General features: G+C 40.7%; 2 protein-coding genes across 9 annotated transcripts in view; one reads left to right on the forward strand and one right to left on the reverse strand.

The window, feature by feature from the left end:
- Nucleotides 1–673: 673 nt before the first annotated feature.
- znf236 (zinc finger protein 236) lies at nucleotides 674–67,483 on the reverse strand. 3 transcript variants are annotated; one of them, XM_028018099.1, is made up of 32 exons: nucleotides 67,345–67,483; nucleotides 64,977–65,083; nucleotides 61,920–62,084; nucleotides 61,664–61,842; nucleotides 58,948–59,078; nucleotides 57,097–57,269; nucleotides 52,867–52,989; nucleotides 51,174–51,347; nucleotides 50,526–50,703; nucleotides 49,898–50,170; nucleotides 48,680–48,883; nucleotides 48,444–48,576; nucleotides 46,010–46,270; nucleotides 45,679–45,911; nucleotides 44,874–44,975; nucleotides 37,431–37,570; nucleotides 37,086–37,189; nucleotides 36,133–36,284; nucleotides 35,773–35,949; nucleotides 33,019–33,313; nucleotides 31,193–31,296; nucleotides 30,101–30,538; nucleotides 29,598–29,734; nucleotides 19,410–19,638; nucleotides 19,163–19,318; nucleotides 17,391–17,549; nucleotides 15,356–15,513; nucleotides 13,776–13,904; nucleotides 13,341–13,535; nucleotides 11,701–11,830; nucleotides 8,836–9,009; nucleotides 674–1,564 (listed from the first exon to the last, which is right to left on the reverse strand). In XM_028018099.1, exons 1-32 carry the CDS (start codon nucleotides 67,457–67,459, stop codon nucleotides 1,434–1,436), a joined length of 5,559 nt encoding a protein of 1,852 aa, XP_027873900.1. In that variant the 5' UTR covers nucleotides 67,460–67,483; the 3' UTR covers nucleotides 674–1,433. The 3 variants fall into 3 exon arrangements, with proteins under 3 accessions (XP_027873900.1, XP_027873901.1, XP_027873899.1); XM_028018100.1 differs by having other exon boundaries at nucleotides 33,019–33,307; nucleotides 37,428–37,570; XM_028018098.1 differs by having other exon boundaries at nucleotides 37,428–37,570.
- A 33,048-nt stretch (nucleotides 67,484–100,531) lies between these two features.
- znf516 (zinc finger protein 516) overlaps nucleotides 100,532–144,179 on the forward strand; it is a 56,663-nt gene continuing 13,015 nt past the window's right edge. For 2 of the 6 annotated variants that reach the window (XM_028017923.1, XM_028017927.1), the window contains exons 1-3: nucleotides 102,932–103,273; nucleotides 136,827–138,920; nucleotides 140,796–142,106. In XM_028017923.1, the coding sequence (XP_027873724.1) occupies nucleotides 137,165–138,920; nucleotides 140,796–142,106 (3,067 nt within the window). In that variant the 5' untranslated portion in view covers nucleotides 102,932–103,273; nucleotides 136,827–137,164. Of the gene's footprint in view, nucleotides 100,864–102,931; nucleotides 103,274–129,873; nucleotides 129,986–136,826; nucleotides 138,921–140,795; nucleotides 142,107–144,007 lie in introns of those variants that run through there. The other 4 variants (XM_028017924.1, XM_028017925.1, XM_028017928.1 and 1 more) reach the window with 4 other exon arrangements.

Consider the following 144,179-nt stretch of genomic DNA (forward strand, 5'->3'; position numbering starts at 1 on the left):
CTTTCCTTACCAGGCCTGCAGGTTAAGGTGGTCGGCTGTGTATCGGTACGGAGTTTCTGCATTGTTTCACCAACATTCATGAATGGTAGAAAAGACCTATATCGCCACAGAAGTGTACAAACTTCATCCAAAAAAGCTAGCTAGCTAACTAACAAAAGTATGTTAGCAGGGATTTACCGGCAGCCTCGACTGCCTTGAGTCCCAGAAAGCAGCAAAGATCTGCTAGGGTAACTTCATTAGTAAGGATCCTGTGATTATTGTTATGGGACATACAAAAAAAGACATTGAATATATAAGAGTAAACAGAAATTTGAGACTTGTGATTAACCTGTCTGAGGGCAACTTACTTAAAATTAAGACATTTTAAGGCCTCAATGTTAGATACATAAATTTTATTGTTTTATGACCCAACCCTGCTTTAAACTTTCTCCCTGTCTTATCTGCTCAGTCTTTGTGCTGCTGCTTGTTCTCTAATATTCTTTGCCACAGCTCTGGGAGCTTTACAGAACCGCTGCATTTATACAGAGCTGGATTTAATTAATGGCTGGGTTTCACTTCAGTTTGTAATGACTCAGCACAACCATTATGGAGCTGGCTTGTGGTCTTGTTTGACATTTTGCCACATTTTACTTTCCTTTACCGCAAAAAGAACAAGTTACATTTGTAGAAAATGTCCTTTAATTAGTTTTATTTTTTTTTAAGTCACCAATAGAAAATAAAACTACAAAAAAAGAACAAAACAAAGGAGTACCATCTTGGCTTTACTTGAAAACAATATGCTAAAATTACATTTATGCAAACAATCCGCTTTTTCACAGTGTTTTTCAGAAAATATACGCCTTCTAGCTACAGTATTTACAACGCTGCTGTAACTACGGTAAATAAGCTGCCGATGCCGGTCACAGCCGCAAACTCAAGCATGACATCGCCGAGAGGGCGACCTCCTTCTTCAAACAAGCTGAAAATGACATCACTTCCAGGCGTGGTATTTACAGTATAAACATGTCAGCAAAAGTGACAAATATTTCATAAACCAGTGATAACCGGTTGGCAGTGACGGCGAATGTGGCTTGCCTCCTGTCTCTCTGTTACATCGGTATTGAAGAGAGCCGACTCCGTTTCTCTGGGGGGGCTGTTCTCGTCGATGGTCAGGCATCCGTCTGCTGAGCGCTGATCTCTCTCCGGGAAGCTCTGGCTGATTGAGCCACACCTCTTGATAATCAGAGAGCAGTCAAACAGATAAAAGTCACTAAACCCTTCCGGCGAAGCGGGAGAGGCGCGCGCTCCCTTCACTTCACCGCTAATTGTGATAAAGCAGCAAGAAGCCGCCCTTCTAAATGGAACTTATTTAAAAAGTCTGAAATCTTTTTCTCTTTTTTTTATCCCCAGCTAGACGTTCGGCAAACTTTTGCTGCGAAACTCTGCGAGCGCAGTCAGGGGAACACGGTGTGCCAGTCTCCGGTGGGTTCCGGAACCACTTCCAGGTCCAGCTCGGAAGACACCTCCACCCGAGGCGCCGGCTCGTCCACGCCGAGGGACACGTCTTGTAATTGACCTGTAGTGGCTGGAAGAAAAAAAAAAAAAAAAAATCAGAGCACATTTGCATGACAGTTCCAGTAAAATAGTTCCCCAGGGAAAACAAAAAAGAAAGAGCTCTGTAAAGCGGAAGAGAATCCGGTTAACACTCATCGGCAGAGGAGCACTGGCAGCTCTGAAAGCGATTTGATCGAGGCTGTCAAGCAAATGAGACCATCTGTCAAAAAGCAATCTTCCTCTCCTTGCTGAAGCATTTGTTTTAATATTTCACATTCTTCCTTTTTTTAAAGCCTCCTCTCCCTATGAGAACACAATGTGCGCAGAGCACACCAGTCCCACCAGATGATGGATGCCAAATGGTCTCATTTGTAAGTTGTAAATACGGCAGGAATCGTTCGACTTAAAATCAGTTTAGGATAAAATGACAGTTTGGCTCAGGGTTGAGAGGTTCAGACGGCGCTTGTGCGATAATGCGGGGGGGCCACACTCTGAATGGAGTCTCACAACGGGAGTCGCTTTTGTCGTCTCTTTGTGGAGCATCTGAAACTCTCCAAAACTCACAATTTGGCAATGTTTCTGGAGCATGAGAGAGAGAGAGAATAACAGAAACAAACAGAAAAACACGAGTGCGAGGAAAAGCGATAACTCCAAACAGACACATGATTACGAGAGTCCTGTGGCACAGAAGGGCATTTCCTGGTTTTTCAAAGCCTTTCCAAGGTTTTCTTGGCTGCTTTGTTCAACCACGTCAATGAACGTCCAATTTAAAAAAAAAAATCTATTCGTTTTGGTCGGTTTTCTTTTCCTGGTTGAATACAGAAGGAAACTAAATTACATTGAAACTACAGCATAGATTGAAAACTATGTTTCTGACGTACTTATCTTTGTCCAAGCACAACAACCTATTTGTTGATTTGCGTCGCTGGAACCGTTGAAACGGCTCCTTCAATTTGGACACCCTATTTACAATCGGCTCTCACGCTCGGTTATTTTAACCTGAGCGCAAATAAAATCATCTCTTTCAACATGCAGTGAGATACAGCGAGCTTTGGGAATCTGAAGCACTTGCACGTTAATTCTCTTTGCAGTCGACAAACACTTATGCCTCAATAATTTCGGTCCGTGTACATGATGTGCTTATGCGCCTTCCTGTTCCTGCTGCACACAGCCTTGAAAGGTGTGTGTGCGCCCAGCAGAGCCGAATCAAATATTTTACATTTGCTTTACTGCAGTTCCTACACGCGTTCTACGCACTTCTGTAGACGCATGAAACCATAGTCAAATTAAGTTTTTGTGCACATAATCCTGATTCTACACAGTAAAAATGCCAGTGATAAAATCTTAGGTGTAGTGTTAAATACAAAGTGTGGGTGTTTTCACACCGCACAGATTTAAAATAACACTGCCAATGACAGAAGTCATATTTGTGTTGTTAAATTCGAGTGTTAAGTGGTTGGTGTTGCTTAAGCCACGTCTTCGTGTTATGGTGCGTTCACGCCAAACACGGTTTGAGCATCAGCTACGTCTAGTTTACATTCAAAGTCTATGTGGAGGCGCGTTGACGGCCCGTTGCGGCACGTTTGGAGCGTCCGGCGTGGCGCGATTTGAAGCGTTTGGAGCGTCAGACACGTCGAGCGCATCCAACACGTCCGACGCTTCAGAGTGCGTTCCACTATGTGTGTATTTAAAAAGCCACCATTTCAAACCGCTAATGTTAAGCCTCTAAGAGGATGTGGGATTTTCTTTTTTTTTTATTAATTATTTGTTCGTTACCTCGAGAAAGCTGTGCATTTTGTGTGAGATTACCCAAAAAGATTCACGTTCTTAATTCAGCATAAATATCAAATGTCTTAAATAGGCACATAGGCAGAGCGGCGCAGTTGGTAGCACTGTTGCCTTGCCGCAAAAAGGTCCCAGGTTCAATTCCCGGCCTGGGCGTGGCGTTTGCATGATCTCCCTGTGCCTATCTGGGTTCTCTCCGGGTACTCCGGCTTCCTCCCACCGTCCAGAAACGTGACTGTCAGGTTCATTGACCCCTCTACATTCTCCTTAGGTGTGGGTGTTACTTTTAACGCTAAACACCAAAAACACTGTAATATCAAGGAGACACCCGGTAATGTTGAATATTTAACAATGTCTGGTCTTAATTGAAAACGAAAAAGGCTGTCAATATTTTAGCACTTTCACAAATGTTATTTTAACACCAGCCAGTGTGGACACACACACAGTCACGTTGTTGGAGTTAAGTTAACACCGGTGTTTTTACTGTGCATAAAGCTGATTCTGTATGAAATAAAAGTCGCACTGGTTGCCTTGTAGTAAGAACCCTTCCGTTTTCTAATCAAAACACAAGATAATCCGGCTTCTACAGAGAACGGCCTCAGAAAACCCAGCATGGCAAGTGCTGAACTGTATTTCTGCAGCGACTCCCGCAGAGCCATTACTGAAAGCAGTGGGGTGCAGGATGCTCCAAACCTCAGAAAACAACTACAGCAAGCTCATCTTTTTTTTCTTTCTTTTTTTTCTTTTTTTACAAGAAAGTTATTCAGCAGAGACTTCACTCTAACTGCATCCATCCACGGCTCAGCTAAAGCCAAAGCATTTTGCTTTAATACCAACGAAACATGTGGAGAAACAATGTCTTTATTGTTCCTCCTGTGAAAGCGGAGTTAAAGCTCGCCTCGGCTGGAGAAGCCCGACTGCGTTTTCCACGGCGAGAAATCGGGCCGTTTTGAAAGGATTTCGATGGAGCGTCATTCGAAGGTCAGGCTTTCATTCGTGAAGTTGGGAGATTGATTTAAACAATCATACTTTTTTTTTTGCACTTTCAGATTTTAACTCGCTGCAGCTAGTTTGTTTTAATTGGGAGGTAAACAAATCAATTATTGGATGAAAGACATAAGACGTCCTGTTTGTAATTTGAGACCAAAGATTTGGCTAGCAGCAATAAGTAGTTTTCTTAAAGAAAAAAAAACAAACTCAGCTACAGATGTTTTGGATTTTAGCTGCCTTTGTGCTTTTGCTTTTTTTTTTACTGGTTTAAATCCTAAGATTTTACTTTAATCTACAAATCCATCAACGTATTGGGGGGAAAAAAAGCAGTTTGACGGAAGTCAAAGTTCAAAATAACTTTTGTTTGTAACTTGTCATACAGAAAAGGCAACTATATGCTTCAAAATGCTTCTGCAAATTTGACCGAAAAAAAAAAAGTTCAGCTTACAGCATTTTCACAGGAAACGCCAATTTTTCTAGTTTCATTAAGTGTTCAGGTGACCCGAAAGGTTGTCCAAGACAAACAAAGCGAACACGAAAGGCAGTCGGAGGAAAAAAGCTTCGACAAACAAGAGTGAAAATGCTCCGTGGAAGTACTATCAGGAGAAATCAACAGCGACGGGGACGGGCTGAGACAGTGGCAGAGTCTCCCGTGTGTATTCTGACGTGTCGCAATGTGTGATCCACACGCCACGCTTTGCAGAGAAGAAACAAAATCAAAGTTCCAAGTGAAGTCACATCGGCTTCGATTCAAGAAAAGGCCTTTGAAAGAAGAAAGCCACCACTCCCTCTAGGAAACTGAGAGAAGAGTAGGTGCGTTAGGGGGCTGCGTTGCTTCATCAGACATACGGCGCCTTAAATCCGAACAGGAATCAAAAAGAGCCAAAGAAAGAGATCAATGCAAATCAAGGTGGTGTGGCATGAAGCATCAGCAGTGAAAGAGCTCCTCCGACTGCGACTCTTTCAACAAAATGACTGAACAAGATGGACCACGATTAAAGGACGAGATGAAAACAAAAGATTGTAATCAACGAGCTGCTTTTGTTAAGCCCTAAATTACCCACACCCCCACACAGGGAACACGGCTCTTCCAATTGGAAAATATTTTGACATTTTGGAGAGGTCCACCCAGCGTTTCTGAGGAGAATCTGACAGAGAATCTGAAGAGTGGAGTGGTGGCTCAAAGATAAATAATCCAAAATACGAACGGAAACATGCAAACAGCTATTTATTGCTATGCCAATGCAGATTTTCCCATTCAGAAGGGTTAAAGTCATTTTAAGCATGCCAACAATGGCTTCAGCCTTCCTGTTAGCTTCTGAAGGGGTTGCTTGTTTGCAGTCTGAAAGCTAACTTTGAGCCGCCCTTCACTCGGTAACAGACTCCAGTATAACCTGTGCTGTTGATGGGATATTACCGATTAGGGCCAATCAAGACAATCTGGCTTTTTGTTGTCGCGTTGTAAGTTTTTCTTTATTGCATTGTGGCTCTATGTTGTTGAATTGTGGGGTTTCTGTAGTTGGGTTGTGCCTTCATGTTGTTGCGTTGTGGCTTTTGTCTCTATTTTCTGTCCAGGATCTGTTTCAGTGTTGTTGCAGGAGCATCTCTTCCATGAACTTTCTCAACTGTTGCATTTAGGCTAACAGGACTGTAAGCATCTGCTAAAATGCTAAACTGCTCTTTAGATGCTGTGCTTTGTATTATTGCAGTTATCTTTTTTTTATATACATATATTTGTATCATATCTAGAATAATTTTTCAATTAAACTGGTGAATAATCTCAAAGGAACAATATTTTGTTTTGTTGTGAACAATCTCCTTTCCAATGAAATGACAACTTGCTAAAATAAAAGTGATGGGAGTCGGTGCAGAGAGAAGACAGTCAGAAGGATTTGAGCAAACTGAGGACGTTAGCTGTCGAAGTCTGGCAGAGTCAAGCTGTGAGAAGCTTCAAGGGAGAAACGTGCAAATCTCAGTAAGAATGACGCAACTCAAGGTACTTTAAGGGCTTTGGAATGGATCAGTGGAAAATGTGTGGAAAATTTTAGACACAAAGTGAAATGAAAAAGGGGTCCAGCAGAAAGCAGAAGGTTTGCCAATTATTGCTGGAATTGCGGGGCATCGTCGGTTGGTAACGTACAGGTCGCACCAAAACCAAACAAACTCCTGAATTTTAAGAACGTAATAAAAATGCTCAAAGTCAAATCTTTCTCTCATTCTGAAATTTAGCAAATTGAAAATATTTCATCGATTCAAACTGACCAAACGGTAAAAGTCTGAGTTACGTCTTTTTTCATGAGGTGTAAGGAAACATCTGGTTACAAAATGTTTCCTTTTAATACTTAAAAAAAAAGCACAATTTGGTTACCCTAACTAAGGGTGCGCAACATAAACAATATATGCAAATTATCACAAAAATCTAAAAATCATCATCTCAGCATTTATTCCTATGTATCTAACTTGCTGTGTGCTCGGTTTCACAGTGGCACATCCTCCTCCATCCATCTGGAAAACGTCTGAGTGTTCAGCCTGACAAGAGTTACCGTATATTGTGTTCAGAGGAATCAGTTTAATAGAGGGATGACATCTGACCTGTGGATCCAGGTGGGTTAAGGATTTAGCGGGACGACAGCAACGTGACCTTTTACATAAAGTGACAAATATGAGCTGTCAGCTCACTGTCAGCCGCAAAAACGTTGAGGTTTTTGCGAAAGTTTCATTTTGGATGACAGTACTACTACAGAAAGAAGATAAAAAGTTTGACAGGGTCTGTTGGAAAAAATGTTGGCTGCTGCGTAGCAAACAGGCTCATGGAGAGCCAGCATGTCGTACGGATTATGCTAACTTCCTGTAGCCAAACAATAACTAATATATTTAGGTCTCTGTGTACAAAAAGGGGGGATTATTAATCAACAAAAACAGTCCAATAATGGACCTTTAGTTTCTTAATGCTGCCAGTGAAGGGTAATGCTTTTGGCTGCTTTACTTCTGATCTCGGCCTGCTTTGAGGCTGACGGTTTAATTTCGATGGGCCGATATACAGTACAGACCAAAAGTTTGGACACACCTTCTAATTCAATGGGTTTTCTTTATGTTCATGACTATTTATAAGGCAAGAAATCCCACTTATTAACCTGACAGGGCAGGTTGACCTATGAAGTGAAAACCATTTCAGGTGACGACCTCTTGAAGCTCATCAAGAAAATGCAGAGTGTGTGCAAAGCAGTAATCACAGCAAAAGGTTGCTACTTTGAAGAAACTAGAATATTAGGGGTATTTTCAGTTTTACACTTTTTTATTTAGTGCATATTTCCACATGTGTTATTCATAGTTTTGATGCCTTCAGTGTGAATCTACAATGTCAATAGTCATGAAAATAAAGGAAACTCATTGAATTAAAAGGTGTGTCCAAACTTTTGGTCTGTACTGTATATTTGCTTTAAACTTAAACAACTATTTTCTCCAACAAAACGTGGCATGGTTTTATTATCTTTAAATCTCTAGGTCTGATGAGGGAGGGAAAAGTGTGGTGAACATTTTTAGAAAATGCTCAAACATGTGGTCATTATGCATTTTTATATGGTTTGTACCCAACTTTGATATTGCTCAATTGTTTATCACCAGCATTTCGAGTGGTAAGTGTGTGCCGTCCTGCATGACCCTGTGAAATGCTCCTACCTTCCCTCCATGCCTAAAAAAAAAAAATTAAAAACATGGAGGAAGACCATAATTCATGCATTAAAGGTTTAACGAGTTAGGGGTACAAGAGCTTTCTTCAAGGCAACGTTATTTACCTCCCTGCAAGTCCTCTGTGTGAGTGACATCCATGCCTGTGGAAAATTGAAAACAGCATCTTCTAATGCTTGAGGAGTCTGGCCCCGGTGTCACTTTAAACAACTGCAGCTCTAACTTGACATTTTGAATTGTCCGCACCGTACTCCGCCCGGCGCCCCTGAGCGAAGCACTTTGTCAAACTACTTTAAAAATAGAACGTATATCTCCGCTCTACGCCACCAGTCATCTTCAATAAGCGTTAGACGCCGAGGCCGAATGCTCGCATGAGATCAATAATCATGCGTATGCGGTTTAACAAAAGGTCCACCGCAGCCTTAATCTTAATTGTTACGCTGTCAGGAGAAGGTAAAAAAAAAATAAATCATGTCTTGGCAGAAGAGGAGGCTTATCATGAGCAATGGGTGAACTTGTCTGTCAGCAGAACGTCCCGGCTCTGTGATTTATAGAAGCCTCGAGATAGCGCCATTGAAATCGCTTCTAAGAGGAGGCGGTGGTTCGCAGAGTGCGCTTTTTTCCCCACTCTGTCGTCTAAAAGGGCTCAAAGGACCCGTCTGGTTTTCAGTGTAAACAGGGATGAATATTAGAGAACTGTGGCCACAGGACAAACAAACAGATACAAGCTTTGCGGCAGATGAAAAAGCGCCCTGAAAAACTCTGGACCCGAGTAAACAAAAAGAAAACAAAGGGACAATGTTTGAGTTTTCCATCACCGTTGCTCATTCAGCTGCTCACCGTATCCGTGGGATCTCTTCATGTGGTGTTTCATGTTGCTCTTCTGCGTGAAGCTGATGCTGCACACCTCGCACTTAAAGGGCTTCTTTCCCGTATGTTTGACCATGTGGACCTGCAGAGCGCTCTTCTGGTTGAAGGCCTTGTCGCACTGGCTGCACTTAAAGGGCCGCTCGCCTGCAACGGACGCGCAGACACCAGATGAATAAGCATCGTCGTCGTCAGAGATGATCAAACATGTTTTTAACGGGGAGGGGAGCGTGCTGATTTGCAAGTCGGTCCGATTAAGCCGCTGCGTTTAAATTCGCCGGCCGTGAAAATATTGAATATGTGACACAGTGTAAGACAGAAACAATTTTACTGTACGGTTTGAGATGTCAGTCAGCACTTTTCATTCCAAGTTCTCATAACGTTCTAATTGCAAAACTTGTTTTTAAACTTTGAAAACTGGCAGGCTGTTGAGAAGTGCTTTACTTGTGAATCTGATCTCCATCTCAGTGGATAATTAAGTCAACAATAAGTCACCAAGAAGTTTGCCATCAGGATTAAGCTTTAATGAGACAGCAGTTCCTTCCCCACAGATGTCTGTCCACATTTAAGGTTCCTTAAACATCAAAATAGCGTTGATGTGCAATGTTTCAACGTTTTTTTTTTTTCTATGTATTTTTATGAAAATCTTATGTTTCGGTCTGGCATAAATTTTTATAACTAGGAATAACAAAAAAGGGTTTTAGTTTAACAAAATAAAATTGAAAGGCATGAAAGGCATATTATTAAATCCCCTCAAAACATTAGCTCTGCTAACCTGCTAACAGCTAATTTATTTAGCACTTTTGCTGACTTTGAAAGCATTTAGCGAACTTAGCTTCTCTTAAATTATTTTTTTAGGATAATTTCCAAAGTGCTAATTTACTTGGTTGTTTTTTGTTTGTTTGTTTGTTTTTACCTTATTTCAAACCAGAAATTACAGCACCAAAATAAAACAGGGGCAATAGAGAACAAGATGTAAATACAAATACAATATTTAAGGGCATTCTAGGACTATGTCAAAATTAATTTGGTGCTTAAGCTCGGGTAAAATTTAAATTCAAGTTAGCTCCTTAATGTTAGCTTGCGCCAAATACCTTGTTGGTGTAGTGCTTCAGTGTTAGCGCGACTAAGTTTTTAGTTAGCGGTGACCACCACTGCACTTTTCCAACATATCCAGCAGCTCCTAATTCAACCATTTAGCTGCTCTGTCTTAGAAAGTAACGACACAAACTATGTTATTTCCAATGAGCTGAATAATCCACCTGTGTTATTATTTTTAAAAGGCAGCGCGCAAGTTTTCAATCATGTACAAAAGGAAAAAATGTTGGGAACATTATTATTAAATATATTTACTTCACTGCTAATAAGTGTCTGAACCAACAGCCGTCATCCACCCACAAATTAAAGCAGTTTTGTGCTCTATCACATATGTCAAAATGGCACAGTGCAATTTTTTAATACAAATTAACTACAGCATAAAGGAGATGATTAGCCAGGATCACCTGAGTCGCACTCTCTTTTCAAGCATCCTCAGACAACAAGGTGAAGGTCTTCTTCAGATTTGTAATTACACATTTACCTCTCAGTCCCTTACATCAGGTTCGGAGTGGCTAGAAATGATTTACCTTGAGCATGATCGAAACTGAACATAACAGCGCCGCAGAATCTGCCTGGTGAGAATACTGACTGAGGCGCTCTGCAGCAGACTCCATCAGAAGAGACGAAGGTACAAATGAAGTCTTTATTGTTTGGTGTCGTCGGGGAACGAGACAGAGATCAATCTGTCCTGGCCACAAAGCACTCAACTACATCACTGTATCCAGAAGAACCTGGGGCATTTGGGATTTTGTTGGAGACCAAAACGTCATTAAGATTTTTGCTATGAAAAGCACGGGAATTAGAGCTTAATCAGCAATTTTTCCAGAACAAATAAAAAACACCTGTCATTAAATCCTGGATACATTAAAGCGTTTACTGTGTCCTTACCTCGAATTCAATAAGCCCCATTGAAAAGGTGGAAATGCTCATTAGATAGACTATTTAGCTAATAAATCATTTAGCTTTTGATAAGCAGGACAGTAATGTCACTTCAAAAGCTGCTGCTGCAGCAAATTGTTATTACAGACAGTTAATCTTTAATTTGAAATAAATCACACGCTAATTAATTTGCTGCCTAAACAACAAGGCAGTTGTTTGAAATATTCTAAGTTTGAAATGTTTTTTTAGAGGCACAATGAATACACTGGAAGAGGAGCAACTAAAAATGAAACCATCGCCAGATTGTTTCCTTGGCTACATCTTTCACACTAAACAAATGATAGGAATTATTTCAAATAAGTAATTTTTTCCCCCATTTTGTAAAGTTCAACCAAACTTTAATGGCCATTCTGTTTTGCAGAAAAGCTCAAGTTTATAAACTTCAATGTTTTAAGCATAATAGTTTTCTGCACTGGATTTCTTAGGACTTTTCCACCCACCCCCAACAATGAATGTCTTTTTATCATACATATTCTTAATCCATGTAAGTGAATATGATGTTGTACTCATTAAAGCCTGAACCCTCCTGGAAAGCAACAGGAGCTTTATGAGCATTTTTCTAGAAGTGCATTTTTAAGGTCAGACTCTGATGTTGGACCACAAAGCTTGAGGTGCAATCTCTGCCCTTATAAGGTGTTCTACCAGGCTGAACTCTGAAGAGCAGTACAGATTTTTCACACTCCTTACTTAATTCGTACACTGGTCCCTTGAAACAGCAAGGGACCTTGCTTAAATACATTTGGCATTACAGTGAATTTTATAGACTTACATAGTGAAAAATAAACTTCGACTTCCTCCCACCTGTGTGTGTTCGGTTGTGTCTCTCCAGCTGGCTGCGCTTTGCGAACGCCTTCGCACAAGACGTACAGTTGAAGACTCTTGGCTTCTGGGAGCTGGGTGAGGGGCCCGGCTGGTGCACTCGCTCATGTTCCTGCAGACCAAATCATAAACGCATAATGTATGTGCCTGCAAAACTGTTTAAACTGTCAAAATTAAAGCGTCTGTATAGGCATGTCGTGATAGCAGATCTTATTGGACGATAAAGTGTCCTGGTAATTATTGCATTTAATTGTTTTAAGGTCGTTTTCAAGTAGTATATTGATAGAGGCATTGTTATGCAAGCCTCTCAAACATTAGAATGAATGAACTCTAATTTTGTGAAGAACACTTAACACTGGAACTGGGAGATATTTGAAATTTCCAAAAATAAATAAAATGAAAAATGAAATGTAAACAAAAACCACTTAGAATCCAAACCATAAATAAAATGGATTTTGATGCATCTCTAAGCAAAACTGCCCTTCAAAAACTATTACTCATCAGAATAGAAATTGTACATTCAAATTGTAATTGCTTATTGTGACTGGCTTATGTCTTTAAGCTAGAAATAAATAAAAAGCGGTGCTTATGAAAAAATTAAGAAAAATTGATTTTTAGGACTGAACTTTATTCATTACTCGCCCCAAAAAGAGAAAGATTTATCAGAGACCGCATCCAGAATTTAAAATTGGAAAGGATGGAACGACTGCCAGCAGCAAAATATTATGAAGTTGAGCCAACATAATGTGAAATTGAGTTAGTTGTTACGGCTACTACATAAGGACTGTAAACAATTGTCACACTGGGAGAGAAGCGTCATCAATCTTGCAGAAAAGATCTCCGAAAAATGAAGCCGCTTCCAAAAACCTTACGTTACATCCGAAGTAATTCAATATCTTGGAACCCGTGCCCTTGGGACATTTGAGTGCCTGATATGATCTATCACAGAGAAATGGTTTAATACGCGCTACTCATTTTTAAGGCCGCTGACATTCCCAAAATCCATCTTCCGCCGCCTGCTCGCGCAGAAAACGACCAAGGTAAAAAAAATAATAATAATAATAAAGTAAACATCCAGTTCATGTTTTCAATTTTCTCTAAATCAAACAGCAATTGATTTCCCACGGCATTACATGACAAATAACAGCAGCGCTGTTTTATCCTTCCCACCATCTAAAGTTTACATCCAAGTTTTAGATGGAGGCTAATGAGGGACCAGGGGACCAGAAGAGGAAAAGGGCTTAGTCACTGACTGTGACATTCACCCAACCCCAACTCCATTAGTGAGAAATCAGTGCAGCTCCAATTGTTGGGACACATTTACAAAAGGCAAAAAGAAAAACCTGTTGCTCTGTGGCCTTTGCGTAACAGAAGTGACACGTGGGAGGGAAAGGGCCTGAACTTTAAGCTGCGTCCTCCTCCTTCCACCCTCACATCTCCGTCAGCACTTTCACCACAGAGGAAGGGTCGGTGGAAATGAAATGCCACTTGTGCTCAATGTTTTGTCACCAGGAGAGAAATCTTCAGAGTCGGAACAATTCTTCAACACTTCTTCCGCGTCTTTGCGTTAAATGAAAGACACGCTAGATTGTAAGCAGCCGATTGTGCGTCGCAGTTCTGACCTTGAGGTGTGTAGCTCGCTTGAAAGCCTTTTTGCAGACGCCGCAGACGTGGCAGCGGTCCTTGCCGTGAGCCTGTTTGCAGTGCCGCCGCAGCGTGTTGGCGTTCTCGCACAGCTGGTCGCAGTAATAACACTGGTTCCTGCTTTCCATGTCCAACTGGGAGTCTTTCCCACCTTTTCCCCCATCAGCAGGATTCTGGATTTATAACAGAGTGTATTAGAGTTTACATTTCATCACTGCATTGGGAAATTCTCCAAAAGGATCGGCTCTCATCTAGCCATCGTTGAAGGTTTTGTTGATGTTGATGACACTCATGTTGTGATTTTCTATAGTTTGGAGCTAAATTCCTTAAATTTAATCAAGTGTTATCCAATTTAATGAAATTAAATGCATTTAGGCATTTCCTCAAAATGTGCGCAGGACAACAATACTTACAAAATATCCATTGTCAGATGCCCCATTCGTGGATTGGGAATGGTGGCTGACCAGTAAGACCTGCTGGCTTGAATTGGACGATTGTCCCGGTATACCAGTCTCATTTAGTACCCCAGGAAACGTCTGACCCTAAATGTGGGAAAGACAGTCTTGTAAAGCATCTGATTTAAAAAAAAAAACCCATGTCTTCATAGAAATGGTTGAATCTTGCTCAGATTTTAAAATCACTAACAATTAGATACAGGATAAATTCAATCCAAAATCACAATCCGACCTGATGGTGATGTAATTTGTGGATCGGGTATCATACTTCGGTCAATGAGCCAGACTGACGATTGGCAATGGCAGCTCCACTAACAGCGCTAATGACTAATAAAAGTCCCTAAAAGGCCTAGGACACTCCAATCCAATGACCCCGACATTCTCTGGCCAACAAGGTGGAGCATTCCTTCACCAGCTAGAGGTTATAAAGTCTCAGTTTGACAGGAAGAAGCTACCACAGGCAAGGGAGACTGAAAAGTTCTCTGCTGGATTGTTAAGGGACAGAGTCTCATGGCTAAAGACAGATGCCATCTTTATCAGAAGAAATTACAGCAACATCCTTTCCTGTATGGGCAAAAAGTGGAAGGAGTTTGAAAGCTGGTGCGCAAACTCTCACACCATCTTCTAACAGTACGCATGGAAGTGACAGGGTAACCCAGAAAGAACATTCATTTCAGAACAGGTTTGGTTCTCGTTCCGCTGAATATCAGTGAGAGCCAACATCCGTTTCCATCTGTTCAAGGTGTTGCACAACATGGAAGAAGAAGCCACTAGCTAGACGGTAAAAGCCTTGAACGCCTCTGCGGCCCATATTCACTGCCTTGCTTCCTGTTTCTTTGTCTTCGGTTTCACTACTGGTCATGGTTCATCCCAGAGGAAAACAGTTTTGGCGTTTGAGATTCTTCTGAAGGAAGCACACGACACTGGTTCAAAATCAAATTCAGGACACAGAAAAGCTGTGTGTGGGACCTTGCTACTGTTTGAGAAGTTCTATCTTGTTTTCCTTTTGAACCTTTGAAGGAGGCCGACCTCAGATTAGATCCTTCTAAACAACCTCGCTGCTTGTTCTGCCCTCAGCTAAGGGAGTTGAAGAAATCCATGCCCTTTCTGAGTTAATCATATCTAAGCTTTCGAGAAGATCATGCATAGTGAGACACTCGCTCAGGCTAATCAGAGAACAGGCGTTATATATTCATAAGCTCACGTTCAGATTCAGCAGCTTTAATGCAAGCAAAAATTTAAATGTATGCATCAAAGAATCTTTCTGATGCAAATCATGTCATCAGTTTGTAAATGGAGATGCAGGAGAAGATTTGGACACAAATTACAGCAGAATAACAAAGTATTTGTATTACTCTGATTACGTCATACCCGAGAACAAAACCAACACTCAACTTTCAAGAAAAATCCTTTTAGATGAGAAAATACCGACATCTGCAGATGTTTAAGTTCAAATATTTGGATTGAATCAAAACCCAGGAACCCTGGAAGAGCACATCTCTACAAATACACACAAGTACGGTTCATGTCCCTTTTACCTGTGCACTGAGGTTTAGAGTGACACCGTCCAGCATGCCCTGAGCGTCTGTGAGGGTCAGGGTGACGGTGCTGTCGCTGGCCACACCCCCTGTTGACATCACCAAGCTCTTGGACGCAGCAGTATGGGACAAAGTGGTGCTGGGAGCCAAACTGGTTACTGGAAGAAATGGCACAGAGGGGAAAATGAGCAACTCACTTACCATCGCATGTAAAAACACAGTTCAGATGACAAATGCTGCACTGCAATAACAGCTGCAAAGTGGTTTTGGGCATGATGACCAATTCCGTACATTTTTTTTTGACAGTACTTGTAAAACACCTTAAGCTCCGTCAGACTGAATGCAGCTGTAAGGATTATTTTTTAAATCTTTCTAAGGTGTGGGATCTAAACTATTTGACATTTCTGGGGTCTGTTTGTAGCTCTTGGCAGCACACTCACTGTGGCTCTATACTGTCTTAATCAACATAGCGTCAAGCTTTCTAGTGTTGAATGAAAGCAGATTCGTATGGAATGGCAACAGAAGTGCGCAGGTGTCAAAGACAAAAGTCGTCCAGCCGAGAGGCGAGACATTTGGATGTACCCTTATGGATGTAAAACGCCATAAGGGGTAAGCTAGCAAGCATTTTCTGTTGCCAGCTAGCCATATCGTCCACTCTTACCCTTTCTAGCTAGCAAAGGTAAAGGGGCTATGCTGCATTTTTTAGACTTGAATTTGCAAATCAACCTTTTCCTTCTACTTTACAGGTTTGTACTAATTCATGTTGTTCTGTCGCATAAATTCAAATAGGATACCGTGAATGTGTGTGGTTGCAATGTGAAAACTGTCAACGGTAAGCTAATTTTATTTATATAGGACATTTTCAGCAACAAAAAGTGCCATTCAAAGGGGGCGAATGGCTTCGTAAGGCTCTGCATTTACAACATCCAATCTTCCTTTTGCTTGACTTGGCCATTATAGATAACAGCTTATGCAACCAGAAGGGTTCCAAAATAAGAGATCATTTCATTGTTTCAGACACAATCCTCCATGTTAAACTGTAAAATTTCCAAAATGTTAACAACAATGTGGGCCGAGCGTTGGACATGTTGCGGTAAGAGTTTTTTTGGTGTTGTTGTTATTGTTGTTTTTTTGTAATGACAAAAAATATCTGCCCATTTTGCTCTTATGTCCTCACCCTCAGGCTCTTCTGCTGCTTTTGTCTCCAACCAAAAGGTGCTAAATTGCTCTGGTCACAGAGGAGCCCCTGTCATTTTTCCACTGTGACTTGAACTGAATAAATAAGCCCGGCACAGAACCGTTCCCCGGTCACAGAGCTGTCAGAACCATATTTGCATACAGAGCGATAACACGGCTTCCGTCTAATCAACAAAAGACGAGATACTCTCAGTGTCTGGGGGAAGTTGTTTTGTTCCCCCACTTGAGCTGAGAGAGGAAGGTAATTGATAAAGAGAGATATTAGCATAGAAATTTGATTACGTCTTTAGGTGACAAGCAAATCAGGCAAATGTAAGGTGGCAACCTCAATCAATTTCCCCTACAGCAACGTCCGCAAAACCTTTATTTCCTCCCTTCAAACTCAGCTCAGCTGTCACCTCTTTATATTTTCTTTTCAAATTAATGAATTGATTTGATTAATTAATCAAATTTAATTAAAACCTTCAATTCAGCTTGAAATAATAAAAAACGTTAAAAAAAAAGGTTGTGTTGAGGCTCTTTACAGAAAAAAAATATAATTTATACATGCAAATATAGAACTCAGCTACACACATTCCAATGTCTGAACGTTGAGAGTTTATTCAGTTTAATTCAAATTCAAAAATACTTTTACTGACCCCAGAGAGAAATTAAGTGTTGCTGTAACTCATATTTTCTTCTGAATTGTGTATGCTGATTGTTCAAAACATATCTGGAGGGAATTGAATCTCTCATAAGGTGGCGCTGCTCAAAGAATATCCTCGCACAAAGTTTGAAACGTACTCTAAAGTCTTTATTATTATTATTATTATTATTATTATTATTAAAAAGAGCTTACCTGCCATCCCGGTGTTGGCTGGGCTCTGAGGTAGAAGGTGGTCGTTGGTGATGGTCATGGTTGCGCTGGTGGGTTGGCTGCTGAGAGGCGAGGCCAGCCTGATGTTGCTGTTTATCTCTGCGCCGTTGGAACTGCCGTGCTGGGGGAGCAGATCTTGACCTGCCAAGATATTTGGGAAAATACTGCAATTGCACATTATTGTTATATAATTCTGAACAAAGACAGCTTTAGGTGTTTGTTCAGCATGCACGCCCAGGTCCAATTTAAAACCATTTAATGTAAATGTATTTATTCCAGACGGTGGGGCAACATTTTGTTTCTTGCACTGCGGTCTTTAGCTTCATACTACTGGGCCTAATATGGGACATGTGGTGATTTTTATCATTATTATTTTTTGCGTCACTTCACAAAAGTATTGCACTTCCTCACTACAAATACAGGATTCCTTTGCAATACATTAGCAAATGTTAAATTGACAGTGATACCAAACATCAATTTAAAATCGCTGCGTGTCAGGGATGGACATTTAATGCATCGTCTATCATTTATCGTGCACTATTTTGATTCATCGCTGTCATGATAAGTTTCAGTTAACGGTAAATAAAAAACAAAACTTGCTGTATGATCAGAAATGCTGTTTTTAGTATTTGCTCTATTGTTTGTTCCAAAAAAGTATTTTTAAATATCAGTTCATTTGAAAATGTGATTAAATCCAGTTTCTGTGTAGAGTTTAGTGATACAAATTGCACTTTTTTTTTTTTAGATAAATGACATAGTGAACAAGCCTATTTCAAATGATTTTCAAAAACAAAATCTGTGTTTGTGGCACTCTGAACGCTGTCAAACAGTTAAAGTAAAAAATTGGTGATCATTTTTTTTAACATGACCTATATCATTATCACAATAGTACCCTAAAATTTTAACTCCATATCATCGTCCCCTAAAGTATATAAACCTTAAAAGAGCCTCAGTGAAAACTTACTTATGAATTATTAACTCTTGCAGAAAACTGGATGAAAATCAATCCATTAACTGCATATTCACGCTAACCAGACCTAACCACAATACAGCATGACCTGATTTTCTTTTTGTTTCTTTGCTTTTAGGAAAAACATGCATTAAACAAAAAAAAGAGAAAACGGAATATGTTTATTATAAATCAATAATTTATGGATTATTCCTAGCAATAGTTCAGACTAATCAGAAAGCAGAATTTTCTCTAAACTCTTCTGTATTCCTTAAAGAAAACTCACGGCAAAAAGGATGAAGATGAAACATCTTAGTTTGAAAGATTGGAGTCGCGCAAAAATAAATCAGAAGGCTGAATAAGAGACGCTCAATAGCGCCCACAGGATATGATTCATCTCATACAAGGAGATTCTATCTTCACGAAGAGGGAACAGAGACAGGAGACAGATGTTTTCACTTCATTGATAGAAGTTATATACCTCCAGGTAAGAGAAAGCCAGTGAAGAACATCAAAGATGAGTAGAGAAGGAGGGAAAAAAACAGCTCAAAACTCTGTTTATGTTGCTTTTTATTCAATTCTGGGAAGCAAATACCATCGAAAAGACAAGACTGGGGTTTATTCTCTCATTTCCCACCAGTGTGTTTTGGCTGAGAAAGGAAATGAAAATAAAAACAAAACAAAAAAAAACACTCTGTATGGAATGTTTTTGTGTTTTTTTTTAGTCCAGGCTTGCTTGTTATTTTTGTCTGGAGCAGAATTAGCTCGTGAGAACTCTAGCGACCCCGCGGCTGACGGCTCATACCTGATATGGTGAGCGTGGCCGCCGAGGCCTGAGCCTGGACCTGAGCGAGGGCCTGCGTGAGGCTGGAGTTGTTGATGGTCAGAGTGATCTCCTGGCTGCTGTTGGCTCCCGCCACGAGCCCAGCGTTGCTCATGACGTGGTTCAGGTCCTGGGGGCCTACGCGAAGCACGTTCAAGCACAGATTGTCACTCAGCTCAAAAAAGAAACGACATACGATTAGATTATTATTTCTTTTTCTAGCTTTTACCCGTGACGTCCTGCTCAGGCAGTCCGGCCATAGAGACCTGGGGGGAGGAGATGGTGGGCGGCTGCAAGGACAGGCTGGTCAGAGGGTGGATGACGACGTTGGCAGACACCGAAGGGTCGGAGGTCGACATGAGCTGGTTGGCGGAGTGAGAGACCAGGCTGGTGTCGACGCTCAGGGGTTGAGAGAGCAGGCCCTGCTGTAAGGTCTGCTGGAGGAGGGCGGGGTCGATCTGCGTGGGAAACCATCACCTCACGTTACCGGGGGTAACAATCACCACAGCCTTCGCAGTCTTTCGAATTCTACTGGGATTTCACTATTTCCCATAAAATTCGATTTGAAATGTTCCTGCTTCTGTTGTTCTCAGCACTAAAAGATTCATTTCTGTCAAAAGTAAGCAATTTTCTTTTTGTTTATGGAATTATTCTTTAGAACCTTTAGGTATCTGGACAACAATATACACAAGTTTTAACAGTCATTGATTGAGTAATCAGATTTTTTCTACATTAACAGCGAGTATCGCTTTCCCGCCCATTTCAAAAAACGTGAATAAAATACATTGAAGTTTGTAAGTTTTCCTACCTCATTTCATAACTTTGATCACCTTCTGTAGTGTGACAAAATTAAGACCTTCTACTTTAAATAGAAACAATTGCTAAATCTTAATCCAGAGTTGGTCCATATGGTGGAAAATTTGCATGAACATCAACTATCTTAACCATTAAGATAGTTGATGCTTGGACCCGCTGTTGCGTTATAGCAACATGTCATTACAGCAGTGCTTCTCAATTCCAGTCCTCAGGCCCCCCCTGCTCTGCATGTTTTAGATGTGCCTCTATTTCACAACAGCTGATCCAAATGATTGCATTACCTCTTCTGCAGCCATTAAGTGCCGCAGAAGCCTGTTAATCACCCATAGATTTAATCCAGGTGTGTGGCAGCAGGGAAACACCTAAAACATGCAGGGCAGGGGGGCCTGAGGACCAGAATTGAGAAGCACTGCATTACACACAGTCTTTGTCTTTATCCCCTGTTCTGTAGAAGCTCAAATTCAGTTACGGTTTAAAGAAAAAAAAAACTTTTTAATGATTTTATTAAATCAGCAAATATCTGAGACAGCTAAAAAAGTCAATCTCAAGACCTTTTTCCACTAAAGCCAAGTGCTTTACCCTTCAAAGTCACTGAAGAATCAGATGTGAGTCTTCAAAGAATATATCAACAGCTAAAAGTGACATGCAGCTCTGTGTTGAGGGTTTTATACCCAGAAACAAATCCCACATCAGAAATTGAATGTACTACCTTGTGTTATTACCAGCAACCTGCAGTGTTTGATGCAGCTGCAGGGCGGGTACATTTAAGTGTAAATAAAGCGTGAGCACATGTTTCTTTTTCAGGTTTTCTCCTTCTTTTTTTTTTCGATTTTAACAACAGCCGGAGAAAGACAGACGCATAACCTTGCTCCTCTTGCGCACGGCTTTAAAAATGTGTATTTCGAGCACAAAATGAGTCATGCCTAATGGTGTTTTTTAGCATTTGAATTCCAAGTGAAGAACCAACAAAAATTACGTCACCAACCGGAGCGCTTTTTGTCTCCGCTGTATAAAAGGGAAGTACAGGAAGGGGTTGTGACGCACCGAGCTCCGTTAGGACTCTTAATAGGCTAAATGGTTTTTGAGAGGATTAAGAATAATCGTCTCAATATATATATATATATATATATATATATATACTGTATATACTGTATATATATATATATATATATATATATAAAACACCCTTTAGAATGAAACAAATACAGTATATTGCAATGTAGAATTTCTATTATTTGTAATCAGCTATAAAAAGCTGCGCAACGTTGGTTACAATCACAGGAAATGGCGAGCCAGAACATGAGAGAGCATCCTGAAAGGTCACAACTCCAAGAAAGTTTTAAGGTGATTTGAAATGACTAAACCAATAATTTGGACCTATTTCAGCACATGAAATATATCATACAATTTACTTTATCTCTTAAAAAAATAAAAAATAACATGAATATGTATAAATTTGTGTTTATTAGTTATTTATGCTTTAAGTATCTGTTTGGGTAAAGCTTTTGGTTCACATCTTCACTATGTAGCAAATCTTCTTTCCTACTTGTGAAAACATCCAATAGTAGGTTTAAATGTTTTAAACTGTCGCTTGAGATGGTGGTGAATAACCACCGCCTTAAAACCAACCAGTCTCAAAAATCAAAGCATTAGACGATCGTTCGTTGGAATTACAACATAAAACAAAATAAAGAAAGTTTTTTTGTTTTTTTTATTTCAATCTTGAGCCTGTTTCCAGGTAGAGCTCCATCGATCCGATATATTAATGTCTGTATTGGTCCCGATTATGAAAAGAAATTATAGCTCGGGTATTGGTGACAATGTGCCCGATCCATAAAGGAAGATCTATTCAGTCTAATTCTATGCTTTGTGCTCTGAGCGATGTCATGCTTTATTATTTATTCTACATTATATTCAGAATTCCTTTCTGAACCGTTTGAAAGAAGGTTTGTTCAAGGTTTTCTTTACAGATTTGACCAAGGTAGTCAACCTACTATTTGTGTCCGTTTCAGTTTCCTTATTATTTATTTTACATTGGCTGTTATCCTCCGTGTTGCACTGACTGAGCAGTTTAAAGCTGTTTTTACATGTTTGACCAAAACTTATGAAGCCGTTTGTGTATTTAAGTGTGCTCCACTGGTGCAGAGTTAGCAAATACATTTGAAACATTATGTGTTTAAACATCTGATATCGGTATCAGAAGTGAAAAAAGTGAATCGGTGCATCCCTATTTCCGTCTTGAGACAAAGTTTCCACTTTTAAACCAATGAACGCAGCTAACAAGTTTACTTTTCCGACGTGTCTGCTCAAGTCTCGTATTAATTCACAAGCACGTCCCTTCTGTCTGCTTTCGTTTGTCTGCCTTACCATCTTGCGTCCCCCACATCATCCTGAGTGGTGACATATAGAGAGGCATATTATGAAAACTCTGCTTGTGTCTAAATGTCTCGTAACCTCAAGAGTAAAACATTTGGCACATCTCTCGCACAAAATCTCATATGCTGCCTGCGTGGGAGGCAGCAATCCTTGTTTTTCTCAGTTTCGCTGCTTTTACGACATCCACAGAATCGCAGAAGGTGGGATCTAATCCTCCCCCCCCAAAACGACACATAATCACATAATCATGTGTCAGACAGTGAGATGCCGAATCTTCGCTCGTTCTGAGTGACAGTGTCCTCAAAAGCTCTACAGACGATGTGAGAATGTAAAGAGGGATACTTTACATTCCTCTACACCTTATGTAGAGCTGGTACATTAAATAATATTTTAAAAAATGATGTAATTTGCTAACTAAATGTAAAACAGATAAAGGTTTTATACCACACACAAAAAAGTACATTTTTTAAAATATATTTTTCGAGCTGAAACGTTGAATCGAATTAATCGAGATTGCTGAAATAATCGTCAGCTGGAGTAGCAATCGCTTTATCACTCACTGGTGTATGCAGACACAAAGAAAAAAAATCAATAAAGCATTAATTAAGCCGAAACTGTACAAAAAGAAATATACATATTTTGTTTTTGCTGGAGGTGGATGCCATTTAAGATTAAAAAAAAATGTAAATATGTTCTACTCAGAACTCGTCATAGTTTTAGCTTCAATCTGTTCAAATTCTGTAAAAAAATTATTAAAAATCTCCTATTAAGTATCTTTCGCTATCCAAATATTAATCAGTTTATCCAAAACAGAATCAACAGATTAGCCCAATGCAGTATTGATGTCTAACACATTGGTGTTAGACGTATTTTTTTGCTACAAATGTTATTGGATTTCAGGACGGTCATGTCCTCTAACCCCATGAATACCAAGGGTCCAAAGTCTCAAAAATCCTTTCTATTTAGTACATGAGGTTTTTATTTCCCCAACCATTGAGGCGTATCAATATAAAAATAAAAATTTTCTGCAGTGTATGAATCTGAATGGATTCCATTCCTGATGTGCAAGTGTTCTGTAAAAAAAAACAAACAACTTTAATCACTGTTACGACTGGAGTCGTTAAATGTTATTATGTAAATGAGTGTGCAGGTACTTGTTTTTGATTGGTGCCTGGAGGACGACGGGGGACGTCCGATTGGTGGCTTCCCGGATGTGAGGAGTATAAAAGCGGCTGACGTGGACTTCCTGGAAGATCTCTCCTCTGCTCATCTCAACCGGCCACACTGTTTGTTTTGTTTGTTCAACTTCTTGGTTTGGAGTTTGTAGGAGTGAGCTGCCATTTATGTTGCCTTAGTTCTTTCCTGTTTTTTTAGTTAGGGAGGTAAGTTTTTGTCATTTGGTTTATTTATTTTCGGTTAGGTAAGTTGATTATTATTTAGATAGTTCCTTTTGTTTGTTGTTTTGGCACTAGCTCATTCTGAAGTTATATGCTCCATTTTTGTTATATTTAAATCAAACATATATTTTTTAATAAACATCATTGTAAAATGTTTAACTTTGTATGTGTTGGCTGTTTGGGATGGGACGAGGAGGGACCTTTCATGTTATGATCTGGCCACCCCTAGACGGGTCGTAACATGAATTGGGGGCTCGTCCGTTCAAACCCCTCCCAATTTTGAATTTGGGTCTCGTTTCGTCTTCTCTCGTTTTGTTGGTAAGTGTTCGTTGTTCTGATTGGCAGTTTTATTTTGTGCACGGGGGAATTATGGAGAAGGGATTTTCCCTTGCTGATTTTGTGAGTTCACCTTCTTGGGTAAAATTAGAAAAATGTAGAAAAGCGGACCTAATTATTGTGGCTGACCATTATGATGTTGAGGTGTCTTGCAGTGATCGAAAATCGGAACTGAAGGAAACGCTGTGTGAACAACTGGTGGAGAGAGGTGTGTTGCAAGTGACTGCAGTGAAGGAAGCTGGAGACGCCGCATTTGGAGCGGGTGTTGACGCAGCACTGGCTGATGTGCCTGCTGCAGTCTTGGAGATCAACCAAGATTCTAAACCTCTTGAAGGTATGTCGTCTGAGAATCTGCGTCTCGCACTCCATATAAGGGAGGTGGAGAACCGCAACAAGGAGCTCGAAGTGAAAGCCATGCATCTTCGAATCAGAGCTCTTGAGCTCCAAAACAGTGCTCCTGCAGTTTCACCAAAACCACCAAGCACAGATTCTTCTATTTCTGTTTCTTTTGACATTAGTAAGCACATCACATTGGTTCCGCCATTTCGTGAGTCTGAGGTCGACTCTTATTTTGGCGCATTTGAGCGCATAGCCGCTGCTTTGAGCTGGCCGAAGGAATTCTGGTCCCTTTTACTACAGTGTAAGCTTGTTGGAAAAGCCCAAGAAGTGTGTTCAAGTTTGTCTATTGAGCAGAGTCTAGATTATGACACTCTTAAGAAAACCGTGTTGCAAGCTTATGAACTTGTCCCTGAGGCATATCGTCAGAAATTCAGAAATCTTAATAAAACTGCTAATCAGACATTTGTTGAGTTCGCACGAGAGAAGAACGTTTTGTTTGATAAGTGGTGTCATTCGTGTAAAGTTAAAACTATTGGTGATCTAAAATCCTTAATTTTGTTAGAAGAGTTTAAAAAGTGTCTGCCTGAACGGATTGTGACTTATTTAAATGAACAGAAAGCGTCATCATTGATGAACGCAGCGCTGTTGGCTGACGAATTTATTTTGACTCATAAAAATGTGTTTTCTTCACAGAATTCGTTTCAGGAAAATTTTTTTGAACGAAAAAATGCATTTTCAAGGTCAGTAAGTCGAAATGTGCCATCTGTTGCTTCAAAATCAAACAACCGTGATTGCTTTTATTGCCACGCACCTGGACATTTAATTGCTGCGTGCCCAGTCTTGAAGAAAAAAGAAGCTAAAAGTATAAAAACTCCTGCGGGTGTGGGATTTATAAAGTCAGTTTCCCAGCCGAATGTACGCGGTGATATTCAACAAAAACCTAAAGTTGATGTTGATCCGCAGTTTTTGCCATTTATTTCGCAGGGTTTTGTTTCTTTGACGGGTGAGGAAAAAGATCAAGTCCCGATCACAATCCTTAGAGATACAGGTGCTTATCACTCTTTTTTGTTAGAATCTCTGCTGCCTTTATCTAGTCAAACATCTTGTGGTTCAGATATTCTTGTGTGGGGAATAAAAATGAGCGTAACCAAAGCCCCTTTGCACATGGTGCACTTGTGTTCACCATTAGTTTCGGGACGCGTTAAAGTAGCCGTGCGTCCGCAATTACCTATTGAAGGAGTTTCCCTCATTCTTGGTAATGATCTGGCTGGCGGAAAAGTGTTTCCTCCACCAGAAGTTGTTGATGACCCAATTTCGTTTACCCTTGCTGATGAATCGGCTGCCACTTTGGATGTGTTTCCTGCGTGCGCAATTACACGCGCGCAAGCTCGTAAAATGGGTGAAATTGTAGATTTGTCTGGGTCTTTTATGGCTACACTTGATGAAAATGGCTTTGATTCAAATGACTCTGTAAAAATGTTAAAATGTGACGTCTCTGAACTTATTCCTGCAGATAAAACTTTGAGTTTGAACATTAATAAGGAGATGTTGGTCAAACCGCAGCAGAATGACCCGTCACTGAGTTCTTACTTTTCTGTTGCAGATAAGAATGGATTTCAAACTCAAGTGACCTATTTTGTTGAAAACGGTGTTTTGATGAGGTCCTGGTCCCAAGATTCAGGTGATCTACATAGAATAAACCAGGTGGTTGTGCCAAAAGATTACAGACCTCAGATTCTGAGCCTCGCACATGATGCCAGCTTGGCTGGACATCTCAGTGTTAAAAAAACTTATCACCGTGTGTTACGTAATTTCTTCTGGCCTGGGTTAAAGTCTGACGTGGTGAATTATTGTAGGTCATGTCACATATGCCAATTAGTGGGAAAGCCAAATAAACCAATTCCACCAGCGCCTCTTCATCCCATTCCAGCGCTCGGCGAACCATTTCAACGAGTTTTATTGGACTGTGTGGGCCCTTTGCCAAAAACCAAGTCGGGTTATCAATACATCTTAACTCTGATGTGTGCTGCCACTCGTTTTCCGGAAGCTATTCCATTACGCACGTTAAAGGCGAAGAACATTGTGAAAGTCCTCATAAACTTTTTTTCGACTTTTGGTTTACCTATGGTTGTTCAAACGGATCAAGGGACAAATTTTATGTCAAAGGTCTTTGCTCAAGTTTTGAATGAACTGAAAATTAAACATCAAACCTCCAGCCCTTATCATCCAGAGTCACAGGGTGCGCTGGAGAGGTTTCATCAAACCTTGAAAATTATGTTGCGCAAATACTGCCTTGAATCTGATAAAAGTTGGGATGAGGGTCTTCCACTTCTGCTATTTGCAGTTAGAGAAACCATTCAGGAATCCCTTGGATTCAGTCCGGCAGATTTGGTATTTGGACACACTGTTCGTGGTCCGCTCCAACTCGTTAAAGAGAAATGGTTGTCAGAGTCGCGTCAAACTGAACATAATGTGTTGGATTATGTTAGTAGTTTTAGAGAGCGTCTTTTTCATGCATGTCAGCTGGCCCAAGAAAATCTGGCTAAGGCTCAAAATAAAATGAAAGCTCGTTATGATAAAAAAACTGTGAGTAGAAATTTCACTCCAGGTGAAAAGGTTTTAGTACTACTTCCCTTGAGTGGATCGAGTCTTCATGCACAATTTTCAGGACCGTATGAGGTGGAGAAAAAAATAAATGAAACAAACTATGTGATTAAGACTCCGGATCGAAAACGAAAAACGAGGATTTGTCATATTAACATGCTCAAACGTTATGTTTCCAGGGAAGGCATTGTAGATAACACCTGTTTTGTTACCCCTGTTTCTGTTTGCTCTTCACCCCCACCATATCATCTGGCAGATGACGATTTGAGGGAGAACAGCGGTTGCATGCCTGTGACCCGTTTGCGGAACTTTGAAGTGATGGGAAATTTGGAATCTTTTCTATCTCATTTGTCACAGCCTGCCCGCAAAGATATTACTGACCTGATTGAAGCTAATTTATTACTTTTCTCAGATCATCCGCACCAAACATCCGTGCTGTTCCATGATATTGATGTGGAGGTTGAGAAGCCAATTAAACAACATGCTTACAGAATAAATCCAACAAAGCGTGTTTTGATGCAACAGGAAGTGGCTTACTTGATTGAACATGGTTTAGCAGTACCCAGTAACAGCGCGTGGAGTTCGCCCTGCCTCCTAGTCCCAAAGCCAGATAATACATTTCGGTTTTGTACAGATTACAGGAAGGTTAATGCTGTCACCAAATCCGATTCTTTTCCACTTCCTAGAATGGAAGATTGCATTGATCGTGTTGGCTCCGCTAAATTTGTCACAAAGTTGGACCTGTTAAAGGGTTACTGGCAAGTTCCGTTAACACCAAGAGCTTCCGAAATTTCTGCTTTTGTAACTCCTGATCATTTCCTCCAATATACCGTTATGCCTTTCGGGTTGCGTAACGCACCCGCTACATTCCAACGTTTAATGCAAAAGGTATTATCGGGAGTGAAAAGTTGTGAAGTATATTTGGATGATGTAGTTATTTATTCTGCCACTTGGACAGAACATCTGGAAACTCTTTCGGAAGTGTTCAGTCGTTTTTGTGATGCCTCTCTCACATTGAATCTCTCGAAATGTGAGTTTGGAAAAGCCACAATCACTTATCTAGGAAAGCAAGTTGGTCAAGGACAAGTACGTCCTATTGCTGCTAAAGTGCAAGCAATAATTGATTTTCCTATCCCACAGACAAAAAAAGACTTGCGTCGCTTTTTGGGAATGTGTGGTTTTTATCGCGGGTTTTGTAAAACTTTTTCAGATGTGGTTAGTTCATTGACTGAACTTGTTAGTCCTTTGAAACCTTTTATTTGGTCTTCCTCTTGTCAGGTCGCGTTTGAGTCCGCTAAAGCATTGTTGTGCAGTGCACCGGTGCTGGCTGCGCCAAATTTTGAGCGTCCTTTTAAACTTGAAGTTGATGCAAGTTTGTATGGTGCTGGAGCTGTGCTTCTGCAGGACGATGAGCGAGGCATAGAACATCCTGTCTGCTACTTTTCGAAAAAGTTTAATAAACATCAGTTTCATTACAGCACAATCGAAAAGGAAGCTCTTGCTCTGTTACTTGCGTTACAGAACTTCGAAGTTTATATTGGTTCTAGTGCACGACCTGTCCAAGTGTTCACCGATCATAATCCGCTGGTCTTCGTCTCCCAAATGCGAAATTCCAACCACCGACTGATGCGCTGGTCTCTGCTGCTGCAAGATTTTAACTTGCAGATTAACTATAAAAAGGGTAAGGATAATGTATTAGCTGATGCTTTATCTAGAAGTTTTTAACTCATTTGAATTAAACACTTAGGGGTGTGTTTAATTCTTGTGATTGGGGGTGTTACGACTGGAGTCGTTAAATGTTATTATGTAAATGAGTGCGCAGGTACTTGTTTTTGATTGGTGCCTGGAGGACGACGGGGGACGTCCGATTGGTGGCTTCCCGGATGTGAGGAGTATAAAAGCGGCTGACGTGGACTTCCTGGAAGATCTCTCCTCTGCTCATCTCAACCGGCCACACTGTTTGTTTTGTTTGTTCAACTTCTTGGTTTGGAGTTTGTAGGAGTGAGCTGCCATTTATGTTGCCTTAGTTCTTTCCTGTTTTTTTAGTTAGGGAGGTAAGTTTTTGTCATTTGGTTTATTTATTTTCGGTTAGGTAAGTTGATTATTATTTAGATAGTTCCTTTTGTTTGTTGTTTTGGCACTAGCTCATTCTGAAGTTATATGCTCCATTTTTGTTATATTTAAATCAAACATATATTTTTTAATAAACATCATTGTAAAATGTTTAACTTTGTATGTGTTGGCTGTTTGGGATGGGACGAGGAGGGACCTTTCATGTTATGATCTGGCCACCCCTAGACGGGTCGTAACAATCACTTTCCTAAACTGACTGAACAAAACTCTTAGGGTGCACTTGTCACAAAAAGAAAAAAAACACCCCAACATAAATAATCAAAATCACAGCAGAAGAGCAAGACTTTTCAAAACAAAACCTTTTTTCTAAGCAGAAGCTACATGTTCTACCAAAATAAATAGCTGCTGAGCAACATTTGTTTGCCTGATGTAGGTCTGTGGGACAGCACATGCAGTTTCACTGGGAGATGAGTCACCTGGAGAGTGATGTTGCCCGTGTCGATGCCAGAAATCTGCACGTTGGGGCACACCAGGCTGGCCGGGGTCAGCTGGAGGTGGATGCCATCCAGCGTGGTCAGGCCGTCTGGGAGAGAAACGGTGAGGTCTCCCGCAGCTGAAACACGTACACAGGTACAACTTTACAAGGTTGGAAAGGTTTACAGTGTTACTTGCAAGTTAGTTTTGTCTTTTTTCAAGTGTACTACAAATCAGACTAAAAATACTTGGCAAGATTTGTGTGTTCACGCAGCGCCTTTAGAGCATTAATTATGAGCCGCATATCACAGAGTAGAGATGCACAATATAAAAGTGACTCTTCAGGATAATGCAACATATCGCCCCTAGCTAAGATGCCATGCTTAAGTGGATAAAATCAATTCTTTGTAACAAATTCCACATTAAGTGCTTTATATCTGCTCTGCAAAGCATTTTCCTTCAACAAAATGCATTTCATTGTTCAGTTGTTATCAACAACACCCACCTGACATAGAGGCTGGCAGGATGGCCTGGCTTACAAGGCCTGGCTGCAGCAGGTTCTGGTCAAACTGCCCGCTCAAAACCTGACTGGTCGGAAGGTAAATGCTGGGGTCAGAGCTGGGCGCCTGCAGCAGACCCACAGGCTGAAGCGTCTCCGAAGCTGCCTGTTGCTGGCTCTGACTGGAGCCCCCGGTCTGCCTGGTTCCTGAGTCCTGGCTGTGTCTGGAGTGGCCGGCGGAGGAGCGCTTGGATTTGCGGCTGTCGCTGTTGGGCCGGAAGTGGCACTGGATGTGGGTTTTGCGGTGGCCCGAGGTTCTGAAGCGCAGTTCGCAGAAGGGACACTTGAAGGGCTTGGAGCCCGTGTGGAGGCGCATGTGCACCTTCAGGCTGCCCTTCGTGGAGAAGGAGGTGTTGCACATGTGACAGCTGAACAGTTTCTGACCTGCCAAAATAATGCAAATCAAATCGCTGCTCAAAATCGAGTTTGCTTCTTTGAAATCAAACGTCTGTGAAAAGACTTCATTTTTCCTTTGTACTGCTCACCTTTTGTAAAAGTTGAAAATATATTGCAACCTGAAAATTACAAGAACAACCTTTGTTTTGGGAGTCTGCTGAAGACAATGGCTTCGGCACTTTGATGGATTTCTGCTTTTGACTTCAATTTTAAGTACAATATTTGAAATATTGTGTTTAACAATCCAAACACCAGGAACTGCCCAAAGGAGGAAGTTATACACCTTCAGCTATTGATTAACATTAGAACGTGAGTAAAACACATTGTGATAGTCAGGCCCATTTCTTTCATTGAAAGCAACTCTTTTAAATAAAATGTTGATTTTTCAGAATTTCACTGGTGAAGCTATTCTGTATGTGTAAAAAGCCTTTGAGAGATGCACCAAGAAATTGTTGGTTATTTAAATAACAAACTAAAAAAAAATGTTATTTATGTGTGGCATAAATTCTGTTACCGTTTGCATTTTTTAAAGATAATTCAGAATTGGCTAGAATCAGCTTCAACCTTCCAATGCTGCATAATTATGTCTAATCATTTTTAATGCATTGTTCCCCTGCTATGTACACCTTACTGGTGTTTTACCTGTATGTGTTTTCACGTGGCAATCAAGGGTTGATTTCACCGTAAAACTCTTCCCACATTCGTCACACTTGTAGGGTCTTTCACCTGTGTGGATCCTGATGTGTCTAAACAGGAAATCAGATTTAGTCACATGCAGAATAACTCGCTGGCAGATACGAGGCACTGTATCTGCCAGTGAAAACAGAAAAAGAGATAACAGCACAAAAAGAGCAGGTATGAAAAACAAGAAAAAAGTTATTACTAACTGCCAAGTCTCTGAGTCAAATGAAAATATAGGGAGAAATACGGCTCACGGTAGCATTTTTAAAGGAAAACAGCCTGAAGGCAAGTCTTGACAGAGGAATTTGGGATTTGTCCAAAAACATGAAACAGGAGCTTAAAGTTTTTCATTTTAGCACCAAAACATTTTTGCGATGAGAAAATGTGGCGCTAAGGATTATTTACCCACTTCTAAAATTGTTGAGAGAGATCTTCTAACAATATAATTGGTAAAGTAGCTCGACTGATCAAAGAGAGCTAAAAAAAATCTTTGAAAAAAACAAACAAAATAACCCCGAAGTGACAGCAAGTAAAAGACAACCGTTACAAAGCTGGTATCTTTGCGAAACAATAACAGACATACGCATTGAAGCCATTTTAGATTAAATGTTCTGCTACTTTGATAACAACAGCTTGTTGTAGAGGCACAATTTATTCCATTTAGTTTGTTTATTCATATAAATGAACGCTAGTTTAACAAAACAACTGTTGATGAGGTTTAAAACAATACCTTACTCCAACAAGGTGATTCCTCAAGAGCCTTAAAATGATTTGGCAAACGTTGCCTGCAACTTATTCTAGACTGAGGTCAAGAGTTTGTCTTGACCTCAGTCTCCCTAAACCGGTATTGTAACTAATTTGGATTTATGGAGCGGATTGTTGCTCATTTGGAAAACTCAAGCGGATGTTCCAGCTTAAATTCCAGACTGGTGCTTCAATATTTCTATATAATGTTATTTCCTGAAGCGCACCCATCCCTCCTGAAGCAAAACACCGATGCATCATGAAGCTGCCAACCCTTTACCTGACAGCTGGGTTTGATGTTTTTCCTTTGAACATAACTTCTTGTTATGACCAAAGATTTACATTTTAGTTGTATTTATTCTGCCTGAAATGCCTCCAAAAGGTGTGGCATTTATTCCTGAGTACATGTGCAGATTACTTTGTGCTTTTGGAGAGACAGTTTCTTTCTATCAGTCTTTTAGCTAGCGTCAGTAACACTGCTTGCTTCCAAGGGGCTAATGATGCTAGCAATTTCAGCTAGCATCTCGTCAAGGTCTTTTTGTTTTGCGGTTAAGACACACATTACACACCAAAAACTGTCCATCTCTGAGATGGATTCATCTTTCTCCCAATCGATGGTAAATGGACTGAACTTATATAGCGCTTTTCCAGTCATTTTTGACCACTCAAAGCGCTTTACACTAGAGTCACATTCACCCAGTCGCACTCACAAACACGCACACATTTATAACACCGATACGCAGATCGGTAGGCAATTTGGGGTTAAGTGCCTTGCCCAGAGGCACATCGACATGTGGCAGGAGGAAGCTGGAATCGAACCTACAACCTTCCGATAGCAAGACGACTACTCTACCAAAGAGCCACCGTCGCCCCCACAGTCAGTCTTACGGGTCGATGTGTTTGCCGGAATTCTCAAGCTATTTATACTTTGAAATTTGATTGAGGGTTTATAAGTTTTACACTGAAGCAATGGAACAACCAGAAAAGCTTACGTCCTTCTGACTTAACAGGAAAATGCCCAGAAACAGAGGTGCGACCTTTACCTGACGAGATCGCTGGGCTTCTTGAAGCTCTTGGGGCAGTAACTGCAGCAGTTGGCAAACTTGGGTTCGGTTTCCAGCTCCACCGCTTTGTCCTTGATCTCGCTGATGCGATCCCTCTCAGCCGCCGACTGGGCGAGGATCCGCTCCGACACTGAAGCCTCCTGTCCGGGATCCTTGGCCAGCTCGGCTGCCTGCTCCTCAGTGAAAGTGATGATCTCCAAACTCCTCCTTTTTGACGTTTTTTGATCTCCGTCCTCGTCGTCGTCTTCCCCATCTTGAGGCTCAAAATCTGTAACTGTCAGACGCGCGAACCATCAGTGCAACCTGAAGTTTGAACATGCCTACCCTTTGCTTCAAGGTTTACCTTTGTTTCTTTTCGGTGCAGAACAACACAAAAAAGGGTAAATGAGAGACAGATGGAGTGCAGCATCAATGTGAAGCTCTTCAGTCACATGAACAGAACTTAAATGAGTTGACTGGCACACAGACTCCGCTGAGAACCGCATGAAAAGGGTTAAAAGTATCTGCAAATATGGCTCCAAGCATCAAGTGTTCATTCACATCACATCATTTTATCTTTATTATCAATCCCACAGTTTTACACACCGGTACTTTTTTCTACAGGTCAAGACAGAGTGACGTGGTCAGCTTGGGCGTTATCTCAGTGCAGCTGCCTACACTGGAAGACAGCTTTGGTAATTTGGCTGACACCACGCACAGCTGAAGCTTAAAGATCTGATGTGGACTCACACACTGAGCCACACAGACAGCATAATTCCCTCAGTGCATTTCTCAGAAAAGTCCACACAGTCTTACAGGTTCTCTCAGTCGCTTCCGTATATTTCTCAGAACAGATTTGAAATTCTCAAAGTCTTCAATTGATTGTGTCACCTGGGCACATCGAGAATGCAGTTTCTTGTTTCTGATGTTCAAAAGCAAAAGCAGATGCTTTTGAACATCCATGCAAGTTGCTATGGCCAACATTTTCAATTGCTTGTGGCAAGTTATGCATCTTGACCTCCACAACATTTAAGCATAAGTTTGTGACCCACAATAAGATTCTCATGGAGTTCCTCTCATCCTACTCCTCAATCCTGTACTTCATTGAAGATCTTTCTTTTTCCTCTGCATGAAAATGTGAAGTATAGGAAAACTGCACGGTAATTCCTACAGCACTGCATGTACAGTTTTCCTTAAGGAAATTGTCTTATATTTTTTCTTAGTGCTCTGCAGAGCTGTCTATTCCTTTCTGTGTCACATTGACGAGGCATGTCAACAAATTACAGTAAAATGTGAATTTTGTCCAGTCTCTTGCCATTAATCTCCCACAAATACAATTTACAGTACTTGTCAATAAAATGTTAACCATAGATTATGTCAGAACATCCCTTCAGAGTACCCTGCTATATTGACAGCATGACTTATCATTTCACTGCCTGATCTGTATTCAATGAAACAAGGGTTTGTCATTTTGAGGCACTGAGATGTTCACTGACAAATATTTACTTTTGAGAGATGAAGTAAGGATTTTGAGAACGAGTCTAGTTTTTGCAGGTAATCCTTGTTTCGAGGGATGCTTTGCAAATGTCGAGGATGATTCAAGAAATGCGCCGAAACAGCTGAGAATATCTGTTATTGATAATGGGCTACTGGAGTATCTACTGGGGACAGGAACAAGTTATGTCATCCTGTGGACTAACCAATTGTAATCTTGTTGACAAGTCTTTGGATTGTATAAAACTGACTGACCATCAACTCAGGAGCAGCTGTATTGCTGACCTGCCTTCCATGTTGATTGGTCTCATGGTGATGTTTGGTTTCTGAAGTACTCTAATAATCCTCTGAAAGTTTTACATAACACCTGGATTTATCCTGACATTTACTGAACAACTCTGTTTACTGATGACTTACCTTACACGACTTCTAAAGGAATATCCTAGCAAAACATACTGAACATGTGGCAACCACAACAAAGATATTCATTGGTTTTGATCAGTTATTTAGGTGATTCAATCATCGGGTTCATTCAGCGTCCAGGTTTTTCAGGAATGCCTGATCACTCATGTGACATCTAAAAAATGTATTTCTTTAGAAGTGTAGATTGTCGACGCTGACATTAGCGTTGGAAATGTCTGTGCAACATGCTTAGAACTGAGATGCTATTTTAGGCTTCAATAGCTTCGGTCACAAGTGAACTCCTTTTAGCACAACTTTCACACTGTAGTCTTTAAAAGACTATTGTGCCATTAGATCGATTTTTTTTTTCATGTAGTGTGCCAAGAGAAGCGGCTTTGGCATCCATTGCTGCTGTTTTCGGTTGTCGCTTGCGCGTCAAATTCACAGGCGTACCAGAAACGCACAAATACAAAGGATCCGGCCACAACATATAAATTGCGTCAGTTTTAAACGATTCAAAATCTATGGAATGAATTAGTTCACATGAATGCATTAAAGTCCCAGCCCTCTGTTGTCTATTATATTATATTTCTATATTTTATAAATTATATTACATTTTCAGCAATTGTGCATGACTTTATGTTCCACTAGTGCATAAAATCCTATAATAATATTGTTAAGTCTGTAGCTGTATCACAAGTGAAAAAAAACATTATACTTCAAACATTATTATTGTTGCGGAAAAAGAACCTATGAAAATAAATCTAAATTACTGAGAAGGAGCATAATGTGAGAAACTGTGACAACAAAAATCATATAAAGGGTTGAGAAATCCAGATATGGTCTCAACGTCCTTACCTTTTTCCTCCACACCGTGCTCCTTCTTCATATGCCTTTTACAAAACAGACTGGAGCGGAAGCACTCGTTACACATGGAGCATTTGAATGACTTGCTGTGGATAAACGCGTGCCGACTGAGACTTCCGTTAGTGGTGAAAGAAGCTTCGCAAACGTCACACTTATACGGTTTCATCCCTGTAAGGCAGAGGTGAGAGCAAAGCTGAGTGTTTTAAGTTTTTTAAGTATTTGAAACCTAAATTAGAAAACAGATTTCATTTGATGAGGTTCCTGATAACAATGAGGGATTCCAGAACAGCCATCTCTGTTTGATACACAAACGATTCGGAAAGGTTTCCCACCTTTAAAAAGAAAGCTCACCTGTGTGTGTGTTGAGATGGGACTTCAGCACTCCAGCGGAAACAAAACCTCGTCCGCAGAGGTGACATGCGTACGGTTTCTCCCCAGTGTGGGAACGGATGTGCTGCTTCAGATGGCTCGACTTTTTGAAAGCTTTGGAGCACCAGCTGCATCTGAAGACACGGGTTTAGGTTTAGGAAGAATTATTTATCATTTCAGGTAATCTTAATGTAACATGGATGAGAACAGAGTGTTCGGGGATGTAAATTTAAGACGAATTCAGCCAGGAGGAATTATCTCCCGTCTCCAGAGGAGCCGGCTGGTAAAACAAAGCCTTTCTTTCTTGTTTGTTTTGTTGCTGAAATAAAATGTTTGCAAGGAGAGAGCCAGTCATTAGAACAATGAGCAACTATTGAACAAGTGAGAATGAAAACTGCAGAGGCAATCGCTCTTTGTTTTTGAAGGTTTCTTCTATTCGAGGCTATTCACACATCAGATCCGCTGACTTCTGTCATTCTCATATTTTATTCATTTTATTCACTGTGAAAAAGAAATTTAAACAGTGATTAGACGTTTCTAAATTTAAACCTATATTGTGAAATACAGAAATATATATATATTTTTTACAGTCAGCAAAAATAAGCAAACCGAGTCGATTTCACGCCCGGGTCCACAGGTCTGATTCCTATTCAAGTATCTTTTCAAGTCTGTTAAAAAGATAGACTTTTGAGGCCTAATTATATGTTGGGAATGTCTGTGCAACATTCCCATCAAGTTATGACAACATTACACCATGCAAATATAATTTATTATATGCACAGAAACATGATCTTATTAGACACAAGCAGTAAATTTTGACTTTACAGTTTCAGAAATTTCCCCAAAGCTTCAAATTTAAGTTGGAAATTCGACACAACACCCAGATATTCGGAATCATCAACTTTTTGGATTTTCTCGTGATCCTCGGAACGAACCTGTAGGCTCTCTTTGTGTTGTCTTCACCATCTTCCTGGTAGTCTGCTGCTTCTGTAGGCAGCTGGAGATCACCTTGACTGCTCTCCTGAAGAAGTCCGTTTGTCTGCAGCGGCAAAGAAAAACCAACACATCAACAACTCAATTATAAAATATATCAGATTATATTTTACTGATGTGGGAAAATTCCACTACATGCTTTTTTTGAAACAGTTTAGTCTCCTATGAGATTTAGATCAAAAGAAAAAACAGTTTCACTCAACTGTTTCTGAAGCAAAACAATGTAAAGGCTTTTAAACCCAAAAACAATGTTTGTTTTTTTTTTACAGAATTTGAGTACTCACAACCTCTGAGCTGGGGACGTGGAGCAGGTTTGGAGCATGATAGCTGGAAGACAGAGCCTGGGACTCCAGTGTGCTGGAATCCTGCAGCTGCTGGACAGCGGAGAACTGGGGCTGGTTGTAGCTCGGCTCGGGTATGGTGAAGCCTGGGTGTGGGAAGTAGAGAATGTTTATTTCCTGAATAATCGCGTTCTTAGCACAACCACAGAAGTTAATATCTACGGTCTTCCTTACACCATGTTCCAAATTATTATGCAAATTGGATTAAAGTGTCATAAAAATGTAATTTTTTTGTTGTGCTATTAAATTTATAGATGGTATTGTGAGTCAGGGCTCTTTGACTCACTATAATTAATTTCAGAGAGCTGGTTGATTAGTTTGTCTGGTGAGCTCAATTAAAGGAAATCTACTTAAGAAGGATGTTCCACATTATTAAGCAGGCCACAGGTTTCAAGCAATATGGGAAAGAGAAAGAATCTCTGCTGACAAAAATCATCAGAGTGTAGTGCCGTATGACAAGGTATGAAAACATTAGATATTTAACAAAAACTGAAGCATTTATCGTACTGAGAAGAGATTTGTGGCTGATTCAGAACAAAGATGGTTTGTACAGATAAAGGCAAAATGAGGAAGGTTTCTGTTAGACAAATTCATTGGATTAAGAGAGCAGCTGTTAAAATGCAAAGCAGCAAACAGTTATTTGAAGCTGCTGGAGCCTCTGGAACCTCAAGATGGAGGATCCTCCAGAGGCTTGAGGTGCATGAACCTGCTATTGGGCCACTAACCAGAGCTCACAAGCAGAAACGGTGGCAGTGGGCCCAGCCGTACATGAAGATTAATTTTCAAACAGACTTGTTCACTGTTGACTGCTGTGCAACCCTGGATGGTCCAGATGGACGCAGTGGTGGATTGGTGGTGGATGGCCACTACATCCCAACACGGCTGTGACGTCAGCAAGAAGGTGGTGGAGTCATGCTTTGGGCCGAAATCATGGGGAGAAAATCATTGGTCGACCCCTTCAGAGTCCATGAAGGTGTGAAAATGACCTCAGCAAAGTATATGGACTTTCTAACTGATCACTTTCTTTCATGGTTCAAAAAGAAGAGCCGAACCTTCAGTAGCAAGATCATCTTCATGCATGACAATGAATGCTGCAAGGAATACCACTGTGTCATTGGCTGCTATGGGCATAAAAGGGGAGAAACTCATGGTGTGGTCACCATCCTCCTCTGACCTCTGACCTCAACCCTATTGAGAACCTTTGGAGTTTCCTCAAGCAGAAGATCTGAATGCAGTTCATATCAAACCAGCAGCTCTGGGAAGATATTCTGACATCCTGCAAAGAAATTCAAGCAGAAACTTTCCACAAACTGACAAGTTCAGTGGATGCAAGAATTGAGCAGGTGATATCAAAGAAGGTCCGATGTTAACATGTACAGTAACTTGGTCTGTTAAGATGTTATTGATTGAAATAGCTTTTGATTTTAGTACATGTGACCACTTAATGCTGCACATTCAAAGAATGACCGTTTAATGTTCTTTATAATCCATAAAATGTTTAGAAAATCTGCTGTGCATAATAATTTGGAACAGTGCATTTTGACTCCTCCATGGGCTGCCACCTTATCGTGGTGGAGGGGTTTGAGTGTCCCAATGATCCTAGGAGCTATGCTGTCTGGGGCTTCATGCCCCTGGTAGGGTCACCCAAGGCAGACAGGTCCTAGGTGAGGGACCAGACAAAGTGCAGCCCGAAGACCCCAATGATGAGTAAAAACATTGGACTTGGTGTTCCCTCGCCCGGACGCGGGTCACCGGGGCCCCACTCTGGAGCCAGGCCTGGAGGGGGGGCACGATGGCGAGCGTCTGGTGGCCGGGCTTTTACCCATGGAGCCCGGCCGGGCTCAGCCCGAAGAGGAAACATGGGCCCCCCCTCCCATGGGCCCACCACCCGTGGGAGGGGCCAAAGGGGTCGGGTGCACTGTGTGATGGGTGGCGGCCAAGGGAGGGGACCCTGGCGGTCCGATCCTCGGTTGCAGAAACTGGCTCTTGGGACGTGGAATGTCACCTCTCTGGTGGGGAAGGAGCCAGAGCTAGTGCGTGAGGTCGAGAGGTTCTGGCTAGAAATAGTCGGTCTCACCTCGACGCATGGCTCTGGTTCTGGAACCAGTCTCCTTGAGAGGGGCTGGACATACTTCCACTCTGGAGTTGCCCAGGGAGAGAGACGTCGGGCAGGAGTGGGCATACTTGTTGCTCCCCATCTCGGCGCCTGTACGTTGGGGTTCACCCCGGTGAACGAGAGGGTAGCATCCCTCCGCCTACGGGTGGGGGGACGGGTTCTGACTGTCGTTTGTGCTTACGGGCCGAACGACAGTTCAGATTACCCACCCTTTTTGGAGTCCTTAGAGGGGGTACTGGAGAGTGCTCCTCCTGGGGACTCCCTTGTTCTGCTGGGGGACTTCAACGCTCACGTGGGCAACGACAGTGAGACCTGGAGGGGCATGGTTGGGAGGAACGGCCCACCCGACCTGAACTCGAGCGGTGTTCTGTTGCTGGACTTCTGTGCTCGCCATGGATTGTCCATAACGAACACCATGTTCAAGCATAAGGGTGTCCATCTGTGCACTTGGCACCAGGACACCCTAGGCCGCAGTTCGATGATCGACTTTGTCATCGTTTCATCGGATCTGCGGCCGTATGTCTTGGACACTCGGGTGAAGAGAGGTGCGGAGCTGTCCACTGACCACTACCTGGTGGTGAGTTGGCTCCGGTGGTGGGGGCGAAAGCCGGTCAGACCTGGCAGGCCCAAACGTGTTGTGAGGGTCTGCTGGGAACGTCTGGCGGAATCCCCTGTGAGACGGAGCTTTAACTCCCATCTCCGGCAAAACTTCGAACACGTCCCGGGGGAGGTGGGGGACATGGAGTCTGAGTGGACCGTGTTCCGTGCCTCCATTGTCGAGGCGGCCGATCGGAGCTGTGGCCGCAAGGTTGTCGGTGCCTGTCGCGGCGGCAACCCTCGAACCCGTTGGTGGACACCTTCGGTGAGGGATGCCGTCAGGCTGAAGAAGGAGTCCTATCGGGCCTTTTTGGCCTGTGGGACTCCGGAAGCAGCTGATGGGTACCGGCGGGCGAAGCGGCATGCGGCTCGGGCGGTTGCTGAGGCAAAAACTCGGGCGTGGGAGGAGTTTGGAGAGGCCATGGAGAAAGACTTCCGCACGGCTTCGAGGCGATTCTGGTCCACCATCCGGCGTCTCGGGGGGGAAGCGGTGCAGCACAAACACTGTTTATAGTGGGGATGGTGTGCTGCTGACCTCTACTCGGGACGTTGTGGGTCGGTGGGCAGAGTACTTCGAAGACCTCCTCAATCCCACCAACATGCCTTCCACTGAGGAAGCGGAGCCTGGGGACTCTGGGTTGGGCTCTCCAATCTCTGGGGGCGAGGTCGCCGAGGTGGTTAAAAAGCTCCTCGGTGGCAAGGCCCCGGGGGTGGATGAGATCCGCCCGGAGTTCCTTAAGGCTCTGGATGTTGTAGGGTTGTGTTGGTTGACGCGACTCTGCAATATCGCATGGACATCGGGGGCAGTTCCCCTGGATTGGCAGACTGGGGTGGTGGTCCCCCTGTTCAAAAAGGGGGACCGGAGGGTGTGCTCCAATTATAGAGGGGTCACACTCTTAAGCCTCCCTGGCAAGGTCTATTCAGGGGTCCTGGAGAGGAGGGTCCGTCAGATAGTCGAACCTCGGATTCAGGAAGAGCAGTGTGGTTTTCGTCCTGGTCGTGGAACACTGGACCAGCTCTACACCCTCGGCAGGGTCCTGGAGGGTGCATGGGAGTTCGCCCAACCAGTCTACATGTGTTTTGTGGACTTGGAGAAGGCGTTCGACCGTGTCCCTCGGGGAGCCCTATGGGGGGTTCTCCGGGAGTATGGGGTACCGGGCCCTTTGATACGGGCTGTCAGGTCCCTGTATGACCGGTGTCAGAGTCTGGTCCGCATTGCCGGCAGTAAGTCGGGCTCGTTTCCGGTGAGAGTTGGACTCCGCCAGGGCTGCCCTTTGTCACCGATTCTGTTCATCACTTTTATGGACAGAATTTCTAGGCGCAGCCAAGGTGTTGAGGGGATCCGATTTGGTGGCCTTAGGATCTCATCTCTGCTTTTCGCAGACGATGTGGTCCTTTTGGCTTCATCAGATCGTGATCTGCAGCTCTCGCTGGAGCGGTTCGCAGCCGAGTGTGAAGCGGCCGGGATGGGGATCAGTGCCTCCAAATCCGAGGCCATGGTCTTGAGCCGGAAAAGGGTAGAGTGCCTTCTCCGGGTCAGGGGGGGTGTCCTGCCCCAAGTGGAGGAGTTTAAGTATCTCGGGATCTTGTTCACGAATGGGGGAAGAAGGGAGCGGGAGATCGACAGGCGGATTGGCACAGCGTCTGCTGTCAAGCGGGCGCTGTACCGGTCCGTCGTGGTGAAGAGAGAGCTGAGCCAAAAAGCGAAGCTCTCGATTTACCGGTCGATCTACGTTCCCACCCTCATCTATGGTCATGAGCTTTGGGTCATGACCGAAAGAACGAGATCGCGGATACAAGCGGCCGAAATGGGTTTTCTCCGTAGGGTGGCTGGGCTCTCCCTTAGAGATAGGGTGAGAAGCTCAGTCATCCTGGAGGGACTCAGAGTAGAGCCGCTGCTCCTTCACATCGAGAGGAGCCAGTTGAGGTGGCTTGGGCATCTGGTCAGGATGCCTCCTGGACGCCTCCCTGGTGAGGTGTTCCGGGCACGTCCCACCGGGAGGAGGCCCCGGGGAAGACCCAGGACACGCTGGAGGGACTATGTCTCTCGGCTGGCCTGGGAACGCCTCGGGATTCCCCCGGAGGAGCTAGAAGAAGTGGCCGGGGAGAGGGAAGTCTGGGCCTCCCTTCTGAAGCTGCTACCCCCGCGACCCGACCTCGGATAAGCGGAAGAAGATGGATGGATGGATGGACAGTGCATTTTGAGTTTTTTATTTTTGAAAAAAATACTGTTTTCATGGGGAGCTTTGTTCAGTAAAATTTGATTTATACTGTAATAGTTCATGACTTGAAAATTATACTGACCATCATTTGCATTGACCATTTAAGAAAATCTGAGAAAATATCACTTGCATAATAATTTGGAACACGGTGTATGTGGGCTGTTGATGATACAGCCAGCCATCACCAAAGAAAATCAATATTGTGCAAATGTCAGGCCTAAGTAATGCTGCTTAACACACAGGCGAGTTTTTCAGAAATAAATTAGTTACTTTCCATAGAACAACCCATAAATACTGAATAGAAAATGGTCCACTGTGTTTCCATCTGGTTGCCAATTGTGTTTATTTGTATTAGTGCATATGACAATGATAGTGGAGGATTGTGTTGTATTTAACAGAGGCAATGGTAACAGCATAGTTATGTTTTCACTGTAGGGACATACTGTATATATGACATAAATAGTATTGTAAATATCGGCTATTGGCCACAGCAAAATTAACTTTGGATATTGATATCGGTCCTAATTTTCATGTAGTTTAGGTATATGTTATTGCACTAATTATTTTTAGTGGCAGTGTTTCCATTTATGATCGCAATGTAAATTGTTGTACCTAAAACAGGTAGGAGAGAAAAATAAGTTTAAAAAATAGTAATAATTTGATGTTATCTCTCATCTTTTTAGGCCCTAGTATCCATAAATATCCACGTTCAATTTATGTTTATCTCCAAGGATACAGCAATTTAATTTTCTCAGTCTTACTGTTCCAAGTTTTCCAAAATGGTAGGAGCTCTGTAAACAACGCCCCTCATCCTACATTTTATTTTTTTACTTGACGATGGACATCATAGACGCTACATTATCAATATTGGATACAAAATGTTGTTTTATTATGAGGGATTTGTATAGTTTTTGATATAAAATGACAATAAATGATTTTTGTTACTTATTACTATAACTTATAGATTGCTATTTATAGGAATCAGGTGTTTGCTTTAAAAAAAAAGTCTTTCATGTCTCTTTGGGGTTATTAAATTTTGAAGAGCTGCTAATTTTGAAGCGACATGTGAACTCCAAATGCTGCATGATCCAAGCACCAGTAAAACCTGGGGATATAAACCAGCTTACCAAATGAGATTCTGCTGTGAGTGGCTAAATAATGCTGGGTTTCCACAAGTGACCCAGAGGGCTTCATGTCATCAATAGCAACACTTCAATCACAGCACATGACAACACTCCAGCTCTGACAGCGTGGAGTGACACGCTAACAGGCTAAAGCAGGGTTTGATGTTCAAGAGCCCCTCTTATCCAGATACACAAGACGCATGCCCTTCAAAATCTGTTGGCAAACCGGTCCGTGTGTCTTTCTCCTTTAGCCAATTAGATCTCCCATCTGTTCTGCTTAGATGTGAAGGTCACACTACATCCTGGGGGAGGGGAAAAAGACGGACCTATCTGCTAAATGTTTGATGACCGAATGTTAAATTGTTTGTAGCATCAGAACAAGCTGTGTTTTCAGACTGGGCAGAAATAAGAAGTGCTGGTAGGGAGGGTGGCAACTTGGTGACAATGTGGTGGAAAGAAAATCATATATTTTTGTATGCAAGAGAAGAAAGACTAATGGATAACAAGAAACAAGTTGCTTCCCAGTTGAAAGTTCAAAATTATGGTAAGATTTATTATAGAAATTGTTATGTCTACCTCTGTCCTAAAAATAGTGAAGCTAAAAAAAACAATATTCCATCATCAATGAATGTCAGATTATTTTTCTGGCCAAAAAAGCAAATCAGTTCCATTCTAATTAAATCAGGTGTGTGGTTTAGTGATTATAGTATTAACTCAACAGTGTAGGCAGATGCCAAGTCATGTTTGAAAATAAAATCTGTATCTCTATTAAGGTTGTCAGAAGAGAGAGGAATTACATAAACTCACTATGGCCACGGTCCATACCACTACTAGCTTGTTATGCTGATATTACCTTATGACTTCTCCCCATTTTTAATTTAACTTTAATAATAAGCTTGTAGTCAGCGTTCTAAACAGATACGATTCTTGAGCAATGTCCTTTTGAGACTTACCTGGCTTGTTCAAGGCTTCAGTAACCATTTGTTGGACAAATGTCAAGCTGATACTTTCTGAATTAAAAATCCGTTTCATTAGTCTTATGTTTGGACTTTTATTAACAGTAAGCCGTAAACATGAAAAATAACAGAATGAAGGCTTGAAGAATAACACTGCAATTAATGTATATAAGAATTTCACTTTTTGAACTGGAATATTGTAATAAATTGACCTTTTGATGGTATTCCAACCTACTAAGGTGCGCCGGTTGAGACACATGCGGCATGTTTAATGGTGAACAAGCTTACAGCAAGAAATATGTAACATAAATAATTTTCAAAAATGTTCAAACCTTCAGGATGAAAGTGGAGACAACGCGAATGACATGAATTACCTTGTGTTAGACTTTGCTGGTCAAAGGTAGGCTGAGGTAGTGTCGGTGTCTCAAACTGACTGATATTCTGTGGCAAAGCATGTTGAGTGGTCACATATGAGTCTGCAAGAGCAAAGATGCAAAAAACATTCGTTTAGGAAATAATTTAAGGGCACTTTTACACTCTAAATATTCAACTATAAACATTTGCTGACACAGCAGTTGATATGACTGAATTCTATTGTTAAACTCCATAAAAAAGTTCAGGGAGGGGTCTCAGTCTTGTTGAAAATAATGAATGATTTTCAAAAAAAATTATAAATAAAAATTTGAAAATTGTTGCATACATTTTCATATTCAGTATATGGCTAGTTTTAAAATATAAAAGAAAGAAAAATAAAGATTTTTTGCTGCACTAGTACAATTTATTCATTAGTAGCCGGGCAGGAAGTGAAGCAGAGAGCAATGAGAAAAACAAAAACTTGCTGTCTAATAATAGCCAATGAGCCTCGACAGTCCAGTTAAGTTGATTCATTTGATCCAGGGTGACAGTGATGACCCTACAAATTATTGTTAGAGACCAGTTCATGTTTTAATAGTCACTCTTCTTTGGCATATGAAGTGCTGAAACACTTCAGAGACATATTTTTTCTAATCTCTATCAATTGCACAGAAGAAAGTTTAAATAGACTGATATAGTTACTAAAGAGAGAACAAGTCTAAATGTAGTTATCTATTTTTTAAAGAATTCTATATAAATGTCATTTAGAACTATTTCATATTTCTTTGTTCTTTCTCCAAAAACACATTTTACTTCTGCTGTTACCTTCGCCTTGAACTAGTGCCTGGTCAGCCAAAGGGGCATTGAGTGTTACTTGCTGGCCTCCATTCACAACCTCTCCCTGGCCCAGTCCCAGCATGTCTTGCTGCTCTGCTGCAGTAGTGGCAGCCTGCTGAAGAGACTCCGCCTCCATTTCCACCGGCATGTCATGGGTAACGGCGCCTGTTCCCAGCGGATCCTCTCCTGACTGTGGTTGCAGCTGCTGGGCCAGTTCATACCTGATTTCCCAGCACAATAGCAGAAAGTCAGAGCACATCACTAATCCACAAACAAACAAACAAACAAACAAATAAAAAACCCGCGAGGACCCACAAACCTGTGCGTCTTCATGTGCTTCCTACAGTTGGGTGACGACTTGAACGTCTTCTGGCAGTAGGGGCACATGTAAGGTCGGAGTTCGCTGTGAGTGGTCATGTGGCGCCGGAGGCTCCCGCTGGTGGTGAACGTTGTGTCACACACCAGACACTTGTACGCCTTCAGGCCCGAATGCGTTCGGATGTGAGCTTTGAGGACTCCAGAGGAGGCGAAACCTCGACTGCACTGGATGCACTTGTACGGCCTTTCTCCTGTATGAGATCTGGGACAAACAGAGCAAAACCTCAACGCAACTATAGTTTCATACACCAATTACATGGTGTATGGCGGTGGGACTCGGCCACACAGAGGTTGTGAATGGATGAAATGTTGGAAAACAACTGGATCAGTTGTACGCAAACTGTTCTCCAGTGCCTCCTCCAAGACAATGCAGTCCGGATGTCATGGCAACGTACTACTTAGCTGACATTAAGCAAGTCCCCATTAATATTTAACGTGGTGGCATTTACAGTTAATCGGTGATCCGAAAGAAATTGCCTCTTGGTGTAGGGATTAATCTTCTGCTTGAGACATAACCCCATTAATCCAGTTCTCCTAAAGGAACTTTTACTTTGTTTTCATTCGCTCCTGCTTTTAGGCTGTCTACATTACAGAGTGGATTTTTGAAAATGTTTCGCTGCGGTATCTTGCTCATTAGTTTTGTGTCGGCCTTGTGACACACTTCTGCACAACTTTATTTTTTTTAAAATGTGCATTACAGATAAAGCTGCCCTTGAGTTTGTGAATTATTCATCGCATTGAAATTTAGTAACTTTAATGTCGTTATTATCTTGGAACTTTATCGGCAAAATGTCTGACCTTAATTGCTTAGATTAGCATAGAGGACAAATAATACTGATTGAGATATGCCCTTTTAAATTACTAACAGTACCTGCCTTTATTTACTATTATTTATCCAAGTTCCAGTCAGCTCAAAGCTGATGGAGCAACATTGTTTGACATGCATGGCGCTAGCTGATAAGGCCTACAGGTTATTTTTTCTTGTTTTGTTTCTGTGTAGTCACTTATCTAGTTGAAACTGATACGACTGATGTAAGAAATCTTTTTTTTTTCTTCTATTTTTTTAAAAGACTTCCGCCAAGCGTCCAGGCAAACAGGGATTTATTCTTGCGGATATGTCTAAGCTCCTCCAGAAGGATCTGAGTCGTATCAGATGAAAATGATCACATACAGACACGGAAACCCCAAGAGGGAGCAGATCAGCACAACACTGACAGCTGTAGAATAATGAAAAGGTCTGCTTAAAATCAAAGCGGATGTGTTGTCAAGATAGTGTTGCCACGGAAACAACAACATCAAAAAAGAAAAAAAAAGCTTTGCTGTGTCAGGGCACATGTTTTATAAAACGAGAGGCAAAAAAGGTTTGTCATTATCCTTCCAGCATCTCTCACAGCTACCAAAGTAATACAGAGCTGGGAAAAAGTTGTGCTTTTTTTTAACGGTTATATGGTTCAGATCTTCTAAAAAAAGACAAATATACGATGAGCAAATAGAAAAGGGAGTTTTTCAAAGACGCTTTAATTTACTAAAGAAAGAAAAATCAACCCAAACAAACCTTTGCCTGAGTCTTTTTCATATAGATATGTCTTTTTTCATATTTTTTTTTATTTTTCACATAGAATCATAAACTTTCTCTATGACACTGCCTTCAGAAAGTCATCATCACAGCAACGTTGGTCCACTGATGCCATTTACAACCGTTGTTAGAAGCGATGGACTGAGAAATAGCTTATATGATCAGCTCAGCAGAGTCACAGTTCCAGCAGGTGTTTGCTAATTGTTGCTGCCGCTAGTCTGGAGGAGCTGTGTATGCGAACAGGCATGAAATAATCAAAACAACACTCCAGGTATGTTTTTGATGAGTGAATAACAATATAACATATAATAAAGCTATTAAGAAAAAAATCTTGATTTTACATAATGCCAGTTCTAAGCTACAAAAAGAAAAAAAGAAAATTTAACGGGGCATCCATACTTTTGGAAGGCGCTGTGTTAAAGCTTTAGGTTAAAACACACTTCAAGAAGACGGAACACATAAAGAGAAAGACTAAAATTGGAGAGAATCACCAGTTTACTTCAAAGATGTTTGTTTTTTTCTTTGGGGAATAAAAGGGGAGACTTTCTTTACCAAACGTTAAGTAAATCCTATCTGCTTCTCCATCATCTACCAGCAGACAATTCTGTTTCCATCTTCCACATCAATTTATTCTCATTTCCCTTGGTGCTGTCATACCGTTCAAATTTGTCACCTGCATCACCATCCCATTTCACTCTGCTCCATCTCGCTGGTTCCCCTCCAGTTTTGTTCAGGAATTCATGGCACCATCCTGCCAGTGTTGAGAGGATCTCAACACAATAAATGAGGAAAACAATACCTGACATGTTGTTTTAGATGGCTTGACTTCTTGTAGGCCTTGCTGCAGTACTGGCACTTGTACGGCCTGTCGTTGCCCACAACTTCCAGGAACTGCTGAAAAGCAAGGCGGGGATTCTGGGAGGGGACGAGGCCTGGTCAAACAAATGAACACAAAACCTTCAAGTCTTCCACGTGAAGGTGCAACGGTGAGCATGCACACATTTATGACCGGCAAAATTCACAAAGTGTTCGCACCGTAATCCGTGATGAGGATGGGTTCCTGCAAGGGGATGTCGGGCAGAGGTAGGATGTTCTTGGAGGCTTTGGCTTTGTTGGCTTTCCGTTGAAATCTGTTCTTCTTTTGCTGTAGGCTTTTGAAGTGCGACGCAATGTGCGTCTTCCTGTGACCGGATGTGCGAAAGATCTTGTCACAGTGAGGGCAGGGGAAAGGACGTACGCCTGAGGACACGGAGCGCAAAAGTAGTCACATTACATAAAAACCCACAGACAAACTCTAGTTATTAATCTGAAACAAAAACAATAATAAACACAGGGTCTCTGCAGGGTTCACCCAGTCCAAATTAAAACTTTCTAAAACCTTTTCTAAATCTTAAATTTCATTATCAATGAAATTTAAGTTCTGTATTACGTCAGAAATGTACGAAAGAAACATAGTATCATATGGGTTGGCAACAGACATGATTTAATGGTGAAGATGAACGTTGTCTGGTCAAACTGCAATAGATTTACACTTAAACCATAATAGATGCAAGAAAGCTAGCTTGCTAACTAGCTAGCTTACTTTGTTATAGCTAGTTTTTTTATTATATAGCTAGCTAGTTTTTCTCCTCCCTCCATTTTCACTGCAAAAACCAAAACCAAATGTTCCTACTAATATAGCCACTAATATAAATTTGCTAGCTAGCATGTGTATATTAGCAGTTAGTTGCCAGTAACCTCAATTGCCTCAAGTCACAGAATGCAATGAAGAAGTGACTCAAAAGTTTGAATGACAGAAAAGTCCCACTAGAAAAAAAAACCCAATGAAGAATATAAACAGTCCTGCCACTATAAAATGTCAGACCTGAGATTAACGTATTTTAAGGCCAACTTACCTTTTTTTTTAAAAAAAAATAATTTCATACATCTTAATTCCTTAATTTTAGATACGTGAATTTTAGACTTTTTAATGATGCACGGACACCCTGAAAAAATTTATAAATCTGATAAATGCCTACTGACAAGACATCACCAGAAAATATTAAATCCTGAAAGGAAGCATATAAAGAACCACAGAACAAACACAAAGGCAGACATTGAAAGTCCGGTTTTATCAACTCATACCAGAGGTTTCCACAGATGCTTGAACTGAATATGATCTACAGTGTGGCCTTTAGACGGCATGCAGTTAAATAAAAGCCTTAGCACTGACTTTAAGTGTGACCACTCCATGAGGCGGGCCGCCATCCTCACCTGTGTGCAGCCGCATGTGCACTTTCATGCTGCCTGAAGTGGAGAAGCGCTTCAGACAGCACTGACACTCGAAGGCCTTGATGCCTGTGTGTGTCTTCATGTGCGCTGTGAGGGTACTCTTCACTGCGAAAGCTCTGAAACACTGTTTGCATTTGAAGGGTTTCTCGTGGGTGTGAATGCGAATGTGGCGGACGAGGTCGCTGGGCTTCTTGAACTCTTTGGCGCAGTAAGGGCAGCCGTGCCAGCGCACACCGTCCTCTTCCCTGATCGAGCCTGTAGCAAAGCAAACAACTGAATCAGCTCTTCAAAGATATTCATGCTAAATGAATATCTTTCTCACTGTGAAACATGGTTGGAATAGCATCATGCTGCAGGAATGTTTTTTCTTTAGCAAGGACAAGGAAGCTGGCTAGAGCTGATGTGAAGATGAATGGAGCTAAATCCAAGGACATCCTGAAAGAACAAAAACAACTAAGTACCATAAATACCGCACTGTACGTGTATTTCCAGCTGTTTCATGTCATACGTGAGATGAATTCTTGGCTATGAAAGCTTTGAAGACCTCTGACAGTAGCTCTGACAATTTAATAAATCTCATCTCACACCCCCACCTTCACCTCCAGCCTACCTGGCATTTGTATAGGCTTCTTAAAAATGCTCCTCCTCTTCTCCCTTAGTGATTTGTCTGGGAACTCCACTTTCTTGCTCTGTGAAGCGGTGCCCTCAGTGCTTGGATTCTGAGACTCTCCGGATGGGGCGTCACTCTGCGGGTGGACGACACTCAGACCGCTGTTCTCCAAAGCTTGCTGCAAACACAGAACAACAGCCCCGCCAAACCCAGCTCAAAAAGCAGTCATAAGTAAAAATAAGAGGATAAGCTGTAATCCACAACATCATAGTGGAGAATTCTTATCATCTCTTCATTCGTTTTTGGATATGGTTTGCAAAAGTGGAACATATCCAGGCATGAAAATGAAGCCCTGATCCCAATGCAAAGCTCAGTGATAACTGCATCCAATTACATTGTCATGCATGAGTTCTATGAAGCTTTCTGCAGGAAATTCATTATGTGCTTCCCTTCTCCACTGCATGATTGAAGTTTCCCCTCCAGTGAGAAACCCTGCCGTACAATCACTACAGAAAAGCACTCTGAATTATCTCATAATTCAATGTGCTTTGCTATGATAAAGCATACAATAATATATATGATATGTTTTACACCAGGCCCTTCCACTTCTTAATTGTTATCCTGAATATGTGGCTGCCATTCACTCACCTGCAGGATGTCCTGGTTGATTGCAGTTTCCATGGCAATAGTTGGCTCCGGAGGCTGAGGTTGAGCCGTCTCCCCACTGACCTGCTCCGACAGCTCCAAGAGCTGCTGGATGACATCTGTCACCCCCTCGCCACCCTCCGACCCCCCCGCAGTCTGACCTGTTGTCTCGGTCTCCTGCAGTCAGATGAAATAGAGAGGGAATAAGAGTGAATAGAGAGAAAGAAGAAAAAAAAAAGGAAATCGCAAAGTGACGAAAGAACCGAGAGAGGCCAGAGTATGATGGCTGACTAAGTTTTATTAAGGAACCCCCGGAGCATAAAATGAGCCGAGGATCGGGGAATTACTGAGCAGAATGCCAATGTCTGAATCACTGGCGTGCAAACACAGGTGACAAAATAAACACCAGCCTGTAGTTAAATCTAAATAAACAAATTTAATTTGTGGTAGCTAAACTGACATCATTTAACTGCAAATAAAAACAGTTTGAATAATCTGTGTGAAATTATTCACAATATTCAAATATAGTGGCCATTTTTTAAAGAGACACAATTTAGATTTTCTTTAACTAAGGATGTCCCAATCTGGATGTTTGGGTTTTTTTTTTACTCCCAGCACCCATCCGAGTATCTTAAAATTGATGCATTTGTCAATAAGTAGCCAAAATGCAGTGAATTGAATAAAATGAATAAGATAGACATATCTACTGAAGAGGAGAAATATAGCCTCATATTTCAGTATAGGGCTCAGACCAGATTTGAGTACTCCAGTACACAAAAATGACAATACAGTCATTGCTCAAGTCTAAGTCTAGGGTTGCTTTAAGACCTGATAGTCCAATAGACTCGGTTTGACTGGGGACCAAAACTGCAACATTTGTTCCATTTTCAGCTGGTGTGGTTCGCTTTCACACTGCGCTGTGTAAAACGAACCAAACTAAATGAAAATCCTGTTTACTTCCTCGCCTGTGGATTTCTGCACCAAGAACTACTGAAGGAAACAACACAAAACCTCAGAAAAGACATTGAGTGCAATTTCTTGCTTGTTCAAAAAATGTCAACAAAAATGGAGTGGCGTCACATTCTAGCTGTTGTAAGATTTCTCTTTTGACTTTGCTCAAAGATCACGAGTTATTTCTCCCACTAGCACTAGTCTTGAGCATTTGTTTTGGTTGTATTTTCACAGAATGCCCTGCACTACCGTCCACTTCCTGCGTTTGGAGCGGTCTCCAGTTCACTTGGCATTAACATAAACATTTGAACCACACCACAGTTCACTTTAGCCAGGGACCTACAGTAGGTTTTTAGGTACGCGAGCGTGATCCGCATCAGAGTTTGACTGCCCATTCACACTTCCTAAAATGAACTGAACTTTATAGGCAAACAGACTAGAGTTCTATTAACAGGGTTAGTATGAATGCACCCTGATATGAAGTCTATTTTGTCCCAAAGGGTTGTGTCTATGAAAGCTGCTCCGAATATTCTGACAACACTTCACTTAAGATGTACATTTACTTCTAAAAATATAGTGGGACTGACCCATAAAGCTAAGTCTACAATGAACTCACCTCTCGCTCCCTCTGAGATTCCACTTAGTGGACTAATGCAAGTATCTCTACATCCAGGCGGTGCTTATTATCTGATGAACACTGAATGAAAAGGTTTTTACCCATGTTTTCTCCATACGGCTGTCTTACCGACGTGCTGGATGGCACCTCAATCACAGAGATGTGCATCTTGCTGATGTGGGCATTCAGGCTCCCCAGCTTCTTGAATACACAGCTGCAGTCCATGCACGGAAACAGAGGTACCCCTTTGGTCTGTGGGATAAAAGGAATGTACATGCGCTCTGTTACTGCTTGCGAATGGCTTTTAAATATTCCTTTCTGTGACTTATTGCGGCGCACTTCAAAGGGAAATGTATGATTATGGGAGCTCTAAATGGAGACCTGAAGTCTAAAAAGACACAAAATTTGGTCTATTGATGGAATGTGAACTGGAAATTATTTGAAACCTTGATAATGAGCTAGCTTTGCGTTGCTGCTTTCACACTCTAATCCTGAAGGAAGACTAATATTAAGCGCTACAGGCGAACAGAGAAATCAGCACTTCACCAGAATTGCACAGTCTGTTTAAAAAAGGAAAATCCAATTGTTTGTTTATCAGTGCCTGCCCCATATGTAACTCCTAACATGTGCTAACGACACAATATGGAAATTGTTATTGCAAAAAGTTGATTCAGACAGCTGATATTAGAGAAAGCAAAGAGAATGCAAATATGAAATATGTCTGGGGTTTAATCAGATTGCAAGAGAGTGAGAGAGAGCAAGACTTAGAGCAGATATTAGGAAAGCTAAATGGAATACACAAAAGTCGTTCAACTGGATACTTTTGAGTTCTTTTTGAGTGTGGTGTTTCTTTTTTTTATGTGCCATTTTATCTTCAGGCCCCTGGTAATAGCCAATGTTTGACTAATGGGAAATTCTGCCAGGACAATAAATCTTAAATTCCTTTTTTTTATTTTGCTTTTGCAGCACAACCAGTGTGTTCAGCCAGGGGTTTAATTTTTTTAAAGAGGTTAGAGGAGGGCTTCTGGTCAACTGTTAATCAAAAGTGAAGGCTGCTGTGAGAATCCATTCATTATGGCATCTCTAGGGAAATACTCTAGGGAATGTGCAAGCTATAGCAACTGTGATGCGTCAGGTTTAATGTTTACCGAGAAGGAAAACTACATTTCTCCAAGGACAAATATATCTGCTTTAGTTTTCTTACTTTGCCAAGAATTCTTTTATGTGCATTGTTACCAGTGTACATTACGGCTCAGTCAATCACTAAAATTAAAACTATTCATGTTTTATTGGTGTCTTTAGCCATTTCTAAGGCTCCGCCTTCCAGCTGTAAAATCCGAAATCAGCAGGTAAGGTGCGCTGCTGAAGTGAGACAGAGAAAATTACTTTTGAATGGAAGCACTTTTCAAACTTGACATCAACACCTGAAATGATGAGTAAGTGATGGGCTTTGGAGGAAATACTGTTGAGCACACCACTCTGAAAAAGGGGTTGATTGCTTTTTTGTGACGATCGAAACGGAAAACATCTGTGATAGCGGACAGATTGCTCTCAGAAGCCGGGAAAGTTTTCTGAAGTAAAGTGGCTGCACTCTGGAAACCAAAAGGAAGACGTTGGGAGAGTGTTTGGAGTGTGAAGCTATGAGTGGGCAAAGGCACTCGGTGAGGTGTTCTCACCGACTTGATTGTAGGTTTGCAGCTTTAAGTTAAGACTGTGTGAAAATGTAAAACAAATACTTTTAACGAGCATGGCTGGGCGTAGGAAGAGCATTTGTCAGGTATGGTGGTTGCCGTGACGTCAAAGCGAGGGTTGAAAAAAAAAAGCAAGAAGGTAACATGTCAAATAACCAACTATCAATGTCTAAAACGTTTTTTTTTCTATTTTCACCGATCCAATCAATTCAGATGCTGAGAAAACAATAGATTAAGTATGAACTAAATGTTCCATAAGAAATGCTTTGTTCTGAAAAGCAGGAGATAAAATTATGCTAAATAAATTTATGGTTTCAATAAGAAAGATACTGAGTGGCCATTACAGAGAGGTAGATATATTGCTTCATTACTAGACGTCTGATGAGCTTGCCATAAAAGGAGACTTCATTTAGTCTAGCCGCTGTATAGTTTTAAGTTCATAATATGAGCCCTGCGAACAACGCCATGAATGTGTCCCACTACATTTATGATTTATTTTAACTTTTTTTGTCACACTTTAGTGTTCATAAGGGAATAAATACAAAAAAAGCAGTGATCATTTCCCTTTATTAAGGGAAGAAGCTATCCATACCAACTGGGCTGGATGCAAAATATGATGCTCTTTAAATGTGATTAACCAAATTTAGTAGGGTTAGCAATCAACTGTTATATCGCTTTTTCTGGCAATCGTAAACAGAAATTCACAAGAAAATGCAAAAAAAAATACTTAAATTCCTTTTTAAAATAGGACAATAAATATTTTATTCCCTAAAATGCAATAACATAGCGTTCCTTTCAGTGTACGCATGCTCATTTGTACCAGAGGATGCAACTGCAGCTAAAAATCAATTACTAAATTGGGTGACAATTAATTCAATAACTCAGCCCTAAAATATTTGAGGAAAACTTGATTTAATTTATTTCACTGTCCTATCAGACCAGTAAAGAAATCCCTTAGATACAGACTGATGTAACAGATGTAATTACTGATTAAAGTACAGCACTACCACATCCCTCTGTGAGGGTGGGATGACTCAGGTGAAGAGTAAACAGGAAACACATTATCTGCATAATGGATTTCTTATTCTTTTATTGATGGAGCTCCTGTAGTTCTGGTGAAAAAGCTTCTGAGCTCTTGCTTCAAGTGTGAAAATATTACTGCCTCGACATTCCTGGAAGAACCACCAGCACTTAATCAAATGCAAACAGGAAACTGTTTCCGGGGCTCTCAATATGGCTACTAAGGCAAGAAAAACACCTGCATCCATTTTATGAATTAGGCCAGCAAATCATAAACTGCAAACTCTCTCTGAAACAAGAGAGCTGAAGCACTCTTGTGGAAATCGCATGCGTTATTTAAATGACCCTCCTGTCTTGCCTTCTTGAAATAATTCACTCACCTTGGCCTGTTGTCTGCTACTATGGAAAAAATACATTCATGGCAGTAATGGTGAAAATAAGTCCTGAATTTGGATGGATGGATGGACGGATGTAATCTAGCTGTAGTAGCAGTTAAATCCACTAGCAGAAAATCCCATATGATCAATAATGCCATATGATCTCTCAAGTCTGGTAGGTGGCCATTGTTTTGTGTTGATGTCAGAGTTAGATTTTTTTGTGTGTGTTACATTATTAAGCTGTTTTTTAAATGTCTTGTCTTTTGATTCTTTTTTTTATATTTGTAACATATTTCTTAATATCAGACATACTCATGGATATTACTAGCATGAGCTACAAGCCTAGCTCATACTAGGTTTGCAGCTCATACTAGTTTAGTGAAACACAAAGTGAAACACAATAGTTGGTGTGAAGCTGTGCGCCCTTCAATTTGTCTTCTCCAATTTCTATCATTTCCTCAAATGTAAGAAGCAGAGTTTAAAGAGAAAAAAGCATATTCAAGCAAAGTCATCTATTTGCAGGAAATTACAACACGCACTTCAAATTTCCACATCAGCTATCACACAAGACTGAACCTCGGTGTTACATTTTAGCAAATTATGCTATTTCTCTTCGACAGATGGAGACCATCGTGGTGCGTCACACTGACATGAAACTGAACCTGTTCGTACTGTGGCATCGACCACTAACAACGTTGAGAATCTTCACTCAGACAAAGTGGGGAAAACATCCTCATGGGCTGATTTTGCTCTTCAGGAGCATCTAGGATATACTTTTGACACCTCTTCTGACCTCTTAATCCCCGCTTCGCTTCCCAAGAAAAAGCTGACAGATCATCAAAGTTCAGGCAAATCTAGCTTGCATTTTGTCATGCTCGGATTAAAGAATAAAAATGCAGAAGAAAGAAGCACAACTTCCCTTTCCCTCTTTGAACTTAACAAGAGAATGTGTTGCACAGCAGTCATGTAAAAGTAAAATGCTGCAAACCTGAAGGCAGGCACTTTACTTTGTGTGTTAGAAGATCTTCCTAAACAGCCGTAACAACAATTATTTTATGATATGCAGGCAGGATGCATCTTTTATAACTTTGTTGCACTAAATAGAATCAAGAAAATATTGGTACACAGCATGATGGTGTCCTTCAACCTGACAATTCAAATTGGTAGCTTTTTCGGGTATATCTTTTTTAAACAAATGACAAAAACAGACGAAAAAAAGGATGAAGTGAATCGGTTCAGTTTCACATAGGAAGTGGGTACGGTGGCATTACCTCAGAATGAACCCTCTGAACGTGAGAGTGCAGGTTGCCCTTCTGGGAGAAGGATGCTGGGCAGAACATGCACATGTGAGGTTTCTCTCCCGTGTGTTTCACCATGTGAGTCTGCAGCACCACCTTCTGGTTGAAAGCCTTGTTGCAATGGGTGCACTTGTAGGGTCTTTCACCTGAAAATCAAAAGACAATCTGTTCAGACAGTAAATAATTTCCATCACTATGATAATTTCTGACGCAAAAGGAACAATGATAGCATAACTAGCATCTCTTTATGGGAGAAAAGTCAGAGCTGGAGCTACTGCAGAAATCCCAAAGCAGCTCCAGACCTCATCGACTGACAGGCTGATTTGGATGCTGAGCTTCAACCGCTGCCGCTTATGGAGCAGAACCCATTAACACCTGGACGATCAACATGTGGATGAAAGCTGCTGCCGGCGGCATCATCCTCAACTCAGACAGATGAACGACCCTTAGAGCAACTGAAGCAGCGCATAAAAATTCTGCCCGCCCAGCTTTTTTGCATCGCAGATGAGCGATCAGACGTGCGCCGTCTTTCACCCCTGGATAAGGAAAGTTGGCTAACTCTGAGATGTTTTGTCAGGGAGAAATATCATTGATGCAGGAGCAGGACTACTCTGTCGGATATTGCCCAGATTTGCATTAATAGGGACATAAAAGACTCCAATCAAGAAGACAAACTGCCACATCTTCTATTTGTGTCAGCATCTCGCACCTCACATGGCAGAAGACTGAGCTTATGTTCAGGGAGTTCTCGATTAAAGCAATAAATCAGAAGCTAAAATACATCTGGTTGATTGGACCACATTCTAAGACGTGCAGCTAGTTAAAATGTATTAACACACCCTTTAAACTTGCTCTGAACCAACACACAATAGTGTATAACTTTGATTTAACCACCTATTATAAAAGGCCTGCCAGTAGGTAATTTACCTCTTATCAATCAAACTACATACTCCATAATGCATTGCTGCAGCTACTTGTGTTTAAGGGTTTGAGATTTACAAACAGGGTTTGGGAGTGTTTCTCCATGAGCAGATAAACTGAGCAAACTGCACATGGAATTCTGGCAGCACTTTTCCCAGATATCCGGTTACATTCAGACTAGTCCTTGGATATTAAGATGGAGTTTACACAACAGCATTTTAAAGCAGCCGTCTGTGGAGATCCCCACACAGTTTCCTCCCTTCATCCCTGAGATGTTGTTCCAAATCCGCCTCCAGCAGTTGTTCTCTGTTACCGTGGTGAACAAGAAGGCACACAGGAGCTGTCTCGCTGATGCACACTCCCAAGGCACTTTAAGAGTTTCCACTGCTCAGAACATTGAGTTAAACTGCTTAATTTGTTGTTGATTATACAACGCCCCGAGTGTCTTGAAGTCCAAGATTACTCTGGGCTCTTTTGTAGATTTATTTCCATATAACATATTTCCATGTACATACTCATTATTTTATTTATTTTATATTTAGATCATACTTAAATTACTTATAACATCACACTCATGTATATTTTTCTTTTTATAAATTTTATATCACTAATGGTGATATTTGTATTTACTAATATCTAATACTTTAAATAGAGAAGCTTGACAACAAAAAAGCAAGTTCCCTTTTGGGGATCAATAAAGTACATTTTATTCAATTGTAATAAAGTGAAATAAATCCTTCTTTCAATACAGAAAACACACTTGAAAGCTCATCATTTCAGAGAAACACCATGTGTGGGTGAATGAATATACTCCTATTTTCCTGCAGCTTTTTTCTCCTGAAAATGAATGATCAGAGATGTGTGAGCGCAGAGGTTACCGAGTTTCTATGCTTTCCCACTCACCTGTGTGTATTCGTATGTGCCTGACAAGCTGGCTGGGCTTTTTGAAGGCCTTTCCGCAGTGATGGCAGCTGTTTGTGAACCCGCTGCGGTCGATGTTTTTCTTATAGTTTCTGGAGCTAGAGGACAGCGCCCTTTGAAGAAAAAGCATATAAAGATTGGTAAGCGGTTTTCGGTGGCATTCAGTTTGAAAAACCTTCCGCGGGACGGACAAAGGAAACATTAACTTTCAATCAGTCATTAGTATTTTAAGTCCATTTAAAGCAAATACTGATTTCTGGTTTTCTCTAATATAAAAAGAAAAAAATGGGTAAGCAGGATCTTTTGCTTGGATTTAATTATTTACATAACTTGACATGCTAGATGCTAACACAATCCAAATAAAAATGGTTAAAATACAGCTTGTTTTTTGTGAGGTACCTCGGTAGCCTGTTTAAATTTATTAGCACTGTATCAGGCACTTTTTTAGACCCAATTGGTGAGGGGACTCTGAGAATATCAACCCAGAATTGCTTTCCAAAAGAACACATACCTGAGGGGACCTTTCTTCTGTTTGCATTCACACGGGCGATAAGAAGGCTGAACTAACATAATAGCCAGCCCAACAATAGATGTACAAGTCGCAACAAATTGTATTTCCCTTGCCAAACAAATGCTCAGCAAAGCCTAGAGTTCAGCGCCATCCAATTCTCTGTTTTACTTTCCCATCTCTAACAGCTAACAAGCAGAACTACTGCTTGCCAAAGCTCATTTTAGCACAGTTACTCTGCAAACATGTTGTTCTTGCTGGACAACATACAGTGACTTGCAAAAGTATTCACACCCCTAAAAACCATGATTGGTGAATGATGTTTTAATGTGGCAGAACAAAACACACTAGCACATATTTGTAATAATGAAGAAAGAAAGAAACATGCTTTTAAAAACTGTATACAACTAACTTCACAACTGAAAAACGGGATTATTATCCCGTTTTTTCCCCCCCAAAACATTATCTGTGCCACAAGATGGTGGTGCACGGTGTGCAGATGTCTTTACTCTGTGGTGCTGATTTTAAACGCACACCACACTTTTCAGATTTTTGCCAAATTTTCGTTCATATTCTGCAATTATTCACCACTTTGTGTATATATATATATATATATATATATATATATATATATATATATATATATATATATAATTTTTACTATAAAATTAAAGGGAAGTTTTGGCATGTTTTCCCGTTTTTTTCCATGGAATAATCACATTGAATTTCTACAATAGGAAGACACTCAAAGCACCAGGAAAATGTTTATAGACTTTTGAAAATATATTTGCATATTTTTCTACAAACATCTATGTCACAAGGAAGACAATTTATCCATCCTCGTTTTATACTTGTCTTTTTTTCCTTTTAAGTTGTGTGTTTTCCTTTATTTTAAGACCTAAAAATGGAAACAAAGTAGTGGTCATAAAAATTACAACAAATTACTTACGGTAGATATACTTAACAAAATTATAAGATGCTCTTTTGCGGAAAAACGTCGGGTAATGTTTGTGGCTCTCAAAAAGTTTAGAATAATAAATGTACATAATTTAATTTTGCACAAGATGTACAAACTTTTGTGGCTGTAATATGTCAAAAACTCAAGATGAATTACAAGTATCTATGGGCTCAGATGCCCTCCAGCTCTCAGGATGGCATCATAAACTGTTTACAGCTTATCGCAACATTATGAAGAGCGAAGTAAATCACACAATAATGTACCGCCATATTCAATAACTTGAATGACAGTGAGTCTCATTTGTGAGATTAGGAGTACCTTCTGAAGAGAACCTTTGAAACGGCATGAAACACGTTTCATAGAGCACACTTACAAAATGTTTCATTGGTCTGATGTGATATTCTAGTCTTGAATGTTGTGTTTTCATTAGCTGTAAGCAGAAAACCATCACAATGAACAGAAATAAAGGCTTGAAAACCAATTAACATTTATAATGTGTATCACTTGGTGAATTGAGTTACTGAAACAAGTTACGTTTTCAGAAATATTTAAATTTAATGAATGCATCAGAACTCAGGAGAGGGACATTGGCAAGTGTTATTAAACTTGACAGATTGAAATTAATGGAGTTTTAAATAGAGCTGCACCGATACGATATTGATATCTGTATCAATGCTGAAACACATTCTAGATTGTATATCGGTGAAAATGTGTCCAATCCAAAGGGGAAGATCTATTGAGTCATTCTATGCTTTTTGCTCTGAACGCCGTCATGCTTTTTTATGTATTTTACATTATATTTTAAATTCCTAATTGCACTTTCTGATCCATTTGAAAGTTTGCTACAGTTTATCTTTGACCAAGGTAGTCAACCTATTTTTTTATCCGTTCATGTTTCTTTATTATTTATTTTACACTGGCTTTTATACTTCTACTTGCGCTGGTTGAACAAATTAATTTTTACTTAATTAAATTTTTACATGTTTGAGCACGTTTGTGAAGCTATTGCTGTATTTAAGTGCACTGTACTGGTCCAGAGTTATCAAATACATTTGTAATTCACTACATTTAGTCTGTGTTTAAAAAAAAGAAACATTTTAAGTCAATTCAGCTGTTTTTCTGTGTCGGATCGTATCGGTGAGACTCGGGTATCTGGATCGGTATCGGAAGTGAAAAAAGTGAACGGGTGCATCTGTAGTTTTAAACTCGCTTTGGTTTTGAGCCCGGCTTACCTCATCTTGACATGACTCTTTGTGTGCTCCCTCAGCTGCACGAACGTCTTGAACTCCTTGCTGCAGGTTTTGCAGGTGTACACCTTAATGCCCGAAAGCTCCTTCCGGTGCTCCTCCATGTGCAGCGAGAGCTGGCTCTGGAGGACGAACTCGTCGCCGCACTCCGCGCAGATGAGGTTCTGCAAAGAGCAGAGCACTCAGAAACAATAACCAGTCAAGTTTGGCGTTGAACGCAAACCGGAGGAGGCGAGCTCACCTCCTCTTTCTTGTGCAGCATGACGTGGGATTTGAGGCCCGCGACACGGGAGAACTTCTTGTTGCAGACGGGGCAGGTGAAGTCGGACGTGTTGTGTGTGGACTTGTGCAGCGTGAGGTTGAACTCCACGTTGAACGTCTGCGGGCACTGGTCGCAGCGGTGAGGCTGCGGAGAGGAGGCAGAGGTTGTAATGTGATAGCAATAACGCAGCCCAATAGCAGTCTCGCGAGTTTTCCTTCCTGAATCAGTTCATGTTGCCTTAACAGGTGGAAGAGACAGAGTCGATAGAGTAAATGTATCTTAAAAAAAATAAATAATAATACAGCAGCATTTTAAATGAGGTGAAAGTGGCACCAAAACTAATTTTCCTTTCCATCTGTGGGGTCGGCTGACTTCATTTATGAATCCAGTCAGTTAAACTGACTCCTGCGTCTCAGTCAGAGAGACAGGCTGCCGCTCTTCAGCCTGGAGAGAATTCAAATCAAATGGAGTCCTTCCCTTTGAAAAGGCAGATAAGTACATGTGAAGCAAAGCGGGAGAGTGGGTTTTATTACTGTCTTTTTACATGAATAACAATCAGACAATCAAGCAGTTTTTCTGAGCCACTGAGAGTAGGACCTGATGTCAAGCATTCAGGAAGACAATAAGGGGCGTTGCTGTTCATGAAAAGAGGAAGATCAAAACTTAAATGCGACACGACAAAGTTTTACCCCCAGGGCAAAAGTTGCTGCTGGCCAGCTAAATGGATCAAGGTATGCCAAGTTATTAAAAAAAATATACATTATGGATTCCAAAGAGATGAAGAGCCGGATTGACTCAACGAGTCACTGCAAGGCTGTCTGAAGGCTGAGACTAAACGGAGGATTTTCAACTCTGTCTCCAACAACTCAACTCTGGCAATTCAATTGAATCCTAAATAAAAATGTGCTATGTGCTAAATCACATAGATCATTAATTTATGATCTATGTGATTTAGCAAGGGGTGTAATTATATATTTTAGGGGGAGGGGTAGAAGAGGTTTAATTTAATAAATCAAAGCGTCATTTAAAAAGTGCTTTATGTATGAAAGGTTGTCTTTGTTTCTTTTTGGATAACTGTCACAAATTTGCATCAATCTTGTTTTGGTCTAAATACAGCCAAGTTATTAAACCCCCAGCCTATTTGTGGTTTACTATTCACTATTTATACATGGAAATTTTGCCTATTTGTGGACTTTCTCATAGAGCATATCTTAAATATTCAAAAGAAAATGCCTCTTGGAAAGCTGAACTACCTAGGCACATTGCTCCTTGAATTGCTGTTGGCTGAGATCTGCAAAGCAACCAATCAAGGAACGCCATTTATTTTCCTTGGCGCTGATTGACGGCAGCCCCAGTCAGAGCGGAGATAAGAAAAATTGTAGACATTAGCTTCTGCGATAGTGGTAAGACAGTTTCCACTGCAAGCATTGCATATTAAGATATATTTGGTGTTTGAATAAGCATTCTTAGATGGGGTCTCACGTAGTTAGCTATTCGGAAGCAGCAAACAGCCCTCAGAAATACTGTATTATAAACGACGGTTGATACATATGCAACCCATACGAAGACCCAAATTAGAACTATTTTGCTGCAGTCTAGTGAAAGGAGTGTACAACATTCGGGGAATAAAAGAGGAAGTGAACACACCCTTTGACTAATTCCCAAAGAGTTGAAATAGCCTAACATGTCCAGGACAGGTTCCTTGAACGGTGTACACATTTCACAAGGTCAGAAGGATTCCTTAGGTTACAGAAATCCTGTTTCAGGAAAATACAAGTGGAGCAGAACAGTCCTGTAAAAATAGTACTTGTCATCATCAGTCAGAGCTGTAATACAAAAATACAATACTGACCACTCTATTTCAGAGTGGTACTGAAAAACAGAGAGAGCAGATGCTGCTTTTCTGCACGTAACGGTATAGCTTCCTCCGAGTGAGTCATAGCAAGCCCATAAGAGTGGCTCAGGTAGCTACTGACACATACTTCACACATGACAATCCCCTCTTCCTTTGTTTATGTGGCCACTGTGATAGCTCACAGTTGACAAAAAGGCACATCAGCACTCTCACACTTTTCATCGATACACAGCAAGTCTCAAGCAACTCTTATTTATCAGCACTTCAGTTCAAAGTCACTCCCCCACAGACATCTTCAATAAGCAGTGAGAGCAGAACTCTCTTATGTAGCACCACCAATAAAATACTGCCCTGCTGTACAGTTTGCTAAGAAATGCAGGGTGGACTTTACAAAAGCTGTGGTAGAGAATTGTGGGCCACATTTCAGTGTCAATAGATGGGCAAAGCTGGAAAGGTTTTCCCATGTTATTGCAGAAAAAGATGCTTCTAGAAAGTGTTGACTCAGGGCCTGAATATAAATATACACTTCACAGATTCACTATCGGTACAATTTTGTTTTTTTTAAAGAAAGTAAATATTTCCTTCAACTGTTCAATTTTTATATAGTAGTTTTTATTTTTACTAAGCACTGTTATCAATTATTACGTGCGTTTTGCATAAAATAATACACTTAAATTTGCCACAGAGGGAAAAATAAAGGACTATTAATTTAAGAGATGTGAGGGGCACAACTAAAAAAAAAAGATAGAATTTGTGTGTGTGACTTCATCTACAAATGTATTTTTAATTTTATAAGATTGTTTATTAGATTTTACATTTATGTCTTGACTGAAAAAGATGACTCTGTCGGTCTAAAATCTAAAACATGATTCTCTGGGGTGGCCTACATTATTCATGAGTGGGCCCCGGCCCCATCATAACCCCCCTCGGGGGCGCAACTGGATATAAGTACTTTAGCAATCTAATGTATGATCAAATGATAACTACAAAGTCAAGGCGTAAAAACCTAAATTGAAATAAATCAATTTTCCAGTAAGAATTTATGGCGAATATTTACCAAAATAATCATCCAGCGCATTTAGAGCAAACCTAAAAAAAGACAAGTGGTTTTCCCACGGTTAGGCCAGTCCTACGCAGCGACCCGTAACTGAAGGCTCACACTTCATGAGATGCGGCTATACCTTATCGTTAAGCTCATGTTCACGGAGATGTTTCTGTAGCTTGCTTTCTTTGGTGAAGGTCTGGGAGCAAATGGTGCACTTCTTTTCCCGCGACCCATCACTGAAACCTGTCGGAGAAACAGAAACGGCGGTTCAAGAGGCTTTTTGAAGAACACATAAAGTTCTTGCGATGCAAAGTCTTTTACATGAATCTATGCGGCAAAGACAGTATGTTTACTTGTTAAATAATTAACTAGATGCGTACTTTACCAAAGAGAAGTACAACGTTTTGATCTGACCCTAGTTCGAAAAGGAAGTCTCAAGACTTCCTTTTCTTTTCAAGGATGAAGAGAAGATCTTTATTGAGCAATTAACTACTTTCTTTACTAGAAATGACTAAGGAATATACCAGTCTGGATTTATTGAAAACCTCAGCACAGGGACAGAAACAGCAAGTGTCTGCTGCAGGAAAAGTATCAAGCGTGTATCACTGGATTTGATCAAATTTATCTCAATAATTAGGCTGGCATTTCTGAGAACATTTTTCCATCTGATTTTCAGGATAGATCTTCTACTGTGGCCACGGAAAACCTTTAGTTATCCTCAATAAAGATAATGTGTAGGAGGTGCCTCAGGGTTCCATCCTTGGACATCTCAGGTTTTTTCGGTGAAAACCTCTACCAATTTTGAAATCATCTAACCTTTAAGAAAGTCTGTCAATTTTAGCTAAAAGAGAATGAGAGAAAGTTATATTTTTTCTCTTCTAAATTTATGTATTCCTCCTCGCTACACCTCTAAGATGATACAAAATGCATCAGCTAGACCTCTTACTTAAACTAAAAAAGGTAGAAAACATGGCACCCGTTTTTGTGTATATTTATTGGCTAATGCTGAATATCAAAATTGATTTTGCAATTCTTTGAAAGCCTGTTCTGGCATTGGTCAAAGCTTAGATTTGCTAACACCACACACTCGTGTGTGTGCAAAGTCCTAGGGTCAAAGCTTTTCCGACTTCTACAACACAAATAACAGCTAAAAACTAACCGTAAGCGATCTTGTTCAATTAGGCCAAAAATGATCTGTAACAGTCTGAAACAATCAGATTGGCAAATTCTCTCTCACCTTTAAAAACAATCAGAAACATATACATTTGAAAGAAGGCTTTTTTGTGCCTCCAAACGTTTCTTAGAAGTTCAAGGAGTTTAAAAAAAGTCTTATTTCATGTATTAAAATGTATCTATTGTTGCGTCTTAACTGATTTGTTTTTAAACCAAATTGCACTTCCTAATATTTTTTAACATGCTATATGGAGTTGGGCTCAAAAATGTTAAGCAGATTTACATTTATATGATTTTGATTCAGCCAAAAATGGTTGGAAATGATAAAGCATGTTAAAATATTATATTTTAACAAACAGCACCTCAAACACCCCTCTAAATAAACAATAGAAAAGCCTTTATTGGTGTTACAGCATTTGCTTGCTGTGACAAACCCTTTTAGATGTCTAAGTGTGAATGGAGTTTATTGCTATAGTTGTTCTTGCTCACAAAAACTGCACAAATAGCACTCCAAATATTGAGTATGGCTTTATTCAAATCATCTGTTTGGGTGGAACTCATTCAACTTGGTATCAGTTCTTCACCGGGTGCAACACGCCCACTTTAGCTGCTTTCCGACACTTTTTTAACAGGTTGGTCGGGCAAAGCGATTGCATCTTAATGTATTCACTAACGTGGGATGTCTATTTGACTATATCTTTAAATTTTGCATCGCCTCTCTAACGTGTCATTTACACTGAAAAGCCAAACGTACCATAACAATGCATGTCGTCAGATACAACCCTTAAATGACGACTAAACTAATGCAATTCTACATTTATGTCGTCACGTCGTGACAACTGAGGTTGGAACAACTTTTTTGTAACGAGCTGAATCCGTGAGAACCTGGAAAGCCTCACCACGGCGCTCCACAGCAACAAACTAACCACGGCAAACAGTTTAGCGTGCTAACTGTGATGCTAATAGTGGCAAAGCGAGCTAGTTAGCAACATTAGGCTAACAACGAACTACGTATAAACAAATATTACCTTTAAAAAGGCTAACTCTAACCAACACTAAGCGGTACCACAGCTTGCTCCGCTCCTCACGGACACCAATTTACACTGGAAGCCAATAAGAAGAGCCACCGAAACGTTATTAATATCATTCCGCCTCAATCACTCCTTCGCCGCACAAAGCAAAGCCCACACGCAATACTATATCCGGGGACTATATACACTACATTCAAGTGTTAATAAATAGGCTGCGGAGATACTTGGCAAAATAATACCCGGCTTTTTGGATAGCCCATAATAAGTGCTATTTATTTCTTGCATTTTGGTACTTGTTACCTGTTTCGTCCTTTCTATCTAGGTTCAGTTTGCGAGGCCGGCCCCGCGGCATAGTTCCTGTGCTCAAGACGGTTGTGCTGTGAACGATTCGCTTCCAAAATGGCGATTCGGTCATCTGTAGACAGTAGCGACTCAATGAAGGCTCTCAAATACACGGAGTAGAGAGACATCTACTGTTTGTCACAATGTACATGCAGTTTCAGAAATGCGCTAAGCTTTGTAGAGATGAGCATATAGTTATACTATAAATAAGTGCGCTTGTTGAAATATTTGGGAATGACGTTCAAATTTCAAATATGGTCTCATAGAGGGAAGGGATCACTTCAAATATCAGTCAAAGAAATGACAGCTATCTTAAAGTCTTTTGATATTTATAGGCTACTGAAAGGAAAATTAACACGAACTTTCTGTAGATACAAATGTTCTTCAAAACTTTATTTCAGAAAAGCATTTTTTTAAGTGTTCTACAGCTTTTCGATTGCACACAATAACTTCTTAATTGTGTGTTTGAAACTTAAAAAATCTTATTTAATTGGAAGAGACATGAGTTCTTTAACTGGGTTTTTATCAGTATGAGAAAGTAACATTTTCTGATGTGTTTCAACTCACAAATACTACTATGAGTAGTGTCACAGTCATACAATATAATACATTAAAGATATTTTTGTTGTAATACAATTAAATTGCAAAATAAATACATTTATTTGAAAAAAGATCAACTTAAACATGAAATTTCTTAAATGAATTTGAAATATGCATATTTAAAATATTTTCATTCAATTCTGTTTTCATCAAATTATGTGTACAATTATTCATCTCTGCGTACTGTAGAACATAGGGTGAGCAAAAAGTGCCACAATGTAAAAAATTTATTCTGAAAATAATATTTATATATGTCACAGTTAAAAAATATTTTAATAGATTTATTGATAAATATATCAGTGGTTATTTCCATGCCAATAACTGCTTCAGATAAATAACATTGCATTTAATTCCATTAATTAAAATGCAGATTCATTGTTTTAGCTCATAAATGAATACTATGTAAATAAATATATTTTTAAAAATATTTCATTGTAAAAGTGTAACTTGTAAAATTTACATAATTATTTACATGTCAGTACAATATAATCAGATGTTAAATTCTGAAATATAATAACAATAATGAGGAGTAGAGCATCTGTAGTGCTGCTGAATGACTTTGAAGAGTGGGTGTGATGGAAATTTTAACCTATCATCAAATAAATCGTTTCAGAAACATATTTTAATAATTATAGATTAGATTCAACGTATTATTTGTGTATTTCTGTCCAATTTAAAATAAATTATGGCAATTAGTTATTATCTAATTTTAGACAAACTCCAATTCACGTTTTTTTTAAAGACGTCCCTAATTGACGTCACTATCTTTTATCACCAGCAGAGGGAGGCAGTGAGTTTTAAACCAGTTAGGTCATTTACTTGACAACAATCCTGGAAATGCCACTAAGAAGACTTTGCTTGTGATGTAGGATTTTCCTGCTGCTCATGAATCCTGTTCTCTGAGGTGCTGTGGCTGGTTTACCTCAGGCAGCAGGGAACAGGAACAAGGGTGTGCTGCTGGTGAGTTTGCCAGTCGTTAACAAGGTTCGTCTGGTGTGCTGTGTGCTTGTAAAACATACATGGGCAGAACAATCCACGCAAACGCCACATAGAAAATCCCAAGGGTGTGTTCCACAAATATTGTTGTTGCAAGGCCTACAGTGCAAACTGAACTCCACACTCAAGACACTTGACAGAGTAAACAAAAAGGCATACAGGAAAATGCGTCACACAGTTGCTAAAAGTGCTTCTCAAAAGTATTCACTCCCTTGAGGGTTGTTTTTCCTTAACATTTTCCCACAACATAATCACGATCCTCAACATATTTTTGTGCATACCTTTGAAGTGGAGGGAAAATGCAAAGTTTTAAATCTATTTTACAAATCCAAATCTGAAAAGGGTCAATGGTTTGTAGAATTGCCTTTGTTGTGGTTATTATCCATTCACTTATCTATCATCTATGCTGCTTAACTGCTCATGATCACCAACAGACCTGCTGCCTATCTCGAGTGGTCACTTGGAAAGTGGTATGGTACAATGTGGACAATTCACCAGAGGCCAGTCTAACTACCATGCATCTTTTGGACAGTGGGAAGAAGCCAGAATAGCCGAAGACAACCTGCAGATGCACAAGTAGATTATGCAAAAAGTAGCAAAACGTACCAACAACTGCACCACTTGCCAGCCTGTCTCGTTATGCTTTTTTCCTTTGTAAAACAGCTCGAGCAAACTGACTCCATCTCTAAATATCAATTTTCAAACCTTGGCACATTCTCATTTGAATTAATTCTAGGCTTTGACTCTGCTAGTCAAACACATCATGTGCATGAACTGAAACCAGTCCATCGTAGCTCAGTCTGTGTACAGTAGTTAGGTTGGTTGTTCTGCTAGAAATGGAATCTCCACCTCGGTCTTAACTCTTTTGACGTTGATTGAGAAATAATAAGATTTCAAAGCGTCAGAAGTTCTACAAATCTGGTTTTCAAACTGAGGCTTGCTTAATCCCTTCTTGGATTTTAGCAATATATTTAAGAAACAGCCAATCAGAGATGAGCCTATACTGCAAGAGAAGATTTAAAAAAAAAAAAAAAAAGCTTAGCCACACAATAATGCAACTTGAGCATGCTATCATGGCCATAAATAGACGCCCATCTGTTGTGTGGATGTGGATGTTGCGGGACATAAATCACATTGTTAGAGCCTGATTGTCTCAGCAACATTTTCCTCTGAGATAAGACCCAACAGGTGACTCTCGCCTGTGTTTTTCTTCATTTTCCAAACAGGTAAAGTCAGCTGCTTCCCTCTTCGCAAATTAGTAAACCAGCATTCACACTCATTTTGGGAGCACATCTGTTCCTCTGGCTGGGCCGCAGGTTATTCAAACGGGGCCTCCATGGTTGCGCGCGCCCACCAATCTGCCCGCACCAAAACAAAAGGAATGGACATCCCTCTGACCTTGTGGGGACTTCTCACACCCCTCTTTCCTCCCTTTCCCTTTTCTTTCGGCGCTGTGGTGTTCTTTTCTTCCCTCTGCACCGCAGTCAAGAGGAGGGAGATCAATCATTGCAATTGTCATGAGCTCTGGGAGTGGGGCCAGCAGGAACTGGAGATGTGTTGATGTCTCATGTTGGGAAAAACACGCAGAGAGAAAGCAAAAAGCAAGCGAGCGAGCTGTTGCCCCCGTCCCTCTGCTCGTCTTGTCATTCATGTTAACGAGCATCACCAGCTGGCCCTGACATCAGTGATACCGGTCGGGTCTTTTCCACAAGGCCGGTACTAGACGTGAGTCAGACTTAGAAATGGGGTGCTTGTTTGCAGCACTTTGCAGATGAGGTATCCTGTGAAAAAGGCCAACAGAATTAAAGATTTATCACCTGATTTCGTGCCTCGGTGACATTAGACTGTTCAAAGAAACATTAAGAAACATTACCGGTCTGAAAGATCACATTACTGTTTTTTTTTTTGGTTCATATTGTAATCCTTTTCTAAAATCCAGACCAAGTATTCTATGACTGAAACTTGATATTTACATAAGTTGCAATAAAAAAAATGGATGCACAATCTTTTTATTTGTCACATTATATCAGACTAAACTGTTCCTTTTTTTTCGGTCTGTATCAAAAGTAGTTCTTTTTCCCCAAATGCTGCAATATCAAGAGAGGAAATCCTTTATTACCTTCTTCAATCTTTGAAGTTTATATAAAGCAAACTATGTCTTTAAATCATTTGAGAAAGACCAGATGGTGATATTATGGCTTTGTAAGCTTCTGGTTAAATTACAACATTTGTTAGTGGAATTTTAGAAAGTTTTTTTGTTGTTGTTGTTGGCAATGGTTTGTAGTGGTTGGATGTGTCATGGCTAGAAGACCTATTCTGAGGAATTGGAAAACTCCTCACAAACCTCAGACAAAAAGAATGAATGAAATTCATGACAGAGACTCCCTCATTTGGTTTGGTGATTGTAAACAACATCCAGGTCAAAACGAATAAAAAGGGGGTTGATTCATGTAATTTATTAAATCATAAGATAGAGAGAGCATGGGGGAGTAGAGTCACTGTTTGTTTGTTTTGTTGACAATGTATCTATGTTTGGGGTCTGCTTTTATTTGACTGAAAATATGGAAATTTAATAAAAATTTACAATTTTTATTGCAACTGTCGTTGAGTCTATGTGAAGATTTAATTGTTAGATTTTGTTTTTTTATATTTACACGGTAAATAGAGGCACCTCTGTGGGTGAATCCAGAAGCAGCAACTCAGACTCAGTGCTGGCTTGTTTGAGATCATGGAACAATCAGAAGAAATCAGGCAAGACATTAGAAAAGCAACGGAGGAACTGAGTCTGGCTCATTCTTGGGTCTTCCTGATAACTAAACATGCCACTTTCACTTATTCAAATGGGAATGCAGTCATAAACATGATAACAATCTTTGGTTCAAAATGTGCGTCTCAGTCCCAGAATAAAACCAGACTGCCATCTAAAGATGCTGGCTTAAGATGCCTTTTCACAATACAAGTCATTAAAAATCATGCAGTAACATGATCCTCAAACTACTTCCTGTGGTCTACTTCATGGTTTGCACTAGCAGTAACATTCGGTTGTAGCTCATGTGACTCGCGTGACGTAAAAAAAAAAAGTGTTTCCATTGCAGCTTTGTGAAATAAATCAATTTCCATATGGCTAGCCAACCACCTCACCCTAGTGGAAAAAACACGTTTTTTTTTTTAATTGGCCTGCTTCCATTAATCAAATTTACTTTCAACATGTCAAATTGGGCAATTAAATGGTCAATGGAAGTGCTGCTAGTGAAACTAGTTACCCTGAGTTAACCTGTCATACAAGGTAACTCCGTGAGGAAAAACCCATCACTCCAAAAGTAACATAAAAAGCCAGATTACAGTTTGCAAGAGGACAGACAGTGTTCATTTTGGGAGACATGTCCAATGGTCTGATGAAACTGAAAGTGAAGTCAACGACCACAATGAAGGAAAGGGGGGGAAGTTTCCAAGTCTGATCACAACATCCCGTCTGTGAAGGTTGCATCAAGAACATCATGTGGAAATATTGCCTTAGCACAAATAGATCTTCCAAATGGATATTGGAAGTTATCCATCTTCCATATTGGAAGATATTCCATATTGGATATATGGACTATTGTAGAGTGAAGTGAGTCACTCTACGGTTGGCTTAGAGACAAAAAGTCAATGTTTCGGAGAAGCCATCTCAAAGGCTTGATCTCTGTTCAGTAGAGAGTTTGTGGGCAGAGCTGAAAAGTTGTAGATGAGCAAGGCGACCTGTACGAACCTGACTTGGTTACACTACTTCTGTTAGGAGGAATGGACCAAAATTCCAACAAACTGTAGTGAGAACCCTGCAGTACAAGATCCAACACATTTGACTTAAATCATACAGTGTAAAAGGGAATGCCACCAAATTCTAGAGAACTTCTTAGATTGTGGGGAAAAATGTGTCATTATTGTAAAACTTAGCAAATTCAAATAATTTACCAAATCCTATCGGACCTAAAACAGTAAAAGGTTTAGCATAATTTCATGTCAGACAGAAGGAAAACATAAACACAGTTCTTCTCTGTATGCATCATATGTAAATATTTATTCCAGAATGTGGCTGAGTGGTCCTCAGTGATGGATGAGACGGGAGCGGACAGGTCTTGACGTGACCCTTGGAACGACCTTGTTCAATAACATTTCACATTCTGCCAGCATTTCTTCTCCCAGGTGTGGCCTGGTGTCCCCCCACCCCGTGCTGTCAGGGAGCGCTGTCGGGATCCATGAAGCTGATCATTCTTCGGCTTCATGGTAACACCATCTGACAGCCGTGGTCACCATGACGATTCTCCCTAGTGGCCCTGCTCACAGGGGACCGAGAAGGCAAGGCTTATCACTCAGAGTATGCTACCAAGATGTCACGATTCTGAGCCTTGTTGGTAGAGAATTTATTTTGAATACAGTGATAAATATGCAAGAATTAACATATGAATGAGGCATTTGGAAAAAGATGTGACTTTTATCTGAGGTTTGGCAAATAAACATTTTAGTGGTATGCAGACATATACAACGCCAAGTGCCTTGTGGGTTGATTACTGATATGGGAGACCTAAAGACTTCCAAACCCTAAAAAAGTACAACTAAACTGTCTCTGCTCTCCTCCATGCTTGCTTTGTAGATTATATTGACTGCAGATTATAGCATTTTCCCCATGAATCCTCCACCCATCCACACCACACATCACTGATTTTCACAACCCATGTGAGAAACTTTGATTCTTACCTTAGTTTGTGTTCAGTTAACTTAAATTCAAGAACTCTTATTCCTGGTGTGTCTCCCTACTTATTTAGTGGAATCTGAGCCACAAGAATACACTTGCAAAAGTAGGCATGCCATTAAACCCTTTTCACATTGTGTTAGAATACAACCACAAACTTCACTGCATTTCGTTGGGATTTTTATGCAACCACAAGACACAGTCTCTCATCCAGTTTGACTGCTTAATTGGATGGAGAGCAATTTTCAGATCTTTACCAAAGGTTGTGGCGGTATCTTAGTAAAGAAATTGTTAAAGAAATTAGAAACCCACAATTTCTTATCCACTTGACTGCTAGATTCTATTTTCCACTGGTCTGTCACATAACATCCCAACAGGATACAGAGCTTTGTTCCTGTCGATTGACAAAATGTGGAAAAGCTCAAGCGGTGTGAATGGTTATGCATATTTTTTAATGAATTCAGTTTGAGAGGTTGCGATTAGTGTGATTAATACACTGTGTGCACTGTTATTAAGTATGTGAGCATAACATTTTTCTGCAAATTTTCCAACTCCAGGCTGAAGGCTTATGGGATTGAAGGGTATCAGATGTTGTGTATTTGTGTAACAACGTAGAGTGTGGCTTAAGAAGATCAACACACTATCAAAATATACCTAAATATTAGAAAGCTTAGAAAGATTAGAAAGCATTTTTGGCCAAAAATAGGCCAAAAAGAGATTTAAGTCACTCTAAAAAGTTTAACATTTCTCAGAGAGATTCAGCAATCATCAATTTGCCAAGATTGTAACGGATAGTAAATTGTAAACTAAATTACATATTTAAAAGAAAATGTGTAAATTATTCAAAACTGTAAATTATTTCAAGTGAAATTTGTAAACTATTTGAAATTATTTTCCACATTTTGCAGATTGTTTACAGATGTTTGTGTGTTTTGATTATCACTGTTGGTTGTTTATATTTAGTTTTGTTTAAGGGTGTATGCAGGTTTTCAATGACTGTTTTGTAGCTCATCGGATGCCGTAGCCAATGAGGGCAGGCCTTTTAAAAGCTGGCAGCTGTCAGTTGTGCTGTGAATGGCTGGAAAACAACAGCCATTCAGTGTCCAGAAGTACATTTGAACCTCAGCGAGGTTCAAATCACTTTTACTTTTTTACGTATTTTTGGGGAAGAGTTTCAGTAACATTTTGGACCGACTGAGACCTCTGTAGCCGTTAATTAATAAATCCTCACAAATACAGCTCACCTAATAATTGTGCGCCGTCTGCAGAGTGACTTCTGTTTGCATACCTGCGACTATTGCCTGGTGTAAGCTTGGGGGTGTATTATATCAGCTTCAGAGAGGAGGAGAGGAGAAAGTAAAGTACAGTAGATGCACTTGCTTATCCGCATCCCACATGGTGCGGTAAAGATGGTGAAAGAGTGATGGCTCCAGAAGAGGAGGGGGGGCTTCAATATAACAAACAAACAATAACAGAAAAAAAACCCAGTAATAACACTAAAGAGGATGCATGCAAGAGCACACACACAAAAACAAACTACACTACTTTAAAATAAGAGCTCAGTTCTCATGCGAGGTTTGGAAGACGAAATAGCATTGGAGGAGTGTTTTGTAATCAATAATGCATGGCTGTCCATCTTCGGAAGAGAGAAAAAGCCCCTCCAAACAGACCAGAGGCATCAGACACTTTACATTTCAAGCTGAAGGTCAGCAGTGCGGCTCAGACGTCCCCATCATCTTTTAATTGTGCCTCTTTCTTACATGGCCTGCACTGCGATGAGTCTGGTCAGGGAGAAATCTAAAAATCATTTGAAAGACTGGCGTGAAATGAAAGAAACGGCTAAATCACAGTTGGAGAGTTACAACAATACAGTCATATAACACACACACACACACACACACACACACACACAGCGCAACCAAAGAAATACTCCCTTGATACCAGAAGGTATTATAAACACAGCAAACATGAAGATCAAATATATTTGCATTTAGTGGGAATTGGGGATGGGAGGCTTAGCCTGCAAGTCATTTTCAATTATCCATCACATAATAAATAATTACAACAGAATACATTATGACTAGCCTATATTCTCATAAAACACACCATATGTGGTGCTTCAGTTCACATAATAAACTTTTATACTGTGGCTTTACTTGAAGTTATTATATTCCGGTTATGCATGCAAAGCATTTGAGCGTTCAGGAACATTTGAAAAGCATAAAACCTGTTTTGACGCATTGACATATCATACATTACAAAAATTGTCATTTGTGTTGCCTGTAATTAAAACACTGCACTCCCGCACAACAGCAGAGAGAGACAGAGGAGTGTTAATGACATAAACGTGGCGCTTCGTTTGTCAGTTGTATTACCTTCCAGCTTGCTTCGCGTTTTATTTTCTCCTTCAGCTGATGGAGATGTCTCGGATTCCTGTTGTGCGTTACCGATTTACACACAGCATATGATGGCTAGTGGAAACAATTTTTAAAAATATTCTTGATTTACTTAACATTTGCCCGTACGACAAAGTATTAGATAAAATTAAGAGAATAAAGTATAATAATACGAGAATAAACGCGTACAAGAATAATGTCATAATATTGCGAGAATAATATTGTCGTAATATTCTAAATTTATTCCAGTAAGGACATAATTTGTCAGGGCACTTAAAAATTGTTGCTCTATTAATCTCCTTCTACTCATCCCTATTCTCCCATATGAATAGCACTAATTATTGAAGAGAGGCTTTTTCAAAATATAAGCAATAGTTCCTACAAAGCAGCAGTCATATCATTGGTGGTTTGTGGAAAGGTTTCCAGGATGGTGGTATTCCAAAGCGTTGATTATATTTGGGCGCCAGATGTCCTAAGTGAATTTAGAAGGTAATCCTTTTAAATCTATATATATTATATATTACCTCGCTCTGTGCAAACATGATCAGGCAGATTTAAACAGCCAGGAGCCTCGTCCCATGTGACTTGAGTTGTCTTAAACTCCTAATAGAGCTATTAGTGTCAACTTCAATGAGGCTCATTAGGCGACGCACAAGGCACGATCTGTGTCAAGTTCTTGACATCGGGATGTTGAATAATTCTGACAGTCACTGTGATTTCCTGTCTTCAGAGCTCATGTAGACAAAACAAACAAACAGAATCCCATCCACCAGTTTCTGTGCAGTAAAAGCATTTCAGTTACATTTGCCTATGCGGACACACGTGGCCACCTGTATGAGCACAACCGACGTTGTGACTCTGCAAAAGTCAGAGCGCTCCGTGGAAAGAACATAAGGATGTAAGGCTCATAAGGTTTCCCACAGCACCAAAACCCAGGGCCCTGTGACAGCCCGCATCAATTAGACGCCATTAAAGGCTGGTCCCAGAACAGCCTCAGAGGCTACCTAATGTCTTCCCCTTCCCTCCGCTTGGTGCTAACAAAATCCATCTTCTCCCTCGCACGCCAAAACCTAATTACAGGTAGAGATGCTCTGTGCGAGATGAAAAGCAGGGAGACGCTTTGATGGATGGCGAGCTCCTGCAAAACAGAGCAAACAGATAATTAACATGACAATGGGGACGAGGCAGGGGTCTCGCACAAAGACACAAGTGCGGCGGAGAGCTGCGGCGCAGTGGTGCGCTCGTGTGCATTTGCGCGTGTTGCGTTTCAACAATAAGAGCTGAGAGAAAGGGAGCTGAGAACTTTGATGTGCTTGCGAAATGCTCCTGCGACGTGTGCTGCGGGGAAGTGGAATTGATAACAGTCTTCCACAGCGCTCCGGGGACTGACCAGACGCTTAATGGAGGTGTTGAAACCCCGTGCACGGTTAAATTATTTATTCCTTGACAAAGTATACCTCATTAATTTTTCATCGAGGGATATTTGCGAGTGAATCATGAAGATATGAGGGGGGGGGGATCCATTGAAATTGTCAGGTGCAACGTGAAAAGAGCTCTCCAAGCAGACGTACAGCTCAATCGTCTTACTTGTGTCGGTTTTCATGCTGCTCTCACTGACATTGTCACACATTGCCAACACAAAAAACATTGATATCTTGTGTAAAAAAAAAAAAGAAAGAAAGAAAAATGTAACATGAAGGCTGAGATAACACCAAAAAGATGATATGAAAGCGACTTCACACTCCAGTGGCTCATGAGAATAAGGCGCACACCTCATAAGCAATAGATGTGCTGGGGGAATTGCAAACAGTGGCACTACAACATGATTCCTCTGTGGAGAGGGTGTTCAACTTTTGTCAGGGTTTCTATATTAGGTTGGCAACAATTGCTTAGCAGCAGCACATTTGTTGAGTAAGACCGGGCCTCTTCTTATGTCGGAGTTAGCTTGAGATCCATTTGAAAGAGTCAGGATGTACTCGGTCATTTGTAGTTTATGACAGTGGGTCTTTACGTCTGTGACAAGATTTGCCACTAGCTAGTATCACAATAGCTGTCTAGTCTGTGGGCCGACGGTCATATAGCCAAGGACTGTTGACAGCTGGCATTGTTCTCAAACCCCAAGATATGTTCTAATCATATGTTGTGAACTGATTAAATTTGTCAAGGATTGTTGCCCCTCCGTTGGTTACAAAGAAACAAGCCTTGTGTGTGTAGTGCAAGTACGCACATGACAGAACCACTGTTGTTTTCTTTGCACTAGTACAAATGCAACAATGGTGTTTGTTCTGGGATAACTTTTAAAACTGATGTACAGTGTTATAGCTTGTAGAGGGGGGGTACAGTGACAAACTTTAACAAGCCAAACGGTGACATTTGGGTCAAGGCCAGCCAATCTTAGACTTAGTTTCAAACTCAGACTTAAGAACTCTTCACCTTAGTCTGAACGCAACTTCCCTATCTTGAACATGTACTTGGCATCATGATGCGTTTATTCAGCAGGGGCAGAGTTGATGTGAAGATGGATGAAGTTAATTAATGGGCAATCTTAGGAAAAAAAGGCCGAAGCTGTAGAAGACTTGAGACTTGGGAGGAGGCTCACCATCCATCAGTACCACCAAATGGCCCAAAGTCCAGACCTAAATCCAATTGACTATTTTGGTGAGACTTAAAAATGAAAACATAGAGACTCTCACTGCCCATTCTGACTGATCTTTAATGATTTTGCTTTTAAAAGTTTATTTTTTTCAAATGTACAAAGCTGACATTTCCTCCCTACCTCTTGAAGCGAAATGGTTTTTCTTCAAAGTATTGACCCCAAGTAGTTAAATACAACTACTTGTGGTACTTGGGGGTTTCTGTAAGCGATGTCCCCCATTCACCTAATCAGTTTAAGGGAACGGTCATGTACACTGCTCAAAAAAATAAAGGGAACACTCAAATAACACATCCTAGATCTGAATGAAAGAAATATTCTCATTGAATACTTTGTTCTGTACAAAGTTCCATTTGCACAACAGCAGGTGAAATTGATTGTCAATCAGTGTTGCTTCCTAAGTGGACAGTTTGATTTCACAGAAGTTTGATTTACTTGGAGTTATATTGTGTTGTTTAAGTGTTCCCTTTATTTTTTGAGCAGTATATTATTAAGTTTGTAATTTTCTTTCCATGTTTGAATGATCAGTTGAACAACACTCAAATATCTATTGTATTGAGTTTATATGTAAAAATGTTAAAACTCATGTATCCTTCTCTTTCAACTTCATAATTATATTCCGGTTTGTGTTTGTCCATCGCTTGAAATCCCACTGCAGTACATTGGGGATTATGGTTGTAAATAAAATGTAGAAATTATGAACAGATTGGGAGTACCATGGAAGTGATACGTCGTGTAAACGTACAGTTTAAGTGACGATGCCTCGAGGCCAACAGTCAACATGTTGTCACATATTTGGAATGCTTATTCTGCTATGTTGCCCGGTAGGTTCCCGATTTCTGCATTTATACTGATCTTTTCCAGTGTGACTTAATATGTTCAGAAGAACTGAGAGAGTGGCGCGGTAAAACTGGTCAACACTTAATGTAGAGTGCGAAAAGGAAAAAAAAACTAAACACTGGAGGTCACTGTAGTTATAACTAGGCTGCTTTCAGTAACTTGCCTGGTAAGAAACCTCTTGACTTTCCAGGAAACACCAAGTTGTGGTGAAGGTGCCGTGTCAAAAACAAGCAAAACTAAGGATTTATCACGTTCTAGTCACAGGTTAGAAAACCAGTAGGATTAGCTGCTTGTGGTCCGTGACAGGGTTGGACACTATGAGCAACACGCCCAGTCAACATGTTTACAGTTAGCACAGTGCTACATGCGCCTTTGATTTGATCTCATTTAATTTTTCTTTCATGAATAATTAGTTGACTACTGCAATTCGGATGACTTTTCGTATCATTGGACAGTAGCCAATATACATATAATCATAGAGGTAAATTTATTGTGGTGCATCTTTCCAAGGAGGACAGTGAAACAACGGTAAATATTCATTTTGTCGATGTACTCACCTTTGACTTTATATTGGGTATTGATATATTTTTTTAAATTTGGAAATAAGTTAGCTATCAAAAACATAAAAATTACCTGACTTTTGCCAACATTTATCATCAAAAGCATCTTTTTCACAATCTTTTAGATGGGGTTTGTTTTGTACATAAAGTACAAATAAATATAATAATACGTATAAATCTATTCTGTACACACATTCTCGTTTTAGAATATGACTTTTATATTGGATTAATTTGTTTGCTTTGCAGAGATACTGTAAGTAATCCAGCAATCTGTTTCTATTTCTATTTCACAACTGTCCTCTCACTGACCCATTTCCAGCCTTCTGATCCAGGTTATGTTCCTCCTTCCTCACGACTTGCATGAAAGAGCTGATCTGTTGTCCACGCACTACGATTTAGTCAGAGCTCAAGTTGTGAAAATGACCGTTGTGGCAATCGGAACCACTTACAGAACATCAGCTTGGATCGTGTTCAGAAACAGCCACACAAACACACACACACACATACAAAAAAAGCTGTAAACCCCGTGCTTGATGGCCCATCACATGATTGAAACACACAGTAATTCTCAGTCTATGCTTGAAATGTTCCTGTGGGATCAGCGTTGTGGGACAAGACTCCTTTGTTTTTTTTTTTTGTGGGATTTGTTGGGGATTCCGGCGTTTTTCGTTCTCGCCGCACACCAATCATTTCGCAACTACAAAAACTGCTTTCTGTTCAGGAACTAGCCACAGCAAATGCAATCAGGCAAACGCCGCTGACCTGCCTCCATTATTTCCCTCTGCATATCTCATTACTCTCCGCTAACAAAGATAAGGTTCATGCACGCATTTTTGTGCTTTTTTTTTACTACAGTAAATAATTCCGCCGCATTTCCAAGCCCCTAACAGTTTTAGGCCACAATGGCACCGAGCTATATGTCTGGACAGCACAATGCTGTTGCGTGTCAGAGCCGTGGGTGTGAATGAGACCCGCGAATGCTTTCGGCAGGGACGCTCTGAAACTTCCAATGCACATTTGTCATGCTTTTAAGTGATTTACAAATGAGAGGCATTAGGGCTTTGTGAGGGAGAGGGTGTTTTTTTTTTTTTTTTTTTCTCAGAGAGGAGCTTTGTGTGTCACCCTGCCTACTCACAGCATATAGATGGAGTTGGAAATTGTGTTTGCGTGTCATCAGCGGTCATTAAACCGAGAGACACAGAGCAGAGCCGTGGCGGTGATGAAGGAGGAGAGGAAAAGGGAGATGATGAGGGAGATGACAAATGTTTTCTTGAGAGTTTCCCTTATTATTCACCGGATCAGGTTGGGGAGTGGGGAGTTGCTGAATAAAATAATAATAATAATTGTAGAATAACAGAGGAAAGCAACCGAGATCTGTTCATTTTTTAAAGATAAATACAAGAGCTTTTATTTAAAACAGACGAGCAACAATGATTTCTGCTGCCGTTAAAGTAGCAATGTTGATCATTGCATTTATCTGTAGCGTAATTAGCTAACCATAAGTTGATTTTCATACATAGATGTCAGCAGGGCTGGATTTATGAGGATCTGGGCCCCCGGGCATGAGCCAGGTTTGGTGCCCTACCCCCACAAATTTCTTCTATACATGCAAATGGCCACATGAGGGGTCTGGTGCATGTTCTTTTCACCCAGAAGTCGCATTTTCCAAGTTGACCAGTCAGAAGACAACAACAACATCCCTTGAAGTCTGACCGGGAAAGTCGGAGCTGGTCGAGCAGCCGTGAGTTTCATTTCAGAATGCGGTGGAAGCTCCAGGTGTAAACTATTTATTGACATTTCTGTCTGGTTGAACCAGAGGCGCACACAGTGTGAAATATAAGCAGTATATTTGTGAGTGTGTTCTTCTTGTGTTGACATGCATAAAATGTAGAAAATATGCTGTACTGTGTAGGTAATACGTGCTGCTAATTATAGTTAGTCAGGACTATGTAGTAGTTTTTTATGTGTGTGCTGTGCAGATAACTAGACTTCTTTGGCTATCCTGTCCCATACAGCGTATAATTATTAATAAGTTAATAAATAAATAGTGGATTAATCAGTCAAACTTGGAATAGCCAACCTGCAGTCAGCTGCCTAACAAACAAGCTGTCAGACCTTGCAAAATGTTGTTTTAATACAATAATATTTCCAAAGAAAAAATGTATTTTTACACTGTGTGGTAGAAAAGTGTAAATTAGCTGTTTTTTACTCAGCTGACCGACCTCCACCTTCAGCAACAAGTGGGGAAGGGGACAGTGCTACATTGCTTTACAATCCATAACGACGACTTCGGTCAACTTTCTCTTGCAAGAGACTTGAAACGATAGAAACAGTGTGACAATTTATAACAAATGTAGTTTTGAAACCGTACTTTTCATTGACTCTTTTGATATTGATTTAAATAATGTAAGTATGAATGTGACAGATCTGTGAAATTTAAAGGAAACAAGCTTTTTTTGTGTGTATTTATTACATTCATGTTACCTTAATTTTCCTGAAACCACACCCACTCTTTCCCATGTACACACACAGACGCACCCCCACACACATTGACAGTCATACCACAACCATGCAATAATACTGTATCTCTGGTGCGCTGACTTTATTTTATTTTTTTCTCACCACTCTGACTCATTTCTTACAGTTCAGCGTTCAGGGGCGGCTTGTTCGAGCCAGGCAGCCCTTGAACAAAGATGAGAGAGAAGAAAGAAAAAAAAAGATAGAGGAAGAGGGAGGAGGGACAATGTAAAAACTACCCATCCCCCCTCTGTGTTTAAAAAAAGAAAAGAAAAAAAGAGTATGCTTTGCCATTATTTCCTCTCTCACTTTCCTACATGGTCCTATTTTCTCAACTTCCACTCTCCTCGTGTAAACCTTTGAGCTAATGCCAAGAACACGGCATTGGTTTTAATGTCACTGTGCTTTTAGTGAAGTTGTTGACAAGTTCCCCGCAGCTGGCAACAGGTCTCTCAGCAAAAACAGGTTTGTGTGCCATGTAGAAACGTTATGTATGTAGAAACGTGCCATGTAGACGACGTTTTGATGAGGTCAGTCTCAAATGCGCTCCACGTTTAATTCCCTCTCCCCTGGCGGCTGACGTGTGTGAGCGTCGGATGTGTTGAACGTGAGCTACTGTCGCCGGCCACCAGAGCTGATCCAGGGTCTGTTTTTTTAGCAGAGAAGATTCGGTGGGAGGGGTGAGAGGTGATGTGAAGCTGGATGTTGCTGGGTTGTGTTGTTTTTCCTTTTTCCTGTGTAGGAGCTCCTTCTCTACTCTTCGCTTCAGTAAAGTAAAACTAGAAAGGACCAATTACAAAGTCAGCTACAGCGCTTGGAGGCAGCACAAACAACAGCTGTCTGCAGCACACGTAGGAAAGTCAAACAGACACATATCCACACACACACACACACACACACACACACACACACACACACACACACACACACACACACAGGATATAATTAGCAAGATCATGATAAGTGTAGGGCGACACAAAAGCGTTCTTGTCAAAATAAGCCTTTGTAAAGTTTGGTGATGTCGGATTAATGCGTAGTGTTACACGCAAACATGGACAATGAGAACAAAGCAGGCAAATTGACTTGTGCAGTGACACAAAAGTACAAACTACGCGCAGCGTGGATGAAGTTATTACTTTAAAGCACATTTATTTTGGATAGACTAAAATTTGTCAGTCAAAGTAAGCTAAGAAAAATACATCTGGGGAGAAAAAGGAGCCATGTAAAAGCAGGTGAATAAAAACGGACAAACTTAAAGTAACGTTGCTGAACTGAAAACAGAAAGTAAATTAGGTTCATTATGCAGATTCTCAACTTGAACCTAATTTGAACAGAAGCCTGTGTGGCTCTTATGTTTTGCCTTTTCTTAAAATGTTTTTTTTTTTAAAGTGTCTTTAGTTAGGAGACAGAGATATTCAATAAATTAGAATATGGGTTCCAATAATTGTCAGATTAAATAAAAACCACTCAGCAACATTTCCACATTAAAACTTGTTCTTCTATCGGTCTTATGTAATGTTCTAATTATCTAAACAATCATAGTTTAGAGAAATAAAGGTACGCCCAATCAATCTATGTAACGTGTTTGACTTAATGAATTAAGTGAATTAAGCTACCGAAATACATAAACTTGTCAAAAATATTCAGAGTTATTGATTATGACTGTATGTGACATGCAGTAAAATAGGAGTTTTGACCTTGTTTGGTGTATCTAATACTGCTGAGGGAATCATTTCAGCCCTAGAAACAATGTGAGATGCTGCAAGCTTAGCAACTACAATCTTCACTGAGAGAGATATTGACTTACATTTATTAAGCATTCAATTAAATGGCGTAAAATTGTTTTTAAGAAATACTAACAATATAAATTTAGCTGGTTTTTACAACTTTGTGTTTGGCCCGTGTCTTCTCAGCTTGCTTTTAACAATGACTTCCCTGCTGCGCTACATTTAATGTTGTAGCTTAAATTTTGCACCTCTTCACCGACAATGACAGCAAAGTTAGAAACTTAGCTTAATATTAATGCTGACTAAAATGTTTAGTCACACTGCCACTGCCTCTCTCGCTGTTTTGCAAATGTTACTACTTTTGATGTCGTCGACTCTTTTCTTCTTTCAAAGTCGCAGCAGATACGTGTGTCACTCTTCTGCGCCACACTTTATCCTTTGATATTCTGGTCAGTGTCCTCGGCTTAGCAGTGGACATGGACAGCCACCATGATGTACGGATGAGACATTAGAGGACTGGTTTGTTACCGAGAAAAAAAATGTATCAGCCCAAAGTGCAAACGGCTGATAGACCCAATCACCTGCCAAGCCCTAAGTTCATCCTCACAATTTCCGGCGTTCAACAAAAGTTTTCCCTGTTGGGACCAACTGGAATCTGATATACTTGACAACACAGACCACTAGCATTAACACTATCCCATATTTAGCTTAGTTAACTTGGATAAAAGTTACAAAATTACGCTGCATTTGATGGCTATCTATGGGATTACAACAGTTTGAGAATCTTCTAATTAAAAATGATGCTAAGGATGTTTGTTGGGGGATGTGGCAGGATATTTATTTAATGATTTTATTTCCACATAAGTTCTGAACACTTCCAAGTTTCAACCCCAAAAAAGCTACATCTGAAAGCTCTCTGACCTTTATGTCTAAAGACCTATCTGACTCAGAAAGGTACAACAAGTCTTCAGTTAACCCACATCTCGATTTGTTAAGGATCTTTGCTGAGGAATGACTCATCAGAAGTGGCAGGCTAACGATAGATCCTGTCATTTCTGTTTTGATATGACTTGTTGATGATTCGGCTCATAGCATCAGCACTTTGTGGTTCCAACTACCTGTATGTGGGCAAAACTTTCATAAAAAGTCTTTTTTCCTATTTCAGACATTACACTCTTCACTCTACTGCGACGAGCCCTCTGCACTGAAATCCCTCCCTGTCATAAGGAGAGCTAACTCTTAGCTGAATAGGTGAGACAAAGATTAGCAGTAATCAAGATAGATCTCAACTCGTACTGATACTTAGATGGTTGGAAAAGCCCTGATTTGTTAGATCAGATTAATGCGAACACATTTTCCCAACCTTCACTTGGTGTCAGATTAACTTGTCAGTCGGTCTGGACCTGGTGCAGAGTCTGGACTTTAGTTCGTCTCATAGAAAATCCCAACAAAATACATTAAAGATTGTCGCTGAAATGTGAGAAACAGTGTGGCACGATTGCATTTACAAGTAATCGTACATTGAACTAATACAAATGCTGTGCAGAATATCAATAGGCACAAAATATATATTTTAATGTTTTAACAAGAACAATGGTGGGAATATCTGTGGAAGTGGGAACTCTGGTGAGTGTACGAGCATATATGAGGAGAGGGTTTTGATGAGTGGGTGTGAGCAGATTTAAAAAAAAAAAAATTTTTTTTAGATGGAACTTCAGCTACAGTCCTTCAGCTTTTGAAAGAGTCTGCAGAAAAGGTAATGTTTGATACAAAAAGTGTCCAAAAGTTGCTGCAAAACCCTGGAAGAAGAAAAACCAGTAAGGTTTAGACAGCACAAACAGATGAACAAACAAAGGATCTTCTGTAAGCAGGATGCCCTGCTGATGACCTCAGTTTTCTTGGGTCCCAGTCCTGTTTGGCCAGTCATTAGACATCACAGTCACAATCTCAGAAAACAACCCAAATCCCTCAAAGTGCTGTAGGATTTCTCAAATATCAATAAAGCTAACCTAACTGGATCAAATCAATTACCCAACTCTGTGTTACATCAACGCAGGGCAGCAGAGGCTTCTACTTGACGGGGTTTACAAAATACCTAAATCAGATTGTTTGTTGTTTTTTTTTTTTTCAGGTTTGTAAAGTATTTATCCTCCAGTTCTCTTCCAATTTCTGGATGCTAACCATGTTAGCTAACCACACAACAATCAGCTGCTCCTCATCCAGCTGATCGTTGTGTGGCCTGTTGGGGATTTCGCGTCCCAACACACCACTTCAACCACAAAACAAGTACGTCATTAATTCACTCGCTCCCTCGTTTTCTAATCCTGTTGTGGGATTAAGTTTGGGTGAAGCTCGTTTTGGCTGCATTTCTGGGGCAGACTGTCCATCACCAGCTCTTGATCATGAATCACAAACCGATAAGTCCAGAAAAAAAAATCCATAAATTTGAGGGGTTTGTTGAGCTCTCTTTTGTGCTTCAAGATGTTTTGCATGTGTCAGCCCGATTTCTGAGTTAATGATAGAGTGTTCCTGGTGTTGTTTGGGAGTAGTAATAAAGCACTGAAGCGGAGATTAGTCCTTAGGTAAACGGGGAGTTGGAGAAAGCTCTTATTAATTAGCTTCAATCCAATTTGTTCTCGCACAAATGAGTTGCTGGATGTTTGAAAAAAAAACAACAACAACAAACAAACAGTGGGAGCTTTCGGACTCGTAACTTTCGATTTTCAATAACTGTGCTGTCTATAAAAATAACGACGGATTTAAATAGTTCTAAACTTAAGAGCTTAACCCTGCGGGGCTGTTTTGCCATATTTTACTTACGGCAAAACATACAGCATCTTGCAAAAGATGTCATTCTCTTTGCTACAACCACAAGCTTCAGCAGTTTCTTTTAAGCATATTCAGTCATTTTGGAGTGGAAAGAAAATGTTTCCCAAAATTGTTTAATGATAAAAATCTTTATAATGTGGCTTTCATTTAGTTACTTATTTATGTATTCACCTTATGTACCCTGGCTCTCCTAAGTTCAAATAGTTGCCTTCAGAATTCACCTGATTAGTAACTGGAGTCAATGACTCAATGTCCTTTTAAACTTGAATAATTAAGCAAAATGTACTTTTTGGTAACTTGGATCCATTCAGTGTGTATGACTGAATCAACCCCCCCACCCCCCCTTTTTTTTTTCTGAAAAGGGTTTTAAGACATTTGTTGTTAAATGGGGCTATATAAATAAATTGAATTGAACTGAATCCGAATTAGTACAAGACACGACTGCAATGTATCGTCCAGAGCTGAACTGAACATCAGAGAAAGTGTAACCTGGTGAAAAATGGGTACCTGTAAATATATAAATTTGCTTTTATTTCATGTGCTGGTTGTAATTCTTGTTTTTGTCAGCCGGTGGTGCTGTTTGCAACAGAGAAGTCTAAAATTACAGGAAGTTGAAAAACCCTCCTGTTTTACGTACTCTGGGTAAACGGGAAGAGAAGAGAGATTTTTTGACCTGTCGGAGAAGACCTTAATGGCCACACGAGTGAAGAATCCAGATTTCGGTAATTAATGTCTGAACTATATTATTTTTTGTGTGCGAAGCTGAAGTGACGTTGCTGACGTCATGTTCATATTTTTGTCATCTGCCGTTTGTTATGTTTGTTTTTCTAGGAAGCTACGTCTCTGTTGAGTGCTAATAGTGCTGTTAACGCGCCATTGTACTGAAGCCGCTGCTAGTTAGCTTTATAGCTAAGTATTATAGTATTATTAGTATTACATGAACCATTCACTTAACAACAGACTATTTCTGCTCCATATCTTGAACTTCATATGTTTCATTTTTGCAACTCAGAGAAAATCATTCCTTTTGAGAATAAAGAACCCCTTTTATTTGAAGTTCTTTTGCTCTACTAATCCCGGCTTCGTATGTTTGGTTTAAAACTAACCAACATTTAATCCATGCAATGCAATATTTAGGTGGTATTTTATGTATTTCATGGGGATGTTTTGCTCAGCAGGAACAAAGTTAGCGGGAATATGGAGGGAACTAAATACAGGGTCATCCCTGGAGAAAATCTGCTTTAGGTTGCAAAAGACTTGAGACTGGGGTGGAAGTTCAACTTCCTCCAGGACAACAGGGCCAGAACTAAAATGAAATCTAGGAAATGCAAATCTAAGAATGGCCCAGTCAAAGCTCCAGATCGAAACCAATTTGAGAATTTGTTAGAAAATACTTGAAAATTCATATGTACAGATGCTGCCTGACCAATACTTTACATCCCTTCCTTTTGAACTTGTTATTTATGTAGAAGAAACAATCCCTGTCGCCGACTTTACTACAACCCGACAGTTGCTACTACTTGGTTTTTGAAACATTCTTGAAACGTTCTTCCTAATAGATGTCGTCTAGTTATCAGTCCCAGGCGAAGTGCATTTCACAGAAAATGGGTCACCTAAAAACAACGGCTTCCGTCTCACATTCATCATAACAGACTCTTAAAAAAAACCAAAAAAAACACGCCAGCCACATTCACACATGCTGTGTGACACATGATGAAGGGTGTCTGATAAAAATATTTGGGCCTTGCAGACAAGGAACCACATATCGATGCCTTTAAAACTAAAAATAATCCGCCTAGAGCTATATGTGAAAACACAGGCAGAGTTGACGGTGAGAGAAAAACTTCACTTGACATGGTTTTGTGTTTTTTTTTTTTTTCATAATTTTGGACGCGTAAACAGTGCAGGCAATAGTTGCTTTAAAAAGTTCATTTTGTAAATCTTTACACAAAAAAAAAAACAACAGGAGGGAATATGGGCGATTTTCTCCTTTTGCGGGATTTCATATGGACACACTTGAAGCCTCGCCGAATTGAAATAACAGAGCCTCATGTCAGACAATAACGCCAGCTAAGTCCTTCAGGGCAAGGAGCTACAGAGATAGGCAAACAAAAGATAATCAATATCATATGGTGTGTCGCCCGGAGTCTAGACTCCAGCCTCTCGCCGGCATACCCATCACATGCCTCAGAGCGGTTGTCTACCACTACATTCAATGTCAGACACAATGTCAAACAGTCAGCACGTCTGGGGCCGATGTGTTAATTGCAACATAACCATGCAGATAAACAGGGAGGCACCTGACCGTCTTCAGCTCACCGCCAAAATAAAGGGATTCAAGACCTAATTGAATTATAGAAAAATGCAGCGTCTTGTAAAAAAACATTGCTGCCCTACCAACTTTTTCAGAATCTGTCACGTTACAGCCACAAAATTGGAAGTATTTTATTGTTATTTTACGTTGAACATCAGAACAGATTCAGTTTTTGTTTTTGTTTGTTTTGTTTTACAAATAGAAATTCAGAATGTTGTGGTGTGCTTTTGTTTTTACTCCCCTCACAAATCCTGTATGATAACCCTAAATGAAATCAAAATAAATTCAGAGGTGTCCTGAATATAGGGTCCTAACTACATACATTTACTCGGTTACATTTACTAGAGTAACTATTTTTAAAAAAAAAAACAACTTTTAGAAATTGTTTCACTGCACCTCACTTTCTCACTCTTACATGAGTAACATTTCTGGATACTCCACCCGAAACGAGTAGCTACGCTGAACGAAGAACAAACATGTTTTTACCAACAAATATGAGGCGCAGAAACACAGCTACAGTTTATGTTCTTGTTTGTACACAAACTTTGTTGTTTTACTCATTTTTCCCTACCTGCTGATAGGGCAATTGAATATTCATTCTACAGTGAACGTTAACACAAAGTACTTCACCTTGTTCTAACATAAATACACACATTATCTACTGTAAGTATTGGTTTCATTTTATTATTTTTTTTAACTCTGTCTGATTAAATAAACTATTAAATTGGGTGTTATGATCAGTTGCTCTGTACTTGAGTAGACGTTTTAGCACTTTTGAGTAATTTCTCACACAGCTACCTTTTACTTTTACTTGAGCTAAAATCGTGCAACTCTTACGTGAATACAATATTAGGTTCTCTACCCATCCCTGGGGTTGTGAGTATGTTTATATTGTAACCAACAACTATTACAACTAAAAAAAAAAACCTCGGTGCTTCTGGAGGAGCTCCAAAGGGCAGGACAGCTATTACTAAAAGATTAAGTCTGGCATTCATGAAAGAGTGATTAGACCAAAGTAAGTAACTATAGAAAGAAAGTCATGCAGAGCAGGCAGGAAACATGTGGAAACATGTGGTCTGGCCAAATAAAACAAAAACTTAACTTTTTGGCTTGCATGCAAAACCCTATGAGTAGCAGAAAGTTGAAAACATATTTTACAGCACTGCGTATGCCACCGGTTTAACACTGAGAAGTGTGTTAATCATTATGAACTTTAACAGCGACATTAACTCTATGTTCTTGCAGCCTCATTCGATACTGATGTTAGAGGGTGAGGCCGGGGATGAGGTGGGACTGGGGGGGCTTTCGATGAGCTCAGAGTTACTCAGCTATTGGAATTATGACTTCGGTGGGAATGCTTATTGTGTTTTTGACAGGAAAAGAGAAGAGCGCCATTAAACGTAGGGCAATCCTGGAAGAAAACTTTTTTCAGAGGCCAGAAAGTAGACTTTGAGACCGTGTAGAGGATAATCTACCCAGAGGACAATGACCCTAAATATGCAACCAGACGTACAACGGTAAGGTTTAGCTCGAGAAAAAAAAATTAATTAATATGTCCTTTTTTTCCCCACTTCATAATTATGCACATAAAATCAGAAAATTGTGGGTGTAGTGTGGTGGCTGCACTTCTGCTTAGCTGCATGGAGTTAGGGAGTTCTCCCTGTGAGAGCCTGGATTCTCTTCAGGCTTTCTCCCACAGTCCAAAAACCTGTCTGGTAAGTTAGTTGGTCACTTTAAAAACCTTCCTTGGGCTCGAGTGTGTGTGTGTACGGTTGTTTGTCCTGTGTGTCTCAGTGTTGTCCTGTGATGTGCAGCCAACCTGTCCAGGGTGTACCTCGCCTCTTGCCCAGAGACCGCAGGAGGCTGGCACCAGTCCGTGACCCTGCAAGGACAAGCGGTATAGATGAAGGATGGATAGATGGATGGATATATTGTGAAATTGATACTGTGATCAATTGTGAAAAAGTTAAAGTATGAGGGGTGCGAGTTCATTTTAGAATATTGATAATATTTATTACTGCTTAGAGAGAAAATGTCTCCAGTTTTTCTTCACTTAACTGCTCAAGCTAGGTGAACACCAGAGCTGATTTTTTTACTTTTATAGTTACTCTTACTTGAGTAAAATTCCTGGATGCTCTACCCACTGTGAGTCACTTCACTGAAGGAAGAACAAGCTTGTTTTACCCGGACACAGACACACACACCTGCAGTTTTTGCTAAAAATTCACAACTTTTATATTGAAAGAACAAATATTGTTACTGCAGTTTTACACTGAAAGAAATTTATTTGGAAAAAAAAAACATTTCTTGCCTAATTTTGTTATTTTGTAATGATGCTATTTACATGAAATTGGTCGTAAATAATAAAATACCAAAACTTTTCACATAACTATATTTTTGCTCCATCTGACGGTGTAATTTTGAAATATTAAACCGACTGATGTTTTGATCAGTTACTCAGCACCTGAGCAGCCTTTTCACCAAACCCTTTCTTACTTTTGAGTAATGTACTTTTTACTTTCACTTGACTAAAAATATATTTTAAGTAGTGCTACTCTTACTCTATACACAATTTTTGGGCGCTCTACCAACGCATACAACTTTTATCCACCTTTTCCCGCTCCCCCCTCATCACACGCAGACACTACCAACACGCTCCCTTTCCTCCCTGCTCCTTTTGAACTTGCCGTCGACAGACAGACCCGTCTCTGTGTTCGGATTAAAGTCCCCCCTCCAACCCTCTTCCCTCTCGCGCGACAGGAGCGGACTCTTCCCTGTCGAGTCTGTACGTGACGGCGTCACTGTCGTCCGTGAAACAAACTCCCTCGCGCATGTTGATGGCAGTAGCTTCGGTGACTCCCCCAATCCCTCACCCCTCAACACCCCGGTCTGACTTCCTGCTTTTTGCCTTGTTGTGTAAAAGTCAGACCTGGGATCCTCCTGTGGACTCTGCAATGCACTCGCAGGGTGACATAAGACTTAATGATGAAAACCACTCTGTGTATACCCTGATGGCTGCTTTTGCCATATTGTTTGCTCTTTTGTGGTTGGGGGTGCGACGGAGGGGGGGGCACCTCGTCTCTCAACATGCTTGGCTGCCTTTGAATGAAGCCAGGAGAGTGTGTGTGTGTGTGTGGGAGGGGGGGAGGGGGGTGTGTGCTCGTGTGTGTGTGTGTTGCGCAGGCGGGGAGGGGTGGGCAGCGGTTTTGCTGAAGGGGACATGTAGCTACCTTTAGAGTGCATGTAAAGTCTGCACTTCAGGTCACCGGCTCCCTTGTAATCAGCTGTGCCGTGTTTATTTCCACGGCTGCACTTGCTCTTGCATCTCGCAGCTGCTTGCTTGCGTTCATGACTGATGTGTGTATATGTGTGTGTGTGTGTGTGTGTGTGTGCTTTTTAGAGTGATAATTCTGCTGAGAGGTAGGCAGACAGAAGGGGAGGGGTGAGGGAGAAGAAGGAGGAAGAGGAGGAGGAGAGCTGAAGACAATGTCAACTCTGCAGTATGATCCTGTATCCATCAGGCAGCCTCCTGCAGTCGCCGCTGCTTAAAATGCACTGTCACACTGACACACACACACGCCTACACACACACACAGGAAATGGCCTCAATCACAGTAGAACGCCATCCACAGTTTCTCATTCCAGATGGGATTATGATGCTATTATTGCTCTTATTCCAGCACGTAACTTTGTTTGCAGCAGAACACAACCTGGGACTTCTCAATCAGTCACCTTCCCTTAATATTAAGAACAGTGATCATAATAACAATAATAAGAGGCCTTTTCAGTAGCCACTCCCTGCCTGACACAAACACACACGCACACACCCAGGACTAACAACAACAGTAGTCAGCCTTTATCTTTATCCTCCCTGCCACTGCTGCTGGCAGATTAGCCATTGTAAATACGGTTTGACAGTGTTTGTGTGCTGCGATGAATTGCCATTTTGTAAACCCTGATATTTATCCAGTGATATAAACAGATCAGTGTCTTATCAAGAGTATTTTTTTTCCTACTTTTTTCTTTTTTTTTACGCAGGTGGATGTTGTGGCCCCGGCAGAGAACAACTCTGCTAAAATAGCAATGAATGATCACCCGTGGGTGGATCCACCCTCACTTCCCCTCCCCACCCTATGGAATTTGATAAGTTGGGAAGGGAAAGGTGGTCGACTATAAGAGAAAAGGGAAAAAGAGAGACGGATGGGAAGAGGGGAGAGGGGGGGGGGCTTGAAATGAGAAAGATGTGAAATGTTCTAAGAGGGAGAGGAAGGGAGAGGAGGAGAGCAACCAGGAAATAGATGAGATCCAAAAAGCTGTTTGAGATCAAGTCAACAAGATAGAAAAGAGAGAGAGAGAGAGAGAAAAAGAGAAGGGAGCAGCACTTCCTCCTACAGTACAGTAATGAACAAGTAAGAGAACAGAGTCTTCCTAAATTCAAAGCGCGGCCTTTCAGGAAACGTTTTCCGTCCTGCTGGGGGGACGGAAGGGGGAGAAGAGATGTGTTGTAAAAAGCTAAAGGAGTGTGGCATGATTTTCTGACACTGCGCTAAATTCATTCACGCACGTCAACGGAGGATGTTTGATGTGAACCGTGATCGTCCGTAGGAATTGAACAAGACGTGCCTCCGGAGTCCAAAATAAGAAACCTGTTATTGTTACTGTATTTGTCTAATGCAAACTAGGGAATGTGATGCGTCCCCATGAATATTTCACGTTGTATGGCAATGCCGCTCAGAGATGTGCGCTCATAGGCTGGTGAGGCAACAAAGGAACCCCCCCCTTCCCCGCTCTTTCTCTCTCTCTCTCTCTCACACACACACACACACACACACACACACACACTCCAAACCTCACCACAAACACCATCAACAACACCACCGCTGCCCCCACCCCACCTCCCTGAGGTATCTCCTTGAGGGTTCCCCCTAGTGCTCCTTTTGCCAGCTGACAATTAGGATGCGGTCGCTAATGTTCTGCTAGCTAATTGAGCACAAGGGGGCTGAAGGTGTCAGTCAGTGGAGAAGGTTGGTGATAACGGCTTATCCTAGCGCGGAGCAGGAGTGCCATCTTAAGACTGTGAGGGATCAACTTCGAAGAAGAAAGTGGCTCACAAAACGGAGTGAAAATATCTCCAGGGTAACGCAGACATGAGCCGGGTGCTAAAGCTGTGAATGCCGTGGTCATTTTGATGCTTCTTTTGCTGGAACCTGAGTGTAGTTAGCATTTTGTCATGTATGCTACAGTCAACAGCCCACCGATACGCATTGACACTGTTTCAACTTTTTGACACAATACGGCGACAAACTTCAACAGATTTCCTTGTAACGCTGTGAATGGTGGAAAATATTAACGCTCAGCAACCTGAAAATACCATCCCCATATTTTCAGGTTGCAAGGTTACTCCATGCACCACCCTGCAGGGGTACTTTTTCTCAAAAAGGGAGATTTATCAGAGTTGAGGCGAAGCTGTGTGGAGGTCAATATAGGGCAACAGACTTGATGTTGAGGTGCATGTTAACCTTAAAGGAGGACAACAGCACTAAAATGTACAATAAGTGCTATAGTGGAAGGGTTTAGATCAATGGATAAAGACCCATTCAATAAATTGGAATATTACTAAAACGTTCATTTATTTCAGGAACGTTTTCACCAAGCGAAACACATTATGTAGATTAATTACACACAGATGGATGTTTGAACCACTTCATGTCTGTTAATTATGATGATTTTCCTCTTACAGGTAATGAAAACATGACATTTACAATTAGAATATTACATAAGACAAATAAAGAAAATATTTTTAAAAAATTAAAAATGTGGACTTAATGAAAGATAGGTTTAATACCTGCTCAAAGATTGCTATTTTCAAAAAGTACTTTTAATCTGACATGTGACTGCTTATTCAAATGGACTGAATATTGACTGTGTTCATGTGTTAGAACTGCCCAGTCAAAAGTCCAGGTGAATTAAGTCTTTTGTGGCGTCTCTTTTTTGCAAGACTAATGGGCCTCTGAACTAAAGTAAACTAAACCAAGCTAAGCTAAACTAAACTACACCAAAATAAACTAAACTAAATTAAACTAAACTTTCCATTGAACCTGACAAAGCTTAAGCTAATTTGCAAACAGGTCTTTATTTAGACATAGCACATACACACATCTCCGAAAACACTGGCAAACAGTTCCACAAAATACTGTCTTAAAGGGCTGAAAACAAAAGCAAACCTTGTTTGTTTTTTGGGGAGGTGGGGGGTTCTCGAAATAAAACACAATGATGTTTGGGGGTTTTAAAATGTCCAAATGTGAGAAATTCCAAGAAGTATGGATTGCTCTGCAAGGCACTGTAAGCCAAAGTAAGCTACCACACATGGGTACAGACGGCAGATATAAGCACCGGCTGGAAAACTGCACATTTTGTGTGTGTGTGTGTGTTGATACCAGGGGTAGCTATTATAAGAGCTGTCCTGAGGTACGTGCACTTGTGCGCCGTGCATGCAAAAGCAACATGCATGGAACAAAAATAATAAATAAAAATGCACGTCCTATTATCTATCTGCATGCGCCACAAGCACTATGGGTAAAGATTTTGAGACCCCTCCTCCCGCTCTACCCCTCCGCCGCTCTCTTGCCACCCTACCTTCCCCTTTTTTTCAGTTTTTTTTTTTTTTTTGAGGCGAGGGTTTACTGAGGTGTTTTAAATTGCTGAGTGGGTGCAGGCTGAAGGGCGCTCAGCAAACGACAGAGAGGCTCTGGTTCAGAGTGAAAAAGAGACAGAGACAGAGGAGACGGGGGGGGGAGTGCAGGGGGAAAGGACACCTTGGCGTGTGTTCGGCTTGACATTCCTTCAGACCAGGCGAAGCAAGAATAGAGAGGAAGGGAGACTGAAAGATGGCTCTCTTTTAACAGGAAGTATCTGAGCAGTGACTCACGCACACATTATAGGGACAGACTGGAAGACTGTTTAGGCTGCTACTATATACATCACCTATGTGAGTCTTTATCTTACCAATGTTTGGGGGTGGATCTCTTTCCATTCATGTTACAGTGATACCAGTGAAGACAGTTTTTTTTCCCTTTCTTTGTGTGGGTCTTTTACATTTAGAAATTAAAGGTTTACGTGTTTAAACCTACTGTAAAAGCTATGATCTGGGACGTATAGCTAACATAGTCCTGGCTCAAATATCAATCCTTTCTTCCGCGAGTTAATTCACGGAAGAGGGTTAGGTTATAGATTCTGTCTACCATATGGTTACAAAAAAGCAGGAAATGTGCACCTATAACCTGCATTGCCACGCAATTAACATAATTTCTTTTCAGTTAAATTCTGTGTTCAAAATTAAAAGGGAATTGGAAACCTCATAATGTCTAATAAGACCTTTAATGACTAACAGTTGACTTTGGACATACAAAATTCTACTCAAATAAACGAATAAATAAAAACAATAAAAAGCAAATGATATTTAAGAAAACTTAAAGTAGAAACAAGAATTACTACTTAGCCTGTCTACATCGACTTTATTACTGGTTAGTTAGTAGGTAAAAGGCTGAAGGGTTTTGTCTCACCAGGTATTCAGCAGCAGAGGAGCACCACAGGGGTCTGTGCTCTCACCGTTTCTTTTCACTCTGTACACCTTTGACTTCCAGTACAAAAAAAGACTCCTGTCATCCCCAGAAATAGTCTGGTGACTCTGTGGCCGTTGCACATATCAGAGATGGTCAAGAAGCTGAGTACAGGCATCTGGTGGGCCGCTTTGTCTCATGGTGAGGGAACAACCATCTCATCTTGAATGTGAACTAAACAAAGGAGATGATTGTTTTCAAGGTTTGCAGCAAGATGTCTAATATACGTCTGTTGCACAGAGTGTTGGGGGAAGCAGCATCACAGCTAGAGACTTAAAAAGGCTTATCAACCTGATAAAGAAAGCTGGTTCTCGTCTAGAGATGACAGTGGAACCTCTGGAGATGATGGTTCAAAGAAGGAATCTTCATTAAAATTAAGAAATCTACTGACAACCATGAACATACAAGAACAGAGTGTCTTCAGTCAGAGTAATATAAAATGTTAAAACGCTGCAGGAGATCCTTCCTAAACACAGCATCTACAGCTCTTTGAAAAAACTGGCATAATATGACTTACAACAATGTTTAGTTTCACCAGGGGCGATCCTAGCATGTTTGGTGCCCCAGGCGAATCACCCACGGTGAATGCTCCTTACCCCATCACACCCCTACCGTGACACATCTTTTAAATCTGACACACTCATTTTTAGAATAATACTATAAACATCCATAGCAAGACATGAACATATCGCATACCATGAAGTTAAAAATAAACAATACAAATACAAGAGATTAATACAATTCAATATAAATGCAATGAATATAAGGTATTTCTAAAAAGAATCAATAGTCAGATATTTACGAAATTGTGTATACGACCCATGCGGTTCTGGGAGCTATTGCTGCCCTATATGAGATGCCACCCTGGGCAGGTGCCCACATCACCGCTACTAACTTTCCCCTCGAGGATTAATAAAGTATTTTTAAACTGATTTGAATATTTGACTATTAGTGCAGCTAGAAAAGGAAGCAAAGTTGCGTTTCCTCACATTGGTCACGGTAAGCGTTGGGTGAAAAAGCATAGGAAGCCCCTCTGAAGCTCTGGGCGCTGTGGACTCACAGAAGCGTCCCTGCCGCTATAATTTGAGGGCCCGTCGCTGACAAGACGTCCATGTGTCTTGAGTCACCGGTACATGTGCAGTCAGCTGCATAGCTCCTTGTCACAGCTCTCGGGCTGAGCAAACAACCCTGACCTCCACATAGCACCCAAAACAACAAAGCCGAGTGACAGTGACTACACATAACTTTGTGCACAGAGAGCTGGAGCTCGTTTCATCAACTCGTAGATCTGAATACCATCAGGATGTTTAATCCTTAAAATATGCAAACGACTGGGTGGTGATGTGATCTGAGCAGTTGGCTATATGATAACACTGCTGCGATCTCAATATATGTGTGATCAGTATTATTAGAACCAACCCTTGCTCGCATGTTTACAATCTAATCAAAAGGTACATTTTTCAAGCTTTTCTTGATTTTCAGGTCCTGCATTGGAAGATTTTATAAACAAAGGTCTGGTGACTTTTTCCGGGTGTGTCAGAAATGACCTGATTAGTGAGACTTACGTTTTGCTGTGAGCAAGGCTGGCATGCTTGATGATTTCACAGTTGAAACTATAGCAGGCGTTAATCTTTATGTCGTGACAGTCACGGTCATTATCTGAAGACTTTTTTTTTGCCATTTTTTTGCTGCTTGACATTCCATATTCGTATGTGGAACAGGATTCAGAACCTGCTGGACAAAAACAAAAAAGTTGTTGTCAACCAAGGCCAAAAGGATTGAACCTGGCTTATTTTCGATTCTTAATAAGATAGACAGCTGTGATTTCCTTGTATAACAACAAGGTTTTGGCAAATGCTTTGGCAAGAAGGGATAAAAATTGCTTCTTTTGTACTTAACAAGTGAACATTTACAGCACGTGTATTTCCGCATAAAATGAATCTATACTCATGAGTTTCAAATGTTTTAGTGAGCTAGCAGCACTGCTCAAACATTTGTGTAATAGCAGACATTTTAAACGGGTATACAACAGGACACACTTGTCCACTTTGTCGTATTTAGTTGCTTTAAGTCATAAAGACAAACAAAAGAAAATCAAAAGCAACATTGTGACGTTTGTCCAGCAGAATTTTCTCTGACACGGTTACAAGGAGGGAAAGCCACAAAAGTTCATTACTAAAGAAGCTGGCTCTTCACAGAGGGCTTTATTTAGGCTTATTCATGGAAAAGTTGAGTGAGAGGAAAAAATGTGGGAGACAAAGTGGACAAGCAACATGGAAAACCACTGCCTTCCTAAAAGACGTTTTTTGTTTTGAACAGGGATGGTCTAAGGCATTTGCAAACTCTGCAACTTCTTGTAGTGCCCAGCAGACCTGAAAGGAAATGTTGATAAATACAGACGTTATACACACATGCAGGTGTATCTCAAAACATTTGAATATCATCAAAAAGTTAACGTATTTTAAGGACTTAATTAAAAAAGAAGTCAATCATTTATTTATTTATTTATTGCAAGAAAATATGAACTCTTATAACCTATATAAAAAAACTGGTAACTCTGGTTGCCTGTGCATCTTTTTTTTTTGCCACACGTTTTCCTTCCACTCAACTTATTGCTATTATGCTCAGACACAACGCCACGTGATTCTTCCTATGTTACAAATCATAATTCTGGTATTCAATTTCACCAGAAATTGATATTCGATTTATTCTAAATTAATCAAAAAATCATTTCCGATTTTGGTGTCTTTATTAGCTGTGTACAATAGGCTTAAAAATAACAGCTTGTAATGTTATCGCTCCGTGTGTAATTAATACATAAGTTTCACTTTTTGAATTTAATTACCGAAACAAAATTTTTGTTTTTTTATTTTCCTTGGGATTTCAGTTTAGTTGTATGTGTTTACGACCAAGTGCACATGTCAACATGGCTTCGGAGGAGTTTGAACTGCTAGGCAGTCCCAAAGTTCGCTTGTAACTAAGGCATCCCGACCTCGTTACTTTTTTATTTGCCTAGGTGTAAAGACATTTGATAAAAGATAGAATTACTTTGAATTGTGCTGAAAAAAGTTCGTTATTGTTTGACCCAGTTCGGGTGCTCACGCGCTGTCAAAATAATGCCTCTCGAGTGACAAAACGGTCTATTAAATAACTCCCAGTGCATTTTCCACCTGTAATTGCGCAGCACGTTTCATAAATCCGACAACCCCATCAATGTATCCGTATTTCGGCAGTGTCGCGTCGTTTTGGGCCACTTTTCAGAGTCCCCCCCCCCCTCCCCCCGTCCCTCTCCCTCCACCAGCGGTATCAACAACTTTTCGCTGATGAGACAATAGCAGACAGTTCCATTTAATGCGGGAGCAGCCATCGAGCTCATGCGAGGGGGGCGTCCGGAAATCGTCAGCGTTCTCCCGCGAGCTCCAAAACCGGCCGAATCTGCAGTGGCGCGTGACGTCTTCTGACGCGCGGCGCTTCTGCTTGTTTGTTTACCGCGCGAGCGTAGCACGGCGGCCGGCGTGAAAATGTCATGCGGAGAAGGTTCCCTTCTCTTATTCGCCCTCTCACCCCCCACGGGGACGGAATGGACTCGACCTACTCAATCATGCACTTCAGCATACACTGCAAAGAGCACGCTTTCACCTTTAGGATTGTCTCTGCTTCTTGAAGTCACCCTGGAATTCTCTCGTGGATAACGCAGGTAAGACCGACCTTACTTTTGCCTCGTCTTTGATCCACGCACGGAGTTTAGTGAAGTGCCCCCCCTGCCCCCCACCCCTCCTCAATAGACTGCGTGCGTACGTGTGTTTGTGTGTGTGTGTGTGTGTGTGTGTGTGTGTGTGTGGAAGGCGACAGTTTGATCTTGATATAGAAATAGGTTTCAGCTAGATTTAAAAATAAAAATAATTCAAAATCTAATATAGGTTATATTAAGCGTGACGTAAAAAGATGATCATATCAGAAGTAGGGTCTCTATGTGTATATTTTTTTTTTCAAGTTTTATGCATACTTTATTGAGTTTGTTTTTAACTTCAATTTTAATGCTTAATAGATGAAATCAGGCTTTTTTAAAGTGAGGATCAAGTTGGAATTGAAGTTTCTTTGACAACCTTGTGGTAAAGCAAACTTTCCACCAGCTCATCTTAGTGATTTTTTTTCCCCCTTTCTTTTTTTCTTTTCTTCTTGGAAAACACTGTGTAATCCCCTCAAACACACAGATGGCAGATATACCTACAGAGCTATAAATGGTGTACAAAAAAAAGAGATAGGAATCACCCAAGAGGAGGGGAGAACTGGTCTTCTTTTTTTTTTTAAAGCGATTATTTTATTCACTCAGCAGCAGGCATACAGGGGGAGAGAGGTGGACGTTAGGGAGGGGGAAGGGAAGGGGTGGGGGGGTATAACCATATTAGGAAGTCGTGTCCTACATAATGGACGTGGCACAACTGCCACTGAACGGGGCACAGGTGCCAGCAGTCGCTTTTCTTTGACTTGCCAATATGAGGATCTGAAACCGCTGGAAGCTCTTTGGTGTCGCATTTCTTCTTCTTTCAATCTCTGCGCTTGCACGCGGGTGAGTGCGTGCGGAGTCGTGCGCGTGCACGTCGAGATGTGATGGTGGTGGTGTTGAAGGTGGTGGAGGGAGGAGGCTTGGGGTATGGGGGGGGGGGTTGCAGAAACATGTGGAAGTGAGGGATGATCGTGTGCGCGTGCACGTGAGCTTGATGTTCTAACTTTTCCCCCTTGTTGATAAATGATGATGATGATAGCGCCCACGCGCAGGTTGTGGTGTGGCGATCTGTGCGCGCGCGAATGTTTGCTAAGCGTTTCAACACACACACACACACACACACACACACACACACACACGCCTACAGGTGCGTGCATGTTTCTTTTTATATGCACAAGTCCCGGTCACAGATGTTGTCCCCGTACCTATTTACCCAAAATTCCATTTCACGCGGTGTGGCGTGGATTGTTTTAAGCACGCAGGGAACGGGGGATGGAGCGCGAGCTGCATGGGAGACAAATGTCCAGCGTCAAACCTCTTCTTCTCTTTACACTTTATAATTACGCAGACGCGCACGCACCCCCCGCACGCGCCAGCTGATCCTCCTCTCGAGGAGGAAGCGCAGGAGACATGAGTGAAACAACAAAGAGAGATAGAGGAAGAGGACAGATAGCGAGGAACTCGCGTTGCCCCGAGCTGGGGGACTGCGTGGGGTGTGGTAACAAGGTCTAACACCAGGAGGACAAACTTTGTCTCCTTCTCTCTCGTTTTTTCCCCCCCTCGCCCTCGGTCTTGTTCTCAGCGTTTCACACATACACACACTGGGCATATTTCCATTCGCGGTGGCTTCAGGTACTCCCGGAAACTTCGCCATTCCATCACTTCATCAGAAACAGAGCAATTTCTAGTTTTAGTTCCTTTCCATCCTTAGTTGGAGATAAATATACAACTGCTAGATTTGTTTGAGAAGTGAACAGATAAACATTTTGTTGTGTCTGCCTGAACTAGAAAAACATACATAGCGTGGTCTTATTTTTCAAAGGGAAAAGTTGTTGTTTTATGTTTTTTAATAACAATTAGGGATTCTAATTTAAATAAAGACTTTTAAAAATATTATTAATTCGCATAATGTCCAACAGGTTAAAGTTTAACAAACCCATTGTAGGCTTTTATTTTGTTCGTCGGTTTGTTTCTGAGCGGCGACATTTCCGACTACCCCTGAAAGCGGCATGAGGGAAACGATAGGAGACGAGAAACACGCAGAGAGAGAGAAACAGAAAGAGGAGAGTGACAGAGAAGAACCTGTGCTCTTCTCCAGCACCGGGAGATAGGAATTCACCAGAGATCACAATTTCTTGTCCCGATTTTTTTTTTCTCCTCTTTTTTTTTTTTTTTTTGACAAACTTAGTTCGGGTTTTCTCTCCTCTTTTTGTTGCTGTCAGTGTGCAAATAGAGTGGACTCCCTATCTCTGTGTCTCTGCGTTCGTGTATCTCTACTGGATCTTCACTTCTGAGGCTGTGTACAGTTTTGGTTTTGGAGAACTGCACCGGTTTGTGTTTTTTCCTGCGAGGTTTTTTGAGCCGAGTGCTGCTTTAACTGGTAAGGAAGTGGCTGTGTGTGTTTATTATTGCTGGCTTTTTTCAGGGTGATGTTGTGCAACCTTTCGTGCAGTATGGATTCTTTTCACGAAGTTTAACATTTTCATAAAGTTAAGCAAACACGAATAGTAAAAAAACAACAACAAAAAAAAAAAAACAAGAAAAATGAAATAAAGATGTAACAAAGATGTTGGGCGCTTTACTAGAGATAAAGGTTTTTCGGGGGAGTTTTTCCACTGATAAGATTCTTTTCTCCTTGTTTTAGTGGGAAAAAGTCAGTAATCATAAATAGTCTTACTTAGTCAAAGTAAGGGTTTGTAATGTTATAAAGCAAAAGAACACAGCTGTAAACATCTGGAGTCCTTAACTGATAATCATTGGAATGTGGACAGGGGCTGATATGAGGTTGCCATGATAAAAATAACACAGTGTCATGATGCTAAATGAGGAGTTGGGGGCAAAAATAGTCAATAAAACACAAAATAACTCTTTAATTAAGAAAATAAAATCTTTTTGATTAACTAATTGGAAAAGTGCTGGGAATTCCAGTGCTAAATTGACACTGTCGCTTTAAGAGTGATAGGTGGTGCCATTTAAAACAAACAAACAAACAAAAAACATGTCGAAGTCTCAGCCAGCTGACCGGCAGTGCCTAGCAACAGGTGGGGGAGGGGCAGTGTAGTCTTAATCCATACTTTAAACTCGAGTCATTCTGACACGTTCTGCTTTTTGTTGTGGTTTTTATTCTTTTTCCTTCTTGTTAAACCTCGGCATGTCCACGAATCAGTCCGTGTCAGTCTTAGGCCGGCTTGGGGAAGCTGTGTAAAAAGCTCTAAAATAAATGATTAATTAATCATTGCAGAGAGAAGGGGAGGGGAGGCGAAGGACTGCGTTGCTATAGGGTCCATACATCCAGAGAAATCTGGTCGCTCCGCCACTTTTTCTGGCATCTCGCTAAACGGAAAGGCATGGTTAAATAATCTTAGTAGGTTTAAAAAAAAACTTTGTAAAAAACTTGTCATACCAATAAACGGGCCATGAAGAAACAAAGAGGGTGAATTTACGACAAAAGTCACGAGAAACCAAGTAGAGCAAACAAAATGTACTTGTTGGAACATTGTGGGCATTGACTTTGTAGTGTTCCCCCATTAGGAACTGCCTGCAGTGTATTTACCACAAGAGACAGCCAGCGGAGAAAGAACGCACACAATTTGTATGTGTGTGTGCCCGCAACTTCTTTTTTTGCCCTTTCACGAAAATAAAAACAAGGAAACGCCTTATCAGTCGCTAGTGGACTTTTAACTTCCAACAGTAGCCTATAGTAGCTGACTTTACACACACTCACACGCCAGCATACACAGCTGTGGAGCAGTGTGATAATAGGGCCGTGTGTTTGCCGTTCGTATTCCAGTTATTATCCGTCTCAAACTGATGGCGTGTGTGAGATCATCAGCTGCAACTTTTCGCTACTTGATGGTGTGTTTCTCTTTTTTTTTTCTTCCTCCTTTTGAGATTTACTTTCTAAACAATACCGTCATGGATGCACCCAACCCAGCATATTTCTTTTCTTCCCCCCCTTTGCTGTGATGTCACACTAAGTCGTAGTTAGAAAGAGAAAGAAACAGATAGCGGAGTGAGGGAGGGAGGGAGAGAGAAGAGGCGGCACGTTGTTTTGCAGACAGGATTACATTGTCTCCCCCCTTGTCAGTTTGCAGACATTATGTTAAATGTTTCTTCTTCAGCCTGACAAAGTGCTCACTCTGTGGTTTTGTACAGCATCTTATAAGGGAAACATAACAAGCTTGTTCAAAAATAATCGTCCAGCTGGAAAGAAGGGCTGATTGGATGTAAAGATGAAGTTGTTTAGTTGCAAATGTTTTGGGTAATATTGAAAAAAAGTTGGTTTTGAGTGAAGCTTTTTTTTTTCTGAAAAAGGTGCATGTGGACAATTTGTTACACTCAGACATGTTTCCCTTTTATGTTGATGATTTTGAGGCTGCCTTTATGCAAATAGGACATGAGATAGAACGCGCTTCTATGTAAAAATGTCGATATCTGATTATAATAATGTAATCCTCGTGGACTGCGGAAGTCCTTTGCTAAACCTGTTGATTTGCTTCAAAGTTGTGATACCTGTTTATGTTATAGCCACCACCTACTATTACTCTCCAGTAACACCACAAGTGATAAATGGGTTTCTTTTTGTGTTTTTTTGGGTAAATGGAAACTCTTTGAGCCACTCGCTGGGAATTGTAAAGGGCAGCAAAAGAGGAACCTGACCTATGCGTAATAGTGTCTTGTTTTTCAGGTTTCCTAATCCAGATGTGATTCATGTTCCTGCTTTTGCACAGCATAAGATCAATAAGATGTAAATGGAAAAAAAGAGAAAAACGTACATGCTTCGAGTGCATTGTACTTTCTTTTCTGCCTATCTGGTCGCCTTCTGCCATTGTCTGTCTTTTCATACACTGGAGAACTGCTGCATACATTTGGGCTTTTGTCAATAGGAGTGTTTGTCTTCTGTGTGGTGCTTGTGTGCTTGTTTCTTCATCCATGTGCTTATCGTGATCAAACTTTCTACTCTGACACGACTCTTTATCTCCTCCAAAGATTTGCTTCACTTGTTTGCCTCTTTTTTTCCTCCTTCTTCTTTTTTTTTGTGTGTTCCCATATATGTGGGTGTAAAATTAGCAAATTAATTTTTTTTTTTCTTCTTTTCTCTCGTCCTTCCAGAATGTGGAAGTGTTTTCTTGGTGTGGCGAGAAACAATGAGGACAAGGCAGGGCTTTGTGGTGGCAGAAATGCATTTTTAACCCATGTGAATGAATGGTGCCTCACATTCCACAGCACCAGGCCCTCGACTGAAAGGCAGCACTAACACGGCTGTTTTCATTACTCATTACTGCCCTGTGCCTTTTCACCATGGACTTAGTCATTTACCTTTACCTACTCATACTGGGATTTAGTGGTGTGGTGGTTTTTTCTTCTCCTTTGACTTGCGCCTTTATTATGCGTGAGCTGTTATTTCAGCAGCATTTTGTGTTACTCATAAGCCCTTATTCGAGTTATCATCAACACAAGGCTCAAATTACAGTGTGTAATGTAAAAAGCTTGTTATTACTTGTGATCGCCTAATATGTCCTACGCTAACATTTATATTTCTTCTGTGCTGTGTGTCTGTTGTTTTTTTTTTTGGTGGTGGGGGGGGAGAGCTTAAAGTAGCACATTTTTATTGCCTAAAAGTCAGTGCAACTCCTTGGTCAGCAATAATGTTCATCCATCAGTTTGCGCTCAATCTCCATGGTAACCAGCTGTAATGCCTGATTGGTGGCGAGAGTGTTTTCTACTGTCAGGAATAGGGGTGGGAGATATAAACTTGAAGTTTCATAGTGATATTTTGTGGTACAATTGTGATAACAATAAAAATGACAATAAGAAATATTTATTGGTTCTCTTTTAGATATCTGTATGACTGTCACTGCATGGCACAGTAACACACCCACATGAAATATGCTTCTGTAGGACACCCGTCACATAAAGAAGTGTGCTATGTATCACTAAACTGCAGATGCAATCTGCTTTTAATCCTATTTTCAAATGTATTATTATTTATTAGAGTATTTATTCTCTCATTGAACAAGCAGTAACAATCCTAAAACTACAGACAGTTTTGGATGATTTAATCAGAATTTATCATGACGATAAGTCAAAATTCTTATGATAAGAAATGTATCACGAAAAATGATAAACAACACGATAAATGCCCAACTCTAGTCAGAAACATGTGGGTTTGTTGCAACTGATATTACAAAGTCTAACATGCTAATGGACTTACCTAGAGGCTAACTCTTAAGTCATCCTTAGCTAACTCTGTAGCCCCTACTCTGGCCATATAGCCCCTACTTCACAACAAGCTATCCCCTATCCTCCATGCAAAACTGGAACCATTAAAAATAAAACTCTAAAAATAAACCCTTTATTGTACCACATGAATCCAAAGCCAAAGCTTTCTCTATTCTGGGTGTTGTGACCATGAACAGAGCCATTATTATGCTTCAGTCTCTTTGGAAAGATGAAAAAAGCCACAAACCTAGCATGGGGTGGATCTGAACACAACTGAGTAAGGGTATAGTTTGATGTTTCTTTCCCTGTTTTTATTTTTGTTTTTACTCTTGATCAATATTAGTGGCTTTAGTGGAAATCCTTGGAGACCTGTTCATTTTCTTTGGAATATGAACGACTGGCTCTAAATCAAGTCCCTCCGTGGCCAGTTTCCAATACTTTCGATTGTGCCCTTTAACAAATCATTTCCTACTTATGTACAGTACATAATCATTGCGTAATAGTCAATTTCTTTTGTTATTTAACTGTTTAATTGAATTCTGCAAATTACATGCTCATTAAATGATAAAAATACATTTTGTGGCGCAATGTTTTCATTTGTCCTTTTCCTGAAAATTGTGGTTCTGCTTCTTCTCTGGGCCATAAGAGATTTTGACCCCTGATCAAACCAAAATAACTCTATTAACAACTTTCTGTTGGTATACGAAATGCATCAGACTCTCATTAGGATACTTGAGAGTAAACTCAAACTAAACTATGACAATATAAAGCAAATTATTTATAAATCATCATCTGTCACAGCAGGTGGGAAACGTCCCCACGGATTGAGTCGTGGTCAGTACGAAGGGAATCCTTGCTGTACCCAAATCATGTTGGGTATAAAACAAACAAAACTTGGAAAGCACAAAATGAGCAAGAGGAATTTCCTAAGAGATTCCAGAGCTAGCTAGTTTCATTGTAAACATTTGATCGCAAGAAGGTGTGACTTGATGGATGTGAGAAAAAGGGTAGACGTCGAGTCACGTTATTCCCTACGAGGTACAGGCGATGTTGCTCTAGCATTCTCCCTCTTGTCGCTGCCTTGTTATGCTTGAGGTTGTATCAGTCCTTTCTGCCTGAACGCGAAAAGTGTATCTGCGTTCAAAGGCTTAAATAACTTTGTGTGGCATATTGAGGTTGGATTAGGAACAGAAGCAGGAAATGGCAAGTGCGAGAACCTATTTTAGCAGCTGTTTCCTTTTTGTTCCGATGAAACAAACCATGAAAATAAACACACAAAAAAAAGCGACTATCTTCGCTGATGGTCCAGACATTTCTGTTATTTCTATCCAGAGTCTCATGCCTGTTCTGGCATTGGTTGATGGCATTGATTCCCCCTGCTGCATGGTGGGGGTTTTCACTCTGAAAGGGCAATCTCTCTGGGTTAGCCTTGAAACACCACGCTCCTGGATTAAATTATAAATGAGCCCTCCGTGGGAAGCGTATTGCTTACCAACCTTGGATAATGAGAGGGAATTTGGATTCGAGGGGGACAGCACTGCTGTAGATTTTTTTTTAGACTACCATGCATTTTGTTGCTAAAAAGTTTTGGAAACTGCTGGGGTATTTAATCCCTGTATTTGGGTCACACCTGCACCCACTGCAACCACGTGGATTGATACGAGCCAAGCCGAGACTGTCCGGGCCCTGGGACGTGAAGTCTGATAGTTGTCTAAGTTAGAGCCAAGAATATGATGTGGCAATCAGAGGATTAAGAAAGGACAGGGGTCAATGGGGGTAGAGTTGGTGGGCGCGGGGCATCTGCAGTCGCAGGGATTTAGGTAAAAGGCCATTTTAGCCTTTTTTGTGCTCTCACGTAGAACTGTTGCTGTTCTTTTTTTGAACAAAATTGATATCAGGAAATATTCTTATCGCCAATGTTATGACAAAGGCAGATTTTTTTTTTTTTTTTTTTTACTTAAGTTCATTGCTGTTGTGGTGGAAAACCCCTTCTGAAATTCAAGAAATTACCCACAGAAATAACAGTGACACAATGTGCATATTATTTATATGCCTACTGTTGATCCTATTCAAATTTCCTGTTTTGTTTCAGGGTTACTGATAACGCAGAGGACAGGCCCTGACTTTAGTCACAGTGATTGGAGAGAACAGTGTGTCTGAAAACAATCCACAATCTTTATTGGTAGTAAGTGAAAATTTGCCCTTCAAAACTGTAAAACTACCAACCTTAATGATTTGAAATCATTTGAAACACATGAAGCTTCAGTTACACCAATGAATTACTGACAACAAAGTTTCACATGAGTCATTTTGAGACTGCCTACAAATTCCCTGTATCTTGAGTAGGCGTAGACTATATGAACTTGATAAATTTTAGTAAACTAAAGTCATTACCATAAAATAACTATGCATGCAAATTGTGCACATATTTCTATTTGTTGTACTACTAAATAAGATGTTAACCTGTAACGGACGGTAGTTAAAATGTCTGCTTTACTTTAGAGCTCCATCATTTTATAATTTGGCTGGTTCAAGACAAACTAACTGGAGTTACTTTCTTACCCGGTCATGGGTCAAATATTGGTTGTGTTCGATCTGTAACCATAGGTTATTATTTTAAAATAATCTTTTTAAGTTCAATTCTGGGTATTAGGGATGGGCGATAGTTTTCTCGTGATATTTTGTGGTACTATTGCGATAATGATACAAGTGACAAAAAGAACTATTTATTACTTTTTTTTTTTAGGAAACTTTATTGCTTTGACTGAATGGCACAGCAATCACAATCACTTGTAGAAGTGAGATTTGTGTCACTATACAAACTGTGACTTTGTCACAGTGACTGCATTTAATCATATCTTCAAATTTATTGGTACTTATGAATGCTCCTACTGGTGAAATGGCAGGGGAAAATAGTGACAATAATTATTCTGACAGTTTAGTTTTTTTCTTTAAATGACATGATGGCAATAAATCAAAACTCCTGTCATGATAAGGAATTTATCACGATAAATGACAAGCGATATGATAAATACACGCCCCTATTGTTTATCACAACATATTTACTTCAAGAAGGTTGACAGAAGAATAAGTTATGCAGCAGGTTGTTTTAAATCTTTTAGAAGATTGAGCCAAACCTAATACCTTTAAAAATGTTGCACAGATATGAACCAGCTAACAACATCACAGTATAGAAAGCTTTCACAAATTCCTACGGTTTACGTCAGACACCACCACAAACGTCAGTGTCGAGAGCTGTATGGAGGAAAACATAGAGCCACCCTGGCCCTGCTCCTACATGGTGCTGTGCACTGTGAGTCAGCTGGCTGAAATAAGCTTTTGGTTTTTTTCTCCATACTTTCACAATACAGACTAATAAGTAATTTGTCTGTGGAAAAAAAATTCCATTACAACAAAAACAGAGAGTCATTGCTTGGAAACTAAAATATCACTTCCCACTCCTAAAAATATTCGACTTTTTGTCTCCGCAACTTTAACCCAGCAAATGAGTTAAAAAATGATTATTATTTAAAAAAAAATTTTTTTTGCGGTTCGAAATTCAATCAATTGAACAGAGTTTCACTTCGGGTCAGCCGTGTTTGCTGCAGTTTCCATCTTTGTCCCTCGTGTTGATTTTCCGTTTTATTGATGAGCCAATGAAACCGAAAGCTGAAAGGACCGGATTCATTAGCGGGGCGCTCGTCAGGTTTAGAGTATGACGTGATCACGGTTAATAGATTTGGGCCTGTTTCTGTGAACCCTCGCTTGGCGTTGTTGCTGTGATTGCTGCGGGATTACAGGGGAGAAATAAGATTAGCTGGGAGAAATAGCCCTGGAGAAAGACGTGGCTGTGATCGGGGATTGAGGGAAGGAGAGGAGAGAGAGAGAAGGGGAAGGAACTGCGGTCTTTGTCCAGCCCAGATGTCACCGTGTTGGACTACTGTTATTGATCCACTGCTTTGCACACGTACAGCCAGCACCGACCGCACACGCACACACTCATGCCTTAAATAGTTGGCAGTAAAACAGAAATTGTAGATAAAACATTGTTAGCTTTGGATTATTAACACCTTTTAATAATCCTTTATCGTAGCGTGATAAAGTTCGCCACACTCATATAGACACGATACTTTGCTGTATACAAACCAAACATCACATCCTTTTATTGCCTAATCGTGTGAAAAAAACCCTCTACTTTTCTCTGGGCTCTTTCTTCCTCTTCTGTCGAGACAAGATGGCTTTGTTGACGGCCTTGTTCAGGTGCGACAGGCCAAGATCACGCACAAACTTCAGCATGTAGGTGTCTGTGTGCGCCCTCGCAAGGCTCGGCAGGGAGGGGAACATGGCACCCAAACTTAATCCAAACTCACAGCAGCCCAGAGGGCATTAAGGGTGGGTGGGGGTTGGGTGATCTGTTTCCTAAGCAGAGAGGCTCCTTTTTAGCATTCTGTTCCAGTTTATTAACACCCTCTGAAGGCCCACACATTTTTTTTTCCCAGATTCTCAGAAAAGGAAAAAAAAAAGAAGAATATTTTTTAGAAGAAAACTGCAGGACATCTTGTGAAATTGCAGTTTTGATAAGCGATTCTGGAGACCTGACGAAACAGAAGTGTGACTGAAGTTGATATTAATAACTTAAAATGAAAAATGGGGGGAGGGTGGGAGGTGAAAGGGCGAAATCAAAAAAAAAGAGGAAGTCCAGGATTACACATTGAAAGGAATCTGTCATTCCAACTTTGGTTTCACTTTGATGCAAATACCTTCCTGCCATATAACCTCCCCCCTCAAACGGACACGTTGAACCACAAAGACACAAACAGTGCAGCCCGATCTCCCGCAAAGACCTATTGATCTGACTCCATTTTACTATAAAAAACAACTTGAAAAACAACAAAGTTCTCTCCTTCCCTATTTCACCTAATTTAGCCCACCTGCCCCAAATTTGGTATATATAATTAAGCTTCTCATTCATCTCTGCTTACTCTCTTAATTGTGCTGAATCAAAGAGAATTGAGGGTGGAGGGTTTGTGTGTTAGTTCTGACTGAAGGCCAGTGATGTTGCATGTCTGACTAACTTAGGGAAACATGCTGGAAATGTCTCCAGGCTACTGCAGCTAATCATTCAGGAACTGATCGTTAGCCGCTGATGTCAGCCTAACCTTGCCACTGTGTGTTTTAGTGAGTTGTGTGTGCATGATGGGGAAGATGGAGATACATATAGATAGAAATTTGGAGCACATCCACGTATCCTGTCAAAAAATTATGGCACATCAATATAAAAGATAAATATCTGTGTTTCTTTTAATCTTCATTTAGGAATATAGCATGAAACTACATTATTTAGTACAATAATTTGGCGTACATCGCTAAAAGATTGCGAACCAATTTCCATTCTCTGTTTTGTTTTTTTTGTAAAGCTTTCAGCTGCTGATTAAAATCAAACCAGACATTTTGAATAACTTTGTATTAAAAGTGTCATGATTTACCGAATGACATTTTATGACAACAGTCATAAATATTCATGAAGACTCACTCATGTTCATAACAGGTGTTATGTCATGTTTATGACGGTGTCATGACAGTCTTATTCACAACCCATCAAATAAAGTGTTACTGAATAGTTTTGTGGCAAACTACATGATTGTGCTATAAGAGCACGCCTGATGTGTGTGATTATATATATATATCATATATATATACATATATATACAGTATATATATATATATATATATATATATCTATATCTATATATATATAGATATCTATATATATAGATATCTATATATATATAGATATATATATTGGCTTGGGGAAAAAAACCCCCATCAATCTAGAAGGGTAGATTCGCTTCTAGGGAAACTCTGGGTATTTTGGGATTTTCCTTTCTTTGCCCAAAAGTGATCCTTCTTTAAAAGAACCAAGTGACGATTTGTTTTTACCACCGACAGACGAAAAACCTTCAATAATTTTTTTGGTTTTTATCTGACATTTCTCTGCACCTCCAGTCGAGGTGCAGAGAACCAGGTCTTGGGGGAAGTAGCAACTGGAGGCACTCTTGTGGGGTCAAGCAGGCTGCGGGGTCACAGAGTACAGAGGTGAGGAGGAGAAGGAGGAGGAGGAGGAGGTGGAGGAGGAGGAGGATGATGTTCGCCCAGGGGCTACAGCACTCACCCAAAATAAACACGTGTATCAGAGACACAGGTCAACAGCAAGCGGGAGGAATCCGGGAATGCAAGTGCAGGTTGCAGTCGGTGTCCATCATGTGCAGCGTTCCTGGGGATACGTCCTGTGAAAGTACAAGAAAGGAGTTTCTTCTTTGTGTCCAGGGATCCCTTTCTTACAGTATGCCTGTCTGATCGCTGATTGTAATTCACAGACAAAAAAGAAAATCTGCTGTCAAGACTGTGAGTAATACGTACATGTGGTCGTTGTGGTAACAACAGATTCATGTAATTGTTTTCGCTCTCAAACTTGAATGTCCTCATATTGCATAATTCTTAGCATAAAGTGATTCTGTGCATAGGGTGTGTAAAACCATGCTTGAACTTTGCATCTTTAGCCAATTGCATCAGTTTGAAGTAAGAAACACAAGAACTCTTAAGAACTTTATAGACTGTTTCAGTTTTAGACCACAGAGTCAAGGACAATTCTGTGGTAGGTTGTGCCACGGTGGGGAATGAAGGCAGGAAAACAAGATGCAGGCGGTGTGTTTGGAGTGAGATAAACCATTGTCTATTTCTAGTTGAGTATTGCTTAGCTAAACCCAGTTGGGTTAGCCTGGTGTACAGTAGAAACACTTGATTTGTTGTACTTCATCTGGGACAATGCCTCCTGATTGTGTTTCCTGGGCTGCAGTCTGCTGCTCACCTCAGTTCCCACCTGCCCCTCTCTGTCCGTCTGTTGCTCGGGGGTCTTGTAGTCAACTAGGGAGGAAGGAGACCAAAGACTGGAGGATCTGAAGACCCCCCTACCCCCCATCATCTTCCCTCCATCACAATAAACTCAACCCAACTACCCCAACATCCACCTCCGCTCTCAGCAGCAACACTCTTGATGTTTTATGAGGAAGCCCTGCCACCCCCCCTCTAACTCCTTCAACTAACCCTCCCTTCAGCTATTCTCATGTCCTCAGTGCCTTCTTGTTACATTGCATCCAGATAGTTGAGGGGAGAAGGGCGAGTCCCACTCGTGTATACCTCTCACACCTCCAGTCCTAAGAAGACAAAGCTAACTAAACTAATGAATTTAGCTTCCGGTATTTAGGGAAATGCTGAAGTCTAATCTATAGATTCATTTATGGTCAGGCAGTACTCATTTTTAATGCTATTATGCCCTTCTAAATGAATATTTGGGAGTAGACTGTATAGTGTTTTACCATCAGCCAAGACAAGCTTGAATTGTTGGGTATGCTTGATTTTATGGCATTGTATGGCATTCTTAAGATTTTTCACTTTAATTTGTTAGATTGCAGATGGATCTGCATCATGGAACAAAGTGAACTACAGCAAAAATATATTATTTTCTTACCATTGCAAGAAGATCATAAAATAAACATGCTACTTCTAAAGATAGCGTTTGTAGAGATCAGCCTGCGTCAGCGTATTTGTCTAATGTGGCATTTCTTTTTTATCTAATGTGATTCCCACTGCCACCCAAGTCTCCTTAGATATAACAGACGTCTGGCTTAGTTGAGCCTTTTCTGGGTTGAGGTTAACATATGCATTGTTCTCCTCCTCAGCAGGTTTCAAGTTTTCCAGCTCAAAAGACTTGCTTCAAGATGGACCTGGAAGGAAACAGGTGTAACTAACGTCCATTCAGCACAGCATTTTCTTCTTCTTGTTTGTCCTTTAAAATGGAGTTCAGCTCCTGCATCTTTCCCCTTTTGACTTTTGACATCAGCTTCACTAAGTTTTCAAAAAATGTCAAATTCAGCCATGAATTCTCGCCTCGGTGGATTTGGCTTTTAGTTTAAAGATGTTCTGTCAGTAAAATATGTCTTCATTTGACTAAAAAATAAACATATTAATGCCAAACGCCTTTCATAAAACCCTATAAGGTTTGACTTGGCGATCTTTTTGCCTGAGGTGACGAGATGGGTGAAAGTTAACCCACATGACTCTATAAGTGAGGCAGTGAGGTGCAAGAATAAACCAGCATTTTTGCGTGTAAAGTAGTGATTACATATGGTCCATGCGACGAGCTGGCCAGGACTTGTGTGGTTATTTCTTGGCTTTATACATCTTAGACGTATTGCTCAACGTTTCATTGAAACAGAACAGATCACTAGATCTCCGCCATAGGTTCTTCCTTCAGGTGAAACCTGGTTAAAAATATAACAAACATTTGTTTTAAACAGTTGTCTTTTGATTTTATATCAACCACCTTCCTTTTGGTTCCACGTAACAGGCTTGATTTATGATGACTCGCTCGTATTGCCCAATATCTTCAGCTGGATTATTGATTTCTAAATGACTAAAAGCAATCGGGAGAGGTTTGATTGTCTTTATGCGTTTATGATGGAACCGTTTTGTGGAAAAGGCTGAGGCGTCATTAGCCGACAGTGTAGCTCATGCTTGCTGCCGTCATAAGACGTTGCCTTTGAGAAAACGACACTTCTATAAAGTAGAAGTGGTTTTAAATGTTGCGTTAACAGGGAGTACACCCGTTCACATCCATAAATAAATGCATGACATCAAATTGGTGCTACATCCTGAACAATTCTGTGATGATCCCACTTTTATCTTCACCAAATAACAAGCACGGTAGCATATGTACGTCTCCCATCGTAGCGACACCTTCTGTGTCTGCTTCTCACATCATATAGATGAAAAGCTGTTACTCTTAAGTGCGACCGCCTGTGATTATCTAATCCCTGGCTGTGCAACTCTATTTAAAGAGCGCAGCCGCTAATCCTATCAGATTATACCTGACCAACTCAACAGAATCGCCCAATTAGTGGTCTTAAGGAAGACACCAAAAGGCCATCTTATCGAGAAAGAGGAGAATGAAGAAAAGTCGCACTGCGAAATTTGACCCAGTTCTGGCTCTTAATGCTTAAGCCCAAACAGAGAGGTAGCTGAGATCAGAATAAGGAATTTAGCAGTACGTTGTTTGTCCATTGTACATAATACAGATGGGACTCTCTGTAAAAACACATTGGGTTTTTTTTGCCAGCCAACTTTGAATCTGAGATTCACTGGGGAAGCTTGGATTTAAGTGCCTGGGCAGCAGGCTCGGCAGGCACCGTTGTCCCAAATAGATCTGTGTGATATCCTCGTACCTATTAGGATTTGTGAAAACTGTTTCTGCCAGCAGCGAGCAGCAGATCAGCCTGTGCCAATTTTCTTTTCTTTAAAAGAAAGAAAGAAAAAAAACACCCTCATTTTTCTTTTATCTTTTATGGAGTACCAACCAGAGCAACAAAAGGCTTCTGATGCTGTTATTTTAAACAGAGGTTCAACTCAAAATATGCAGAACTATCAACAAGCAGCATTTGAACAATATCACTTTCAGGACAGCGTGTTGACTTCCCAGTCTGCTGTAGCGTTCCATGTTCGACTCGTTGGAGCAAATCAATCTCTTGCTCATGTAGTACAGTTTGCAAACACTGCATCTCATAAGTTCCACTTCAGCACTACATCAGATTGTTTTTTTTAAACAAAGGTGTTTTTACATGTAGTCATATTTGTTATTACAGCCGTCTCTCTGTCTTTCCATACACACTAAAGCCATGGTTACTGCAGTGCAAACTCACAGCTGTGTGATTTGCTTATCTTAGGAGTCATACAAATTCATGCAAGTGAACCAGCTTGTCTTTGACTTCATGTGTATATTCTTGTCTTTTTGAGCCGACTCACCGCCGCTTTTATTATCCCGACATCCAGCCTTCGCTCGGCACCCAGCATTGTTTAAAAACCGCGCAAAGTCGGGAGCGCCGAGGGAACGGCTGCCAGCAATTCCCGGTCTTCTTCTGCTGCTGTTTTCTGGCCTGGCAGGCCTGTTTGGTTTCCAGCAGTAGCTGATGAAGGCAACTCCCGCTGGAGCTGCCTGACCCCTCCAGGGAAAGCGGGGCAGGCATGGCTGCTTGATGCAACATTTGCCTTCCCTGTTGCCCTCCACCTTCTGCTCTGAATTTACAGCTCGACATTAGGCGGAGTGCAGAGTCGATCTGTTGCGGCTGCTTGATCTTTGCCATAGTGGCTTGTTTTCATAACGCAAGACACTCCGATGGTAAAAGAAATGAATAGATTACTGCTAAACAGATGGTGGTACTTCCTTCATCTTTTTTTTTTTGTTTAAGAAGCCGGTTTTATTTGTTTTGGCGATATTTTTGTAACTAAGATCTTGCTTAGATTCAAATACAGGGTGCATTTTCTTGGCATGAGCCGGTTTCAACACACAAGAGCAGCTATGTCAGACATTGGATCAACCGTAGACTCCAAATTACCCTTAGATTTCGGTTGTGTACTTAAACTGCTCGTCTCTCCTGTCTGTATGATGTCCCTCTGATGGGCTGGTGATCTTTCAAGGGTGTACCCAGGCTTTTACTCGTGACCCTGAGATGACTTAAGTGGACATAGAAATGCAATGGATGGAAGCAATGACTCAGGACATAGATCTCTCAACCTACAACTGAACTGGTCATGCGGTGACCGGAGGCATACCTGCCTCGTAAACGCTGTGTTTTACAAAAAATAAAAGGTAATCGTTATAGGAGATCCTAAAAGTGAGCATGGCCATGCGTTGTTTATCTTTCATATGTCTGTGTTGACCCTGTGATAGATTCATTCACGTTGTAGGCCACCCTGGAAGCTTGTATGAAATCCCTTCACCTCGCAGCCCTGAAAGTGTAATGAAGTTGTAGGGGGTGGGGGAAATGGATTTAATTTTTGGAAAGCAAATCATCAACTTTCAGAGGTCAAGACGCTGCCACTGACGCTCTTAGAAACAAATAGGGTTAAACGTGAGTTAATGAAGTCGATTTTATTTTATTGTTTTTGAAGCATACGTGTCACTGTGGACGGATGACGGCGTATTAGGGCAACGCTTAGAAAATAAAAAAATAAATACAATTATGAGAGTGAGGTCGTAAAATTCTGAGAATAAATTCATAATATTAGAAGAATAAACGTGAATAAAGTCATAATAAATTCAAAATAATATGCTTGTATTGTGATAAAGTTATAATACCTTCTCATATTATTACGACCTTATTCTCGCATTATTTCGACTTGATTCTTGTAGTATTTTTACTTTATTAAAAATTATTTTTTACAAACGTATTCTCTTGATTTTACGACTACTCTCATAATTGTATGGTTTTTATTTTTTTCTTAGTATGATCCCGATATTCCATTGTAGTGGATGTGCTCCTGTTCTGAAAAGTGTTTTTATGTTAAGGTCAAAATGTCAAAAACTGTGCCAGACCGCCTTATGCTGTTTACGCTGCAGTTTTATACTTGCAGGATTTGGAAGTATTTTCTTTCAACGGCGTTGAAACAAAAAGCTGATATGCATAGTGTGACGGAAGTATTACATTTTGACAGAATTAAACTTTCATATGAACAGCTAAGAAAAGAAAGGAAGCAAGAATAAGCCAGGGACTGTGAGTAAAGCATCGGTGTTAAATCAAAGTCTTCTTTTCGTCTAAATAATAAGGCTGCAGGTTTTAGAAGCTTTAGCAGATGTAGTCTAAGCAGTGGAACAACGGTTTAATTTGGCATCGAGGCTGTAACACATCTATAGTATGAGATGTGGGAACAAGGCAAGTGTTTTTAGAGACGCTTTTATTTATCACAAATGGAGAACAGCTTCATAAATCACAAACTCTTTGTGCCTCAAAAAATCTATGTTCAGTATAGAAAACATTTTAAGGTTTGAACTAAAGGTGAATACATTCTAGTATTCCAAGTTCAGTAAAAAAAAAAAAACAACTACAAAAAAAAATACAAAAACTGAACGTTGCCTACTTTGCATAACTGGCTAAATATAAGTCCAAGTAAAATTTTTTTTTTTTTTTTTACAGTTTCTTGCTTCCACATTTTCCACAATTTAGCCTGAAATTATTCGTACTCCTGTCAGTTTTGACTTTAAAGGGATTTTCATTCAGCCACAAGGCTTATTATTTATTATTGGCAAGTGACAGATGTTGCATTGATCCATTTCATACATTTTAATCAAATTTTTTTTTCATACCTCTGTAAAATAATCAATGGGAAAATCTTAACTGTAACATGGCATGTTCCCATTTATTTTGGTGATTAGCTCCAGCCTGCTATCTCTAACCAGGCCATCAGTGAAGGTACTGCCATATGCGGATCCAGTCACTGCTCTCCTGTAAGATCACAGCTGCACATCAGGTCATGCCGATAAGCTTTATTGCAAACAGGCAGGTTGAGGAATGCTCCCTATTTACCAACAGGTTGGTGTAATCTGTTTTTTTGTTGTTTTTTTTTTAAACCGACTTTCAGGAGGTGAGAGAACAAACCAGAGCAGACCTGCAGAATTTATTTTAATGAGTCTCAAAATAATTCTTGAAGCGCATTTAACTAATGTAAACACAAGCTATTCAGTGTGTCGTTCTTCTTGGCTTTTCTGACTTTGTATCTCTTCACTCCGTCATAAGAAATCCCTGTTTCAGTTTGGCCACAGCTAATAGTTCAATGGGACGTTTCTCAGCTTCCCTAACTAAAACATTCATTTAAGAAGGAGAAAGAGGCAACCTGTCATTTGCTACACCCAGACACCCACCGTTTTACAAACACACCTGTTAAACATGCTCATTTGTTCTTTACATTGCAGTTGGACTTAAAAAGCCCCCCCAACAAAACAGTTGAACGCAAACCTGTAACAAGAGATGGTCTCTGTTGGTCTGCTTTGATTAAATATGCATAAAGATATTGTCTGATTTCTCCTCTTCATGCTGGCTGGTGAGAGAGTGAGAGAGAGCAAGACTTTAGGCAAAAAGCAAAAAGGCTTTAGTGAGCACAGTTCTTGCTCTTATTCTTTTTCTTCCCAATTTTTCCAACACAAACACTATGAATTTAGTTATGCTGAATGTGCTCATCACACAAAAAGTCTGCGACTTTTAAAGTTGGTTTAGCCAACTTCTCAACAATTCGAAATCAGCAAAATACGCGCCAGTGCGTCTGTACTTTAAGTCTTTTTTAATCTTTTTTATAAGAATAATGAAAACAGTCAGTCACAGCTGATAACCAGGAAAAACAAACATTTTTTTGCACAGGTGACTTCTTATTAGATGCTACTGAACAATTTTCCAAACACCTCAGAAATCAGGGTCTTGCTACGTGAGTTAAGCTCTGTGGCGCGTGGATCACGACCTACATTTTCCTCCATTCCTTCCCTCCATCTGCAGCATCTCCGTTTCTTTCTCCCTCTCAGTCCGCTCCTATTATCCCCATCCATCTCCTGCCGACTCCACATCTCTATTTACCACTTATATTCGCCTTGCTGCCCTCCCTCTCATTATCCGCGCTGCCTTCTCTGCAGTCCTTGACATGCATCTGTTCCCGTCTCGTTCTGACGCTGCCTTGTTTTGCTCCGTTTATTGGTTTATGGTTGTCTTTTTTTTTTTAACTGGGTGGGTTTGACAAGCCACTATGATTTCATCAGTGTGAATAAGTTGGCCTGATAAGACGTGACCCAGATGGGATCTCCGTCTCTTTACACAGCTGTCCGTCATAACAAGACACATAAGCTCCCACTCAGGGTTGAAGAAAATTAGTTCTGTGACTGCCTGAAAAACTCTTGAGTTCTAACAATGCTTGTTATCCTTTTTTCTAGCAGCCGTAGTTTTCATGCAGTTTCTGTTTTTCTTCTTCTTCTACTTATTGGCTCTAAACTCCTGGGTAGATGTGGAGCTTACACGCAACTTCTTGAGTATTTCTTTAGGGTCTGCTAATGGTCAGCTATGAATTAGTTTTGCTCTTTGTAAACTTTGGTGTTTTGCACTTCCTCTCTCAAATTTCCTCAATAATTCTTCTGCAGGGACTGAAACTATGTTTTCATGACGTAAAAACGACTTTCCAGGCTCATAAGTACGTCAGATGTTACATTTTTGGGAATGTTGCTCTTTCTTGTCAAGACATATTCAGTAAATTTTACACACAAGAAAACATGTAATCAACAGATACAAATGAAATATGAGGTTTTTAAATCACATTTGACTCCCTTTTTTTTTTTTTTTTTTGCAATAAACATCCAGATTACAGTATTGAACTAACTAGAATTATGCTAGAGAAACTAGTCTGCTGTGGTTGAAGAGGTTTTGAGAAGTCTTTGGACTTAAAATCATAAATATAAGACGTTAAAAGAGATCAAATTGAAGCATTTTAGGAAGACAAAATTTGTTGCCACAGAGAAAATCCTAACTATTCTTCACAGACTTCTCAAACGAAACACTCTTTAAAAGTTTCCTTCTCTTTTTGAGTTTGTGTGTCATTTTTGTCCTTTTGACCTCCTTTCAATTTTGGACAAATGTGGCTTTGGTTGTTACTTACTCGACACTTTTTGGTTAGAAGTTGAGTCATCTGCTTTGTGCTGTAAGAGAGACGTTTCATTATTGCCTTGACAGCTAATGATTTAAAGACATTTTCTATTATCTTGCCGTAGTTTTCTGTGAGGAAGTCTAAATATACACAACTGATTGGGGATGAAGGGATCCTAATCTTGTATATTTCCTAAGAAATAACTATCCCTAACTTAGGATAACAACCAGCGCTAACCAAAATCGAGTGTAATACAAAGTTTTTAGAAATACACTGAGAATTTGATTTAAAGTAAAAGTTAGATTTTAACATTTGTATGACAGTTATCTCCATTATTGACAAAAAAAAAAAGCTTAACTGAAAAGGAAAATAAACTCACATGGGATAATGGTTGAAGTACCCCAGGAGATGGCAGCTTGTTTATGGGAATTTAATTAAAATAGAAAGAAATGGAACATATTGCTAAGTGGTGAAGGAGTGAATTGACCTTTAGCTACGATTCATAAAGATTTTTTTGGGAGGTAGACTTGGAGCTCTGTCAACTTATCTATTCTCTTTTAGATTTACTCACCCAGCGTCTAAAGTAAGTTAATTAGAGTTAGTTAGAGATCCTAAGTTAGAGATTGGGCAAAAATAGTCAAAATTCTTCTTTGAAGTACATGAAAATGTTAAATGTAAATACATTTTTGCCATCTTATGTCGCCAGCAGTTTGTCCTCCTTTATTGTTCTTTATAGGGACGGATGATATCGCTTCGTTAACATCAGTATATGCCTACGTAAGCCCGTTTTTAACACATCGGTATAGGTCAGATAAGTAAAACAGGACTGTTATTATTATTAAGCAATGTTTATTTCCACCTTACTTGTATTTGTGTGTTATTGTGGTAGAAATGCTTGGAAAAGTGGTATTTGTTTGGGCATGTGCTCATCCTCACGGCATAAAGTGAGTAGATGAAGATAGCGTCTGCAGCACTCCACACCCAAAGCAATGCAAGAATGGTCTGGCAATGCAGATGTTCAAAGATGTGGATGGTTGGTTGTAACAGAGGAGGTTTTACAGCAGCAGTGGAGACAGAAAAAAAAAAGTGATTATTCAGTGCACATTATTTTAGAAACACACTACTTTTTAAACTTTTTTTAAAAACTTTTTAAACAAGGCTGTTAAAGGAAAGGGCAGTTGGCATTCAAACGCTGTCACTATAAAATGTTATATTATTTTGTTTCTTTTGTGTTTTTACTAGAAAGACGTTTTAAAGTTCTAAACTGCATTGTACGACTCCTTTCGTTTCCCCCCAGAACTTTAAGTTGCTCTGGCCTTTTTTTTTATTATTACTGCCACTGTGGAATAGGGCCATTGCGGCAGCAGAAGCTGAGCGGTAACTTCCCCTCTCCCCCCTCTGCAGCTGTGTCAGCCAAGGTCTTACTCAGACACTGAGAGTGACAGAGGCGCTTACATCATGGACTTGAAAACCATGATTTTCTACCAAACAGAACTGTAACTGATGACTCCGTCTCATTAACTCCAAATTCAGAAGTTATAGAGTCATCACAAACTCCATGGATAAGGTGTAGCTGGAACAATTTTCTTAAAGAGACTTCAGTGAAGTGCTTTTTGACTGGCCTCAGTCTCCCAGCAACAATAGCCGCGTTTTCACTGACCACATAATTGTGCAAATTGATATTTTGAATTTGCTTTGGTTTTTATGGCCGTTTCAAAATTGGTTTATTTCGCAAAACTGCCAAGAAACACTTTTTTTCGCAAAAGTCACATATTCAGTGACCGGACCTTGCCGCTGGCGTAAACCATAAAGAAGAAGACAACAGGAAGTAGTTTGAGAATGTTGATGCGGTGTGTTTTTTAATGACTTATCACGTGAACAAAGTTATTCACGTGTGAATTTTGTTTTTTTACTTAATGGAAACAACGCAATTGCAAAATAGTGTTTTTTCAACGTTAGCAAAATATTGACAAAGTTTTGCTCACATTTATGATGGAAACACGGCTACTGTGAAAACACATCAAAATCAGAGAAAACAGATTTGTTTTCTATGACGTGAATATAAGCAGACATTAACTATATTAGATTTTAAAACATCAAAGTTGACAGAATACATGAGCTGTTGTTTAGTTTAATTTGATACTGAATTTAAATGTTGAAAATAAATAATAAATCTACCACTTGGACTTGCTTAGGACTCTCCTTACACAACTCTTTATCCACATGTTCCTGGTAAATAGATTTAAAAAAAAAACATTACCTCTGTTTCTATCTTTTACCTTGTTAAATGTAATGCGAATGTAAGAGTGTGATAATGAACCCCAAAAACTAGACCAGTTCTAGAAATGCTTCCTGTAGCGGAAAGACGCCTGTAAGCGTTTGCATGTAATCTCTGATCAAGTGAAACAGGGGTATGCTCTACTTTCATATGAAAACATAAATGCTTCAGTTTTTCGCATGATAAAATAATGCATTTTTTTCATATAAAGTATTCGAGAGCTTGTGTAGTTCAAACTGGAGGACAGTTTCGTTGGGTTTTAATTCAGAGCTGAAGTGGCCAGCCTACAATCTTGCCTTAAATGTACACATGGATCATGTTGTTTTGTTAAAAAGGGAAAATAACTTGATCTGTGTGCCAGGGTGTTTTGTCCGTATGCATTTTTCTTTTTGCCCTTTAGAAAAAAAACGTTTAAAATTTTCGAAGTGTGTATGTACAAAAAAAGCGGTGTGTGAACATCTCTCAACAAATGCCCACATACTCTTTCTGTAGCAGAGTCACTAGGAGATTTCACTGGAAACCCTACTATCCTGCCTAGCTGTGTTTTTCGCTTGCAGGCGGCAAGAAAGACTCCGAAGTAGATCTGTGTTCTCTTATCTGATCTCGACAGCTCCGGCAATGTGCGTTCCTCAGCTGGAGGCAGGTCTGAAAGCGAGACGCACGGCACGGCTTCCCGGTGAATGGGGCAGGCGAAGAGTGTTTTCACTCATCGTTTTTATAGTCCGTGCAGCGATAAAAACCCTGGATGTGAATCAATGCGGCTCTTCAGCCTGCTTGTCGATGCAGGCGCTGATGTACGCATGTTCGACTTAGCAGACACGATTTTGGCTTTTCTCGAGAACTCAAGCGTCTTCACGTCAACATTCTTTGGAAGGGAGTATTTGAGATATTGCTTGAGTCTTGTCTTGTTTGTGTAATTGAAAATGCAACCCAAATCAGTTTTTTTTGCAGGCAGCACAACCAGAAACCTTCATTTGCAACCTAATTGATAGGACGGTATCTTACTAGGAGTGCTAGCGCTAAACGTTAAAGTGGTACCAACACTTTGAGCACGGTGAAGTGTGTCTTGCTAATAGCTGAATCCAGTTGGTGTCAACATGTGACTTTGTCTGGTAGAATAAGTACAGAATATGAAGATGAGTTTTTTAAGCTTAGCAGTATGCTGCATCTATGATTGAGATCTACAGGTGTGCACAAATATACATGTTTTGATATAAATCAATTAAATAATGAAGTAAATTAATTAAAAAGGATTAAATAAGTAACAAAAGCTCAGTTTTTACCAGCTTGTGTTTAGCACTGTCGTAGTTGCTAGGTGATGGGATTCTTAGGGACCGTCCAATTTTTACAGTCGTTCACTTCTGGCCTTCGCGGTCGACTGGCCTGGCGGGGTTCTTCAAAGGATTCAGTCCCCGAATTTGGACACGCCGTCTTATTTCGAAGTATAAATGGAAGTTGCTCTAACGTAGCCCAAGTGTGTTGACACAGTTAGCTAACCAAGTTGTCTTGTGCTGTCGGACAAAACTAGCTTTCAGTTGTTTGTGTGAGAAAAGAAATGGTGACAGACAAGAAAGAAGCAGAATTCCACGACAAGCTAGATGTTAGCCGCTAATGCGAATGCTTTCGCGCTTCATATCAGTCCGCTGAAATATGTGATCTAAAGTCTGAAATAGATGCTTTTCACTGTTTAAATATAAACTGGAAATGATAGAATGAACAGTGACTCTTTAAAATGCTGCTTATGATTTTTAAATTGAGGTTTTGTTGTTATTTTCGAAGCTTCTCTGGCTTGAGGACCGCCTAATGATGAGACAAGCACAAATAGAACATAATTTGAGGGATTCAAACCTAAATTTGTTAGAAAGTATAAAGATACTTTCTAAAGATCTATGGAATTCATGTAAAGTTATTCATTTGATATATTTGAAAACAAAAAATGGGGATTCTCATGCTCATTTTGTTTCATTCTCATTAATGCAACATAATTTAGCTTGGTCTCTTTTTTTAAAATGAGAATCAGGTGTAACAAAATGACAACCTAATGAGCCAACAAAGTTACATTTCCATAACAAAGTATCCATGGAATTTGCAGCAGGCGTAACATCTCTTCACAACTTCACAATCCGGCCTCAGAAAGCAACAAAATGAAGCACTTTCATCAGAAAGTGCGACAGTTTGACAGACCAGTGGCCAGAGTTGAGGTCTTTGGTCTAATTACACTTCAGGAAGACTGATTTAGGATTAGCTGCAGGGGCCATTCGGAGCAGCAGACAGACGAGGAGGCGCACTGAGGAAGAGGAGGAGGAAGTTCAGCCGAAACCAAAGTGGACAGCGGGGAGCGATGTGAAAACAGGAGGAGGTGTTTCAATTTAGACTTAAATCAGGAGCTATTACGAGGATCGGCCTGTCTACTAACCGGCCTCAACTGCACTCTTGTTCGTGCTCCGTCTTCTTCTTCCAGTCTGTACTGCCTTCACTTTTAATGTAGAAGAATAATAAGAAAAAGACAACGTTAAAAACGAGAACAATTTCTTTACACAGAGCCATTACGGTGCTGTGAAAACACAAAAAAACTTGTTTTTGAGCAATTATGAATGGGAAAAATATATCCACACAAAGTCAGTCCTAGGTAAATAAGTAATAATCACTTTGTTGTATCATGGGTTTGCTGTGATTGGCCACATAGTTTAGTTTCACTTCCCCGAACCACAACCAGGCATGGTTAGCACCTCATTCGTAAAATCAAGAAATCCCTTGATCGATGGCTAACGACTCGAAGTGGACTGAAGGATCTCATAAAGTCACGCTTCATGCCCCTGTGCAAAGAAATTCAAGATTAGATGAGAAACAAATTTATTAACATCAGTCTGGAAAGGGTTATAATGACATTACTGAGGCTTTTGTACTCCAGGGTTTGGGAACCACTTCTGAAATTACTCAGTGATCAGGGTTCAGAAGAATGGACAGAAATGGCTTCAATTAAACAATTTCAACCACTGCTAACCAAAACGAACACGTAGGTCTTTCTGACATTTACCAGAAAAAGCATCTTAATGACTCCTTAGACTTCTGGGAAGGGATTCTGTGGACTTGGCACAAGTGGAAATCCTTTGAAGTCCCATTACATCTGCCATAAAACTAAAATGGGATTTGAGAAAAAGAATATCTCACCTACAGATGGGAGGAGGACCGCAGGAAGGCGGCAGGGGGAACTCAAGTTTATTTTATTTTATTTTTTTCACAAGCTATCTTTCTCATACTGTTAGGACATAGTGAGAGCTTAAACATTTAGAACAATGTCGTTTTCTAAAAATAAGTGATTTTAAGAAATGACGCCATCTTTAAAAAGTCACATACTAAAACCATCTCTGTTACATATTAACATTTGTCAAACACTCTGACACATTAAAGTGTGACTAAAAGCAAAATGAAGAAATCTGTTGGTGGGATAAATACTTTTTCTCATCCCTTTGAGTACAAATATCCCAGAAATGTCTTTTTTTTGTTAAGAAAGTAACGAAAAGACACAGTTGGATAAGAACATCCAGCCCAGCAGTTCAGGATTAAGATTTCTTGGACTTTGGGTTTGTTTTTTTTTTGTTTTGTTTTGTTTTTGCTTGGTGAGATTTAAGGGTGTGGCGTTTTGTTGCCATTTGGACTCCAAACTATTAAAAACGACTTTTGAATTTGATGCAGTTGAGAAAAGACAAAGTGCTGCGGTTCAGGAGTGGGGTGGCTGTTGTGGCGCAGAGAGTCTTTTCAGTTAGGAGCAACCAGGGGTTAACGAGCAGTGTGAGAAAAACAGGCAGAGTTTGAGAAGGAGGGGGGAGGGAAATACACGCACACACACACACACCCCCACACACCCATATGCAAACACACTGTGAATCCCAGAGGAAGCTGAAGATGGTTTGCCCCCTTAGAAAAGGCAGCGGTTGTCCCGGCAGGTATCGCTCGGGCTCGATTACTAAAACGTTGAAGGTATAGAAACAATACTTTAAGAAAGAAAAAAGCTTGAAATGTTTGTGTTTTTTACAGTTTAACATTTTTCAGACTTTTTTTTTTTTTTTGGTCTAAGCTCCTTTATTTACTCACTTTTTATGGTATTGAGTCGAATACTTTTAACCCATCCAGTAAACCCACCAGCATGTAACAGGACAGGGTTGACTAAAACACCTGCCATCTTCTACACACACACACACACATATAAACAGAGACTTGATGGACTCTCTCCCTTCTCACGCTAACAGAACAGGCAAGTAGGATCCCCTCTCAGCCTATTTATCGGGGCGGGGGGGTGAAGGGTGCGGGTTGGTGGGGGGAACAGACAGCATGGACTCACTCCATTGTTCTGGCTCGGTTTAAGGGATGGGGGTAGGCAGAGACGAGACCCGGAATAGGGATGGGAAATGGAGACCCCAACAATGCCACAGAGCCCCCCCCACTGCTTTTTCTGCTTCTGAGAATGACCTGCTCTGACACAGCGGGGCGTAAAGGAGGAAAACTATCGTATAACTCGGCTGAAAGTGAACCCAAAGTGGTCAACGACCGAGTTCAAGACTGGAACCTGTGTTGGAGTCAAGTTTGAGTCTTAACAGGAAGCTTTTTCTGTGGTAAAAGTAGAAGTATACGACCTTCGCCATCAGATCTGATCAAGGCTAATTTACTCCTCGGTGTGTTGCCCTTGGTCTCCTGTTCTGGAAAACACACAAAAAAACCTGATTTTGTCGGGTTTTATCGCTTCTTTTACCAAAAAACAGAAAACTAACATGCAGCAGCATTTTATGACGGATATGAAATGTACAATGTCATCTTCCCTTTGCACAATTCTGTTAACTTTGTCGAGGACTAATAGTCTCCATCAATGGCTCGCCACATGCTGCCCTCTGGATACCTTTACTCTGAGATTTCAAAGGTTTCAGTCATTTCTAAATCTAACATCTGCCACAAGAGATAGAAGCTGAACGCTCTAAAAAATAAAAACATGAAATGTTCATGTACTACATCAAGCCTTCTTGTTAGCTGCAGAATGTCAAAATATAGTTTATTTACCCCAAATGACATTGTTGTAACTCATGCCATCCACAATAACTCTTTCTTCAGAGAATCATTGTGGATGGTAGTGCTGTGGGCAGGAAGGATCTCTATTCCTGCAATAAAGTCTTGCTTTCTCTCGCTTTCCTGCACCTTGACTTCATGCATCTCTACTGCAAAACAGAAACAGTTCTGAATATGTCAGATGTTTGGGAATCAACACCAAAGATGCAGGAGGTTCTCTGGAAGCCACATTTGCAGATTACCTTCCTTGTATTGCGCTTTTTTCCATGGCATGACACATTTGTTGGCCTTAATAAAGTTTTCAGTGCGTGTGTGTGTTTTGCCAACAGCCTGTAGGCGTGTATTTGTGTGTGCTTTTGGCAGATCTTTCCAGCTGTGCTTTACTTTTTTCTCTTCATCGCGGAGCGTACAGCAGAGCTCTTTGTCTGCTGGTTTTGAACGGGGCGGGAGGTGAAGAGCAGTTTGTTCATAATGGATTATTGATTGGTCTGAGAATACACTGCCTATGCACTGAGTTGTTTCGTGTGTATGCGTATGTGTGCTCCGTACTCCATAGATCCCCTCTGTCTTTGTGAATGTCTCCACTTTATGAGCAACTGTAGAGCGAGGATTTTTTTTGTGTGTGTGTGTGTGTGTGTGTGTGAAGTGCTCTATGTATGTAGGGGTGTACGTTTGTGTGTGAACCTCTGTACAGCTGACCAAGCTTTCAATGCTGCCTGTATGAAACACTGTCAAAAGCCCACAGTGTGTGTACGTGGACTTTGAAAAGATGTGCGCGCACAAAATTAAAAGCCCCCTCTGTTTTTTGATTTTTCAGCTCCTCTAGATGTATGCGTGCATTTGTGTTGCTGTTCCAACAGAGCTCTCAGTCTCTGTTACCCCCCCAACCCCACAACTGTGTATTTTCTTTATAGCGTTCCTCATCCTCCGCGCTGACGCGTGTGGGAGGAAGAATGATCCCGTCGTGGCTAAAGGATGACCCCCACGAGAACAACCTGGAGTCGTTACCACTGATAAGTTGACAGAGTGAGTCAGTGTGTTATGAGAGCCAATCCCCACACCCTGGGGGTGCAGGAGATTTGTGCCAGAGCTTCCTTTTGAGATGATTGCCAGGATGAAGGATGTACCCTGGCTACAGGACAGAATTTTTATCCAAAAAAAAAAACCAAACAACAAGCAAAACGAAAGACGAATTTCACTTTCAGAAACATTTTGTGTAAAACTTAATTAAAAAGATGTCTGTACTGGAATGTCCTCTTACCAACTTCCTGCAACATATGGAAGCAAAATCTGAACCCTCTAGAGGGAGCTGTTGAGTCAGCAGAGGTTCTTTTCGTACTCATCCCGAGTTCATGCCTCCAGGGAAATGCACTGTCAAGCAGTTGGTTGTGACATTACGTCTTATTGGTAACAAGTTGTTTTCATGCTTTTCTCGAACCATTGTGGTTATAATAATAATAATAATAGAGAAATGTTGAAAACTCGTTTTTTTGTGTTCTGACAAGTGAGACTGTCACAAAGCTAATAATTTGATTCTAATACCAATACTAATCCATGATATGCATTTTTGGTACTACAGAGATTCTTTTAAGGTATGTGTCAAACTCAAGGCCAGCGGGCCAAAACTGGCCCGTCATAACTGTGGTCCTTTGAGGTCTATGGCAGGCTGGCCCTGGTAGAACTTCAGGATGACAATGTGCTTGAATATTATTTTAAATTAAATCAAGTCAAATTAAATCTGTGCCAAATTACTTCAATGTTAAATGTCTAATATTAGAAGTACACATTGAATGCGGAGAAAGTTCTCTTTTAGTTTTTAGTACCTCAACGCATTCTGCCTCAAACTGCCTTTTCAGGACATTAATGATCTCGACGTGGCACCGAAATGAAAACGAGCCGTTTTAGGGCGACTGGTTAAAGGTTACGTAAAGGAAATCAGTAACAGTGTGGTCATATTTTTCTCGTAGAAATCTGTAAACAAAAAAAGAAGAAAAAAAATCCTTATTGAGAAGTTCTGCTTCAGCTAAGCACTTATGTATGGAAAAAACATAAAAAGTAAGCGTCGACAAGAAAACCCTTCCTACAAGTGTTAATGTCCTTGATGGGGGTATGTAGTGTGGATTAAGTCGAGCAATTAGTCGGAGCGCGGTTTTCTCCACGGTGTGAAAAAGAATCAGATCCAGGCGAATGTGTTCAGCAGTTCAATTTCTGTGTTTCTGGAAAATGTGACTCATGAAGTGACAGACAAGAGTCAGCAGGAGGTGGCAATGGGCTCTGACTAATTTCTGGTTGACAAAACGTCTGTTCAGCCTCTAGTCTGATTTTGTGATGTTTTCTGAGAGTCACCTGGTCCCTACAAGAGATCAGAACCAAGATAAATGGGAGTAGTGTGTAAGCCTGTTACAATAAGCAATAAACCAATTAATCTCATGATAAATTAAAACGAGCTCAATCATCTCCATTTGCATGATTGCATGTTTTTCTCGTGTTTCTGTCTTTCTACCAAAGACTGAATCCCAGAAGTCTCAGAAGACGTTTGTTTAGGGAGACTTAACTATGTATTGTATTTATTGTTTCGGTTGTTGTGTTAATCTTTTTGATATTTAAAATGTCTTAGTTGCTCTGTCAGAGGGTGTACTTGCATTATTATGCCTTTATATTACTTGAAAAGGATCTCAGGACAATAATATTGTTGTTTATTGCAACAATTTCTGGGACGATTTTTCATTCGGCAAAGTTTGTTATCATGACTAACAAACTTTACCGGCCTACTAGTGTGTAATATAATGGTTTTTTTTATTTTTTATTGTTTTATTGAAGCAGACAGAAGCAATGCCTTAATTACATGGGTATGAAAAGTTTTGTTTATGGACGTAGGAGGGAATGAGATGGCGGGTAGCTGTGTGAACTGGTAAAGGGGCAAACTGGCCTGGAGCGTTAAGAGTAGGTAAAAACAAACACAAACGTAACGCTATAAACTGGTCCTCTTCTGGGCTTCACGGACAATTTAACAGTGCTCGTTTCAAGATTCTCTCCAGATGTGGACCTCACAAGTCCGCCCCAAACAGAAGTAGCCGGGCCTGCTTCGTGTCGGCCCACTTGTGGATGGGAAAAATCCCGAGCAGATTTCCTGCTCTCGCCCGTCCCTCCGCCCACTGCGCCCCGGCGCTCGGCTAGCGGGGCAGAGGAGAGCCTGAGCTCGCTCGGATGGAGGTGGTGGCGGGGGTCGGGGGTTGTGGTTTGTTTTTGTTTGACACAGCAGTCATCATCAACTGAGCGAAGGGCTCCATTCAGTCCCGGTGACTCGTGATAGGCCTGCTCAAGTGTTCATTAGTGGCAAGGTGCTCAACTGAGGTTGGACAGGTCACGGTGTTTAAGGGATTATCTTCCTGCAGGCTCAAGAGAAACAGGTGTTAAATGTTGGGACGGGTGGAACATTTGCACTCCAAAATAAAAGACCAATTGCCGTACCAGTTGGGGTTAAACACGGCCAGTTTTATTCGATTTTTTTTTTTAAACCTTTTTGTTTATGCTGTCTCTGCACAGAAGACTTGTGAAGAAGCATTCTTTTTTTTTTTTATGAAAGAAAAACAGGTTTCCCAGCAGTTTTTGTTTTGGGTTAATCTTTTGAAACATCTTCTCATTTTTGATGACTCCAGCGATTAGTAATCTTGTTCATCTCTCCTGGACAGTTTCCCCTCCCTCTGTAAGCCATTTATTATTTTTTTCTCTCTTTAGCCACAGTTTTCAGGGGCCCACATTGTTTCCCCTCTGGTGGATAATCTGATTACATTTCAATTTGCACGTGACTGTCTGGTGGAGGACAGACTTACTGCTGCATCGTCTGAACGCTGGTCAGTGAGGCTATTTAATGGGAAATAAGATCATTATCCCCTGATCTTTTTTAGCACCAGAAGCAGAAGAAACGAGTAACATTAGGATGTGGAGACAGAGAGCAGATGGTATGGGGAGTGTTTGGATTGTTTTTTTTAATTATTATTATACTGTTGTATGTTATTTATTGCAGTGGCATAATCTCACTGAAATTATAAGACAAATCAGAAATTTAGGAACATTTAGTTGGAGAGAAAATCCCAAGGATTATTATTATTTATTTTTTTTTTAAATAAAATTCTTTACACCCAGTTATTGAAACACTTCTAATAAAACAAATATGGAGATTCACATTATTTTTAATATGGAAATTTAGGCATAACGTTTTAAAGTCACTAATAAATGACTGTTTGAACCCTGTTTGTCTTAGGCACTCTTGAAAATGGGAAGCACAAGAAAACGTGCCATTCAAAAGCGAGGCGTGTGATTGATCTTCAAAGTTCAGGAAATGATCATTAGAGAAAAAAGCTACTCATTGAAAAGATTAAAAAGTTGAAAGCAAATTGAAACACAAGGACGGATAAGGATCCATTTTTATCTCATTGCCACCCACAGAGAGCTGGACCGAAAGGGAAGTAAAATAAATCCCTCAAGTTCACTTTTAGAAAACAGTTGTGTGTTTTGGAAAACTTTAAACAACCCCTCTGCCCCGCCATCATGAATGTAAACTTGTGAAGTTAACCAAACGCTGCCAGGAATTTCACTGTAAGGTTGTGGTTTGGACAGTTGAGGAGAAGGTTGAATTTTTCAGGAACAAAAACTCAAAGTGGATCTGGGATGACGATGCAGAAAAGCACCTAATACCCACTATTACTCTTGCTGGGGAACATATGTGATGCTGTGGACTAGTCAGTGGTTCTTCTTATTTGAAACTTCGGCCTCTTTGATCAGCACATGCTCAATGTAGTTCTGATGGACTTTCCATTTTAAAAGTATAAGAATTCAAAATTGCCAAATGAGCGCAGTCATAAAATAATCAACATTCTATGAAAAGTCTCTAGAGCTAATGCCTATCAAAAATCTGTGAGATTTTATATTTGACAAAATGTAGCCATGTTGGCAAAGGTATTTTATTTCTGAATTTATTAAGTATTTTTTTACCAGTGAAAGTAAATTTTTTTCTTAAATTTACAGTGTAAGAATATGCCATAAAGTGCATATTATTACATATGGCAGCGTATTATGTGTTCCTAATAAGGGTTATACATAAAAATATGTAAAAAATAGATTTTGTTCTCTCATATGCAGAAGTAAAAATGCCACCAACCATTTACTTTCTCAGAATTAGTAATTCGGCGTATGAAACAGATGGACACATCCACTTATTCTTTAAAAAGGCAATTTTTATAACTTTATTTCACTTGTGTTGGAAATTGTAAAACAGGTCAGATAACAAATATGGATCTTAATGCAATGCAGAAGAAAAACACCTTTCCTGACTTTTCCCTGGCGTCTCCCATTAGTGTAAATATTCTGCCGGCTAATGGCTCTTCATGCGTGTTTATTTACACCGAATCCAGCAGTTATTCACATGGAAAACGGAGGCTGGAGGTGATGCGTCATCTATGATTTTCCTGTGTGGAACATCAACAGAACAGGTAGACTGTTTCTGATCACACTAGCTCCCTGATACAAAAGAAAAAAGCAGCAATAACTTAAACCACCGTCATGTTTTTTTTTTTTTTTTGCTGTTTACATTGTTTTTATTGCTATACGTAACTGAAAACGCTTCACTTGTTTGGTCCTGTTACAGATAGGTGTCATGATCTGTGTCTTTCTGTGTTTATTTAGAGTTTTCTGTCCCCTTAAGTCTCTTCGTTGTCCTGTCCTCCCCTTGATTGTTCCCAGGTGTGTCTCGTTTCTATGATTACCCTCCCGTGTATTTAACTCCACCTGTGTTCTTTGTTCCTCGTCGGGTCCTCGTCAATGTTAGCTTCTGTGTCGTCAATGTTTAGTCTCTTCGTGTTCAGTGTGTGTTACTCCTGCTCGTTGTTTGGACTAAGTTATTTTCATTAAAACATCATATTCATCATACCTGGGTCCGCTGCATCTGCCTCACCACTCTCACCACCCGCACTTCCTGACAATAGGAAGATCATTTGGGGTGCACTGCCTCCTACCTCAATTTCCCATTTAAATAATTGATGGCTTCTTTGTAAAGACCCACCCAATGCAAACATGGCCGCACCTTTAAAATGTTCCCTGACCACATAGACTGTTATAACATTGTTAAATCTGAATCGCTTTAGGAAGCAAGAAGTGTGCATTCGTCTTGGTTCCTCTTGATAGTAGGTGTTGGCTTTGGACTCTGGGACTAGCTAATCTAGATTTAACCTCAATGAAGACAAAAGAAAATTATCCACCGCATGTATCACCTGCGTAAACCCTTTAAACAGAACCACACTTGAAAACTAACGAGCTGTCTCTTCGTATCACTTTATTTTTGTGGGACACCTGAGGGACAGTTTATCATTTTGGGGAAAATAACTTGGGTAGAAAGAGTGAAAAGCAAACCAACCTGACAGTAGTTGAGAAATCCTTTTGGACGAAGGTGAAAATCTGAGAGCCACTTTGATTCATGCGCTCTTTTAGGACTCACTGACAGTTTAAAGGGAGATTTAAATTGTCCTCTTTTCTCTTTAGAGCTTTTTTTCAGTACCTTAAGAGGTCTGGTTTTGATAACATACTTTGCTTCTAAAGAATGTCAGCCACATCTGCACTGGCGGTGGCGCTTCTCGCCTGTTGGAAGTAAGCTTCCCGGGAACAATCCCAGTATGCCATTGAGGCGCTTTCCAGCAGCCTGTACCAGACCAGATAGATAAGAGGCTCTGGTGCAAGGGTAGTCATTTTCATTGCAAGAATTTAAGACATATGATTGTTCTCCTCCCCCACCTTATCCTCTTGTGATTATGATCAATTATCCACTTGTAATTAGAGCCTGGCAGTAACTGAGCTTATGGGCTCTGACACTCTGTGTAATAGCCTGTAATAATGTTGTCAGTCACATTTCATATAGTCCATGCGCACAGGCAGGCTTCTCGTGGAAATTTCTTTTAACATTTCCATTGTTTAGTGATAATAATAGCTGGCTACACGAGTAAAACGTGCCGCTTTGATCGATTAAATGGTCATAATGACCTTTTAGATGAAGCAAAAATTATGAGATTTACATTTAATCTGGCAACTTCCAGACCAAAAAAACAAAAAAATGTGCACGAATCACAACACGGTGTTGAAAAGTCCGACCGTGTACTGAGGGAAAAGTGCTCTGGTGGCGTGATATTAGTCAATGCTGTTGAAGTCTCAATGCCTATCTGTATTTCTCTTTCTGTTTGACTCGCTCCCCGACCTCATTCAGACTCCCGTTTGAGAAACGGAGCAAAGCAAACTGTCTGAAGAGCCACTTCCTGTTGTGTACTTAAGATCCCTGTCATGTGATAGCGTCAGTTGATGGAGGCGTGCGAGGAGGGGAGGGGAGCGCGGAGGGAACAGGGTGGCACTGCTGCTGATCTTGCTGATGTGCACACAACTACCATTCCCCCTCACCTCAGCCATCACCCTAATTGTGTAAAGTGTTGACTCAGCCGCTGTGGCATCAAGACCCTCCAACCCCCCCCAGGCCGTGCACCACTAAGGCACAATCACAGAGCCATCATGTAGGCCTGAATAGCAGCGGTGCACAACACTAGCTCCATTTTATTGGCTTTGTATGTTTGCTTGGTGTTTATTGGCCGTCTTTTACGCTACCACTGCAAATGTGTGTTTTGACCTACAGTGATGGTCAACTTTTGATCTTTAATCTACCTAGGATTAAGCAAACAGCTCGCAGATTCTGCCAACAATACATCTTTTGGTCAACCTGTCTACATATTAAAATATCGGATTAGCTTTATTGATTTTGAAGCTAAAGTGACACAGATTTACTAACAATTTCTCTGTTTCTTTCCCCTTTTGTCTCCTTTCAACTCTGCAGGTCCTGTGATGAAAATTTCACTGTGACACATGTGTGGAAATATAAACTAAGGCTAACGAAGCCAGATCAAGGAGTCCAAAAAGTATTGTGGATCAGCAGAAACTGAGAAAAATACCCTTAATCGACAATGACTATTAGGACCTGAAAAAGAAACTGATATGTTGAGTTTTTACTTGAGTTCATTTACTTTATTAGTATCCTGAGATCTGAGTGTGGCGTTTTAACAGACAGGACTGATACAGAAATACATCCCTAGATGTACTTCTCCAGATAGCAGTGATTTCCAATGTTTCTGAACCTGTGAACAATCAGGTACAAAGGGGGGTTTCATCCATACCATGAATCCTAGAGACAGCGTAGAGCTCATGGAGACCCAAGAGAAGCTGACTGGCAAAAAAGCCAACACTGAAAAGGATTTTCAAGGAGAGGATGACAAAATCCCAGAGGCATACAACTGCAACATCTGTGGACGGAGCTTCCCTTTCCTCAGCTCGTTCTCGCAGCACATGAGACGCCACACGGGCGCACGCCCTTATAAATGTCCCTACTGCGACCACAGGGCATCTCAGAAGGGCAACCTCAAAGTCCATATCCGCAGCCACAAACTGGGCACGCTGTCCAGCCACCACTCTAATGAGGACGAAGAGGGCGGAGCAGAGGAAGAGGAGATGAAGGTTTCCGAGGGTCTGGATGGAGGCACCAGTCCAACTAAGAGCAGCTCTGCCTGCAACAAAATGATCAACGGGGATGTCGGAGAGGAGAGTCGAAGGAAAATGCCTGCGCGGAGCATGAAAAGAGAAAAGTCTGTCAGCAACCAGCGGCCGTATTGTTGCCGCCTGTGTGGGTACGAGGCCCTGAGGGAAGACCAGCTCCTGAGCCATATTGAGAAAGTTCACATAACAGCAGATGCAGAAGAGGACACAGTTACGGTTAAGGAAGAGGTCATTACCGAGCCTGATACCGTCCAGCCGCAATGCGATGGGACATTCCCCTGCGAGACCTGTGGCCAGGTGTTCAGCCAGGCCTGGTTTCTGAAGTCACACATGAAGAAACATGCCGGAATCCTTGACCACTGCTGCCGAATATGTGGAAGAAGGTTCCGCGAAGCTTGGTTTCTCAAGTCTCATATGAAAACCCACAATACCAGGTCCAGGTCTCGCTCCAAAGCAGATTCGGCAGAGCCTCCCACCACTATAAATGACGTAGCACAGGATCCCGACATAACGACAACTTCTGTTACATCCGTCTATCAGATGTGCTCGAAATGTGGGAACCTTTTCCACAGCAAAGAAAGCCTGAGAGCCCACGATAAAGTTCACAGTCCTAATTTTGGCAGAAAATCCCCAGTTCACTGCAGGTCTACTGATGATGTGGATTCACCAGCTGCGAAGAGACGTCTCCTGGAATACTTTAACCTACAATGCGTTGAGGGAAAGACGCCGGGTGAAGAGGAGGACAGCGAGAAAAAGACTCTTGGTCAAAGAATTCCAGAACTAGATCCAGTTTGCAGCTACCAGGCTTGGCAATTAGCCACTAAAGGAAGAGTTGTGGAGCCAGTGGAGCCAAGTTACAAAGCTTCATATGGCGCAGGGAGCATGGAGGACGAAGCCCTTACCGATGCCGCAGTGGTTTATGAGAAGGAGAACAGTCGTTATGTCTTGCAAGGCCAAGAAAAACGCAGCTCAGGGAGACGCAGCAGCTCAGGGTTGGGAAGCCACACATCTTCAGGCGACAGGACACCGGAGAGCCTCAGCGACTCAGAGTACCGCCCTTCAAGTCGACAGGACAAACGGCGATCATCCCAGTCACAAGCGTCTTCTTCCAAGTGCAAAGAGTGCTTCGAGTGTGGCAAGATGTTCCGCAGCCGCCATCAGATGATCGTCCACCAGCGGGTTCATAGGAAGGATGGCGGCCGGGCGCCAGCGGGAGACAAGGAAAGAACTGGAAGGGATGATCAGTGGGGACCCACCAGCGACCCGGAGTCCGGTTCCCCCAGCAGACCCAGCACCCCAGGGTATGGAGATTCCCCACCTGCGTCGACGCTTGGAGATCAGGCTTCCGAGATGGGAACCTCGAACTCTGGAGAAATTGAAGGTTAGTCAGTAACTTTTGACTTTTTAGGTTCTCTTTTATACACAACAAAAATCCTTTACATAACAGAGGTAGAAAACAGTAACGAGAAAAATAACACTGTCATTACAGATAAATAAAAAGGATTTGCTAGTAAGTACTTGCCTTACCTTGTGGCTTCTAGTGCTCTGCATTAGCCGCTGAAACTGGAACAAACTCTGTCAGCAGTTTTAATTGCAGAAAAGACTGTAGACCTCATTAAGTCTCCCACTCGATACCTCTGTCACTCTGATGTAAACAACTAATGATGAAGAATGCTCGGCTTATCAGTCTCTTTGGAGTGGGCACTGGAGCCACCATGTGGTGAAATGCCCAAAGTCCATCAGTGTGAGTTGCAGTTTTAAAAAAAAGTGCTGTTTAAAAATACTATCAAACAGATCGCACAGCTTCCAGTTCTGCTGGAGAGTTTGTTGACATTATTATGTAATATGAACCAGCTGTAAACGTCACAGTTTAACTGAAGCTCTTCTTCCTGATGGCACTTGAGCAGTACAAAAGGCATTTTTGGAATGCCAATCAATTTTACCGCCTTTGTAGCCCAGTGACACTACAGCGTAAATGGAAAAATGAAGAAGGAAAGACAAAAGCAAACATAACCATTACTGAAAAATGCTCAATGATGGATTGTAATATGTGTTTTTTCTAATATTTCTGCATAACCTGATGCATTTGTTTATATTAGCAAAGAAACAAGGCGATCGTCTCCGCTCTTCCCAGCTGGTGCTGACATTCTAAAATAGCTGCAACATTTCTTCAGGCCCAATTGAGCTGTGTGCTATTTCAGGTCTTCCTGTCTCAGGAAACTAACCCCCCTTCTCTCCCCCTTTAGATCTGTGTGTGAATATGCTTTTCACTTACTGTTATATCTTTCAGCTACTTAAGCATCCTTTTATGTTAATGTTAAAACAAATTGCTGTGAGAGAGAGTTATCAACATGAGGGGGGGGAACAAATAAAAGGGATTGTTGCACTTGGGCGTTCCCAGGCAGAGGCATCTCCTTTCTAGTAGTAGGTTGAAGTGTAGATAATTTTTTTTCTTCTTGGTTTATCTCTGTATGTCTACAGACATGCACAATGTCCTGATATTCCTATTTGGTTTTGTATTGATGAGTGACATTTTTTAAATTACTTACTCTTGGTATTTTGTAGTTCCGACAAGAACTTGTTTCCTGACTAGACAAAACTTTGATTAATGTGGAAAACCATTTTTTCAATTACAAGGCTGTGAACGCCACCTTGTGGACAATTGAGGGAGCTGCACATCAGAGAAATGTATCAGTTCAATGAAACAGATGTAAGCAACAAAATAAAAAATGTACAATTGAAATTTCTGCAGAGGATCTTAAAAAACATAATAATAATAATAATAATAATAATAATGATGATGATAATAAGACATTATTATTGTTATTATAATGGTTATTATGATAATAGCCATTATAATTATATTATTATATTTATAATATAATTATTATTATAATGTCATTATTATGACCATTATCATTATGGTCATAATGATAATAATATAATAAAAATCCAAAGTCATATCCATCAATATTTATCATCTTGCTACAACAAACCTAACAAATGTGTTTATTATTTGATTTATGCGTGTTGTTGAACTGGAAACTAATCTTAAGGTGACCTTTAAGTCAGATTTTATATTGGGCTACACTGACCCCTGGTGGATATTTACTATATCCACCATATAGTAAATATAAATGTATTTTGTCTGCATCCAGATAAATCTGGAGGATTGTTGCCGGAGCTAGATTGGTACATTAAACATTGTTTAGTTTGTCGTGCCTGATTTTAGTAACTATGTTTTTTTCCCTCACAGATGAAAAACCGTACATCTGCAGCCTTTGTGACTTTGTCACCGCGGACTCACAGGCTTACTTCACCCATGTTCGTGTACAACACCAGGCTGCCTCCAAAGACAGACCCAGCCCTGTCCCCAGTCCCAGCTCCAGCTCAGACAGAGGGTCCCTCAGCAAATATCCCAAATTTAAGAAAGCTTTTACTCCAGGGCTAAAAACCTCTCCGAATGCTTATCTCTCTGCTCGTCCTTCTTCATCTGATCCTGCCATGATCCCGATGGATTTATGTGTGAGAGCCAATGGGATCAGGGGCGTAGCCTCCATAACTTTAGATAAAAAGAACCTCCCAAGCCATAAGTGCTCCTTCTGCTCTCACTCCACCTGCTACCCAGAGGTGCTCTGGATGCATCAGACCGTGGCTCATCGCATCAATAGCAGCAGCTCCAATCTGGCTCCGAAATGGGCTATTAAGAACAACTCTAAGACCTCCAGGAACAGCTCTTCGTCCTCAAAGAGACGCACCGGACCTCCACCTGTACTGGAAGGGAAGGAATGTCAGCCGCTCCCTCCGACGGTGCGGAGCCAGCGGACGCGGCCTCCTACCTGCACCAATGAGGTTGTAAAAAAGAGCAGGCCGGTCAGTCACGCAGTCACCCCGTCATCATCTTCTACGCCTTGTACGCCATCCTCAAGAATCTCTTCATCCGCATCTGGCAAGCAGGTTGGGAGAGTCCCCGTTCGGCCAGTTAGCAGCAGCAGCAGCAGCACCAGTAAACGTATGGACGACCAAAGTCAGCGCTTCAGACCCAAGGCGGAAATCTATCCTCGTGTCAGCACTCAGGCACCTTCTGGCTCTTTGGAGAAGAACACCGGGAGCCGCTCTCGACCGCCTGCATCAGGCCTCAGCTCCTCCGGACCATCCAGGATGGCAGACCGCTACATGATGCCTCAGGAGGGCCTGGGCTTCATGCTGTCCAACCAACACAGCCTCTCAGAATACAGCCGAGCTCGGGGCTCCCCTCATCAACCTCATCAATCCCAAATCCACAGTCGGCCAACCCCTTCAAGACCCAACGCCATCAACCACTGCTTGCCCACAACGCACAACTACGGCATCTCCCAGACACAGGGAGCCGTGGCGCAGGCCTCTTCCTCCCCCTCATCGTCTTCGATACCCTCAGAGAGCCGTAGGGATGTGAAGCAAGAGCCGATTGGAGAGACACCAGACACCTCAACCGATGTCCTGGGCTACCTTAAGAAATACAGCCCGCACAATCTGGCTCCTTTCTACCACCACTGGGGTGCGGCCAACTCTCTGATGGACCCCACAGGTAGAAATTACTCATTAACCACACTCTGTTCATACATTTACACCAAATTGTTATGCTTCTACAATGAAAAGTGCTTTCTCACATGAAATTCCCCATCTTCAGCTCACATAAAAGTTGCTTCAAGCAGCTGATCTTAGAGCAAATGTCAAGTGTCAGAAGGAATAAAGAAATGTTTACTGAAATTGGATGGCTTGCTTCTGAGCCCTTTTGAACAAAAATACCTGGCAGAAGAAAAATCTATAAAGAGTGTGCGCTACCTTGCCGCTCTCCCCTTCTGGCGAGGAGCCACTCGCGCCGTGCTCAGTCTTTTACAGAAATGTAGATGTGCACGAATGATGAAACGACACCGTCTCCTGCAGACCGTACCGGTGTATGCGCTTCTGCCTTGAAACTCCTGTCAACTTGATGGAAATGGTGGGTGTAACCAGGAAAGAGCTAAACTCTAACCCAGGGGTGTTAAACTCCAGTCCTCAAGGGTCGCTGTCCTGCAGTTTTTAGATGTGCCACAGGTACAAAACACTGGAATGAAACCTCCTCCTTGTGTAGATCAGTTCTCCAGAGCCTTAATGACCTAATTATTCTATTCAGGTGTCGTGCAGCAGAGACGCATCTAAAAGTTGCAGGACAGCGGCCCTCGAGGACTGGAGTTTGACACCTGTGCTCTAACCCTTGACCTGCCCGGTAGATGCAGTAAAACATAACCTCATGACAATACCACCACCAGCGTGTCTCATGGTGGGTTGGTATTACGAGGTGACGTAGCGATCCATATGTAAGCCCAGATCACTTTTTGAACGCATCACTTTGACCCACTTGTCCCCCCACATGGTATGTGGCAAACTTTAAGCAGAAATTCCCACGACTTTCCTTCCAAAATGGTTTTCTTTGATTCTGCCAGCTGAGCTGTGAATCTCCATCACAGTTCTATCAAGTCAAGTTTATTTATAAAGCACATTTCAGTGACAAGGCAGTGCAAAATACCTTCAGTCACCAATTATGAAACAAGCAATAAATGTTACACTTTGTCAAACACCATCATCAAAATCATCAAGCAAATACACATCAAATATATTGATGGATGTTCCAGTTACTAGGAATCAACGGGAAACTCAGTGGTTCAGTCTTTGCAGTTTTCCTGGACGTTTGTTCCAGATTTATGGTGCATAGAAGCTGAACGCTGCTTCTCCATGCTTGGTTCTGGTTCTGGGGAGGCGGAGCAGATGAAAACCAGAAGACGCGAGAGGTCTGGAAGGTTGATACAGCAACAGCAGATCTTTAATGTATTGTGGTGTTAAGCCGGATTTTTTAAACTCCACCCATCCATTTTCTGTACACCCTTGTCCCCTAGTGAGGTCGGGAGGATGTTTTAAACTGATAAAAGTATTTTAAAGTATATTCTTTGAGCTACAGGATGCCAGTGGAAGGACTTTAGAACTGGGGTAATGTGTTCTATCTTGCTAGTTTTAGTGAGCGCATGAGCAGTGGGGTTCTGGATCAGCTGCAGTTGTCTGTTGCAGTAATCAACGCAACTAAAGACAAACACATGGACGAGTTTCTCTACGTCTTGATCATTTAACCCTAGAAAGGTTGTTCAGGTGACAGCAGGCTGACTATGTAACTGTCTTTATGTGACTAAAGGGTTTCTAGCTGTAGTAACTGAAATCTACTGTGAAAATCTCAGGTTAAAGTATTGCAAAGCAGTCATCATTTCATTTTCCACTCCACAGAAATGTGCGCCTTTGTGTTGTTCCGTCACATAAAACCCCCATTAAGCGCGCTAAAGTTCCTGGTTGGACTTGCATGTTCTTGGGTTTAAGATGTAAAAGCAGGAGTAGTGCGTAGATAACATTTGTCTTTTTTTCTAACCGTGAAAGACGCGAGAAAACCTTTTCTGCTCTCAGGTCTGCGAGGCATTCACGGACCCCCGCTCCACTGTTCCAGAAAGCTGTCACAAACTGTTTGGGTCACGGCGCTCCGCCTGACGAAGAGACTCGCGCAGAGGAAAGCGAACAAACAGAAAAGGGAGGCAAAAAAAACAAGAGAAAGATGAGACATAATAATTACCCCACCAGC

Source organism: Xiphophorus couchianus, chromosome 5 (genome assembly GCF_001444195.1).
Source record: "Xiphophorus couchianus chromosome 5, X_couchianus-1.0, whole genome shotgun sequence".
Lineage (NCBI taxonomy): Eukaryota > Metazoa > Chordata > Actinopteri > Cyprinodontiformes > Poeciliidae > Xiphophorus > Xiphophorus couchianus.

Excerpts from the sequence above, each read along its gene's own strand:
- znf236 (XM_028018098.1), bottom strand. The coding sequence starts at position 67,459 with ATGACCGAATCGCCATTTTGGAAGCGAATCGTTCACAGCACAACCGTC. Across the intron at positions 29,735-30,100 it reads CCTGCCAGCCTCTATGTCAG|CTGCGGGAGACCTCACCGTT; the intron begins GTGGGTGTTGTT and ends TACGTGTTTCAG. Across the intron at positions 19,639-29,597 it reads CGGGCAACATCACTCTCCAG|ATCGACCCCGCCCTCCTCCA; the intron begins GTGACTCATCTC and ends TTTCCCACGCAG.